Source organism: Aquarana catesbeiana, linkage group LG02, assembly GCF_042186555.1.
Source record: "Aquarana catesbeiana isolate 2022-GZ linkage group LG02, ASM4218655v1, whole genome shotgun sequence".
In the NCBI taxonomy this organism is placed as follows: domain Eukaryota; kingdom Metazoa; phylum Chordata; class Amphibia; order Anura; family Ranidae; genus Aquarana; species Aquarana catesbeiana.
Window position 1 is genome coordinate 628,075,984 of NC_133325.1, and position 144,179 is coordinate 628,220,162.

A 144,179-nucleotide genomic window follows, 5' to 3' on the forward strand; every position below is an offset into this window, starting at 1 on the left:
ACGCAGTAAATTTGATCGGGATATTGAGGATTATGAGAGGAACCAGGTGTACCGATGGCCACGTCCATACAACCGACGAGGTCGCAGCGACTATGGAAGCCATAGGAGAGAGATATCTGACAACTCTTCAGCCAATACAGATACCGATTCCTCATCCAATTTTTTACAAGCAGATCGCAGAGAACGGTCTACCACTCGGATGCAAACCAGGTCCCGCTACAACAGAGAAGAAAGCCACGACAGATATCGCAATACACGAGGCAACCGCGGCCGACCAAGGGAGACCTAGTTCATAATATCTCCAGGCGGGTCCTTTCACCGGATGAGGTAGGACTTTTTAACCGTGGTTTATCTTACTGTCCTAAAAGTCACCTAGATCCATTTCAGTTAGATCAAGATCTGTATCGCCTATTTCGCAATATTAGATGGAAGGTCCATTTTCTTCACAAACCATTTGTTCATAATGACATACCTGAAGGGAGACTAAGCAGTAAAAATCTAGGACTGGTAATGAAATCTAAATCCGTCCCCCCTACCACTTATGTCCCTGTTGAGATGTTTGTACAGGAGGTTACCCGAGATGTGAAACGTTTGTTGAAACAAGTGGACTTTAAAGATCATGTACCTAACAATCTGTCCCCTCATGAAAGAGTGACATTACGGGAATTAACCAAACGGAATGATATTATTTGCAAACCTGCTGATAAAGGGGGTTCGGTAGTCATTATGGACCCCCAGGCTTATGAGAATGAGATCAGGCGACAATTGGATGACGACACAGTATACAAACCTCTACAATCAGATCCCACATGGAGTATTAGAAAGATCTTGGAGAGTATTGTGAAACCGGCATTTAAAGAAGGATTAATTTCACACGATTTATGCGAATTTTTGTTACCAACACATACTCGCATTCCGGTCTTGTACATACTCCCCAAGATCCATAAGGACAAACATTCCCCACCGGGACGCCCGATTGTATCGGGGAGGGATTCGATTTTTGTACCCACGGCTAAGTTACTGGATAAAGTACTATCACCCTTGGTTAAGGCCACCCCATCTTACATCAAGGACTCTGGTGACTTTCTGACCAAAATCAGGGACTTACCACAAATCCAGAATGAATATATCCTTGTCACTTGGGATGTAACAAGTCTATATACGTCGATTCCTCATGTGGCTGGCATTGAGGCAGCGCTAAGCCTGATTAGGAAATGTCAGGAGTACTCAGAAGCTCAAATAATTTTTTTGAGAAATTGTTTAAATTGATTTTGTATAATAACTATTTTCTCTTTAAGGACCGGTACTATGTGCAATTGACGGGGGTAGCCATGGGTTCTAATGTTGCCCCGCCATATGCTTGTTCATTTATGCATGATTTTGAGCAAAAACATATTTTTGTGAATGATCTGTTTCGGGAATATTGCGCCACCTGGTGGCGTTATATAGATGACATTTTTGTCATATGGCGGGGCAACATTGAATCACTCAAAATGTTTGATGAGATGATCAATAGTATTTCACCAGAGATCCAGTTCAAGATTCATATTGGTGGAGATTCGGTCCCCTTTCTAGATATACGGGTATATATAAAACAGGGACGGATTGAAACTGACATATACACGAAACCTACAGATAGGAATCAGCTATTGAGATATGACAGCTATCATCCCCCTCATGTCTTTAGTTCTATTATCAGAAGCCAGCTTCTCAGAGTGACGCGAATAGTGAGTGATACTACAGTTAAAAATGAAAGATTAGATGAAATGTGCTGCAAATTTAAGGAGCGGGGCTACCCAGAAAACATAATCCGACACGAATTAAATAAGATTTTGAATCCTATTGAAATTCCCAATAGGAAAAGATACTCAGTTGACAAACCTCGAATTCCATTTGTCTTCCAGTTTAACAGTTATAGCGAGAGGATCTTTAATGTATTAAGAAAACATTGGACGATATTGAAACGATCCTATCCTCATATAGAGGAGTTTCAGTTAACTCCGATGAAGGCATACCGGCGCAATAAAACCTTGCGTGACTTTTTAGTGCGATCCGAATTTAAACCAGAGAGGCAGGATGAGAAAAAGATGACCTTTCTTGGCAGTAAAAGAAAAGGCTGTTACCCCTGTCTCAATTGCATTCAATGCAATTTAGTTATCAAAGGGAATAACTTTTCTCATCCTAGGACTAATAAGAAAATAATCATTAATGGTTTTTACACCTGTCAGTCATCATATGTAATTTACATTCTCACATGCCCCTGTAATCTCCTTTACGTGGGGGAAACCACCCAAAAAATTAAAGACCGTATCGCACAACACCGTAGTACAATTAGACATCCTCAATCAAGTTTACCTGTATCGCGTCACTTCTCAGAAATGGGCCATAAAGACACAGATCTACGCTTTATGGTTTTAGAAGAGATTCCCCATGACAAAAGAGGGGGTGATAGGATTTTGAAACTAAAAAGACGTGAAGTTTGGTGGATCAACAAATTACAGTCCCTGTACCCTGATGGTATGAACAGGGACTATGATTTGTTTCTGTTTGTTTAAAAATTTATAGTATAAGATTGATTAGAGGTATGACTATTTTTGAATATGTTATATTTTCTTTAGATTGATCACAAAAGGCTCCCGTTGGAAATACTAGATAGCAGAATATCAACTGGAATCCATGAAGAAACTTGAGACATGTATAGAAATAGCAATATATGTATATTCATGAGAAATATTTACAAAACACCGAGATAATTAAATGAGATAATATAATTGGTTCATAAGTGATATGATGAGGATATTTGAGATGTAATATGATGAACCTATCTTGTAGATTATCCCCTATTGGGGAATTTAGGATGGTTTTAGGGTAGTAAGTTTATTTAATAGGGTTAAATTTGGAATGGTTTTAGGTGTTTTGTATAGGATAATTAATTATGTGACACAGGTGTGTATCAGACTGGGTGTGGATAAAGGAACACAGTGTGGTTTAGCCTTTCACACACAGCCTGAAAAGCCTGACGAAGAGCGAGTTGTGCTCGGAACTGTACAGTGGCTTGCTTGTATTTTGAAACAATTAATGGATTAACTTTTCAGTAAAAGGACACTTTTTGGCATCAAGCATCGTTCCATGTGTTTTTTCTATATATATATATATATATATATATATATATATATATATATATATATATCTCTATATATATATATATATCTCTATATATATATATCTCTATATATATATATATATATCTCTATATATATATATCTCTATATATATATATATATCTCTATATATATATATATATCTCTATATATATATATATATATATATATATATATATATATATCTATATATATATATATATATATATATATATATATATATATCTATCTATATATATATATATATATATATATATATCTCTATATATATATATATATATATATATCTCTATATATATATATATATATATATATATATATCTCTATATATATATATATATATATATATATATATATATATATCTCTATATATATATATATATATATATATATATCTCTCTCTATATATATATATATATATATATATAGATATATATATATATATCTATATATATATATATCTATATATATATATATATATATCTCTCTATATATATATATATATATATATATATATATATATATATATATATATATATATATATATATCTCTATATATATATATATATATATATATATATATCTCTATATATATATATATATATCTCTATATATATCTCTATATATCTCTATATAATGTGATCTGCCACCCTGTAGCAGTTAAAGTGCTATAGGGAGGTCAGCAGGCGGTTAAATAAAACCTGAGCCTACTCAGCACACATATGCCACAATTTGTGAATAAGAAATGGGAAGCGCTAATAGAATATTTCACGATATAAATAAAAATAAGAAAAAAACATTATGAATAGTTGAAGCATATTATATCGCAGCAAAAAACTTTGCTCAAATAGTAAGTCCTTATAAGTGAGAAAAATGTTAACAAAATGCGTGCTTTGAAAAAGAGTTATTCAGACTCAATAATCATGGCAAAAGTTCATATCCAGAATATCTTGAATTGGTGATCATTAGTTGGAAAACTTTCTTTACGTGAGTTAGTGCCCAATCCTTCACCATACTAAAAACTCCCAACGTGAGCAGATGAATGGGCTGCTTACCAGATATATTTGACTTCTTTAATGAAAAAGAAAGTCAAATATCGCTTTGGCAGGATAATGCCTGCTCGCATGTGAAGAAGCTGAGAGATGCACAGGGACCTCCTCCTCAGGGTATAAGGCAGGATATGTAAAGACAATCAAAGAATATCCATGGCGTAATAACGTTTATTAAAAAGCATGTTACAAAAAATAGTCAAATGGCTCCTTACATAAAAAGTGCCAGACCCGGCACTGGGGCTGCAAGCTAGACGCGTGGAGATAGCTGAATTTGTGCCGCCTTCACCTCCGTAGCGGGCGTGCGTTCCACCCGCTGCTGCAGACAACCAGAGACCCGGATCTGACGTAGGATACAGCGTGACCAGGTACCGCCTCGACATACGTTTTGTGATTACGTCTTCAGGAGGCATACCTGGTCACTGCGGGTCACATATTTTATACTACTCAGTCTAATTGTTTGGAAGTGCTGATGCTTGCACAGCCGCAGTGCCGGTTTACATATGCACTCCTCTCAACACATTGTAAGTAGATGGTTCCAATTAGGCTTAACAGGACATTAACAGGACACATTAAAGCAGAAACCAATAGTGATTTAAACAATATAAAAAATAATATAAAAAGATACATAATATGTAAAAAAAATATAATGAAATAATAAATGAATAAAATATATGTAATGTAGACAATCCAGTACCTTTGTATTTAAAAGAGTGTTCCTTTCTGATATATAGTTTGACAACATTCCATTATTAATGTAAAGAAAGGGGGAGGAAAACCTCCAAATACAATAGAAATTAGACTTCTACCTCATAAGAGGTAGCATAAATATTCCCTCTATATTGCACCTTTGCATATTAAATATATAGATAGATAAGAAGGTGGGAGCAAGGTATGTACAAGGGGCAATATCCTATAAGACTGAAACAAAAAAGAACTATGCACTATAAGTGCATCGAGGTCGCCCTTGAAGGATTTTTGTACTGGCCAAAAAAATGTATATTCTCAAAAAATTATTTTGTATAAAAATGCACTACAGTGCCAACTTTATTAAACATGTAAAATATATATATATATAAAAGGTAACAATAGAAAATACAATTATACAGGGTGCAAATACAAACACAGTATATACATCCAATTGTATACAGAAGATATGACACCCCTGTGCCTACAGCCCGCAGCCTAAAAGTGGAGGTCAAGCGGATGAAGTATGCAGCACGTGACCCGACATGTTTCGGAAATAGGTATGTATTACTCCTTCATCAAGGATTTACAATTGGGTAATCAAATCTCTATCTGTAATGTAAATTTCAAAAATAGTACTGACAGGTGCCCTAGGAGTGTCTGCGTCTCATAAAGGACAGCTGATTAGGCGTTAGCCAATCAGTGTCCACTCCACGGAATCAGCTGCCTAGCTAGCAGCTGTTATGTGGAGATCGAGACGTCCCCCTGACGTCGAGGCGCACGGTGTAGCCACGCCCCCGGGGGCGTGATGACGTCACACGTCGCAATGCCACAGGCGGGCATACGGTCCCCTTGCGAGCAAGGAAGCCAGCATGGGGACACGTCAAAGAGCTCCTCCACAAGCAAAGGGCCCAGGGGACAGGCAGACTAGTACCGCCCCATAGCCGTGCATGTGTGGAGCTTACCCGCCGGGTGTCAGTGTGCACGCAAGCGATCCGCACTCAGCAACATGCACCATCTTGTGGACGAGATGGAAAATGAGCAAAGCCAGCCTGCTGTACATAATGAAATAGGACAAGGAAAGGGGAGAAACATAATGAAATGTTACACTATGATTACATGCACACAATTAAATAGCAATCAATTCGATCAAGTGATGGTAAAAGAGACAGAAAACTACCTTAGATACGTATGATTTACAGGTAAACAATAGAGTAGCAATTTGGTCAGGACTAACCTAGGTGTGTATGAACATGGTAGCCTCTATCCGTTCCTGTATCTATCCTAAGATGTCTAATATAAACATTGCATGTGGTAATAGATGACATGTAGAAAAAGAGAAAAAAGAGGTAAAATAAAGAAAAATAAATGAGCAGACAGCGAACCATATATGAGGGTCCCTACAAATCCAGCTCACAAATCCCTGATGAAAAGCCGGGAGGAAAGGTTTAAAGTTAAAGGCCCCATTGAGGCCAGGTGGATGGTTTGCCCGTAGGTTGTGTATCCATCTCAGTTCGCACTGGAGAAGGCGCTTGTTGAAATCGCCTCCTCTCGGACTGAAGTGGATGCGATCAAGGGCTAGAAAGTATATTTTGGGGATCGATGAAGGATGAACCGTTGCCATGTGGCGGCCGACGGGCAAGTCTGGATCGCGTTTGCGTATGGTGCCAAGATGTTGGTAAATGCATTTCCAAAACTCATTTATGGTTTTGCCAACATAGTAGCACCCGCATTCGCAAGTTAACAAATATTACTATTGCAGAGGTTTTGCAGTTTACATAATGCCTGGGAGAAAACAGCTGGCCATTGGGCAGGATGATGTTTTTCCGTCTGTCCATATACTGGCAATATTGGCATCCCCCACACATATATGTCCCCAATGTTTTGCATGGATCGCCTCTACAGGCTTATACTCACTGTTGACTACTTTGTCTCCTATGGATGGCGGTCTCCTATAGGTAACTGCTGGAACATTGGGAACAAAAGGGGCCAAAGTTTGATCCATTGTTAGTAAGTGCCAGTATTTATTCAAAATACGTTTGACCTGCTTGTGTTGTGATGAATATGTTATGATAATTCTTGTTGTTTCATCTTTACTAGGTTGTTTTTGTGCATTAAGCAGGTCACGGCGAGGTTGATTAAGGGCTCCTTTATACACTTTTTTTAGACAGGTGTTTGAATATCCTCTTTCGAGGAGTCTCTTTTTTAGAGTATTGGCTTCAGTTTTGAATCCAACATCGTCAGAGCAGTTGCGGCGGGCTCTTAAATACTGGCTATATGGTATAGAAGCCAGGAGGGGCCTAGGGAAGAAACTACTTGCATGAAGCAAGGAATTGCCTGCTGTGGGCTTACGGTACAGTTCACTAGAGAGGTTGCCATTTGGTAATTTTTTAATCAGCACGTCTAAAACGTAATTTCATTGGGGCTATGAGTCATCGTGAATTTTAAATTAAAGTCATTCTTGTTAATGCACTCAAGGAATTGGTGTAGTAGTTCAGTTGGCCCATCCCAAATGAGGAATATGTCATCTATGTATCGTCGCCATGTTATGACATGGCGCATATACATAGATAGAGACTCTTGAACAAGCAGTGAATGTTCCCACTCCCCCAGGTACAGATTGGCGTAAGATGGGGCACAACATGTCCCCATCGCCACGCCCTGTACCTGGAGGTAGTGGGAACCATCAAAGCAAAAAAAGTTGTGATGAAGTATAAAGTCAAGAGAAGTCATAATAAATTCAATATATTTGGTTCAGAGTCACTGTATTGTAGCAGAATGTGTCGTATTGCCGCTAGGCCTTTGGCATGGGGGATAGTGCAGTAAAGGGATTCCACATCAATGGCTACCAATTGGTGCCATCCTCTATGTGTATATCCTGAATAATTTGTAAAAAGTGGATAGTGTCACGTACATACGATGATAGGCAGGTGACTAGGGGCTTTAGATGGTTGTCAACTACACGACTGAGATTCTCTGTTAGGCATCCACAGCCTGAAACGATGGGTCTGCCTGGTGGTTTTCTCTTTTGTTTATGCAGCTTCGGTAGCGCATAAAAGGTTGCCTCTCTAGTGTGACTGATCCTAATAAACTCCCAAAGTTGTTTTGATATTGCATTATGATGAAATGCAGTATCAACAAGTGTGTAAAAATCTTGAGTAAATTTATCCAATAATGATTTGGAATAGGGCGATACCACTCGAGATTGTGTAATATATCCATACACATCTCAGTGTATGTGCACTGTCCATAACCACGACGTTGCCACCCTTGTCAGAGGGTTTAATGACAACGTCGTGGTTACAAGACAGTGCCTCAATGCCATCCGTTCATCACGGTTGAGATTGGGATGTGGATTTGAAAAACTTTTCATCTTATTGATGTCAGTCGATACCAATTTGAGAAAAGCTGCTGCGTTGGGGTTGGAGCTGGGCGAGGGGTATAGGGTGGATTTGTTTTTGAGTGGAGGTTCAGAAATATGTGCATGCGTATGTGAAATAGATACAACATCCATATTCACAATAGGGTCATGAGTGTTTCATAAGCCGAAAGATTTTCGGTTTCGTTCTCGTCTAACAGGGCAGTAAGGTTGTCTAGTGCTTGAATCTCTTGATTTGTGAGCCTATGTTCCGTGATGGGTTTTTTGCATATAGGCTTTTGAGTAAAACCTTGCGGATAAATAAGTGTATATCTTTAATGGCTCCAAATCTGTCTAAACGGGTGTCTGGGCAGAAAGTGAGGCTACGTCCTAAAACAGCCATCTCATGTTCATTGAGTGAATATGAGGATAAGTTGACCACGTTTAGCGTGGTTGATGTTGGTTGGTCTTGTGAGCTTTGGACGACTGCGTTTTTGTTTGCTTTTGATGGGTCTGCATGCGACCTCTCATTTGGTCTAAATGTAGTTGTGGCGTAGTGGGAATATTGGATAATGTATTTAAAGATGATCCGGAGCAACTAGCCGGTGTCTGCACATCTGATATGTCACTATTAAGATGATGGCTAGAATGAGTGCCGTTACCTGCCTGTGAAGGGGAACTCTCCATATGTAGGGACTCGTCGTATGATTCATTACCCTGACGACGCCGTTTGAATTGTCGACGACCCTTGCTTTGGGCAGGGGGCTGTAAGGAAGAAGAAATAGATGAGTGTGCAGAAGTTTCATATGCATTTGTATGTTTATTTTTTGTGTTTTTTTAGAAAAATTGTTGCTTGTATTGGTTTGCCACTTATAAGCTCTACCGTCTTCAAAGGCCTTCCTGTCTCGTAGTTTTTCATCCTTTTTAATTAAGATGTTTTTGTTAAATTGTTCCAAATGTCGTTTTAGTCTATCTTCTGACTCAGAGAAGGACACATGGGTTCTTAAAAGTGACATTTGGTTTTGTAGTTTTTCTAATTTCCCATCTATATCAACTATACGTTTACCATATTCGTCGATGAGCAACAACATCATCTTTTTTGAACATTCTTTTACATTTTCTTCCCATATAGCCTTAAAATTAGGGTCTATATGATCAAACGTGGGGAAAATTTGTACCCTCAGTCCAAAGGGGTTCAGGTTGGCCGCAATATAGTCCTTAAAGGACTTAATGTGCCAATGCAAAAGAGATTTTTTCTCCAGCAATTGGCTCAGGTTGGAAAAAGTTGAAGACAATTCAAAGTCAAGAGATTCTTTCTTTTCAAATTCATCATGTACTTTGGACATGAAGTCCGTCCAATGACTGCCCTGGTATGATGCCATAGTAGAGAGACAATATAAGAGCAGGAAGAAAAAGAGAACAAAAAGAGAGAACAAAAACCAAAATCAGATAGTGCAGTCGAACCTAGTATTTATATATACATACGTTGCTTCTCATGAGGGAGGGACTCACACAGGTATTTGCTACCTATTCATGAAAGATAAGAAGGTGGGAGCAAGGTATGTACAAAGGGGCCAATATCCTATAAGACTGAAACAAAAAAGAACTATGCACTATGAGTGCATCGAAGTCGCCCTTGAAGGATTTTTGTACTGCCAAAGAAATGTATATTCTCAAAAAATTATTTTGTATAAAAAATGCACAACAGTGCCAACTTTATTAAACATGTAAAAAAAAAAATATATATATATATATATATATATATATATATATATATATAATATATATATATATATAAAAAGGTAACAATAGAAAATACAATTATACAGGGTGCAAATACAAACACAGTATAATACATCCAATTGTATACAGAAGATATGACACCCCTGTGCCTACAGCTCCCGCACGCCCTAAAAGTAGAAGGTCAAGCGGATGAAGTATGCAGCACGTGACCCGACATGTTTCGGAAATAGGTATGTATTACTCCTTCATCAAGGGATTTACAATTGGGTAATCAAATCTCTATCTGTAATGTAAATTTCAAAAATAGTAAAATAATATCGTCATAAATTATATGCGACTACAATTTTGCGATATATGCGATTTTATAATTGTAAAGAATAGTACAAAAGAGTTTCCAAACAATCTGAAAAAACTAGTCATACTTACATCAATCTGATTCATGAGAATAGACAGGTGATAACAGAACGAAAATTAAACACCAGAAGTGAAGCAGGCTGGCTTAGAAAGTCCACAAAACATGAGATGGGCGGCCAGAGATGCAGGGCTTAAGCGCTGCAACACGTTCACAAGGGACGCCTGATGAGATCTGTGTATTTAAAATATAATATCATAAGTATACAGGGTGCATAATTAAACCCATATTTGGCTGAGAGAGACAGCAGTCGCTCAGCTATAGTAAAAAAGCATATTGGGTAGAATTTTCCCAGTTTTCAAATGTATATAAAAAAGTGTGGTAGAGTACTTCAATTACCTTGTGGCTATTAAGTAATCTACTGAGGACACAGACCTCCGGGCAGCAGTTCAAAACTGACAGGTGCCCTAGGAGTGTCTGCGTCTCATAAAGGACAGCTGATTAGGCGTTAGCCAATCAGTGTCCACTCCACGGAATCAGCTGCATAGCTAGCAGCTGTATGTGGAGATCGAGACGTCCCCCTGACGTCGAGGCGCGCGGTGTAGCCACGCCCCCGGGGGGGCGTGATGACGTCACGCGTCGCAACGCCACCGGCGGGCATATGAACCCCTTGTGAGCAAGGAAGCTAGCATGGGGACACGTCAAAGAGCTCCTCCACATGCAAAGGGCTCAGGGGACAGGCAGACTAGTACCGCCCCATAGCAGTGCATGTGTGGAGCTTACCCGGCTGGTGTCAGTGTGCGCGCAAGCGGATCCGCACTCAGCAACATGCGCCATCTTGTGGACGAGATGGAAAATGAGCAAAGCCAGCCTGCTGTACATAATGAAATAGGACAAGGAAAGGGGAGAAACATAATGAAATGTTACACTATGATTACATGCACACAATTAAATAGCAATCAATTCGATCAAGTGATGGTAAAAGAGACAGAAAACTATCTTAGATACGTATGATATACAGGTAAACAATAGAGTAGCAATCAATTTGGTCAGGACTAACCTAGGTGTGTATGAACATGGTAGCCTCTATCCGTTCCTGTATCTATCCTAAGATGTCTAATATAAACATTGCATGTGGTAATAGATGACATGTAGAAAAAGAGAAAAAAGGTAAAATAGATTAACTTAAATCTTAGGAGGTATTGGCCAAAATTTCTTAAAGATAGACTCAACCCCTCATCTATTCCCCCCAAAACCAAAATTTATCTATAGGAGGGCCCCAAGTTTACGACATCAATTAGCCAGGAATGTACCAGACCCCCCCCAAGAAACCTCTTACATTTTTGGATGGCTCTAGATTCTATTACTGTACCAGGTGCAAAGCCTGCAGAATGACCAGAAAATCTGGGGCCCCTAAGAAAATTTCTGGTTTCCTATCAGTGGTGACTGGAGATAATTTTAGAATTAAGCCCCTGATCACATGCAATTCAAATCATGTCATCTACGTCTTGGAGTGCCCCTGTTCACTCCAATACATAGGTCGAACTACACGACCACTTAGAGTCAGAATAAATGAACATTTGAAAAACATCAAAAAGGGATTCCTAACCATAGTGTGTCCAGACACTTAAAAAAATTTCATAACAGTGACCCCTCACTCTGTACCTTTTTTGGAATTGATAAGATTTCTAAACATTGGAGGGGAACACATATGAAAAGGACTATTTCCCAAAACGAGACAAGTGGCTGTATAAATTACGCACCATCCAGCCACATGGCATGAATATTGAGGTAGATTTGAACTGTTTTCTTTCCAATGATTAGATTAAAAGTGTGACCTTCCAAAGGTGTTTTTTACATTGAACTAAAGTTCTTTGTGTCTACAGATTAGATCCATAGTATTGCACTTTAAGGGTTTCTGTGAACTTTGAATATTTAACCCATTTTGTCATACACATTATCTATATATTTAATATGCATAGGTGCAATATAGAGGGAATATTTATGCTATCTCTTACGGGGTAGAAGTCTAATTTCTTTTGTATTTGGAGGTTTTCTCCCCCTTTCTTTTCTTTAATAATGGAATGTTGTCAAACTACATATGAGAAAGGCACACTCTTTTAAACACTAAGGTACTGGATTGTCTACATTACATATATTTTATTCATTTATTTATTTCATTATATTTTTTTACATATTATGTATTTTTTTATATTATTTTTTATATTGTTTAAATCAGTATTGGTTTCTGCTTTAATGTGTCCTGTTAAGCCTAATTGGAACCATCTACTTACAATATGTTGAGGAATGCATATGTAAACCGGCACTGCGGCTGTGCAAGCATCCGCACTTCCAAACAATTAGACTGAGTAGTATAAAATACGTGACCCACAGTGACCAGGTACGCCTCCTTAAGATGTAATCACGAAACGTACGTCGAGGCGGTACCTGGTCACGCTGTATCCGACGTCAGATCCGGGTCTCTGGTTGTCTGCAGCAGCGGGTGGAACGCACACCCGCCACGGAGGTGAATGCGTCTAGCTTGGCGCCCCAGTGCCGAGTCTGGCACTTTTTTAAGTAAGGAGCCATTTGGCTATTTTTTTAACATGCTTTTTAATAAACGTTATTACGCCATGGATATTCTTTGATTGTCTTTACATATCCTGCCTTATACCCTGAGGAGGAAGTCCCTGTGCATCTCTCAGCTTCTCCACATGCGAGCAGGCATTATCCTGCCAAAGCGATATTTGACTTTCTTTTTCATTAAAGAAGTCAAATATATCTGGTAAGCAGCCCGTTCATCTGCTCACGTTGGGTGTTTTTAGTATGGTGAAGGATTGGGCACTAACTCACGTAAAGAAAGTTTTCCAACTAATGATCACCAATTCAACATATTCTGGATATGAACTTTTGCCATAATTATTGAGTCTGAATAGCGCTTTTTCAAAGCACGCATTTTGCTAACATTTTTCTCACTTATAAGGACTTACTATTTGAGTAAAGTTTTTTTTGCTGCGATATAATATGCTTCAACTATTCATAATGTTTTTTTCTTATTTTTATTTATATGGTGAAATATTCTGTTAGTGCTTCCTATTTCTTATTCACAAATTGTAGAGTGTTATCTTCACTTTTCTAGGAAAGCAGCTTTTTTAATCTATATATTTTTTATATTTATATATAAAATTTAGTGGCGCACATGCCACAGTCCTTTAATCCCACAAAATATTCTTCAACTGCTTCCCGTCCATGTACGAATATATACAATCTCGGATTGAAGTGATGATACCAGGATCATGGTTGCATCTACGGCCATTGCCCTTCTGTCAGAATTTGCAGCTGACAATGGATTTTCCTCTAAAAATGATCTGAGCGCATCTACAGCCGCCCAATCACTATTACAGGGTTCAGAAGCCTCTCCCCCCCCCCCCCCCCATTCCTAGGTTCTCCAGTACCACTGCTAACCAAGATAGGAAGGTACACACCCAACATATTGCTGAAACATAGTTTTTATTAGAAAAATCGAAAGGATTGGAAGCCAGATCCCCAGTCAGGCGACCAAAAATGGGGGCATGTTGGACTATTACGGTACGATAAACAGAGGTATTAATATGAAATATAAAAAAGCAGTAATACAAATTAGAATTGTTTTTATTGATGCAGAAGACACAACAATGGTAATACAATAAAACATAATAAAAGTACAGGTATATCACCAGTAGGGTCATTGGTATACAGTACAACACAAAATCTCAGATATCATAACCTCGACTAGTTTCGCGGACATAAACCGCTTCGTCAGGAGGGAATCTAGAGATGATTTTGAGCACAACAGTCTCAACCTAGCAAATAAAGGATATACAATAAAATTACCAAAATACATAATCAAAATACTTATAATCTAGCATCAATGTTAACAAAGGGTAATGCAACGTTCTAGGGGGAGGGGAGCGAGTCCGCTCACCCATATCCCAACAGGTCCCAGGCGCGCGGCCCCACCGCCCTAGAGTGTTCTCCCACGGCGACCTGGGGGGAGCTAACAAAATGACGGGGGGTATAAGCAAAAGGTAAAATTAATCGGGTAGTAAGATAACCTAAATTACCACGCACAGAGGTAGAAATGAAGAAATGTGGAGAAATAAATAATGAATGATAAAAAATGTGGGGGTGATGCTAAAGGTGGTAATAAAGGGAGTGACTGGTGAGGGATATGAAATTAACATAATTGAACCTTAAGTGTATGAAAATAAGAGGATGGGTATGTGACCGAAAGGTGAGGATAGGTGAATGAAGGCCGAAAGGCATGGTGGTGCATAAATAGAGACAGTGGGGAGGTGAGAAGGAAAGATAGGGGCCAAGGGGCGAAGAACGGGAAGGGGAGGGGCTGGGGACGGAGAGGAGGAAGGGGAGGTGGGGAGGTAGGAAAGGCCGGGGGGGGGGGGGGAGGAGGGGGAAAGGGGAAGGGGCAAAAGGGGGGGAGGGGGAGGGGGGAAAGGGAGGGCCAGATGGAGGAGGGGGGGGGAAGGAGGGGAAGGAAGGGAGGGAAAAACAAGATAGATTCCCTCCTGACGAAGCGGTTTATGTCCGCGAAACTAGTCGAGGTTATGATATCTGAGATTTTGTGTTGTACTGTATACCAATGACCCTACTGGTGATATACCTGTACTTTTATTATGTTTTATTGTATTACCATTGTTGTGTCTTCTGCATCAATAAAAACAATTCTAATTTGTATTACTGCTTTTTTATATTTCGGGAATGGGAAAGCAGAGTCACAATACAAGATGGGTAAAAGGAACGATAAGGAGGTTTAAGCAAAGTAAAAAAGAATAATAAAATGGTAGAACAAGTTGAAAAGCTTAAATGGGTAAGCTAGGGATTGGTAAATACCCCTAGTTTGGACCGGTGCAATAACCCCTCCGAGGCATAGACCCATAAATACCTAATAGCATAAATTGCATATAAGTAAGGAGGGCCTAAGACAGAGCCACATGAGTGGTAAAAACATGTGGATAAGGGGGCGGGTAGCCAAGTAAAAGTGTCTGGTAATAAAGGGAGTGACTGGTGAGGGATATGAAATTAACATAAATTGAACCTTAAGTGTATGAAAATAAGAGGATGGGTATGTGACCGAAAGGTGAGGATAGGCGAAGAAGGCCGAAAGGCATGGTGGTGCATAAATAGAGACAGTGGGGAGGTGAGAAGGAAAGATAGGGGCCAAGGGGCGAAGAACGGGAAGGGGAGGGGCTGGGGACGGAGAGGAGGAAGGGGAGGTGGGGAGGTAGGAAAGGCCCGGGAGGGGGGGGGGGAGGGGGGAAAGGGGAAGGGGCAAAAGGGGGGAGGGGGAGGGGGGGGGGGGAAGGGAGGGCCAGATGGAGGAGGGGGGGGGGGAAGGAGGGGAAGGAAGGGAGGGAAAAACAAGATAGAGGATAGAAGGGGAGAGAAGGCAGGGAGGGGGAGAGGAAGGAGGGGGCAAGGGAGGATGTACCAGTGGAGGCTAAGTGAACGGGGGGTGGAAGTAACTGGTGTTAGTATAGACGTGGATAGATATCCATGGGGGGCGCCTGCCAAAGCAAGTGCCATGGTGGGATGGATAAAAAGGTAATTGAGGCTGTGAGCGATGGGTGAGCACAGATCACAGCACGTTCAACTCAGGCCTAGGGCAACTAAAGAGGAAAAAAGATAGTATGTTAATTGGTCGATGCTAGTGCCCAGAAGTACGGGACTTGGGTGAAAGGTAGAAAGGTACTGACCTCAGACTTGCGCCAGGCTGATATGGGTATGGAGACCTAGGAGTGATGAACCGGACCGTCAAGATAGCAGGACTAGCCTGCCATTTGTAGCTCCCAACCCTGCGACGCTGCGCCGCGCTCCTGTGGGACGCTGGCGCGTGACGTCACAGGGTCAGAGGTTCCACATGGCGCGCGCACGAAGAGATCGCGCGCGCACGCATGCGCACCGGCCATCTGGCCACGGGGACGACGTCCCCAACCAAGACCTGTGCAAGAGGAGGGGGCGGTCCCGTGTCCGAGACCAATCCCTCCACCAGGGACCTCACCAGGCCGCCGCGGGAGAACAGGGAGGAGGGGCCCGCGCCGGCACCCTGGGCGGAGCCCGGGAATGGGAAAGCAGAGTCACAATACAAGATGGGTAAAAGGAACGATAAGGAGGTTTAAGCAAAGTAAAAAAAGAATAATAAAATGGGTAGAACAAGTTGAAAAGCTTAAATGGGTAAGCTAGGGATTGGTAAATACCCTAGTTTGGACCGGTGCAATAACCCCTCCGAGGCATAGACCCATAAATACCTAATAGCATAAATTGCATATAAGTAAGGAGGGCCTAAGACAGAGCCACATGAGTGGGTAAAAACATGTGGATAAGGGGGCGGGTAGCCAAGTAAAAGTGTCTGGCCGACCTAATGGGCGTCTGTCTCGGAGGGTTGCAACGGGGCTAACAATTAGCCGTAGTAGTAATATCAAGGGATAAACTTGCATGTAAAAAGAGGCCCCCCCAAAGAAACACAAACTATATGTGTCAGTGGGGGTAAATTAAAAATGAAGGGTGGGACAGCTGGGGTCTGTAGGGTGGAGGGCAACAAATAGGCCCATCCCCTATAACAGCCCACCCCAGTATCCCACTCGACATGGTGCCGGGTGTGTTATCCACCCAATGTATACGATTGGTGCAGTGGCCTCTATAATAGGTGATTAGAGTAACAAAAATTGTAAAGGTGTACCATCATCCAGAATTGAATAATCGAAAGGATTGGAAGCCAGATCCCCAGTCAGGCGACCAAAAATGGGGGCATGTTGGACTATTACGGTACGATAAACAGAGGTATTACAAATTAGAATTGTTTTTATTGATGCAGAAGACACAACAATGGTAATACAATAAAACATAATAAAAGTACAGGTATATCACCAGTAGGGTCATTGGTATACAGTACAACACAAAATCTCAGATATCATAACCTCGACTAGTTTCGCGGACATAAACCGCTTCGTCAGGAGGGAATCTAGAGATGATTTTGAGCACAACAGTCTCAACCTAGCAAATAAAGGATATACAATAAAATTACCAAAATACATAATCAAAATACTTATAATCTAGCATCAATGTTAACAAAGGGTAATGCAACGTTCTAGGGGGAGGGGAGCGAGTCCGCTTACCCATATCCCAACAGGTCCCAGGCGCGCGGCCCCACCGCCCTAGAGTGTTCTCCCACGGCGACCTGGGGGAGCTAACAAAATGACGGGGGTAATAAGCAAAAGGTAAAATTAATCGGGTAGTAAGATAACCTAAATTACCACGCACAGAGGTAGAAATGAAGAAATGTGGAGAAATAAATAATGAATGATAAAAAATGTGGGGGTGATGCTAAAAGGTGGTAATAAAGGGAGTGACTGGTGAGGGATATGAAATTAACATAAATTGAACCTTAAGTGTATGAAAATAAGAGGATGGGTATGTGACCGAAAGGTGAGGATAGGTGATGAAGGCCGAAAGGCATGGTGGTGCATAAATAGAGACAGTGGGGAGGTGAGAAGGAAAGATAGGGGCCAAGGGGCGAAGAACGGGAAGGGGAGGGGCTGGGGACGGAGAGGAGGAAGGGGAGGTGGGGAGGTAGGAAAGGCCGGGGAGGGGGGGGGGGAGGGGGGAAAGGGGAAGGGGCAAAAGGGGGGGAGGGGGAGGGGGGGGAAGGGAGGGCCAGATGGAGGAGGGGGGGGGAAGGAGGGGAAGGAAGGGAGGGAAAAACAAGATAGAGGATAGAAGGGGAGGAAGGCAGGGAGGGGGAGAGGAAGGAGGGGGCAAGGGAGGATGTACCAGTGGAGGCTAAGTGAACGGGGGGTGGAAGTAACTGGTGTTAGTATAGACGTGGATAGATATCCATGGGGGGCGCCCTGCCAAAGCAAGTGCCATGGTGGGATGGATAAAAAGGTAATTGAGGCTGTGAGCGATGGGTGAGCACAGATCACAGCACGTTCAACTCAGCCTAGGGCAACTAAAGAGGAAAAAAGATAGTATGTTAATTGGTCGATGCTAGTGCCCAGAAGTACGGGACTTGGGTGAAAGGTAGAAAGGTACTGACCTCAGACTTGCGCCAGGCTGATATGGGTATGGAGACCTAGGAGTGATGAACCGACCGTCAAGATAGCAGGACTAGCCTGCCATTTGTAGCTCCCAACCCTGCGACGCTGCGCCGCGCTCCTGTGGGACGCTGGCGCGTGACGTCACAGGGTCAGAGGTTCCACATGGCGCGCGCACGAAGAGATCGCGCGCGCACGCATGCGCACCGGCCATCTGGCCACGGGGACGACGTCCCCAACCAAGACCTGTGCAAGAGGAGGGGGGCGGTCCCGTGTCCGAGACCAATCCCTCCACCAGGGACCTCACCAGGCCGCCGCGGGAGAACAGGGAGGAGGGGCCCGCGCCGGCACCCTGGGCGGAGCCCGGGAATGGGAAAGCAGAGTCACAATACAAGATGGGTAAAAGGAACGATAAGGAGGTTTAAGCAAAGTAAAAAAGAATAATAAAATGGTAGAACAAGTTGAAAAGCTTAAATGGGTAAGCTAGGGATTGGTAAATACCCTAGTTTGGACCGGTGCAATAACCCCTCCGAGGCATAGACCCATAAATACCTAATAGCATAAATTGCATATAAGTAAGGAGGGCCTAAGACAGAGCCACATGAGTGGGTAAAAACATGTGGATAAGGGGGCGGGTAGCCAAGTAAAAGTGTCTGGCCGACCTAATGGGCGTCTGTCTCGGAGGGTTGCAACGGGGCTAACAATTAGCCGTAGTAGTAATATCAAGGGATAAACTTGCATGTAAAAAGAGGCCCCCCCAAAGAAACACAAACTATATGTGTCAGTGGGGGTAAATTAAAAATGAAGGGTGGGACAGCTGGGGTCTGTAGGGTGGAGGGCAACAAATAGGCCCATCCCCTATAACAGCCCACCCCAGTATCCCACTCGACATGGTGCCGGGTGTGTTATCCACCCAATGTATACGATTGGTGCAGTGGCCTCTATAATAGGTGATTAGAGTAACAAAAATTGTAAAGGTGTACCATCATCCAGAATTGAATAATCGAAAGGATTGGAAGCCAGATCCCCAGTCAGGCGACCAAAAATGGGGGCATGTTGGACTATTACGGTACGATAAACAGAGGTATTAATATGAAATATAAAAAAGCAGTAATACAAATTAGAATTGTTTTTATTGATGCAGAAGACACAACAATGGTAATACAATAAAACATAATAAAAGTACAGGTATATCACCAGTAGGGTCATTGGTATACAGTACAACACAAAATCTCAGATATCATAACCTCGACTAGTTTCGCGGACATAAACCGCTTCGTCAGGAGGGAATCTAGAGATGATTTTGAGCACAACAGTCTCAACCTAGCAAATAAAGGATATACAATAAAATTACCAAAATACATAATCAAAATACTTATAATCTAGCATCAATGTTAACAAAGGGTAATGCAACGTTCTAGGGGGAGGGGAGCGAGTCCGCTTACCCATATCCCAACAGGTCCCAGGCGCGCGGCCCCCACCGCCCTAGAGTGTTCTCCCACGGCGACCTGGGGGAGCTAACAAAATGACGGGGGTAATAAGCAAAAGGTAAAATTAATCGGGTAGTAAGATAACCTAAATTACCACGCACAGAGGTAGAAATGAAGAAATGTGGAGAAATAAATAATGAATGATAAAAAATGTGGGGGTGATGCTAAAAGGTGGTAATAAAGGGAGTGACTGGTGAGGGATATGAAATTAACATAAATTGAACCTTAAGTGTATGAAAATAAGAGGATGGGTATGTGACCGAAAGGTGAGGATAGGTGATGAAGGCCGAAAGGCATGGTGGTGCATAAATAGAGACAGTGGGGAGGTGAGAAGGAAAGATAGGGGCCAAGGGGCGAAGAACGGGAAGGGGAGGGGCTGGGGGACGGAGAGGAGGAAGGGGGTGGGGAGGTAGGAAAGGCCGGGGAGGGGGGGGGGGGGGGGGAGGGGGGAAAAGGGAAGGGGCAAAAGGGGGGGAGGGGGAGGGGGGGGGGGAAAGGGAGGGCCAGATGGAGGAGGGGGGGGGGGAAGGAGGGGAAGGAAGGGAGGGAAAAACAAGATAGAGGATAGAAGGGGAGGAAGGCAGGGAGGGGGAGAGGAAGGAGGGGGCAAGGGGAGGATGTACCAGTGGAGGCTAAGTGAACGGGGGGTGGAAGTAACTGGTGTTAGTATAGACGTGGATAGATATCCATGGGGGGGCGCCCTGCCAAAGCAAGTGCCATGGTGGGATGGATAAAAAGGTAATTGAGGCTGTGAGCGATGGGTGAGCACAGATCACAGCACGTTCAACTCAGCCTTTTGCCCCTTCCCCTTTCCCCCCCCCCTTCCCCCCCCCCCCCCCCCCCCCCCCCCCCCCCCCCCCCCCCCCCCCCCCTCCCCAGCCTTTCCTACCTCCCCACCCTCCCCTTCCTCCTCTCCGTCCCCAGCCCCCTCCCCTTCCCGTTCTTCGCCCCTTGGCCCCTATCTTTCCTTCTCACCTCCCCACTGTCTCTATTTATGCACCACCATGCCTTTCGGCCTTCATCACCTATCCTCACCTTTCGGTCACATACCCATCCTCTTATTTTCATACACTTAAGGTTCAATTTATGTTAATTTCATATCCCTCACCAGTCACTCCCTTTATTACCACCTTTTAGCATCACCCCCACATTTTTTATCATTCATTATTTATTTCTCCACATTTCTTCATTTCTACCTCTGTGCGTGGTAATTTAGGTTATCTTACTACCCGATTAATTTTACCTTTTGCTTATTACCCCCGTCATTTTGTTAGCTCCCCCAGGTCGCCGTGGGAGAACACTCTAGGGCGGTGGGGCCGCGCGCCTGGGACCTGTTGGGATATGGGTAAGCGGACTCGCTCCCCTCCCCCTAGAACGTTGCATTACCCTTTGTTAACATTGATGCTAGATTATAAGTATTTTGATTATGTATTTTGGTAATTTTATTGTATATCCTTTATTTGCTAGGTTGAGACTGTTGTGCTCAAAATCATCTCTAGATTCCCTCCTGACGAAGCGGTTTATGTCCGCGAAACTAGTCGAGGTTATGATATCTGAGATTTTGTGTTGTACTGTATACCAATGACCCTACTGGTGATATACCTGTACTTTTATTATGTTTTATTGTATTACCATTGTTGTGTCTTCTGCATCAATAAAAACAATTCTAATTTGTATTACTGCTTTTTTATATTTCATATTAATACCTCTGTTTATCGTACCGTAATAGTCCAACATGCCCCCATTTTTGGTCGCCTGACTGGGGATCTGGCTTCCAATCCTTTCGATTATTCAATTCTGGATGATGGTACACCTTTACAATTTTTGTTACTCTAATCACCTATTATAGAGGCCACTGCACCAATAGTTTTTATTAGCTCAGCCAGTAAGATTACAGCAAGAAAAGCTTATATGTTTCGTCAAACACCCCTAGTCATAGCATAGTTTAAAAGTGCTGGCTAAGGGACACCATTCCCAGGGTGGGTGCCCTTCTACTAGAGAAGCGACACCCAGCTTTGACCATATAGAATGTAGGGATTTATCTGTATAGCTACCCCCATAGGAGCTGCTGGACAGAATGGGTCCCTTGTTCCTTTCCTAGACCTCATCAAGAACTTTAGCCCATCTAACACACTAGATTGAATGTACACTGCTCAAAAAAAAAAAAGGAACACTTTTTAATCAGAGTATAGCATTAAGTCAATAAAACTCCTGGGGTATTGATCTGGTCAGTTAAGTAGCAGAGGGGGTTTTACTCAGTTTCAGCTGCTTTGGTGTTAATAAAATTAACAACAGGTGCACTAGATGGGCAACAATGAGACCTCCAAAACAGGAATGTGAGACCTCCAAAACACTGTTTTTCATCAATATGTGCCATTGCCAGAAGGCTTGCTGTGTCTCCCAGCACAGTTTCAAGAGCATAGAGAAGATCCCAGGAGACAGGCAGTTACATTTAGGAGAGCTGAACAGGGTCATAGAAGGTCCCTAACCCATCAGCAGGACTGGCATCTGTTCTTTTGTGCAAGGAGGAACAGGATGAGCACTGCCAGAGCCCTAAAAAAGGACCTTCAGCAGGCCACTGGTGTGAATGTCTCTGACCAATCAGAAACAGACTTCAGGAGGGTGGCCTGAGAGTAAACATCCTCTATTGGGCCCTGTGCTCAGTGCTTGCACTGTGGAGCTCAATTGCCATTGAACACCAGAATTGGCAGGTCCATCACTGGCGCCTTGTGCTTTTCTCGGATGAGAGCAGGTTCACCCTGAGCACATTTGACAGACGTGAAAGGGTCTGGAGAAGCTGTGGAGAGCATTATGCTGCCTGTAACATCGTTCAGCGTGACCGGTTTGGTGGTGGGTCAGTGATGGTCTGGGGGGGGCATTTTCATGGAGGGACGCACAGACCTCTACAGGCTAAACAATGGCACCCTGACTGCCATTAGGAATCGGGATGAAATCCTTGGACCCATTGTCAGACCCTACGCTGGTGCAGTGGGTCCTGGTTTCCTCCTGGTGCACGACAATGCCCAGCCTCATGTGCCAAGAGTATGCAGCCAGTTCCTGGAGGATGAAGGAATTGATACCTTTGAATGGCCCCCATGCTCGCCTGTCCTAAATCCAATAGAACACCTCTGGACCATTATGTTTCAGCCCATCCGACGCTGCCAGGTTGCACCTCAGTCTGTTCAGGAGCTCAGTGAAGCCCTGGTCCAGATCTGGGAGGAAATACCCAAGTATACCATCTGTCGTCTCATTAGGAGTATGCCCCAACGTTGTCAGGCATGCGATCAAACACATGGGGGCCATACTGAGTACCATTTTGAGTTGCTGCAATGAAATTTCAGCTGCCGTCATTATACGGCGATTATAGGTCAACATGTTCCCGCAAATTCCCGTAGGTGTACGCCGGCTCCTTTAAGAAACTGTGATCATGGGAATGAGAGCCAGAACTTGGAGTTAGAGATAAAGCTGCTGTTTCTAGTGATTAGGAACAGCGATCTTTCTCCTCTTCCAGTTAGCCCCAGCCCCCATACAGTTAGAAACACTCCCAGGGAACACACTTAACCCCTTGATCACCCCTAGTGTTAAACCCTTCCCTGCCAGTGACAGTTATACAGTAATCAGTGGCTATTTTTATCTCTGATCGCTGTATAAATGTTAATGGCCCCAAAAAAGTGTCTGATCTGTCCACTGCAATATCGCAGTCCCGCTAAAAATCTCAGATCACCGCCATTACTAGTAAAAAAAAAAAATAATATAATAAAATAAAAATGCCATAAATGTATTCCCTATTTTGTACACACTATAACTTTTGCACAAACCAATCAATATACACTTATTGCATTTTTTTTTACCAAAAATATGTAGAAGAATACATATTGGCCTAAACTGATGAAGACTTTTTTGAGGGGATATTTATTATAGCAAAAAGTAAAAAATATTGTTTTTTTTTCAAAATTGTCACTCTTTTTTGTTTATAGCGCAAAAAATAAAAACCGCAGAGATGATCAAATACCACCAAAAGAAAGCTCTATTTGTGGGGGAAAAAAGGTTGTCAATTTTGTTTGGGTACAGCGTCGCACGACAGCGCAATTGTGAGTTAAAGCGACACAGTGCTGTATCGCAAAAAATGGCCTGGTCATTAAGGGGGAAAATTTTCCAGTCTGTAAGTGGTTAAACTGTTGCTCTGCCAGCTATCATTGAGACAAGGTGGTCACAGCAGCCAGGGAGACTGCACCCCTTAGTATGCCAGCAGTTCATGATAGGCATCTATTCCTCTGTAGACCTTCTGAGGGGCTATCAAAATAAAAACAATTATTATTTACAGAATTCTAGATAAAAGGGATGACATTTTGTTCAAATACTTTGATTGCTTAGACTATTTTTTAATGAAGATATACTCATGTAAAATATTTCTACAGTTTGTTAAAGTGGAAAATATTGAATATTTTTTTATTTTTTTTACATCTCTTCAGTTACTTCCTGGTTTCCTGCCTAGGCAAATGATGTAATACATCCCAGGAGTCTTCAGGAGGGGTGACTAGAAGGAGGGGTTTTCTCAGCTAAGCACACCCTCCTGCATGCATACTTGAGTTAAGGGCAGGAAGTAAATGCTACATGAATCATTTGCTCCTATTCAAGGTGGCTACGGACAGAAATACTAGGGGGTGTTTTTCAAACAGCTTTCTCACCAAAATAAAGCATAAAGACATGGATGGATGGGGGAGGTTTCTTTGAATATTAAAGATGAATTAAATGGTGTTTTTGGTTTGTGGTGCTCAGCTGCAGTGGAGATCGGCTTTCAATTCCCTATTGAAGAAGTATGGTGGCTGCCATTGCTGACTTCTCCATCCAAAAATGCTAGTTACTTGGCTATCATGCAGAATGAATGACTGAAGTGTTTTCTTAATCATTCACTCAGAATTATACAGATCAAGAGTTCTGATCTCACTCTGACTGCCCTAATCTTTCATACTTATTCTGTCTCAGTGACTTGGGATGTGTTGGAATACTGGGATGTGCTGGACTACATTGGATCAATATGTCCGTCGGACAACTAAGACCTCATTCAAACAGCTATAAAAAAATTACTACACGTGTTTTCTAAGAGTTAAACGCATAAAGAGGTGTATGCTTACACAATTGTTTTTTTTTTTAATAATGTATTTTTTCCCTGTGTTTAGACTTCATGTACGCACTTACAAATGCATATGCATGTGTTTATACATATAAGCGTGTAAAGCTCATGTTCTTAGATGCAAATTTTTGGATTCTTTGATACAGATCTGACAGCAGCTCATGTTTACGCACTTTTGTGCATGGCTACATTGAAACCAATGCAGCTGTATTTGAATCTGTAATTAAAAAAACACTTGTATTTGCCTTTTTTATAGCTGTTTTATGCAGCCTAAGGAGTTCAGAAATGGCAGCCTCTATTTCTTAACACAAGTGTCTTAGGCTGCTTTCAGTCATGTGGTGCAGTTAGACGGGACCGTGGGAACAACGCAGTGTACCCGTGGGTTTAATATAGGGTAGCAGTGCTTTCCCATAGAGTTCTATTAGTTCCTGCAGGTTTGACACACTTTCTGAAAGCGTGCCAAAGATGCAGCATGCAGGAGTTTTGGTGCGCTTTCAGAAAGTGCTCCAAAACCACAGGACCTAATAGAATTCTATGGAAATGTGCGGCTAACGCATAAAACCAGTGGGTACACTGCGCTGTAAACTACACCGCATCTATCTGAAACCAGCCTTTAAATATGACTCTCTTCATTGTCATGACTTGAAAATCAGATTATGTTTAATAGGCCTTCAGGCAGAAATTCAGATAATAAATATTCACAAATGTTTTCTCATCTGTCTTTATTCTTTTTAGCTTTCAGTTGTTTAGGTATTGATATGAGTAAGAATGGATCATAATTATTAATTTATAGCAGGTAGAAAGTATTTCAAGGACACCTATTATTGCAAATATCGACATAGGTTAGCTTTAAAATGGCTGGTGCCTGCATATTTCTTCCACAACAACATTGAATGGTATAATATAAAGTACAGCACGCTTTACTCATTTCTAAGAATTCCAGTACAAAGTACTGTACACTGTCTAGGTGTCCTTCTACATCTCTGTACCCTATTTTCTAGAAGAATAGTAAAAGGTATAATTAGGAAAGCTAGAGACATCACTACAATTTAATAAAAGTTTAATCTCTAGCAAAGTCATTTAGAGAAATGTATTTGTACAGACTACAACTTTATTGTAGGGAGTAGACACAAATGTGATCTGAATGGTGTTATGAATACATTTGGCCAGTTTGTCAAGTCTCTGCCAAAACCACTGCACACATACGCAGACCTTACACCAGTGGAAAGCATACTTGCCTACACACAACTGCAGAAAATCAACTCTTTACTTCACAAAGCCTTAATATCGCTGAAGCCTAAATCCTGGCCTAACTTTTTAACAATCTGGGAAAAGGATCGACATCATCCTTTAACGGATAACCAACACTCCATTGTTCTATCTCACACTTCTTCCTTTTCTCTAAAGTTGCGGAGACCAGTTATAAACGTCTGACCAGGTGGCACTATACACCGGCTTATCTTCATAAAGCCTTTCCAGATACCTCTGATCTATGTTGGAGAGGGTGCAGAGAGGTAGCTACACATGCTCACCTTTGGTGCAAGTGTCCACTTATTCGCCCCTATTGGTCATCTGTTTTATATTGGATTAAAGAGATACAAGGCTCATCTGTGGCCAATGATCCATGGGTATTGTTATTAAATTGTGTGGGCGAACCAGTAGGCCGATACAAAAAGTCTATTACCCCACATCTCCTAAATGCGGCGAAATCACTTATACCTAGATATTGGAACCAGAGCACCATCCCAGCATTACGAAAATGGCTACAAGTTGTGGATCATATCATATGGAAGACCTTACATATGAATTTAGAGATAAGATATTTAGAGATATTCCATATGTGTTTTATTGTATATTCACTTAGCCAATACCTAGAGCGCAACATCACACATTGATTTTTATCCTATTCACTATTTGGGTTTTGGTTGACCTATTTGTTTGCTGCAACTAGGATTTTAGCCCTGCTATTATCGGCAGTGCAGGTATACTCCTTCCTCATTCTGACTTTAAGGCCTCAAGCACAAGGAGCTTAAAAACTCTGCTTGTACAAGCATTAAAGTTTTTTTTTTGTTAATGCCTGTAAAAGCACCTCTATGTTAGCCTGTGTGGCCATGCACACATAGGCATTTATAGGAGTATTTGAAGAGAAGCATTTATAGACAAAAAAAAAAAAACACAGCAAAGGGAGCGTGCTTTTGAGCAGAAAAAAATGTGCCTATGTGCGTAAACGCGCAAGTATGCATGTAAATGTATTCTAGTGTCCAGAATTAATTATTATTATTGCCAACAAAATGTATTTTTGCTCATACGTATTGTAACTTTAGAGATTTTTTTCTGTCAAATTCTTGAACCTGGGTGTGCTTTGTGTATTTTTTTCCATATCTGTGTAGTAATCCAGTGTGAAACTCTTCTTTTGTGCACAAGCTTCCTGCAATCAAGACTAGTCACTGCTGCTCTTTCTCCTTATGAAGTTTACTATTCTTGTAGTGGGTTAACCTGTTGGGTCCCTCCTACAGCTCCGTTCCCTGCACAGGCAATGTGCAGCACAGTAATAATGTCACTGCTACTTTTACAAAATATTTGTCAGGAAAGCACTGGCCATAGTACAAGTGAAGGCTCAAGGCGCATAAAGGTGCGCAGGGGCAGATCTGTGGGTGCTCCCTTGCTTTTCATAGATGTGCGTATGCGTGCACACTCATACCCGCCACTAATACTTGGTGCCAAATAGACTATTTAAGTGCAGCAGCTGTATTAGCCAGTGCTGTCTGATCTAAAGCTATTCCTATGTTTCTGCATCTGTTCCTGTGTTTGAATTCTGTGATTGACCGAGCTTGTCCTGACCATGTTAAATGTTATGTGCCATGACCTTGGGTTGTCTCTGGTTTCTGCTCTGTCTCCTGCTCATCTGCCTGCTTGGTGTTGCTGACCTCTGCCTGTATCCTGACTATTTTCTGCCTGCTGTCCATGCCTGCATCTGACCCGGCTTGTTTGACCACACATCAAGTTATCTGTTCTGCTCTGCATGCTACCTGGTCCCCGCTGGTTTCTTACTTGTGTGCTGTCAGATTCTCACGTACCTGTTGCTGGCCAGGTGCCTGCCAAGAAACTGCCGCCTGCTGTCTGCCCAGTCTAGGGTCCACTGCTCCTGCTGCATTTGCTGATCTGGCCATCTGACCCATCTCTGGCAAAGCCTCTGCTACTCAGAGTTACGGTCAAGTGGACAACTTACAGGCACTCATACATTGCCTTGCTCTTGTGGCCACTGTCTCAACATTAGTTGTCCCTGAGCCAGGGCTGTAAGAGAGGCCTCCCTCTACACGTCAGGCTTTGCTATCAGGTTCGTGACAGTATTATCTAGGTTTGCAAAGGCTGGACAACATGGAGGAGATTAAATATCACCAGGGTGCATCACCCTTTTTTTTAAACAAAAGGAAATTAACTAACAATCCAAAAGACAGCATAAAGGAAACTTAGAAAAATCCAATAAAAATAATGTTACTGTAGAAATATAAACTGAGCATACCTTAAGATTCAGCTTCAGTTAGAAACTCAGCATTCACATTTTTTTTTCACGTCTGGGAAGTAATTGGTTACCCCCCCCCCCCCCAAGGCCGAAGATGGAGTCCACTATAAGGCAGAACATTTGGTACTGCATGCTGATTTGCTCGACTAGTTTCAGGGCCTGGCTATCTGCTCTTATTTCTGGCTAGTGTAAGTAGGGTGGTGTCCAGGGGTTAATAGATGGTAGGGCAGTCTCCAGGCAGAGATCAGTAGTATGTAGATCAGTGTTCAGAGGTCAGTAGAAGGTAGGTCAGTGTCCAGAGGTCAGTAGTAGGTAGGGCAGTGTGCAGAGGACAGTAGTAGGTAGGTCAGTATCCAGAGGTCAGTAGTAGGTAGGGCAGTTTACAGAGGTCCATAGTAGGTATGTAGGGCAGTTTCAGTAGTATGTAGATCAGCATACAGAGGTCAGTAGTCTGTAGGGCAGTGTCCAGAGGTCAGTAATAGGTAGGATAGTGTCCAGAGGTCAGTAGTATGTAGATCAGTTTACAGAGGTCAGTAGGATGTAGGGCAGTGTGCAGAGGTCAGCAGTAGGTAGGGCAGTGTACAGGGGTCAGCAGTATGTAGAGCAGTGTACAGAGATCAGTAGGATTTAGGGCACTATGCAAAGGTTAGTAGGATATAGGGTAGTGTGCTTAGGTCAGTAGGATGAAGAGAAGTATACGGAAGCCAGCAGTATTAAAAGCAGTGTATAGTGATCAACAGGGCAGAGGACAGGGGATTGAGAGGACATGGTACTAGGGGGGGGGGTCAGTAGTTCATGAGGCATGGAGGTCCGGAGAGCACAGTACTGGGGGTTTTGGAGGGCAGTGTACAGGGGGGTCAGGTATTGAGGGGGTCAGTAGGTCACGGAACTTGGGGAGGTCAGGAGGGTATGGTATTGAGGGGCCAAGAGGGCTTGCACTGGGGGGGTCAGGAGGGCATGGCACTGGAGGGGTCAGGTGGGCATGGCACTGGGGGGTAAGGAGGGCATAGCACTGGGAAGGGTTAGGAGGGCACAGCGCTGGTGGGGGTCAGGAGGGCACGGCACTGGGAGGGTTCAGGAGTGCATGGAACTAGGAGGGGTCAGGAGGGCATGGCACTGGGAGGGGTCAGGAGGGCACAGCACTGGGGGGGCAGGAGGGTACTGTACTGGTGGGGTCAGGAGAGCATGGAATTGGGAGGGGATCAGAAGAGTATGGTATTGGGGACCAGGGGGGAATAGTACTGCTGGGACAGGAGGGTGCAGAAGTTGTTACCAGATGCAGAGTAGCTCAGGGAAGCAGCGTGTTCTGGCACTGATCCCCACCAGCCCTCCACTCTCATCCACTTCACAAGCACCTTTGATGGATCGGAGAGGAGGTGGAGATGAGCTCGCTATATGCAGGGCTCAGAGTACAAGAGCTCGAAAACGCCAGAGCTATTCCTGTCCTTCCGGAGGCTTTCCCTGCCCCCCAGCCAATCGTATGCAGGGGGCAGGGGCTGCCCTGCAGACTAGGATTGGCCAAGCGTGTACCTGCATAGCTCTGTAGAAAGCGCTGGGTCGGCGAGCCAAAGAATGTCTACCGGTCACCTGCCAGCAGTCGACAGGTAGCTCACGATTAACAGGTTGCCAACCCCGCTCTAAAATGTTGGTCCTATGGAACTATGGTAAACCCAACGCAACTTTAAAGTTATTTATTTAGCAGTGCTTGCATAGATACACTTTTTCCAATTAAAGTCTATGTTTATATTTTCCCCAGACTTGTGGATACAACACTTTCACTGAGTCTTTATATTTTAAGTCAATGTGTCTACAGACTAATAGGTACAACCCATTCATTTATTATCACAGTGGGAACAATACATGTCCCAGAGTCCTTACTGTGGTGAATGCACATGAAATATCTTACGCAACAGATCATGTCAGACATATTTGGGAAACCACCGTGAAACCGTTGAAACCAACTGTGGTATTTGTAACATGATTTGGGGAATATTCCATCTGTTGTTGATGACTGAACAGTTTCATTTCTGCAATTCTTAAAATATTAACATTAACTTTTTTATTGTAAAAGTCTTAGCCTTTATCTTGTGTCTGTGTTTTTTTTGTTTTGTTTTTAAATCAGAATAAAGTTTTATTTGAGCAAATTCAAGCATACATGTTCCATAAACATAAACACTCACTTGAATGAATGGGAGGCAGTTTTCAGGCGCTTAGCAGAGGCTATTTTTAGCGCTGAAGTGCCTGAAAACCTCCTGTGACAGGAGTTCCTTTGGGCGGGTGGCTGGTGGAACCCAGAATCCCTTGGAAAGGTTGGGAAACATTTGCTTCAGCTCCCCATGCACCTCCTATTAGGGGCACAGGGTGACCAAGAAAATAATGGACATTAAGTGGCTTGGATTACTTAAAATGAAACAGTAATATTTATCCACAATATCTCCCAGGAAGTATACAAAGCCTATTCCTGGTTTGATTCTGAACTATACATATTAATTGAAAGAGCTGGTCACCTTGGCATCTGGAGCCAGACAGTCTGCTACTGGGGACTCCTGCTATAGTCTGTTGCCTACTAGGCTGAGAAGGGTGGAGATCACTGTTTGTATTGTTAATTGTACTTAGGTCTTCTGCTGTTGTTTGAAGGTTTGTTGTGTGGTGGTAAGTAGGCTTTGTTTTTTTCCCCAGGCTTTTGTTGTTACCTGTTTTAGCCCTCCAATGCCGCTTATTGCGATAGCCAGCTATAGATGAGGGTGGTGGCAAGTTTTTTGTTATCAGGTTGGTGTTTGTATTGATCCAGCAACGCACCAACACCTTTGCAGCCATTGTGCTATTTGCTGGGTGTTTGGTGTGCTCCTGTACCTTTAAGAAGGGGTGGGCTACCTTCAGTCCACCTGCCCTCATTTATCCATTAGAATGCATGTGCCTCCACTGTGGGGACACTCATATTTTAGTGTTAGGACCACAGATACCAGGGTGCCATGACATGGCTCTGTGGCTCATGCATGCGTTTGCAAATGCGTGCAGGCTAAACCCCTGTTTTTAACACATACTGTTAGACAGGTTTATTCGGATGTCTGAGAGCTGGTGGTAAGTAGGCTTGGGTTTTTTCCTGGGCATTCCCCAGGCTTTTTTTTGTTTATTTGTTGTGTTTATGTTTATGATAATGTGTATTGTCTGCAGTAAGCTTGAAGTCGGCAAGGCTGGTCTGCAATGTGACATCTGCGTCATCCAGGTGGATAGGATTAGCCATGGGTCAGCCCTACCTTGTTAGCTAAACCATTGTGTGATGTTTTGGGTAAATATTTGGGTTATTGTGTATGTGGGGATTGACATACTTTTCAAGTGTATAAAAGGCTATATACTTGTCCAATAAATCATTCCATGTTCCAGCTTTGTAACTGAGCTAGTCTCGCCTGTTTTTTTAGTTACAATATTCGGCTGTAATATCTGATATCTGATGTTCAGACTGGAAGAAGCAGTGTACTGATGGAAGCACTCATCAAGTGGAGTGCGACAGGGTTCAGTAACACCGCCCCAGTGTGAAAGGGGTCTAAAGGAGTCTGTGGGGAGTGTAAACGCCCAAAATAAAATGACCCTGGTCCCCAGCGACTCCTGTCATGTCCTCCTGCAGCGTCGGTATCTCCAGCAGCAGCCATCACTTCTCCCCAGCGTCAAGGTGGGGTGCCGGATGTCCCTTGCACAGACTTTACATCAGCTTCTCATCCTGCTTCTCACCTCACCCCCTCTCTCATTTGTTTGTGAGTGTAATATTTTATTGGGTTTCATCATTAAATCTCTCTCACATTTCTGCACTATGAGATGTGTGCTCTCTTTTTTTTTTGTCCTGTTCTACATTTATCTTCAATATAAAGATATACAGGTATGTCAGTAAATAGAAACACCACACCCCAGTGAATTATACTGTAACAACAAGGCCAAAAAAGGGACTTTGAAGGTGTTAAAAATATATATACATTTTTATTATGTCCCAAACAGTATAAAAGTTAAAACCACATATATAAAAACGAAGATTTCAGCATTCTCGTACAGTACTGTTAACACCCCCTAGTAGCCAGCCCATAATCATGGATAATTTAATAAAGTTTACATATCGTAATTCAAACCCAAAAAGACTAGGGCTCAGTGAGGGTTTACAATAATTAAAATACATTGATTATGGATATGGCCAAAACTTGATTCTACGCGTTTCACTTAATGCTTTTTCAGGAGTGGGTTGAGGGTAATATTACTATAAAGAAATACTGTTTATTAACATACCAGCACAGGGAGTCCTATAGATTCCCTATATGATGGGGGGCAATGGGGAGCAGGGTGATGCAGAAAAAAATCCACACAGCCACTCTGTATCTCCTTATATGATGTTAATCATGTTGGTGGCACACTTACAGTGACATTGGGGCTGGTACATTACTGTACACTACCACTGTATACTATATATAGGGCAAAGGCAATAATTGCTCTTGGTACGGATTGACAATCTATACATCTCCCCCTGGGGCTTATGTAAACAGAACTGTGTTAAACATTTATTCATATTTGCAGTGTAACCGAATGTAAACTTTTCCTTTTTGATTAGTTCTTATTACTTTGATCATTTCATTTTCATGAAAAGTTTTCCTTAACGATAATAATGCATTCTTCTGTCTCAGATGTTTGAAGCATTAGAGAAAAATATTCACTGTTCTGCAAAAAAAGAAAAAGAAACACAAAAACAATTAACTTGAGATTAACAAAGAAGCTATAGTTTTGGTTTTCAGTAAATGAACATTTGGAGTTATTATTGCAGCATTTACTTGAACGTAATCCTGTGATTGCCCTTTATTTACACGCTGGTTGTTCCATATTTTTATAATTACAGTATACAAGGAAACTATAGTTTTATTTTTTAAGTATAGCATATTCTGAGTTATTAATGCAGGAGTTACTTAAAAGTAATCCTGTGATTGCATTTTATTTATACGTGGCTGATTGTATATTTTTATATTCGTGTCAAAACAGATTTGCAAATTAGCTGTAGTCATGTAGTCAAGAGAAGATTCATTTTGCAAAGAGAAAGCAAAACACTGTTTTTTTTTTTCCTTGCATATGATTGGGTGGTGAATTTTTACTTTTTAGGAGAACATGTTCTACTCCATTAGTAAATAGTGTAGAACTACACAGCAGGAAGCATGTCTATCAAAATAGCCAATATGGTAACCTCTATGTACATACATTCTGCATGTATTTATATTATACTATCTAATAAAGCAGAACTTTACTCCTTTAAATCATGTGTTATTAAATGTGTACAGTTACTACTTGCATGTGTAGCCATATAATTTAATAATTAATTAATTTAAGCTCTAGATCATTTACTTGTTGCCAATCTGCGCCTGTGGATGTGACTGCAGTCTCTTGTCCTGTGCAATCAACCTACTTCTACGAGACTACAGTTGACTCAAAGGAGGAATGATCAGTAGAATGAACATGGGTTTAAATAAATAGGCAGCATCCGAGGTGTGCCTTATTAGACTGCAATGAGTCTTTTATGGGCAGAGGTCGGAAGTCCTAGCCTACAAAATTGCAAGCCGGGGAATAGACACTCCCAGGATATTAGGCTAGTGACAAAACACAGGACTTTGCAGAGCAGAGTGGTTACAAAGTATTACAAGAAGGAAAAGAAAGGTCTTGGGAAGTTGCGCTACTGATTTTTTATTTCAAGAACAGCTAGTTTTAGTCACTATTTAATGTACACAGATTTAATACACAATTCACCATACCAAAACTTGCAGTGTGTTAAAGGAAAGCTGTCAAGCAAACAAAAGTGTCCAACCAACTTGTGGAGCTAAGCACAGACACCACATATTTTTGGCTGTAATCAAATTTTTATCTGCACATCTAGGATCTCCTGAACCCCAGTAATAAGTGACACTCAGTAATAAGAACTTGTCTTAAGCTCCAGCATTTCACAGTGCAATACAAGTGCCCCTCTACTGACCACTTATACCTCTTTGAGTTGTGAGTTGTCACTAGTATACCAGAAAATAAATGTTCCTCAAAAAATAATTTTATAGAATTAGGAGACAAACTAAAATCTAGGTCTCCCAATGACACAGTTTCAGAAACACTGTGCAATGTTCTAACAAAAATTCATAATGAGACTGAGCAATTAAAGAGCAGCAAAGATGTGTTAAGTGTTTAATTTTGGGGTAATGTAGCTGTTTTCTTTACTATAGGCCAGGGGTCTCCAAACTGTCTAAACGAAGGGCCAGTTTACTGTCCTTCAGACTTTAGGGGGGCCGGATTGTGGACAGTGGGAGTAGAAAATATCCTGGATTCAGAGGGAACAAAGAATGCCACAGGCGTTCTGGTCAGTGAGAGTATAGAAATGACATAGTGCCCATGGTCAGTAGAAGGAACAGTGCCCCATCATTGATATCATGTTGGAGGAATAGTGCTAGTGGAGGAATAGTGTTGGTGTCAGTGGCTGGAATTTTGCTCCACTTTTGGTGTCAGTGGGAAGAACAGTGCCCCAAGGGCTGGATAAAGGCTAGCAATTGGCCGCATTTTGCCCGCAAGGCACAGTTTGAAGACCATTGCTATAGGCCCTATGATAAAAACAAGCCACATTTAATGGTGGAAGGTGCAGCCGTGATAATCAAAAAAATAGCTAGAAGATTGGAGAATGGATTAGGATAGAGCAGAGATTATTACTGAAATGCTAGCGGTGATAGTAGGAGCGTTGTTAGAACCATATGGTATGATAAAAAAATAATGTATCAGTAAAAATATGAAATGCATGTTAACAAAATCTTAAAACACAATCAAAAAACTGGAATGGGTACAAAATACAATAGATATAACAGAAATGTGGTCAATAATGACTGAAGCAGAGGCCGAAAAGGGGTTCTCCTGTGTGAAAATTTTTGTTGAGGACGCTGAATGAATTTATATATGAAGACAATGAAAGTGTGAGCCATTGGTTTGTTAATGGCCACTTCACATAAATAACTATGCTAGAATTCAAAAGCTGCTACAAGCTGAAAAGTCAGCAAACAAAAACAGGTAACATATTTTGGGTGATTTCAATTAACTGGAATATGCAATCTAGTGATTAGGGTAAACATACAGAATTGTATTCATAGATATTCAAGATAATAATTTCCTGTAAATGGTGGATATAAAAAAAGCGACTCCATATATGTTCATTTCTAGTAGGCCAAACCACATGTTACATTTTTGAGTACAGGAACAACAGTGGCTAAATAAGCATATGGATTTTTAGGACAGTTTAGATAAAATAATTCAGGTGCAACACTTAGGGTCAATTTCATAATACTGAGATCCAGTCTGATTAATAATAACAGTCGGGCAACGAGCAATTTCAGAAGCAGAAGGTCAGCAAAGGTACCCTATCTATGACTCTCAGGTTTCTTTATTTATACCTATAAAAATTTATATATAAAATGAACCAAAATATATTTACCCCAATGCAGTTAAAAAAAAAAAAAAGATAATGAGGTGAAGCTTCACTTTGGAAAGAATACCCAATCACATGCAAGGATAAAAAATGACAACATTTTTGCGTGCACATGATTGGATGATGTAAGTCAGCAGAGCTTGATGTCCGCCGGCCGCCCGCGATATATACAGAGGCAGGATGGGAATCTGCTTTTGTACACAAGGTGGATCCCCATTCTGACAGATGACATGACAGAGATCTGCTGTTCCCAGTGATCAGGAACAGTGATATCTGTCATGTCCCAGGCAACCCATCCCCCATACAGTTAGAACACGCTGAGGGAACACATTTAACCTCTTGATCGCTACCTAATGTTAACCCTTTCCTTGCCAGTGTCATTTTTACATTGATCAGTGCATTTTTTTTAGCACTGATCAATGTAATAATGTCACTGGTCCCCAAAAAGTGTCATTTGGGGTCAGATTTGTCCGCCGCAATGTCCCAGTCCCGATAAAAATCGCAGATCTCCGCCATTACCAGTAAAAACAATAAAAAATAAATATTAGTCCCTAAATCTATCCCTTAGTTTGTAGATGCGATAACGTTTGCGCAAACCAATCAATATACGCCTATTGCGTTTTTTTTTACCAAAAATATGTCGAAGAATATGTATCAGCCTAAACTAATGAATACATTTGTTTTTTATATATATATTTTGTGGATATGTATTATAGCAGAAAGTAAAAAAAATCGTTTTTAAATTGTCAATCTTTTTGTTTATAGCGCAAAAAATAAAAACCGGAGAGGTTATCAAATACCACCAAAAGAAAGCTCTATTTGTGGGGAAAAAAAAGGACATCAATTTTGTTTGGGTACAACGTCGCACGACCGCGCAATTGTCATTGTTGTATCGCAAAAAATGGCCTGGTCATTAATGGGGCAAATCCTTCCAGGGCTGAAGTGGATAATCTCTACTAGGGATGAGCCGAACACCCCCCTGTTCGGTTCGCACCAGAACTTGCGAACAGGCAAAAAATTTGTTCAAACACCGTTAAAGTCTATGGGACTCGAACATGAATAATCAAAAGTGCTAATTTTAAAGGTTTATATGCAAGTTATTGTCATAAAAAGTGTTTGGGGACCTGGGTCCTGCCCCAGGGGACATGGATCAATGCAAAAAAAAGTTTTAAAAACGTCCGTTTTTTCGGACCGGCAATTCATTAATAGCTGCGAGTAGTTTTGAATGACTTTTTTCCTTTGAAATGTCATTTTGCTGTCAGACTGTTCTAAACACGGGAAACGTGCGCCCCTTTACAGGCATACTATAGACACCCCCCAGGTACAAAATTTAAAGGAATATTACACTTTTATTGTTTCACTTTAAGCATTATTAAAATCACTGCTCCCGAAAAAAACGGCCGTTTTTAAAACTTTTTTTGCATTGATCCTGGGGCAGGACCCAGGTCCCCAAACACTTTTTATGACAATACCATGCATATAAGCCTTTAAAATTAGCACTTTTGATTTCTCCCATAGACTTTTAAAGGGTGTTCCGCGGCTTTCGAATTTGCCACGAACACCCCAAATTGTTCGCTGTTCAGCGAACGGGCGAACAGCCAATGTTCGAGTCGAACATGAGTTTGACTCGAACTCGAAGCTCATCCCTAATCTCTACTGGCCATAAACATCTTGGTAACCGAGAACATAATGGATTCAATTTAGGCAAATCTCACCATATATGTGTTATGTTAGGGTAAACAAATCAACAATTATTGCATAGGCAAATAGGAAAGGTTATTGAACAGGTAGAATTACAAATTCTTCTTAAATTTTTAAACAGTTAAATTGCCATAGAGACATTACCTCTATATTTATTTTATTGTCTTCTGTAGTTTCTAAATAATTCTTTGGCTGAGGAATCCGTGGAAAACATGTTTTCACAATCCTATATGAAGGAAAAGTAACGTGACTGGTGAATTAAAACATATATAATTGCTGCACAAGCCAATTCATAATTATATGTAATTAAAATTATACCAGCATTTCTGCAGCTAAATATATATATATATATATATATAATCTCACAGGCCACTGTATTTGGTACACCTTGCTAGTATCGGGTTGGACCCCCTTTTTCCTTTAGACCTGCCCTAATTCTTCATTGCATAGATTTAACAAGGTGTTGGAAACATTCCTCAGAGATTTTGGTCCATATTGACATGATAGCATCACACAGTTGCTGCAGATTTGTCGGCTGCCTATCCTTGATGCAAATCTCCTGTTACACCACATCCCAAAGGTGCTCTATTGAATTAAGATCTGGTGACTGTGGAGGCCATTGGAGTACAGTGACCTCATTGTCACATTCATCAAACCAGTTTGAGATGATTAGAGCTTTGTGACATGGTGCATTATCCTGCTGGAAGTAGCCATCGGAAGATGGGTACTCTGTAGTCACAAAGGGATGGACATGGTCAGCAACAATACTCAGGTAAGCCGTGGCATTTAAACAATGCTTAGTTGGTTCTAAGGGACCTAAAGGAGGCAGAGAAAATATTCCCTACACCATTACACCACCAGCCTGAACAGTTGATACAAGGCAGGATGGATCCATGCTTTCATGTTATTTATGCAAAATTCTGACCCTACCATCTGAATGTCGCAGCTGAAATTGAGACTCATCAGACCAGGCAATGTTTATCCAATCTTCTCCAAAAAAAAAATCTCCAACTTTGGTGAGCCTGTGAGAATTGTAGCCTCAGTTTCTGCTTCTTAGCTGACAGGAATGGCACCCGGTGTAGTCTTCTGCTGCTGTAGCCCATCTGCTTCAAGGTTCGGTATGTTGTGCATTCAGAGATGGTATTCTGCATACCTTGGTTGTAACGAATGGTTATTTGAGTTACTGTTACCTTTCTATCATCTCAAATTCTATCATGCCCCTTCTTCTCTGACCTCTGACAAAGCATTTTTGTCCACACAACTTCCGCTCACTGGATATTTTCTCTTTTTTGGACCATTCTCTGTAAACCCTAGAGATGGTTGTGTCTGAAAATCCCAGTAGATCAGGAGTTTTTGAAATACTCAGACCAGCCCGTCTGGCGCCAACAACCATGCTATGTTCAAAGTCACTTAAATCCCCTCTCTTCCCAATTCTGATGCTCAGTTTGAACCTCAGCAAGTCATCTTCACCATGTCCAGATGCCTAAGTGCATTGAGTTGCTGCCTTGTGATTGGCTGATTAGCAATTTGTGTAACCAAGCAATTGAACAGGTGTACCTAATAAAGTGGCTGTTGAGTGTATACTATATATACTGTATACTGTATATACTTTGTTTTCAGTATGGCTCAGAAATGTCATTCCCAGTCATGTAATTGGCTCAGTGCTTTTTAGATATTTCGATACAGGCAAAATAAAAACTAAAAATAGAAATCAGATTACCTTTTGTACTGCAGTGTAGTGATTATTAAGAGAACTAATGTAAGGCCAGATACCAAAATCACTGGAGTCAATTCAAGCTGCCATTCCGAATCGTCAACCACGGGCATGGGACCTAAAATGATAATTGGAAGGACTATTTCAGAATTTCAGACACAGCTTGTTGTTAGACAATGTAGGGTGTGCTCCGTATTATTACACAAAAACTGTACATTTACAAGAACCATTAGCTTACTGTTGTTGAGCAAAAAATATTGTATTGTACAAAGTACAAGGTATTGCACAAGTGGATTTTTAAGGTTTAAAAGGGCAAAAACATTTCTCTTATTTATTGGTCATGCAGTAATTAGCTCCTATGTCTCAATCAACTCAACAACCTACTATACACTGCCAGTTCAGATAACAGAAAAAATATAATGTATATATCAAGTACTATGTTGCGTGCCAACAATTGTATATTATGTTGGGCGCGTGATTTTATACAGCCTGTAATTTTTTTTTATAATTGACAATTTTTATTAGGATTTTAGCATTTTCAATACAAAAGGTATAAAAACACAGTTGAGGGAGGAAAGAGAGAGAGGTGTTGATAACAACCAACTCTGGAGAGGGTATAGACGGCCATGATACATCAGGATTATACAGCCTGTATTTTTAAAGAGCAGTATGGTGCTGAAGAACATACAAGCTGATATCACCAAGTTAGGGGAACTACTAACCAACACCACTGCAGCTATTGGGATATCACATCTAGCATCTTTAGCCACTTCACCCACCCCTTTCTTTCATTGGATTTCAGTTTAATGATCAAGGCTCAGCATTACATATGAACATTTTCTAAAGAAGGCTGCATGCAATTGCAGTCTCCCTAGGAATGCCCACTTCTACAGACTGACACCCTCCCATTACAGCACTGTGACTTTCGCCTAACTCTACCCAAGAGCCAGTCCACTGCTTGCATCATAGCTGAGGGCTTCTGAGAGGAGTACTGAGGCAAGGGGCTCTGATGTTTTTTTAAATAGGCAAAAATAAATTTGACCTTTTTTAACACAGTGCACCACAATGTATAGTATGTATGGCACGTGCATTGTGGAAACATGCATTGCTACAAGGGGTAAATGTGAATGGGCCCAAACTAGATGTTATTTAGTTCCTTGTTACCTTTCTTTCCTTGGCTTTTGTCACTTTTTTTCCCGTGAAAACTAACTAACATTTTATGAGGATGAAAACAAAATAACAACAGTAGCAGCAATATTTGCCAGTCTTGGTAGCTGTAAATTGGTATGATTCAAATTGTTAATTTTCTGGATCACTTGTACAAAGAGAAAGAGTTGGCACTATAATATAAAATAATACACCTTATACCACATTAGTACTTCATGCAAAAACACAAAAATGTGCCCAAGTGATGATTAAAAGCCACAAATATGTTTAAGTGCACGTACTGCACGTATATATGTGGCTTCCAATCATCACTTGGGCACATTATTGTGCTGTTGTATGACCTACTATTGAGGTATAAGGTATATTATTTAATGTTATAGTGCCATCCCTTTCTCTTTGTACAAGCACTAAAACGTGCTACGAAAGTGCAGTTTGAGGCGGCAGCTGGTTTATTTGTATAAAGTGTTTTTAACCATCTTTCATATTATTTTTAGTTAAAATTTTTTGTATATTTATTGCACATTCGATTCCAGATGTGCAAGTGCAAGAATACACTGTTTGTATGATCATTTTGTGGATCATTTTGCACATATCTGTCTTTTTATATTTACTTTTGACATACGTTCTCAGATTCTGCAAGTAATCTAAAATTGGTAATGATCTATCTTCTTTAGCAGTGCTATGTATACTGTAATCTTACCGCAAGATATCCATTCACTCCATTCTCCCCAGTGTGTATTCATTTCACACGCCTCTATTCCACTGGCACTGATTCTGACTGAGCATTCCTTTTCCACATTTGGAATCGTGTATGGACTGCTTTTCGTTTCATTGTAGTACTCCTGAAAAAATTTAAATATTAATTTATCTTCTAGTCAGAATAATGCCCATATAGTAAAGACCAAACAACCCAGAGACATGAGATAACTGTCCCTTGATCCAGCCATTAACGAAACCTATAAAGGCAACACTGGCTTAACTTGTAAGGGAAATATTGTGCAGAATGGATTTCTAACTTGTGGAGGATTGATTCATTGGAACAGATCTTGACTGATATTGGCGCTTCATAATAAGGCCAACAGCATCAATGAGTGCAAAATCCACAGAGCATGCTCAAACAAAACTGAACACAATCTTCATAAAAGATATTTCAGCAGTTGGTTCTTTCACAAGCTCAGACTTGGCCACTACACAACATGTGGTGGACCGACAGGACTTTCCAAGTGGCCCACCTTTCACTGTGTCCACTGATCTTCTTTTGTTTGTGGTCTTGTATGTTACCTATCCCTAGACATCAGAGGGTGGACAATGGACCAGTAATGCTTCTGCAACGCTGGGACTGTTATCTTTTCCTCTCATTTACAGCAGTTGCTAGGACAACATGCTGTCATCCTGTAAAGCATTTGATGCCTGAGAGTGGGGATTATAGTAAACCATTTCTGCAACCTCTTACATAAAAAAGAAGTGGACATACTTGCCAGTCTGTAAACAGCCGCCAATCCCCCGACGACATCCTATCGTGACAAAACATGTAGGGTGGCCCTGTGATACTGACGTCATCACGTTTTGTCTCTTCGAGGATTGATAGTACAGCAAGCAGCAGGCAGAGGAAGTCTGAGGAGATGCCGCTAGTTTATCCATTGATACACCACGTGTATATCAGCTCTATTTCATATGTGCAATCTATTTGACTAAAATACATTTTTTAAAATTACTGCAATTACTGGGCGCAATTTTTGTTTATGTTTTTGAGTGACAAGGATGCAGCAGATTGGGACATTCAAATAGGTTTTTGGGAGACCGAATTCCCTGTGCTTGGTGAGACCGCTGTTGTGGTCATTATTGAGGGTAAGGAGACTACATATTCACTCTGGGTGCATAGCCTGCTTGGAGGAAGGGCCCTTTTTTTCTTCACGGCTTTGTGCTTACATCGTGTCTTTATATCTGCATGGACATCTCCTGAATCACTGTCAAATATATTTGGGAGATGGGAGATGCAATATAGTTTTTCAGTCTCTCAATTTTAGACATTGGGACTCTGCCTTAGTTTTCCAATTTATTATTTCAGGATTTTCACCATTTCTGAATATTTGAAAAGAATTTAATTTTTTTCTGTTTTTTTTCTATTTTGATTTACGCACTGATTTTAGCGCTGCACCCACCCCATGTTTTCCACTGATTTCAGTTTGTATTTAGGACTTTTTGGTGCTGACAGCTTTATTTATTTGATTTATTTCAATTTTTTATCCACATACTGTCTTCGAGCGCAGCACAATGAATAACATTAATGGAAGCAATTGAAAAAAACAAAAAAGGATGTGCTGTTCATTTGCATAACCACAATGTTGGTAGGGCTAAAAACTTAGACATGCTTAAAATAAATCTACCATCATATATCATATATAAGCAACATAGAGTAAGAATGTATAAATAAACATTTAAGCTGTTAAACAGATAAAATGAATCCAGTGAAAAATGTGCTCTCAAACATATAAAAGTGTCCATGCAGTGAAATCAGTGTTTGAACATAGTCTAGATTTCAGATATAAATCGGTAAAGTGAATGTCCAAATCATACTTCTAATCACCAATCCCCTCCAGGTGCAATGCTCGCTCACCTTCAATTTTGACCATAAAGGTCAGTGACTGTAAACTAATTGGATATTTAAAAAAAAAATTTCTCAGCACCTACTGTATATCTGCTGTATTCATTTTTCACTTCCTCCTTCCTGGCCGTGGACCATCGCATCATTTCCTGTTTGCAATGCCTTCTGGGAAGGGGCAGCAACTTTCTCTGACACTGCCGTTCCTATGGAAACCTGACCTGAAACCTATTACACTGCTTGTGCTGCACTGAGCATGTGCGAGATCTGCAAGGATAAGATCCAGGAAGAAATACAGTCTGGCTTCAGATGCCCACACTTAAGATGGCCACGGCCTGCTGTAAGTTTATAAAATAACAAACTACTGCTATAAACTAACAAAACAGACCTTAGTTTACAGACTAACTTTACTAGAATACATTAAGCTTGTGTATTATATGGGGTATTTTTATTTAAAAAGTATAATTTCGGCCGGAACACCACTTTAAGGTCACGAGCATTACTCAAACATAAAGAGATCCATTCATAGAGCAATATGTTTAATAAACATCACTGTATCAAAACAATAAATCATTGCACTCACATATAAATGGTCTTGGGTAAAGCACATTGTAATCAGAGAGTTGGCAACGATCCTACTAAGCGACTTCCGTGTCTCGGAAACAATGGAAATGGCATCACTGGCTCCAATGACATTACTTCTGGTTGTCTCTGAGACACGGAAGTCGTTCCAAAGAAAAGTCCATTCACCCACTCAGATACCCAACTGTCAGTTGTTGCCGTAGGCTGCTGTTTGTCTGTATCAGCAGCTGAGAAGCAGATGACTGTGGTCTACTGTAAAAAGGCAATTATTTGTATTTGCCACCTAGGCCAAATTTCAACAAGCTTTCCCCAAGTATAGTTAGCCTTGTAGTAAGATTAAACATAACAACGATTTCCTGACAACATATAGTGAGTTTACATGTATGTGCAATATTGCCACCATAGACCTTGAAGTTTAGGGTTACAAATAAAAACACTTTTCCAAAAAGATTATGTAGTGTGGTCAGTTCACCTTTTGTGGATCTATGTAGAGCAGTGGTTCTCAACCTGGGGGTCGGGACACCCATGGGAGTCGAATGACGATTTGCTAGGGGTCACTGAATCCTGGGCTGTTCCTGAAGCCCGCACCGCTCTCCCAGCTTTTTTGCGACCGCCCAGCAAGACTATCCCTGGAGCCTGTGGCTGTCCAGCCACCCATTCATTTCACAGCATGGCTGGGGGGCAGTGACTAGAGGTCAGCTGACTGCTAAATGTCCATGGGTTAGAGGCGCAAATTACTTGTGTTGCCTTGGGTGCTGACAATCCACGCAACGAAAATGTTACTGTCAGGGGTCCCCACAACTTGGAAATTTTATCAAGGGGTCACGAAACTAGAAAGCTTGAGAACCACTGATCTAGAGTAACAATTTCAGAAATGAGAAATATTTCAGATATTTCATGTGTGCTATACCTTGTTTTTTTGAATGTTGTACGTGAAACAATTATCACCAACAGAATACTGTCTTTGCGGACTTTGCCAGTATATTGTAAGGCTGTCTTCAAATGATATCACTGAAATGTCTCTTGGTGGATTAAACATTTCTGTAATGTAAAACAAAAAGAAACTATGTTTGCTGTGAATACTAAAATATTATTTTAAAAAATGATGATTTCTGCAAGATTTCTATATGCCTTTGTGATTCATCTTCCCACTTCTTCTCTTACTGGAACCTCAGAGCAAGCTGACTCAGAAGGCAAAGTGTCACCCCAGACCTCCCAGTTCACAAGCTCAGAGGCAAGCTCTTCCCAAGCCATCTTGGGAAGGAGATCCATCTTAATTCGGTTATGCCGAGTAGCCTGTAATTGCTTTATATTGTAATAGCTAATCGCTTTCTTTGTCAATATACTGAGAAATGTGCGTTGGACAGGGCCTACACTTGATGCCTTTACACTATCTGACTGCTGGAACAACAGTGTCTGGAGATTGCCTGCTTGGGAAACCACTTTGTGCATCTTTTTATGCGATTTTATTGTGGAAAATATGTAAGTGCACTTCTATTATCAAAGATACAGATTTTTTAAACATATTGCGCTATGAGGTGTTGTTTTCCTGCTTTGCCTTACATTGCTGGGAGAGTTTGCAGCAAGGGGATGAGGAGTGACAGGAACACATCCAGGTTATTTCAAAAGCAAAGTTGACCATTTAATATGGTCCACACTATCTGGTAAGGAGCCTACCTTATCTTATATCACGGGCGATATCACTGTGGTCATCAGCATCGGATGTAACAACTATTTCTTGGATTGCTTACAGTGCCTTGAAAAAGTATCATACCCCTTGAAATTTTCCACATTTTGGCACGTTACAACCAAAAAGGTAAATGTATTTTATTGGGATTTTATGTGATAGACCAACACAAAGTGGTACATAATTGTGAAGTGGAAGGAAAATGATAAACAGTGTTTTAAAATTTTTTTTTTACAAATAAATATGTGAAAATCCCAAGGGTACTCAGTTCCTGATTACTGATAAGTTCGTTCCAAACTGGAGAGGAGAATCTCGTATCCGTGGGGTCTCAAGACTCGAGACGTATTGGATACATGAGTTGCGATCCTACTCTCCTTATGGGATGAATGTCGAGTGGGACATCAACTCTTTCATTAATCAAGCTTAACCATTGTATTAAACTTCATAATCATGTATGGGGTTCTATCCATTTTTTATTTTGTATACCGTATGTATTTTTATATATATATCATGTATTTATATTTATATACTATCATGAATTTTATGCCATGTATATTTGGTGTAGGCTTTGTCATCTATGTTTGACTTTCTGTTAGTTTTCTGTGTGATCCCATTATGAGGAACGTGCAGCACACCATATCATTACTGCTTCGTTTGCTGTTGACAAGACGCTGCACTTTCCCTCTGATGGATGCGCAACCGCAGAGATGGGCCGTTCATAGGCGACGTCTCTGCGCCTGCGCTAGGAGGTGTAATTGTGTTTACATCCTTCATGCCTCCTGATCTGAATCTGACACGTGGTTACATGTCTATGCGGCGGAGGTTTGCGGCGCGTTTTACAGGCCGGGTCATCCCGCCAGGCCATGTGACATGCACTTCGAGGTCACGTGATCGCGACGCGGTCATGTGTCCTTTGTTGTTGTTCTGTGCGTGGCGTGTCATCACGCTACCCATGTGTAACTCCTGGACACCCCTGATTGGTGGGAGCAGATTCCATTCCCCTATGGAGTGACACAGGAAATTTCTTTTTTATTTTCGTGGGCTTTTGTGGCGCGGTTTTGACCGCATGATAGCAGCTTGCCATCCAGCATGGGTGTAATGAAAAACAATGCTATTGGTTGGGTTTGTTACAAAAACTTTCTATTGAACATTCATATTGAGGTTTGGAGTGCAAAGCAACAGCCACTCCTCGTCCAATTACAAGCAGTGTTACTTTTAGGTTGCATTAATGGACTGTAATTGGTTATGTAATTTTTCAAGATATATATTTGTAAGCAATGTGGGAGAACAATTTGATGCCCCTGTAGAAGTCCAAATTGGACGAAACGCGTCGGGAAAAAGGCTCTTCATTCCCTACATTGCTTTTATACCTTTTTTATGTGATCACTTTTTAAACCACTGTATATTGGTTGGTTCCAATAAACGTACCCTTTTGATCTGCATCATCGGAGCATTCTATATTTTTTCCCATACCTTTTGGTTCCATGAGAGATTTGGACGTTCCTACTGGATGTGTCGTTTCCTTGGTCCGGTAGTTATGATTACAGCCATTCCAGTTTAGAGGAGATATCTTTGGAGATCTGGGACCCCTATCACTACCTGGGTGAACCATTCATCTGGATCCCTAAGATTGTTTGATTTGGTGTCATTGGCATTCAAATCCATCTGCTCTGATTTGGACGTTCCTACTGGATGTGTCGTTTCCTCGGTCCGGGGTTATCATTACAGCTGTTCCAGTCTAGAGGAGATATCTTTGGAGATCTGGGACCCCTATCACTACCTGGGAGAACCATTCATCTGGATCCCTAAGCCTGTTTGATTCAGTGTCATTGGCAATCGAATCCATCTGCTCTGGTAAGAGTGTTTACACCTTCTTCACTTTAAGAGTTATTATTAGATGAATTGCATGTCGGAGGACTTCCGTAGTTTCATTGGATTTGTCATCCATCTCATTGTTTGGACTCCATCACCTTTATATGTTTTTCACATATATATCGCATTGGATAACACCCTTTTATCACTGAACTTTGTTAGTTCACACATATGTGTTTTATATACTTATTTTGTTTTAGCACTGCATTTTTCACATTATCCTATTAGAATTTTAGTCACATTCTAGTGTAGCTGCTTGCCATTTAATTTTATTGGGTTAGCGCAGTTATACCACTTGCACATGTGAAAAGTGTATTTGTATTCAGAGTCAATACTTTGTAGAACCACCTTTCACTGCCATTACAGCTGCAAGTCTTTTTAGAGATGTCTCTACCAGCTTTGCATATCTAGAGAGTAACATTTTTGCCCATTCTTCTTTGCAAAATAGCTCAAGCTCTGTCAGATTGGATGGAGAGCGTCTATGAACAGCAATTTTCAAGTCTTGCCACAGATTCTCAATTGGTCTGGACTTTGACTGGGCCATTCTAACACATTATTATGCTTTGATTGAAACCATTCCATTGTAGTTCTGGCTGTATGTTTAGGGTCATTGGAAGGTGAACCTCCACCCCAGGCTCAAGTCTTTTGAAGACTCTAACAGGTTTTCTTCTGAGATTGCCTTGTATTTGGCTCCATCCAACTTCCCATTAACTCTGACCAGCTTCCCTGTCCCTGCTGAAGAGAAGCATCCCCACAACATGATGCTGCCATCATCATGTTTCACGGTGGGGATGGTGTGTTTAGGGTGATGTGCGGTGTTAGTTTTCCGCTACACATAGTATTTTGCTTTTAGGCCAAAAAGTTCAATTTTATCCTGTGGACTGATTCTCCCACCTGAGCTATGGATCTCTGCAGCTCCTGCAGAGTTACAATGGGCCTCTTGGCTGCTTTTCTGATTAATGCTCTCCTTGCCCGGCCTGTCAGTTTAGGTAGACAGCCATATCTTGGTAGGTTTGCAGTTGTGCCATACTCTTTCTATTTTCAGATGATTGATTGAACAGTGCTTCGTGAGATGTTCAAAGCTTGGGATATTTTTTTATAACCTAACCCTGCTTTAAACTTCTCCACAACTATATCCCTGACCTGTCTGGTGTGTTCCTTAGTCTTCCTGATGCTGTTTGCTAACTAAGGGGTTCTCTAACAAACCTCTGATGGCTTCACAGAACAGCTGTATTTATACTGAAATTAAATTACACACAGGTGGATTTTTTTTACCAATTAGTTGACGTCTGAAGGCAATTGGTTCCGCTAGATTTTAGTTAGGGGTATCAGAGTAAAGAGGGCTGAATACAAATGCACGCCACACTTTTTTGTAAAACACACAGATGTTTATTTGTAAGAAAAATTGAAAACCATTTATCATTTTCCTTCCTTTTCACAATACTGTGCCACTTTGTGTTGGTCTATCACATAAAATCCCAATAAAATACATTTACATTTTTGGTTGTAACATGACAAAATGTAGAAAATTTCAAGAGGTGTGAATACTTTTTCAAGGCTCTGTATAGTTATTGGATAAGAGAGACATTCACTTGCACTTGGATATGGGGCTATACACCTTACATTTTTTTGGATGTTGCACATGAATTACCCATTTTTTGTATCTTTAATTCATGAATTGAGACTTATTACTTGTTTATAGGATTTGAATATTGTTTTTACAACACACTAATATTATTATGTTGGTGTATTTTTTATGAGATGAAAATTTACATTTATTTCACATTTTTGCACTTTATGAATTGAGATTTTTATCATTAATTTATACTAGAGTTTTGTGCCCTTTAAGAACGGTATAATTTCTATCATAATGTATTAATTTAGCGCCACAATATTTTAGTTATTTATGCACAAATTTGGCATCACAGATTTTGGCGTAGGCTGCTTTTATGTGTTAAAATCTTCCCCAGCACAGAATTTTTTTGCTTTTCATTTTTTATTATACTGAGGCTCATAGGAGGAATAAACAAAACAAAACCCCAGAGATACCAGTCAATAGAAATTTTAAAAAAATTAAATAAAAATGCACATAAATGTAATTTTTTTTTTTTTAACTAAAACACTCATATACTTTACCTATCTGTGCAAGCCTAATATTTTCTTCAAACACCTCTATCCCAGGATCTGAGCCTTGTAAAACTACAGTGACATCATCGAAGAAGTCTAGTCTCAAATCATCAAATGTGCAGGCACCAGTCCTTGTTTGGAAATGTATTTCGTATTGTTGACATAGCACATTTGTAGTTCCTTGTCTAAAGGAAATGTAAAAGCCTCAATATAGATACAAAACATTTGAAAATAGACATCACGGTATAATATAACCCTACTGTGCTCTGATGGCAGGTTCTCATTGTTTAATAAATTATAAAATTCTATAGTACAAAACCTGATACAGTACATAAATTAAATTGGTGCTTCTACTAGAGTTGCCACCTTATCCCTTTAAACCCGAACACATTTGAATTACACGGGTTCTGAGGCTAATTAAATGCAGATAAGGCACTAAGCGAGTTTAATTACCACCTTAATCAGCCACAGAACCTGTGTAATTATTATGTGTTTGGGTTTAAAGGGATGAGGTGGCAACCCTAGCTTCTACCAACAACAAATAGGGCTGTTGTTTCAGCATAGCCTTTTGCATTTAATAAGACACATTGGTAGAAAGCTGTAGGGCTCTGGAAAGGTCATCTGCTAATCTACAGTTGGGATCCCACTTTTTTCTAGTTATAGAGCATGCAGGAGATTGTTGAATGTGATATCCCATCTCCTGCGAGGGGAAGTGTGAATGTAATAACTTAACAGGACTTCTAGTTCCTTATTGGGTTCTACCACCAAATAGTGACCACACATCAATCAAGGGGTCCTTTATCAGTTCATAATATAGTAGACAGTGATTCGGGGGAATATACAGTGGGGACGGAAAGTATTCAGACCCCCTTAAATTTTTCACTCTTTGTTATATTGCAGCCATTTGCTAAAATCATTTTTTTCCTCATTAATGTACACACAGCACCCCATATTGACAGAAAAACACAGAATTGTTGACATTTTTGTAAATTTATTAAAAAAGAAAAACTGAAATATCACATGGTCCTAAGTATTCAGACCCTTTGCTGTGACACTCATATATTTAACTCTGGTGCTGTCCATTTCTTCTGATCATCCTTGAGATGGTTCTACACCTTCATTTGAGTCCAGCTGTGTTTTATTATACTGATTGGACTTGATTAGGAAAGCCACACACCTGTCTATATAAGACCTTACAGCTCACAGTGCATGTCAGAGCAAATGAGAATCATGAGGTCAAAGGAACTGCCTGAACAGCTCAGAGACAGAATTGTGGCAAGGCACAGATCTTGCCATGGTTACAAACAAATTTCTGCTGCACTTAAGGTTCCTAAGAGCACAGTGGCCTCCATAATCCTTAAATCGAAGAAGTTTGGGACGACCAGAACCCTTCCTAGAGCTAGCCGTTCGGCCCAACTGAGCTATCGGGGGAGAAGAGCCTTGGTGAGAGAGGTAAAGAAGAACCCAAAGATCACTGTGGCTGAGCTCCAGAGATGCAGTCGGGAGATGGGAGAAAGTTGTAGAAAGTCAATCATCACTGCAGCCCTCCACCAGTCGGGACTTTATGGCAGAGTGGCCCAACGGAAGCCTCTCATCAGTGCAAGACACATGAAAGCCCGCATGGAGTTTGTTAAAAAAACACCTGAAGGACTCCACGATGGTGAGAAATAAGATTCTTTGGTCTGATGTGACCAAGATAGAACTTTTTGGCCTTAATTCTAAGCGGTATGTGTGGAGAAAACCAGGTACTGCTCATCACCTGTCCAATACAGTCCCAACAGTGAAGCATGGTGGTGGCAGTATCATGCTTTGGGGGTGTTTTTCAGCTGCAGGGACAGGACAACTGGTTGCAATCGAGGGAAAGATGAATGTGGCCAAGTACAGGGATATCCTGGACGAAAACCTTCTCCATAGTGCGCAGGATCTCAGACTGGGCCGAAGGTTTACCTTCCAACAAGACAATGACCCTAAGCACATGGCTAAAATAACGAAGGAGTGGCTTCACAACAACTCTGTGACTGTTCTTGAATGGCCCAGCCAGAGCCCTGACTTAAACCCAATTGGGCATCTCTGGAGAGACCTAAAAATGGCTGTCCACCAACGTTTACCATCCAACCTGACAGAACTGGAGAGGATCTGCAAGGAGGAATGGCAATCCCAAATCCAGGTGTGAAAAACTTGTTGCATCTTTCACAAAAAGACTCATGGCTGTATTAGATCAAAAGGGTGCTTCTACTAATTACTGAGCAAAGGGTCTGAATACTTAGGACCATGTGATATTTCAGTTTTTCTTTTTTAATAAATCTGCAAAAATGTCAGAAGTGTTTTTCTGTCAATATTGGGTGCTGTGTGTACATTAATGAGGGAAAAAATGAACTTAAATGATTTTAGCAAATGGCTGCAATATAACAAAGAGTGAAACATTTAAGGGGGTCTGAATACTTTCCGTCCCCACTGTAAGCATCAATCCACTCACCATTGCTGTTTATCCAGGTGCTAACTAACCAATCCACTCAAGACCATTTGCAACCAAAAATAAATAATAATGTAGTATGATATAGTGCCACATAATGCACATACGGTACTTACCTGAGAGAAAGTCTGTATGAAGTGCTGTCTGGAGCATTTTTTCCAAACATCCATGTACATGTCATTGAAGATGTGTTATAAACTCTGCAAGATACATTTTCAGCTGAGGTCCCATTTCTTTCTGAGGGTTATAACATATAGTGCATATCATGTCAGAATACAGAAACATATTATTACAGCTTACAAATGCTGATAAAAAGAGGAAATCAATAAAAACAAATTATTTCCAAAGAAGAACAAAAATGTAATTATTGGACTGACTTCAGCAAAATGTTGAACATTGTGTGAATTCCTTTTTTTAGGGTAATACTGGTTTCTACATTTATTGGCGAGGAACAATTTCCTTTTTTTTTTTAACTATAGAATTGCTAAAATACAGCAAAATATTGGTTGAGCATTATATAAGATGGGAAAAAATAAACAACTCAAAGCTCCTCCTCTAGAAAATCACATCCCCACCCAGTTAGAAACACCTAGCAGGGAACACATTTAACCCCTTGATCGCCCCCTAGTGTTAACCCATTCCCTAGCAGTGACATTTACACAGTAATCAGTGCATTTTTATAGCACTGATCGCTGTATAAATGTCAATGGTCCCAAAAATGTGTCAAAAGTGTCCGATCTGTCCGATGCAAAGTCGCAGTCCCCATAAAAAAAAAAAACGCTGATCGCCGCCATTACTAAAGTAAAGAAAAAGCCATAAATCTATTCCCTATTTTGTAGACGCTATAACTTTTGCGCAAACCAATCAATATACGCTTATTGCGTTTTTTTTACCAAAAATAAGTAGAAGAATACATATCGGCCTTAACTGATGAAGAAATTAGTTTTTTAATATTTTTTGGGGGATATTTATTATAGCAAAAAGTAAAAAATATTGCTTTTTTTTCAAAATTGTCACTCTTTTTTTGTTTATAGTGCAAAAAATAAAAACCACAGAGGTGATCAAATACCACCAAAAAAAAGCTCTATTTGTGGGGGGAAAAAAGGACATCAATTTTATTCGGTACAATGTTGAATGACCGCGCAATTGTCAGTTAAAGCGACACAGTGCCATATCGCAAAAAATGGCCTGGTCATTAAGGGGGCAAGAATCACTGGGGTTGACTTACTAAAACTGGAGTGTGGAAAATCTGGTGCAGATGTGCATGGTAGCCAATCAGCTTCTGATTTCAGCTTGTTCAATTAAGCTTTGACAAAAAAAAAACCTTGAAGCTGATTGGTTTCTATGCAGAGCTGCCCCAGATTTTGCAGTCTTCCGTTTTAGTACATCAACCATTGTATCTAGTGCCCCATTACCAAGCTCAGTGTTTCAACTACCTCAATGCCAGAATGTTTTATCATTTTCAAAAAAATTATTGAAAAACATAAGATCACCTTGGGGTGTTTATTTTCCAAAAGGGGTCTTTTTCGAGGTGTTTGTACTGTTCTGCCGTTTTTAACTCAAAACGTTTTTTTATTTAAACAATTGTCTTATTCAGGGGTCTTCGAACAGCGGCCCTCCAGGTATTCATGAACTACAATTCCCATCATGCCTAGTCATGTCTGTGAATGTCAGAGTTTTACAATGCCTCATGGGATGTGTAGTTCTGCAACAGCTGGAGGGCCGTAGTTTGAGGATCCCTGGTCTTATTAATCTATTTCTAATTTCCTTATAAAGTAAGAAGTAAAAAACAAAAAACAATGGTTATTAAAGAGGAACTGCAGTCTGCTCACATACTTTGTAATAAAAACATCTTTGCCATTCTGAAGCTTCCCTCCAACCACTTTGCAAAAATATTTTATGTATACTGTGATTCTGTACTTGGCAAATATGCTGCAGAAATCTCCCTCCATCAAGCCTGGCTGCAACCATTTTAACCGTGGGCAGCTGAAGCTGCTGCCTGTTCACTTCCTGGATTTACACACACACACACACACAGGCACACCTCCAGCTCTGCAGCTGTCATTGGCCCTCTTATGACTTACCCCCTCCCTTACTGGCAAACTCTCATGAGAGTGAGAGAGAGAGAGCTGTGCATGATGTCATAAGCCTAGGCTTTTTACCAGACAAGAAACAGGAAATGGGCTGTATAAGGGATTTACTGGCAGAAAAAAAACGTTTTACTATCCAAAGTTAAAACAACAAGGGCAGAAGATTTAATAGATGGAAAAAAGAAAAAACGACTGAAGTTATGCTTTAAAGAAGGGGGCGTGGCTTGGAGTCCATGAGAGCGGCTGCTTAATCTCACAGCTCCGGCCCTATACACCCATCCTGCAGCCATCCTGACTCCAATCTTCTACAAAAAGGCACCGAAATACTCCTGAGAACGGCGGGCACCCAATCTAGGCATGATGGTGAATAAATACGGGCCACTCGCGCCCCAATCCACGGCGGAACAACTGGCCAGGTTTAGGAGGCAAGATGGTGCCGATCCTTCAGCCATGCAGGAGACCACGCTGCAGTCTGCCTCATCTACAGCACAGACCTCGTCTCAGGGGGTGAGTGACTCTGTACCTGCTGTCTATCGCACCCAGGCAGCACATTCAGAACCCCTAGATTCACCAGTCTGCTCAGAAGGCTCTGCATCCCCAACCCCCTCCATTGCTGAACCCACACTGACAGAAATTATGCTTGCTATACAGGACTGTAAGTCTTCCCTCACTGTCCAGATGGAAACCATTCATATTGATTTCTTACACTTGAAACAAGGCGTTCAGATCTTACGGGAAAAGACGGGTGAGTTGGAGGGTCGCGTTAGCTCCCCAGAAGACACAGTTCATCCTTTATCTGCAACCGTTCGCTCAACTACGAACGAATTGGAAGCCCTTAAAGCCAAGTTGGACGACTTGGAGAATCGTTCCCGTCGGAACAGTCTTCGTTTTGTGGGGTTCCCGGAACGATCGGAGGGTTCCAGGCCCGATTGTTTTCTACATAAATGGCTGCGTGATGAGCTGGGGGTAGAGGAATTCTCCAGAACCTTTGAAATCTAACGGGCACATCGCCCCCCCCCCCGTGTCCCCCACAACCTGGGGCCCCCCAAGATCTCTAATTGCCAAATTCCTTAATTTTCGCGACAAAGTCGCTATCCTCCGTTTGGCCAGAGAAAAAGGCCCTCTCAAGTTCAACGGCAATAACACATATCCATTTATCCTGATTTTTCAGCGGAGGTACAGCATCAATGCATGTCCTTCGCAGCAGTAAAGGATCGTCTCCGCAAAGAAGGTCTCCCATATGCGATGTTGTTCCCTGCTAAGCTACAGATTATATATGAAGGTAAAGCTCATTTCTGCTCTTGTTCTAAGGAAGCTATGTCCTGGCTAGACTCCAGACAACGCCGAAACTGAACCCACAAATTACAGTCCCTGAGGTATCACACGCCCTTCCATTTTTCTTCCTTGTCCCTCATGGGCATGGTCCTCTGTGGCTATGCTGCTGCGACTACCTTTGCTTGTTCAGCTACTTGACCTGTTTGAGACTTGCCTTCATTTTAAAGCAATTCGCATTTATTTCATTTTTCAATCTTTGCACGTCTGACAAATCCTTTCGTTAAAGTTCCTAGTAGATCCTGCAAGATGTATACAAAAGATATGCTGCGCTAAGGTGAAAATATCAATCTGGAGATTATTAATGCATATGAGGTATACTGAAAATACCGCATAAGCGGCATATCCAGCCACAGCAAGGCACAAAGGATATATATATATATAAAACAAGTGACTTTAAAGTGCAATGTGTAAATAATATACTAGATGTATACCATTAGAATGAGAGTAGCGATTACTGAACTACTACCTGTATATTTAATGGATGAAAAAATCATTTATATAGTCTGAAATTTACCGTGAAAAAAAGTGATAAGTGCAAAATACAATAAAGTGCCAAGTGCCACACAATGAGTGTGAATATCAAATCCAAGATGTGGTACGTGATTATTAAAGTCCAATATATGAAAGAAATGCACATAAAGTCCATAAAAACAGACCATAAAAAATCCAACATGCGTGCATTTATCTTAGTGCTTAGTGCTCAGAATCCCATGCTCAAGTGCCATCCAGTGACCCCCCAGGGACAGCCGCTCACCTCAGAGCATGCGACTCAGCTGTGAGACTGAGTCTAAACATGCTTATGAGCCATCCCACGGCTCAGTGATGGAATCCAGATACACAGATACCCCAGTCGAAGTCCTAGCGGACGAAACGCGTCGGGTTTGTTATGCCTGTCTTGCCACAACCTAACTAAGCGCTTATTTTTATATTTATCTTGTACCTGGTTCCCATCTCTGTTGTTACAAGCCAGAGTGCATTTTATGGTACTATTTTTTAATAAAGCTTTGAAAAGCTGATTCACACTATGGGGAAGTTTTCTTTTTGATCCCTTTTGATTCCCACACGGAATTTGATCTTGGACGAGCTGTTTATACCCACACCATGGATGGCGGGAGCAGGTAGGATTTGAGAAGGTTGGTCAGTGAGTGCCACGGTGTTCCATCCTTTCCAGTCGCTGTGGATAAAGGTGCTACATCCTCCATTTCTCTATCTTAAGCCTGTCTGACTCCTAAGCCGCTGGCTGGTGAATCCACCTTTGCTGGTAAGGGTACTTTCACCTGTCCCTATCTGCATGCAAGTTTCATTACTCCACCTTGTGGTTGCCATCCCCAGATCCAAGGGTCCCATATCACCAATCCTGGTTGCTGCTGGTTCTTCTTTTTTGGCCAAGTTTCCAAGTGTTTGCCTATGCATCTGTTTTGGACTTTTTAGTTGCACTATTATTGTATTTCTGTTTGTACTGCAGTTTTCCGGTTGCAATAGCCACACTAGGATTATTTGTTATTTTGGGTTATTATTACCCATTTCATGTATGTTGCACTATTGGGTCCCCTCCTATAGGCTACACTAGTATGGATTCACTGATTTTTCCTACATATATAATCACTTTTTTGTATCATTTTAGAGTGTTAGCTTTTTTCTGGTATCTACACTCCATACTTCACATATAATCACTCGTTTGTATTATGTTAGAGTGTCAGCTATTTTTTACTACCTACACTCCATACTGTTTTGTTTTATCTTTCTTTCATTAATATATATTCTATTGACGGTAGTTAATAGGATATACTAGAACAGTCCTGTTTCACCAAACACTTTATTGTGCACCACTGCTCTCCAGACAGACATTCAGGCGGGCTTTGCTCAATAACGAACAAATATTATTTTCTTGCTCCTCCAGTGCCACACTTTATTCTTATTATTTCACCCAAATTTTGTCTGATTGTTGTGTTGGCTGCTTTGTTCTCACGTTTTTGGGTTGGCGCATTATTATTTTTAGATTTGCTTATGAGCCATCCCACGGCTCAGTGATGGAATCCAGATACACAGTTTTCAGCAGCAACTCCACAGTTAGGAATAAAGGAAAAGAAAAACTGGATAGTGTGATATCGTTTTAAAAAATGTATTAGAATAAAAGCTCCCTACTCACATTTGCAAGGTGCGTGAGTGCACCAATCTGATAACAGTCTCCAAAGTTTGCCTCAAAGTTTGCTTGTCAGGAGGGATAAGCTGTGCATCGCATCTCAGTGGAGTGAATGGCTCCATGCTCCATCCTGGCCCTTCCCCTACGCGTGTTCGACACAGGGTCACGTGTCTTCATCAGGGGCATTTGATTGGACGGACACTCTGCAGCCTAAATATAGTCATCACGGCCATTTTGCCGTGGATCGCAGACACTCTAGTGCCAGGCTCCATGTGTTATTGCTCAGTGTATTGTAAGCAACAAGCATCTGCAAAACTAGGATTTACAGCTGTGTATATGGGGAACGAGTTAATAAAGTCCAACTCATAGCCCAAAAGGAAATATCCACATATATAGAAATATATAAACAGCCAATGTGATGTTTATGCAGGACGGAGACCGATGTTCAGCACATATTACTACTATTACTGTCCAGATCACCATGTCCCCTGCTCTTTGTTGGAGACTTTAATGCTGTACTAGACCCTGCAATGGACCGCTTGAGAGGTGGGGGTAGACCGTATCCTACATTTGTTGACTGGACCCAGGTATTTGCCCTTACTGAACTGTGGCACTGGAAACACCCAGGGGACCGCCAGTTCTCCTGTCACTCTGATTCCTTTAATACTATGTCTTGTATAGACCTGGCATTTGCCCCAGTGGATGTACTCCCACTGGTTCATTCAGTTACCTACTTACCCAGAGGGATCTCGGATCATGCCCCTTTGTTGGTTGGTCTCCTCCTCCTGCCAAGAACAGGCCTTCGGGTCTGGAGATTGAACTCTCATTGGCTTGAGGATGAAATTGTGCAGACTGAGTGCCAGAGAGGCGTGACCGACTACTGGAGTCTGAACCAGGGTACCAGTGGACTCAACACGGCCTGGGATGCTTCCAAGGCTGTGTTGAGAGGTACCTTTATGTCCATTACCGGTATCCTGCGTAAAAATGCCCAGCAATGTACTGAAGAGTTAGAAAGTGCCCTATTACAGGCAGAGGCGGAATACTCCCAAAACCCCAATGCACTGTCCCGTTGGCTTCACTGCCGCAGGGAATATGAACTCTGCCTCTTAGATCTTACCAAAAAACGTATGCTTTATGTTACCCAGAAGGTATTCGAACATGGTAACAGGGCGGGTCGCCTACTCGCATATCTTACCAGATCTGATTATCCCCCTGTCTCTATCCCCAGAATATTAGTCTCAGAGAATGCAATTAGCGATGTCCCTCAGGATGTAGCAGAAGCCTTTCTCTCCTTTTATAAGGATCTTTACACCTCTAGAGCTGATTACTCTGAGACACAACTTTAAGACTATTTAAGCCAAATTACACTCCCCCGTTTGACAGACCAGGTTCGAGAAGAATTAGATGAGCCACTATCTGTAGAAGAACTCTCTCTTGCGATTTCACAGATGCCGGCTCATAAAACACCGGGTTTGGACGGTTTTTCAGTTGAATGGTATAAACAATTTCATCACCTCCTTAGCCCTATTTTACTCAAAACATTCAATGAGGCCCTGAAAGAAGGGGTGCTTCCCCCCTCAATGAGGGAGGCACTCATTGTCTTAATACTTAAACCTCAAAAGGATCTACTAAAATGTGACTCCTATCGACCAATATCTCTTATTAATGTGGATGTAAAAATTTTGGCTAAAGTCCTGGCTAACCGTCTAAACAAGGTGATTGCTAAGTTAGTGGGTAGTGACTAAGGTGGCTTTATACCTGGCCGATCGACCAGGATGAACATCCGTAGACTGTTTCACAATCTGACGTATCCACATGACTGTCCACCCACCCGAGTTGTTGTATCCCTAGACACCTGTAAGGCCTTTGACAGTGTAGAATGGACATATCTGTTTTGGGTCTTACAGCTTTATGGCCTTGGCCCCAGGATGAATGCTTGGATACAGCTTCTCTATACTATGCCACTCGCCCGTATTCGTATTAATTCGCAGATTACTGAATCCTTCCGGATCACCAGGGGTACCAGGCAGTGCTGCCCCTTATCACCCCTCCTATTTGCATTGGCTATGGAGCCCCTGGAGATCCGGATTCGTAACTCCTCGATGATCCGCGCTTTACCCATTAATGGCATAGAGGAAAGAATTTCTCTTTATGCGGATGATACATTAGTTTACCTAGCAGATGCCCAGGACTCACTCACTAATCTGTTAACTACTGTAACCACCTTTGGAGACTTTTCCGGATTCCGAGTGAATTGGGACAAGTCCATTATTTTTCCCTAGACCAAGCTTGCAATGCACAGACCCACTCGGATTCTAGACTACAAATAACTACCTCGCTTAGGTACCTAGGAGTTGTGATACAATTGCCACTGTCCCTCTATATAACTAATAACCTAAGCCCATTACTGCATCAATTACAGACTCAAACCAAACAATGGAGGGACTTGCCTCTAGACCTGATGGAACAGGCTAACGTCCTCAAGATGATATATTTGCCTAAGCTGCTATATGTCCTGGCTAACTCCCCTTGTAAAATCCCCAAAACAATTTTTAAGAGCATTGACTCTATATGTATTGCGTTCCTTTGGAACGGTAGGCCACCTCGGGTGGCACTGGAGATGCTTCGGCTCCCATCCCAACTAGCGGGGTTAGCTTTCCCTGACTTTTATCTTTATTATCTGGCAACTCAATTGGTCAATATTCATGACTGGCTGCTTCCTAACTCAAATAATGCATGTACCACCACTGAGTGGGCCATAGCTTCCTCATTTGAAACACTACATAATATCGTTTATCGAGGATGTACAAAGCCAGGACCTGGGATGGCTATCTTACGTACTTCCTTATCCCTGTTTAAAAATGTAATGCTTAAACATACTACTGACTCATGGTTAACTTCCCCTAATAGTCCACTTTCGTTTAATCCGTCGCTTCCGGAACTAAACTCCCTACCTGACCCTCAAAGATGGACTTCCAAGGGAATTAAATACCTATGCCACATCTACACCCCTCAGGGATTTACAGTAAATCCTTCTCACAGATGAGATTAGATTTTGACTTACCGCGTACTTATTTGTTCTTTTATTACCAACTTAGGCATGCTGTGCGAGCACAGTTCGGTTCCCTGGAAAATCCGCTTAAAACTCCCGACATGGAAAAAATTCTAAGATCCCCAGATCAGACGAAACTTATTTCTACTTACTATGCAGCTCTGGTGACGGACTCTAACCCTAGATTTAAAATAGCACAACGGAAGTGGGAATCTCTAGATATCTCCATCATGGAAGATGACTGGTCGGAATTCAGTGACACTTTTAAGGCTTCTGTTATATCCTGCAGAGATAGGGTGATCCAAATAAAGATTTTTCACCAATCGCACCTTACACTGGCCAAAATGCACAAAATAGGCATATTGTCCTCTGCTGAATGCTTTCGGGGTTGTGGACAAATGGCGGATTTCCTTCATTGTTTTTGGAATTGCTCTGTAATACAGGACTTCTAGCAGAGCATAGGCTCCTTTCTCTCTTCGGCGTTGGGACTTCCCAACATAGTTCACCCCAAGAACTGCCTTCTGGTTATCTTTGGTGATTTGCCTGTCCCTTCCCGGGTCAAACAACTGCTTCGTATCCTATATTTCTATGCCAAGAAATCCATTTTATTGACCTGGAAGGGAGTGGCAACCCCAACTAGGGGACTATGGTTGAAACTGGTTAATGAAGCTCTGTCGCTTTATAAACTCACTTTTGATATCCGTAAAAGACCAAAAGCATTCCATAAAATCTGGGGCAGGTGGCTGGCTAGCTCCCTGACCCTCTCCCCTGTACTGCCGTGATCAGAGTAAGCCTGAAACAGCTTGCCCTGTAATATAGGTACACTCTTTTACAATTACACTGACTGTGACTAGGATACCTGTCTATAGAGTTTAACACTGTATATGATCTAACTTGTTTTCTAACATAATGCCTAATGAATGTATTAACCAACTATTGTTTTGACCTAACACAAGAGCATTCTGTATTAGCTCTTTATGTTGGACCTTACTAGGTCCTTTTGTTATGTTTTTGTATGTCTGTAAGGAAAAAAAAAATGCAATAAACATCTTTAAAAAAAAAAAAAGAAGTTACGCTTTAAAACTGAAAATTCATTTTAGGAGAGTGTTGCTTGAGTGATTGATTGTCAGTCAAACAATCAGAGCATTGACAACAAAATAAATGCCTGGCAATTGATGGGTATTACAGGATGTGACTTGAGTGGTTATTGTGTATAGTCTGTGCGCAGGTTAACTTATGTCATCATCCACAAGAATGATGAATAACTGCACAAGCACATGTAATTATTGAGCACAAGGCTACAAAAAATTTAAGTTAGGTTCACACTATTGCAGCTGCGATTTTTATCCGATTTTCAGTGCGATTATGTAGTGCGTTTTTGACAGGTTTTAATTTGTTTTTGAAACCACTGTGTTTTTTTGGTTGGGTGAAAGAAACTGGATGCTGGTTGTTAATCCCTTCCTGTCATTTGTACACATACAGTGGGTAAAGAAAAGAGTCATCTTTTAAAATAATCACATTTTGTTGCTTTGCAGCCTAAAATGAAGACAAACGCAGTTTTTGTTTTATCCAGCTGTATTTCCTCAGTGCAACTTATAACATCCAAGTGAAAGATATAACCACCAACATGTCAGAAAAATAAACAATACACAGGCCAAATAATTAAATTTTAGTCTCACCTAACTATACCACCTTTTTCCATGTGGTGCGTTTAAGGTGGTCAGATAAGACTAAAATTGAATTTTTTGGCCTCAACTCCAAACGATATGTCTGGTGGATATCCAATACAGGTCACCATCCAAATAACACCATTCCTAAAGTAAAGCATGGAGACAGTAATAACCTGTTATGGGGGAGGGGGGGGGGGTTCTCTGCAGCAGGGACTGGAGCACTTGTCAGGATAGAAGGAAAAATGGATGGGGCAAAATACTATCAAATTCTTGAGGGAAATCTGCTGCCCTCACACAGCAAAACGAGCACACAGTGGTTGAAGAAGAAAAAAGTGAATGTTCTTGCATAGCCTAGTCAGAGCCCAGACTTAAACCCCATTGAAAATCTGTGGAATGACTTAAAGACTGCAGGCCACAAATGGTCACCATCAAATTTACCTGAACTTGAGCAGTTCTGCAAAGAAAAGTGGGCAAATATTGCAAAGTCTAGATGTGCAAAGTTGGTATAGACATATCCCAACAGACTAAAGGCTGTAATTAAAGCAAAAGATGGTGTTTCCATTTTCCATTTTTTTTTTTTTTTTATTCTGACATGTTGGAGTTATATCTTTCACTTGGATGTTATAAGTTGCACTAGTAAATACAGCTGGATAAAATAAAAACTGTGTCTGTCTTCATTTCAGGCTGCAAAACAACAAAATGCGATTATTTTAAAAGGGGTGATTCTTTTTTATACCCGCTGTATATGCGGCGTCACAGAAGTGGGTCTTCTTCCGTGGGGCCGCATTAGCATACATGTTTTTGTGCTGTGCGAAGTACAACACACAGGAACCGGACTCTCACAGAGATAATACAAAAAAAAAAAAAAAAAATCAGCAGATATTTATTACTATTTGCCATCAAATGAAAGCCAAATTTGTCCTATAAAAAAAAAAAAACATGGTATAATCCACCTGAATACCCTAAGTAGTTGTGATGATAAGTACAGCTTTACTAACACATGTTAAAGCTGCAAAACTGGGTTCAGGCATTAGGATTTGTTTTACCCTCCTCATGCAGGGGTTAAGAAAACAACCTGAAAAAATGCACCAAAACACGTACATGTATGTGGAATGTATGTTCCTTGATAAATGACATTCTTTTTTATCAATGCGTTATGAATAAAAATTGATCACCTCTGCGATTTTTATTTTTGCGCTCTAAACAAAAAAAGAGCGACAATTTTGAAAAAAATGTTACTTTTTGCTATAATAAATATTCCCCAAAAATATATAAAAAAACAAATTTTTTTCCTCAGTTTAGGCCGATATGTATTCTTCTACATATTTTTGGTAAAAAAAAAAAAAATCGCAATAAGTGTATATTAAATGGTTTGCGCAAAAGTTATAGTATCTACAAAATAGGGGATAGTTTATGGCATTTTTGTTATTATTTTTTTATTAGTAATGGCGGCGATCTGCGATTTTTATTGTGACTGTGACATTATGGTGGACACATCGGACACTTTCGACACATTTTTGGGACCATTGGCATTTATACAGCAATCAGTGCTATAAAGATGCACTGATTACTGTGTAAATGACACTGGCAGGGAAGGGGTTTACCACTAGGGGGCGATGAAGGGGTTAAGTGTGTCCTAGGGAGTGATCCTAATGCCCCATACACACGATCGGACAGTCCGACAACAAAATCCATGTTTTTTTTCCGATGGATGTTGGCTCAAACTTGTCTTGCATACACACGGTCGCACAAATCTTGTTGGAATTTCCGAACGTCAAGAACACGGTGACGTACAACACGTACAACGAGCCGAGAAAAATGAAGTTCAATAGCCAGTGCGGCTCGTCTGCTTGCTTCCGAGCATGCGTGGAATTTTGTGCATCGGAATTGTGTACACACGATCGGAATTTACGAGAACGGATTTTGTTGTCGGAGAATTTCAAATCCAGATCTCAAATTTTGTGTGACGGAAATTCCGATGGAAAATGTCCAAAGGAGCCTACACACGGTCGTAATTTCCGACAACAAGCTCCCACCGTACATTTTCCATCGGAAAATCCGACCGTGTGTATGGGGCATAACTATGGGGTGGAAGGGCTACAACTCACATAACAGCGATCACTGCTCTCAATGATAGGGAGCAGTAGATCCTTGTCATGTCACTAGGCAGAACGGGGAAATGCCTTGTTTACATCTCCCCGTTCTGCGGGTCTGTGACATGATCACCGGGTCTCCAGAAGACATCGAGTCCCTGCGACCCGTGAGCGCTAGCCCCGCCATTTAAAGGGGACAAATGGGTATGCCCATTTGCCCACCGCTGCCATTGTGCTGATGTATATCGGCATGCAGCCGTCGGCAAATGGTTAAAATGGTTAAAACAGGAGAGTAAGGACGGTACGTACTGTTAGTATGGGAGCTCAGGTAGAGCTGTTTTAGCTTTGTCCAGCCTCTATAGTAATCAATTGCTGGCTGATCGCAGCCATAAAAAGATAGCTATTAGAAATTATCTATTGCTGCACAGCATTTATTTTTCTTTTCTTTTTGTACACTTTTTGTTTTTTACATTTTTTTTTTTTTTACTTTACTTTTCTTTTCCTCATGGGGGCTCTAGATCCCACACAAAGAAAATCTATTACCTTTTGTACCACCACCCCCTCACTTTAGAATGTAAGCTCTACGAGCAGGGCCCTCCTGTCCTTCTGTATTGTGCTGTCCCCCATCTACATTGTAAAGCACTGTGTAAACTGTTGGCGCTATATAAATCGTGTATAATAATAATATAGTAATAAAAAAGTAAAATAAAAAAAAAAGTAAGAAAATATACAGTAAACACCACACATACGCACACACATATACATTTAAAGGCATGTTTAAAGAGATTTTTTTCCATTTTGATTGTACTAGACCATATTCTCATTGTGAGACAAAACTAACCGAACTAACCTTGAATTATAAATGATTGAAAAAGAGATTGGATTAATGATGAAAACATTTACACTTCCTGTAATATTACTAAAGCTGGACCAAAACTATTTTCTTTCTGTAAAGTATTTGACATCTCAGATGTTATTTTACATTGTCTTACCAAGATTTACACATTTTTCTGATGAAAGATGTTGAAATTCTTCCTTATTAATAGCAGGAGTCACATTGAGACAAACAGTTGAAAGTGTTTCCAAGGTTATAGTTGTGTTACATTTTCTTGTCTACAAAACAGTTAACAATGGTTGTTACTCTTCTTAAAGTCTATATATTATTGTAGCATGTAGATACACTCTTGTTTAATACATTTGTTACCATTGTAACCCCTTTTTCCCTGGTGATCTATACCGGGATATGCTGTGTTTTAATTTAACATGTATATGCCCCTGATGGTTGAAGGCAAATAAAATAAAGTCATTGACGTTCTAACTTTAAATTCGCAGTATTAGCTAAAAGTTATGCATTATACACAGGGCTTTTTTCCACAGGAACCAGGGGGAACTCAGTTCCACCACCTCTGGCTCAGATCTGCTCCCTGCTCACCACTATCACTTGGTAACACTGAAGTCCAGCTTCTGCGTTTACAAGTGATAGCGTATCTCCCAGTAGCTCCCACAGGTCAGATCTCCTGCGCAGGTCCCACTGAGTGCCGGACAGGGACAAGGGAGATACAGAACAGGTGCCCAGGGTTCAGTGCAGTCATGGGCAGGAGAGGGTGTGTGGTAGGCTGCAGCCGAATAGGCTGCTTCAGCTCAATATTGCAACAAAGGTAAGACAAATGACAGATGGTGGAGCTTTTAAGGAGGGGGGAGAAGATGAGGGCAGTGGAGGGAGGGGGTTGTATGCATAGGGAAGAACTACTATTTGATGCCATTTGTCAGGTATGTGTGTATGGCGGGCATGGTTGAGTTCCTGCACCTATTCTCTGAGAAAAAAAAGCCCTGATTATACATTTCATTGTATATTTTTAAATGTAAGGTTTGACAAATGACTAGTACAGTTTGATGACACTGAATATTTTATTCTTGTTCTTCTGTGTATCAGGGATGTACCTGTTATTCACATATATAGTCTGTCAGTTCTTCTTTCCTGTTACTGAGATCTGGACCATTTTTAATAGCTGAGCTATTTTCTAGATGCTATAAAAGCTATCTGGTAAAGAGGTCTGAACTCTGTATACAATAATCTTATGACTTCACCAACACAGTTGCTGCCAGGAGAAATGGGGGTGCTTACAAATAGTTATCTTTTATTTAAATGATTTAAATCTGAAAAAAAATAATACTATCCTCACTCCTCTTCTGCCCATACTGCCCACCATCATACCTTCTCCTACATATACTGCTTAATGTCATACCCTTCATATTTCTCTCCTATGCATGCTGCCCACAAAATTAGGCATTGTAAAAAAAATATATATATTTTTTACATCCTAAAAAAATATTTTTTTTAAATTGTGAAAAAAAAAAAAAAAGGAAAAAAAAAAAAGAAGGGCTCATTCTCAGGGGTTCTCTGGCCCATGCAGTGTGAATGAGTGATTTGTTGCCGTCTGTTACTCTATGGGGATGCAGGGGCTGGTGTGGGTGAGTAGCCCCCAATGCATACTGTCTGTGTTTAGAGCCTTACACCTGCATCCGAAAGCCTGTCAAATTAGGACCTGCGGCTGTGTTCATACAGCTGCTGCATCCCTATAGCGTAACATAGGCTGCCTGCACACAGCAATAGCCACATTACAGACCGTACAAGCCACAGCACCTATGTGAATGAGCCCCAAGACCTCATTTACACACAGAACGTTATTAATTCAATACAGTTTTATCTGTTAGATTTCACAGGAATTTTTTCGTAAATAACCCCCAATATGTCTGTCAGAAATCCAATACAGCTCCCCATCCAAATAACACCATTCCTACAGTAAAGCATGGAGATAGTAATACCCTTTTATGGGGGTGTTTCTTTTCAGCAAGGACTGGAGCACTTGTCAGGATAGAAGGAAAAATGTTTAGGTCAAAATACCGTCAAATTCTTGAGGGAAATGTGCTTCCCTTTGCCAGAAACTTGTCAAAGAGAAGAAGGTTTACATTCCAACATTACAATGACTCAATGCACACAGCAAAAATCACCACACAGTGGCTGAAGAAAAAAAGGTGAATGTCCTTGCATGGCCTAGTCAGAGCCTAGACTTAAACCCTATTGGAAATCTGTGGAATGACTTGAAGACTGCAGCCCACAAATGGTCACCAAATTAAACTGAACTTGAGCAGTTCTGCAAAGAAGAGTGGGCAAATATTGCAAAATCTAGATGTGAAAAGTTAGTAGAGGCATTACCCCAACAGACTAAAGGCTGTAATTAAAGCCAAAGGTGGTTCAACAAAATACTGACAAGGGGGTGATCCTTTTTCCAACTCAGTGGTTCTATATTTTCATTTTTTTTTCTGACATGTTATTGTTATATTTTTTACTTGGATGTTATAAGTTGCACTAAGTAAATGCAGCTGGATAAAGCAAAAACGGTGTCTCGTCTTCATTTCAGGCTGCAAAGCAACAAAATGTGATTATTTTAAGGGGGGTGATTCTTTTCTATACCCACTGTATATCCCTAACTGACAAAGAGACCTCAGTGAAAACAGATGTTCTAGGCTCTCAAAGGAGGGTCATTTAGAAATGTTTCCATATGAGCCATGTACTGATTAATACATGTCACGTGAAGGAGGGATTTTGTGAAGTTCAGAGATTTTATTTCTGACAGTAGGGTCGTAGAATAATAAGTGAAAAGGATGAGAAAGGAGTGAGCAACAAAATAAATCAGAGATTTAAAGCTGCTCCCAGCTAAACATAGACGTCCCAGAGGGTCTGATAAAACACATAACGGAATATAATATATTACCCCAATTGTATATTCATATTGTTCATCATCTTGTTTAGCATATTTCAAATAGATTTCATATTCCGTCTTGCTTTGGATCTCTGGAGGAAAATCACAGTCCCAAGACAGATATAAAACTGTTTCTCTGACATTCACAGATAAATGTATAGGCTTTACTTGTTCATTGGACACTGCAAAAAAATAATTGTGTCAATAATTGGTCAAAGCTGATGAAAGGAATCTACATTTATTTCAAACCCCAAGTGAATATAAAGTGAATGATAGGTGATAACTTATCACAGAACACAGGGCAATCCTTCTTAGAGTAACAAGACTCTACTGGTGCTACACACTAATTCAGTTGTAGGAATTTTTTATTCCTTTAGTCTCTTGTTATCATAAAATTTTTGGGTTAAACTTTCTATTTAAATACACATAATATTAATACATTTGTTTAAATGCAGAGTTGGCTACATCCATTTCATTTTGTCTTCTTTGTAGCAATGTTTTTTTTTCTAAATTGCTTTCACATACTATAATATAATATGTATGAAAGTAATATTAGAAACAAAATCATACCATGGCCCTCAAAAAGGATGAGAGGGAAATCTGAGGGATTCAGAGCTGAACTGTAAAGTCCAACTCCAGACTGCAGTCAAATCTAACCTTGCTATCAGCCCCCACCACCCCCTTTGCATGAACTAAATAGTCATTTTATATAGGGGGGATTGGAATAACTACTGTATAAACACCTACTTTATTACTGCACAGCCAATCCCCCAAAGTGGCGTCTCTTTGCCAGTTGCGGGTTTTCCAACATCATCACTTACAATGGGGGACCTGCCTACATCCTGGGAGTCCCAGAGAGGGGAGAAGAGTGTTGGCTACCTGGAGAGCAAGTTAAGTATTTGTACTTAACTTGTATTAGCCCCCTAGAGAAATGATTTCCAAACTGTTCTGGACTTCGGTTGCCCTTATCTGGCCCTCAGACACCTTTCATCCCACTGACACCAACAATGAGGTATAATTCCTCCCACAGACACCAGTGATGAGGCACTATTCCTTCCACTTTCACCAACGATGAGGCACTATTACTTCCACTGACGCCAACAATGGGGCATAAATCTTCCCTCTAATATAAATAATGGAACACAATTTCTCCCACTGACACCACAGATGGGGCACCATTGCTCCAACTGACACCAATGATGGGGCACTGTTCTTCCAACTGACACCAATGACGAGGCACTATTCCTCCTGCTGATGCCAATAATGAGGTACTATTCCTTCCACTGAAAGCATTGATGGGACACTATTCTTCCTCCTACTGACCACAGGAACTATGTCATTTTTATTTACTCCCACTGACCACCAAGCCTGAGGCCTTGTTTACTTCCACTGAAGTTGGGGTATTTTCTCCACCCATTGGCCACAGTCCCCCCCAAAAAAGTCTGAAGGACAGTAAACTGACCCTTTAAAAAAAAAAAAAAAAGGTTGGTGACCCCTGACCTGAAGCAAACAAGCATTTAACCCATGCAGTGTGAGGCGGCAGTGGGAACTGCATGGTGAAATTTTACCACAGCCCAACATTCAGATTTAATATTCAGCAATAATTTTGAAATGTTAGAAATAATTATTAAAGTGTATGTAAACTCTTATAATGAACTTATTTTATTTGCTTCCTTTTGGTCTGTTAAATACATCATTAAGTGATAACAATCAATTTACGTTTTTCAGGATGAAATTGTGTGTTTTGCTCTCCTCCCCACTGTAGCTTTAAGATTACTTCACAACTACTATCTCCTATTTGAAGTTCACAGTCTTATATTGCTCTCCATTTTCTTTACGTTTTGCATTTCTTGCATTCTAGGTCATAAACATTTCTTGGATTCTCTAAAAACTCCATTTATTCAAATATTTTCATTATCATTCTCAAAAAAAAAAGTCATCCTTCTAGACAACCTTCCCTTTTTTGGGGGGAAGAAAACACTTACATGTCTCACTGGCCTTCAATTCTCTACTTAGTCCTAGAGTTCAGGCACCCCCTTTTGACCTTTCTTACCAGATTTTTTGCAGATTAATAAGTATTGCACATGTTGCATTCTTATTCTGTATATATATATTTTTTTTTTCATTTTACCTAGACATACACTTTAACTTTTGATACACTACACTTTTGCTACACACCTGGAGAGCAGCTTTGAAGCTCAAGTTTAGTCTAGAAAAAAAAAAAATCAGTGCAAGGGACTGTGCTGACAATCAATATGTAGTGTCTCTTGTGCTGCTGGCTGTGGTTTTAGTGAAAATTCTCTCTCCTCTGATCCTCCCCATCCCCACAGGCAGTAATCTTATGGTATTGTGGGGGTAATACTTACTGAGGGACTTGCCATATGCTCTTGTCAAGAGTGCTGTCTTTGCCCGCCCTTTACATTCACCTCCTCCATTCATAGAACCTATACTATAGCTTCCAAGAGTGAAACGTGATCTATGAATAGAGGACAGGTGGATAAATGAAAGGTCCACCTCCTAAGTTCATTTTCCCATGCTTTATCTCTAAAGATGCCACAAGTAGAGAAAAGACTGTTCTGATCTGCCAGAAATACAGTGCATGCCTAACCCAGGGGTGTCAAACTCAAATTCATCGGGGGCTGCATCAGCAGTTTGGTTGCCCTCAAAGGGCTGGTTGTATCTGCACTCCACCATAGTGTTCAGTCTGAGCATTCTCCAATAAAGTTTTCTTGCGTTGCATAGAGAGCGCAGGGTTCAGCAGTGCACTGCGTAGGGAGCGCAGGGTTCAGTAGTGCACTGCATAGGGAGCGCAGGGTTGAGGAGTGCACTGCATAGGGAGCGCAGGGTTCAGAAGTGCGCTGAGTAGGGAGCGCAGGGTTCAGGAGTATGCTATACACATTGTGCAACTACTGATTTTAACCCCTCCTCCTGGGTTCTGACCTCACCGCACTCCCCCAGCCAAAGAAAAACAAACTCTGACATCTGTGCTCTGTTCTTTCTACCTGACCCAGCTCTCAGGCTGCAGCCCGCTGGATAAAAGAAAAACATAGCCGTTTGAGCTGCCAGGAACTTCGGACACTGACAGCAATGCCGGGAGGACCGCGCATGCGCTCAGCTCACAAACAGCCGACACTGCTAGAGGGACTGAGGGGGAGAGAGAGCGGGAGATGTTCCCTTGGAGACCGAGCGGCCGGCCACGCATACGCTCACACAAAGCCGACGCCGCTGGCATGATGGAGGAGGTTTACTCTTGTTGCTGGGGAGAACTGCCAGTGAGAAAAATAGACAGCGGCCTAACCTAACAACATAGTGCCTTGGCTGCTTTGAAATTCTAAGCAGTGTTGTCAGCCCTGCATGCTGGACTACAGAATTCCATCCTTTTCTCTTCCTCACCATACATACAGTACATAGATTTATCTCCAAAGCAAAAGAGTGCTGCAGCATTTACTCCATAATCCCTCACACTGTGTGTGTGTGGGGAAAGGGCCCGTGGGAGATGCAGTTCTGGGGGAGTGCCAACATCCATAGAAAATGAGCTCCGAACAGCTGTTCTTGCAAGAATTTGATAAGCTCGTGATAATAGCTGTTTTTTTTACTACAGATAAGTAAAAGGAAAAATAATACTGGGGCATGCTTTAGAGCAGGGATCCGACCTCTTGAGGAGCGAGGACCAGTTAAGTGGTACGGTAACCGATCGTGGGCCAGACTGAACTATGGGGTCTTACCACCTCCAAACTGCAAATGTAAATGGGCCCTTACTCTCCTGAGCCCCCTTTAAGGCTGCTTTTACACTGATGTGCTGCGGTTTACCCCAGCCGTGGGCAGGGGCGGACTGATAACTCATGGGGCCCCCGGGCAATAGGAGATTATGGGGCCCCCAGGCAATCAGAGATTATGGGGCCACACAGTATACACACACACAGTATACAATCACACAGTATACACATACATGTACACACAGTATACACAGACAGATGTAAAAAAAACACAGATTTATACATACTATCCCTGGTTTTACTGAGTCTGGCAACCTTGATGGGGCCCCCTAGTGGCCCAGGGCCCTCGGGCAGTGCCCAAGTGGCTCAATGGTCAGTCCGCCCCTGGCCGTGGGTACAGCGCAGTGCAGCTGCCAGTTTCCTGCTGGTTAGGTGCACTTTGCCGTAGACTTCTATAACATCTTGCGGGTGTGGTGCTGCATGCAGGCGTTTTGTTGCGATTTCAGAAAGGCACCAAACCCCTAGTCTATAATAAAAGTCTATGGCTCAGTGCAGCAAAGCCGCAGGTGCACTGTGCTGCTCGGATCAGTGTGAAAGCAGCCTAATAACCCTTTGTGTGTGTGATGTTTAATATAGTGACCTTTTCCTCTTCCAGCTTCTGCTGGCATCGCTCTACAGGCTGCTAGAAAGGTCCCAGGCGAAGTACACTTGGTTTCACTCCAGCTGGGACAGGAACCAGCGCTAGAGGAAGCATTGGCTTATGTGGTTCCTGTTCCCTTCACGGCCACCTGCTTCCTCCACTGCCGAAACTCCGGCCCCATGCACTCTGATGCTCTAGGATCGAGGGTCAACAACCAATGGATCGCGATCTGAGCTTACCAAACCACCATACCAGAGCAAAGCTATGTGCTTCCCTGGTTTGAAGTCATGGGCCACATCAGAGGGCTCCACGGACCACATGTGGCCCGCGGGCCATGGGTTGAGCACCCCTGCTCTAGAGGGTAAGGGGGGGGGGGCTTAGGGATAAACTTGGGCAATGCCTGGACACACCTTTTAACATTTCTAATAGCATGGTATATGTGTGCCGCTGAGCATTTTTCAAAGAATCTAGATCTTCCTTTTTTTTTTCAGATCCTAAACATGTTTGTGAATTGCTTTATTTTTTATGTTTGGGTATTAGAAGAAGTGTTCAACAGTATCATTTCTTCTTACACACTTACACACTTTTCTGCATTCTTCAGGGTCTTCACAAGCTTCATGCAAATAACAATAATTCCACATTAGACAAAAGAAAAGAATATAATGTGTTGCATCCATTTCATTTTATACAGCTCAAGCCTGAAAATAGAAAGAACATGCTAAAACATTAGTTCACAAACCTTCTTTTGTTATGAAAATCAAAACATACCAATCAGTCATGATGTCTAAGTGCCCATTCACACCAGAACATGGTGTGGTAAACCTCCTTTCCGTGTGCGTTTCCCGCACTGCATTCAAAAGACACTGCAGTTGCAATCTGCAGTGGATGTCAATGTTAAGTTAACGACACCCCCAATGCAGGTCGCAAATGCAGTGCCCCCTGTGCTCGAACGGTGGACTGTCTGTCAGCATTATCAGGTCCAGAGCAGGGCCCTAGACCCAGCATTCATCTTGATGATATCAGATCCATAGACTGTTGGAGTATAAAGTAGAGGACTCTGCAGGGAGGGGTCTTGTAGCACGGAGGAATTAAGTCGGGTAAGTAGATTTTTTTTTTATGTCCCCTAGGTCTAAACAAGCAATTATCCCTTGTAGTACGGGTGCATCCCCACTGCAAGGGAGAATTTTTAGTTTTCCCGGAGTTGAGCTTTAAAGAGGTTGTAAAGGCTCATGTTTTTTCACCTTAATGCATTCTATGCATTAAGGTGAAAAAACACCTTGCAGTCACCGGCCCCCTAGCCCCCCTGTTTTACTTACCTGAGCCTTTAATTTCTGTTGGTGCGTCCCCGCCGTCCCTCTCTCCACTGGTTTCTGGCTCTTGATTGGATAGATTGATAGCAGCACAGCCATTGGCTCCCGTTGCTGTCAATCAAATCCAGTGACGCAGGCGCCAGGGGCAGGACCGAGTTCTGCATTTGGCCTCTATGGACGCCGAATGCTGGACTCGGGAGTGCGCCCGCAAGGTAACCCCCTCGGGAGAGCGCTTCTCCAAGGGGGTTATCTAATGCGGGGAGGAGCTGCAAGAGTCGTCGCAGAAATGGATGTTCGGGGCCACTCTGTGCAAAACGAGCTGCAAAGTGGAGGTATGACATGTTTGTTATTTTAAAAAAAATAAAGAACGATCCTTTAGTATCACTTTAAGCCTCATCCACAAATAGACCACATCCCAATAAACATTACACAATGTCCAGAAAAAAAATTGCCATTTAAATGTAACAATTAGCCTGGGGATATTATTATTATACGCGATTTATATAGCGCCAACAGTTTACGCAACGCTTTACAATGTAGAGGGGGACAACACAATTACAGTACAGTTCAATACAAAAGGTACAGGAGGGCCCTGCTCGTAGAGCTTACATTCTAAAGGGAGGGGGTGGTGGTACAAAAGGTAATAGCTGCAGAGAATGATTTGATGGGGGTGGCTCGGGGACAGTTGTTAGGTGGGCGTGGGATAGGCTTCCCTGAATGAATGAGTTTTCAGGGATCTCCTAAAGGTGGACAGGGTAGGGGCTGATCGGACATATTAGGGGCTGAAGTGGCAGTTAAATATAACTGCACTTTTAAAAAAGGGGTTATTAAGCGTCTTTCACACTGATCCGCAGGTACAGTTCAGTGCACCTGCGGCTTTTCTGCGGGTTAGCTGCACGGAGCCATAGACTTCTATTACATCCTGTGGGTTTGGTGCACGTTCTGAAAGTGCACCAAAACTCCTGAGAGTTTTGGTAGGCTTTCAGAAAGTGCACCACACTGGCAAGATGTAGTAAAAGTCTATGGCAAAGTGCAGCTAACCCACGTGGAAAGCTGCAGGTGCACTGTGCTGCACCCACGGTTTGGGGTAAGCCGCAGTGCATCAGTGTAAAAGCAGCCTTATAGGGGGCTCAGGACAGTAAGGGCTCATTTACATTTGTGATTTGGGGGGAAGGAAAAACCCCCTAGTTCATTGTGGCCCACAACTGATTACCAAATTGCTTAAGTGGGCCTTGCTATTCAGAAGGTTGAGCACCCCTGAATTAAACAATATTTAAACTTAAAAACAAAACTGTTATTTACTGCAGCTTGCCAGTCCTTAGATGTAGTGATTGCATTAGTTTAATTTTTATGTTTACAGCCTGGTAACACTAAGTTACACCTCTAACCCGCCCCCCCCCCCCCCCCCCAGCCGACAGTCCTTTTTCGGTCATGCCCCCTCGACAGACGCCAGCCGAATGGACCGGCTGCCATACACATGGGCCTAAAGTGAATGAATTCACTTTTTATACTTGGGTGGCTATGTCACTCACATTGTATCTGTGCAGGGAGCCATGTTTGTCACCCAGGCTGCTCACCTGATTTGGACTAAAAACATGTCCTCATTATGCTATCTCTATTACATGAGGAACAGGGCACTTGCTGGTTTACAAAAGACTACTCTGAAGAAAGATACGATTGTTTGTGTTTTTAGTACAGCTCAAAGAAAGGACAACCACGTTTCTGGTAAATTCAACAAATATTTTCTGTACTTGTGGAAAATGTTCTAAAGAGCCATACACGTGGGCCGAATGTCGGGCGGCATTGGCCGGTTTCTACTTCCTTTAGAGTAGTCTTTTGTAAACCAGCAAGTGCCCTGTTCCTCATTTAATATAGATAACATAATGGGGACATGTTTTTAGTCCAAAGCAGGTGAGCAGCCTGGGTGACAAACATGGCTCCCTGCACAGATACAATGTGAGTGACATAGCCACCCAAGTATAGGAAGTGAATTCATTGGATTACCAAGTAAAAATCAATGAAAAAAAAAATACAAAATAACTAAACAAAAATTAAAACTAATGCAGTCATAGGAATTGTAAGCCGCAATAAAAAAAAAGCACTTTTGTTTTGGGTTTAGACACACTTTATAACTTAAAGCAGAGTTCCGCCCAAAAAAATAAAGTTAAAAGTCAGCAGCTATAAATACTGCAGCTGCTGACTTTTAAAATAAGGACACTTACCTGTCCAGGGTGTCCGCGATGTCCTCACCCGAAGCCGAACCATCCCTCAGCTCCCGGGTGCAGGCCCGGCACCTTCAGTAAGGGAATCAAGAAGTGAAGCCTTGTGGCTTCACAGCCTGGTTCCCTACTGCACATGCGCGAGTCGCGCTGCGTGTTCTGAGTGGTCTCTGCTGTCTTCTAGGACCTGTGTGTCACCCAGAAGACAGAGGGGGGGGGGGCAGAGGAGGGGCCAGACATGGCGTAGATCGCTGCGGATTCTGTGGCGATCTTTTGCCGGAAGTGGGAGCAAATACCTGGATTAAACAGGTATCTGCTCCCCCCTCCCCCAAAAGGTGCCAAATGTGATACCAGAGGGGAGAAGGAATCCGAAAAGCGGAGGTTCCATTTTTGGGTGAAACTCCACTTTAAGGCAAACTTCTTTTTAGTTTTGGATAGAGTAAAGAGGGATTAGAGCACCTGTCAGTTTTTATTGCTGTCTGTTCCCCCGTTAAGAAGATTCACCCTCTCTATTTGTCTTGTGTACCATTATCATTAATTGTGAAAATAAAAGAAAATCTCAAACTTTGGGTTGTCCCCAGATAAGTAATAGAGGAGAAATATTCCAAAGGGGACACTAGTTTTGGTGACCTGGATGTCCCCAAGGAATTCCCTTAATTTGCATCTCTGACTAACAGTTTCCTGTTTGGCTATGGGACAGGAAGTGAAGAGAAATCTCCGCAATGGGACACAGATGGCAAAAAAAAAAAAAACCTGACAGCGGTTATAACCCTCCCTTACTTCAAAATGAAAAAACAGTTTTGCCCATAGTTCTACTTTATATAGATCTTTTTTTATAGACTAAGCAAGACTTTTATTGGTCAATATTGTTTTGCAAAAATATTTTTTTTTCTCCGTTCCGTCTAATGACAAAAATATGTAACAAACATGCTTTATTTTATAATTTGTCTGGTAATGGTTTTAAAACAGCCAGTGCTACTTTAGCTAAACAGTGCAAATTTGTTTCTATAAAATTACTTTTTATTTACTTTTTTTCGTTTGAAGTTTTTTTATGCGTGAATTGGGCAGTAAACTGAAAGTTTTATTATTTTTTCCTGCTCTCAACAGAAAGCTAAAGGAGAAGTACAGCCAAAGCTTTGTGTTTCTCCTGTGGATCACAGGAATGAAGTTTGTTCTGCATTCCTGTGACCTGTTTTCAGCAGACAGCAGGCTGAAGCCCGCAGTTAGCTGACGTCACAGAGCCGGTCCAGGCTAGGGCAAGATCGCTACAATGAAGTCGGGATCCGCCCACATGGCTAAACCAGCACCCGGCTCAGCCTCTCAGTGAGCTGCTGAGAGGCTGAGCCGGCCACTCCCGCCCCCTCCACAGCCCAGCTCTCCAGTGAGTGCGGGGTGGGGGGGAGAGCAGAGCAGACAACAGTGACTGACAGTCAGCAGCTCTCTGCTCAGGGAGCTCTGAGAACCAAGCGATCGGTGGTGTTAGACCTTTTGGTTCTCAGTGTTATGCCGCGTACACACGAGCGGACTTTACGGCAGACTTTGTCTGGCGGACTTTTCCATGGACTTTCCGAATGAATGGACTTGCCTACACACGATCAACCAAAGTCTGACGGATTCGTACGTGATGACGTACGACCGGACTAAAACAAGGAAGTTCATAGCCAGTAGCCAATAGCTGCCCTAGCGTCGGTTTTTGTCCGTCGGACTAGCATACAGACGAACGGACTTTTCGACTGGACTCAAGTCCGTCGGACAGATTTGAAACATGTTTCAAATCTAAGTCTGTCAAACTTTTGAGAAAAAAAAGTCAGCTGGAGCCCACACACGATCGAATTGTCCGACAGACTCAGGTTCGCCGGTCCAAGTATGCCATAAAGTCCGATTGTGTGTACGTGGCAATAGAGGCAGCGGGGCACAGATTCTTAAAAAAAAAAAAAAACATACATCTCGTTTAACCACTTAAAGTGGTTGTACACCCTGTACAACCACTTTTACCTACAGGTAAGCCTATATTAAGGCTTACCTATAGGTTTATGAGATATTTACTAAAGACCCGGGCGCGGATGACTACGATGGTTTCGGTGCATGCGCACTTTAGAAAGGGCACATCGTGCCGTTTCTAACAGGGGTCATGCCGTGAGTGGCGGCTCCCGCTTTCTTTGCAGGGAAATAAAGAGGAAGTAAAACCCAGCAGTGTTTACTTCCTCTTTAACGAGCAGAAGGATTTACCCCCTTAATGACCAGGCCATTTTTTGCGATATGGCACTGTGTCGCTTTAACTGCCAATTGCGTGGTCGTGCGATGCTGTGCCCAAACAAAATATATGTCCTTTTTTTCCCACAAATACAGATTTTTTTTGGTGGTACTTGGTCACCTCTGCAGTTTCTATTTTTTGCGCTATAAACAAAGAAAGAGTGACAATTTTGAAAAAAAGCAATATTTTTTACTTTTTGCTATAATAAGTATCCCCCCCAAAAATCTAAAAAAAACACATTTCTTACTCAGTTTAGGCCGATATATATTCTTCTACATATTTTTGGTTAAAAAAATCACAAGAAGCGTATATTGATTGGTTTGCGCAAAAGTTATAGAGGCTACAAAATGGGGAATATTTTGGCATTTTTATTATTATTTTTTTTTTCCTAGTAATGAAGGCGATCTGTGATTTTTATTGGGACTGCGACATTGCAGCGGACAGATCGGACACCTAACTTTTTTGGGAACCAGTGACATTATTACAGTAATCAGTGCTAAAAATTTGCAGTGTTATTGTACTAATGACACTGGCAGGGAAGGGGTTAACATTAGAGGCAATCAAGGGGTTAAATGTGTTCCCTGCAGGTGTTTTCCAACTGTATGGGGGATGGACTGCCTGGAGAAACAAACAGATCCGTCTTCCTGCAATGCAGAAAGACAGAATCTGTGTGATCTCCCCTGTCATTACGGAGATTTGCCTTGTTTACACAGGCAGATCCCCGTTCTGTCACTGCGCGGAACGATCACGGGTGGCCGGCGGACATCAAGTCGCCCCACCCGCTAATTGGCTCACCCGCTGGCTAGTGGGCACGTGTGTGTGCCCACAAAATAGAGTTCCCGAGCCGACGCACAATGACGGCGATTCGCGGGAACGAGCCGACCTGTCGCAGTACAATGACGGCGGCTGGTCGACAAGTGGTTAATAAAGACACTCTCTGTCATTGCCAGCCTGAAGCTAGTTGAATTGTATAATTGAATTGAAGTGATAACCTGTGCAATGTTTGAATGATGTTTGTAAATTGACACGTTCTCTTATATTTACATATCAACCCCTATTTATACAACTGTCGTTATGGAGTTGTCAAAAGAGTGGCCTATTTTCTGCAAATTTTTTATCGATGAAATCTTTATAAATAGCCAAGGTGACTTATCCCAGTCTTCATCCAATTATCTTACATTACAATATTCTTAAATTAAGGCATTGAGAGCTGTGAGTTGAGAGGACTGATAACTGCTTGAAGCTTCTCAATCTGAAGAAACCTTAATTGGCAATATACATGCTTGTCTTCCTATTCAGGCTCTTGTAAAGCTATGATGGAGCAAAATAATTACCAGTGATTTTTTGGAACACAATAGTTTTTTAAACAGGGTTGCCATCAATATATGTATTTTCCTAGTTTCAAAGTGTAATGTGTTCTTATCAAACTCATCAGCCCCTTGTAAGGCTGGATTCACACCTATGCAGTTTTAGTGCTTTTTGCATTTTGCAGATTTGCACTACAGTCCATTTAACATGGTTTCCTATGGAACACGTTCTGTAGTGCAAACCTGCAAAATGCAAAAAGCACTAAAAATGCATAGGTGTGAATCCAGCCTTAAAGGAGACCTTCATCAAATTGGAGCTGAACCCGAAAGTAAAGATTTGCTATGTTATAGGGAACAGCAACAGGAAACCGGTCTGTGTCAATAGTGGAATATAATCAGCTGCAAAATGTCAAGAGTACAAGCTTTCGACCAAGTAAAAAAAAAAAAAAAAGACTTGCAAGACAAGTATTGTGGTCAAATCTGATGCTAATGTGACTCACTCAGTTTTCTTACCAACTTGAGCTCCGGAAGATTTTACTGACTTGATGACCAGGCTATATTTTGCTATTGGTACTACGCTACTTTAACTGGCAATTGCGAGGTAATGCAACACTGTACCCAAACATGTATATTATTTTTTTCACACAAATAGAACTTTCTTTTGGTGGTATTTGATCACCACTGTGTTTATTTTTTGCGATATAAACAAAAAAGGACACAAAATTTTGAAAAAAACCCCAGTATTTTTTGCTTTCTGCTCTAAACATATCCAATATAAAAAAAACAAAAAAAAATCTAATTTCTTGATAAAATTTGGTCAAAACAATGCTATATGATTTTGATTGAAAAAATCCCAATAAGTGTATATTGATTGGTATGTGTGAAACTTATTGCGCCTACAAACTATGAAAAATGTAATTGAATTTTTATTTATTTTATACTACTAATGGTGGCAATCAACGACTTTTAATGGGACTTCGATAGTGTGGTGAGAAATCTGACACTAACTGATGCTGGAGGGAACTGATTAACTGTCACTGACATCACCAGTGACATTAATACAGTGATTGGTGATAATACTATACACTGTATACACTCCTTGTACTAATGACACTGGCTAGGAAGGGGTTAATATCTAGGGCGCTCAAAGGGTTAAAAATGTGCCACACAAATGTGTAATGTGTGTAAAGTGTGCTGCCTTGCAGGAATGAGACACTGAGAGATCGCTTCCTCTGTACAGAGCTCTGTGCTGTTTATCAACACAAGAGCTCTGGGCTGTGATTGCACACAGCCGATTAGCAGGTCCCAGCTGTATATCACTGGCTGGGACTTGCTGACAGGCTTTCACAGTATGCAATCACAGCGGTTGCCAAGCGGAGGGCATGCATGCGCGCATCCAGAAGTGGGCAGCAATGTACAGGTACCTCGCTTTGCCTACAGCGGCCACCTGTCCGCAGTACATTGCAGGCGGGCGCTAAGTGCCTAAAATGGAAATGGTAGTAGGCAAATTCAGCAGACACCAGCAAGCAGAATCCTACTACCATGAATATTATTCTTTCCTTCCACCTAAGAAGATCCATGTTATCTTTTCCCACCCTTCTGCCTCTTCATACAACAGGGGTGTGTTTATAAAAAATGCACAGAGCTATTTGTCCTGTGAAACCGCATGTACATTTGCTCTGTGCAAATAGGGGCAAAAACAAATGTTATTACGTTATTTTCTCTACAAGTTGAATGTTATTCCTCTTACCGAATAAAGTGAACCAGGAAAATACCACAATATGGCCACTAGATTGAGCAATCATAGTAAATATTTATTTATTTCCTGTGATCTTCAGCTCCAGCTAGTGGCCATAATGCAGTATTTTTCTGATTCACTCTATCCTGTATGAACAATAGTATATGACGTGGAGAGAAAATAGCCTAGTAACATTTGTTTTTGCTCCCATTTGTACAGAGCAGTGGCAGAACTACCGAGGGTTGCAACAGTCGCACTTGCGACCGGGCCGTAGCATTCTGCTACTGTCGGGGGGGCCCCAGTCGCACAGCTCTGAGCTGAGAGCGTCTCTCTCATACAGCTCAGAGCCAGTGTTCTATCGAATACTGCCTCCTGTCCTCCCTCCCTCCTTCGTCCTCTCTCGCACGGGATGAGAGAGGAGACAGCCGGTTTGCTCATTCTCCCCCTGACTCTCTCCTCCTGTGTGTGCTCTATGGGAAGTCAAGTGTGAAGCTAACGAGTTCACACTTCCGTAGGGCTGCCGATAACCAGCAAGTGTGTTTACATGTGATCAGCTGATCACATGGTAAAGAGCCACTGTGATTGCGCTGGATGCACGTCCCAGGAGACACGTGGGAGGCAGGGTTCTGGGAGGATATCCATGGACGCCCTCTCAAAACTGGAAGCCTGGCGCTTGGATGGGGGGGGGGCATCATGGCTTCTTGCACCGGGGCTCTGAGGGTTCTAGTTACGCCTCTGGTACAGAGTGAATGTACATGCAGTTTTACAGGACAAATAGCTCTATTTTTTTGTATAAATACACCCCATAAAGTAGAAGCATGCTGACTGTTTATATGTGGGAGTCTCCATGAAAGACACTTCTGTTTATTGGCTGCTACCAAAAGCATGAAACTGTTTTGGGAGACAAAAGGGTTGCTATGAGTTGTACCAATGTCATAACCTGTATTAAATAGGTGTAAATAATATTGGCACATGTTGTTGATTATCTGCAAGACGTGAAATCGTACCAAATGCAGCCAACTCTGCTCTTGCGTATAAAAACGATATGTGATTGAGTTTATTGAATCTTTGGTTATTACATTGGATCTTATCTATGGTTATGGACAATATCAGAATGATTCTTACTTACCTCAAATAAGGCGGCACAGCCAGTACTATTGTTCTACCGTATTAATCTACAGTATATCACATGATTCCCACTTGGTTCTCACTTTCTTTTAAGTCAGTTAGTTTACTATCATCAGCACATTTCCATTTTTTAAAAGTCATGTGATTTCATTCTAAGCCATTTTTAGGAATCAGCATTACTTTACATCCCCAAAAGGAAAATCGAAAGACAGCAATGATACGAAACTTGTTTGTGTATAGTACGACGAAACTTAATAGGCTAATTTTTTTATCTTTACATGGAACTTCAGCTAAAACCTTTATTTTCAGTGTATTCATGTATAGTGGGGGAGGTTTAGAATTTTGTTGGGTGTAATTGCTGTTTGTATGGGTTTTCGGGAGTGTGTGTGTTGGGGGGGACTATTAGGAATCCAGAAGCCCTTTTTAGAATAAGGGTGACCCCAGATATCCAGCCTCTCCCAGGGGAATGAGTACAAGGGTACATTTATACCATTTATTACTCATTCCCCAATAAACTGGAAATGTAAAAAAACACCCTGACACTAGAAGTAACCAATGCCTTGCCACTGCTCAATACAATTTTTTGCACCAAAGGATATTTTCACAGTGTGGGAGTCTTTCTTTACTTTTAATTAATGGTGTGAATAAGCTAGGGTTAGTAAAGTACCCCTGTATTCATTTTCCAGGGGCAGTTGCAGATATCTGGAGACTCCTTATTATAATTCCCCCGATAAACCCCCAAGTCCTTTGAAGGACCAAATATGGGAAGAGGCCCTTGACAACACTGGGACAAGGTGCCTTGCCATGGAAGGAGGGCAAGTCACGTCCCCCACCTCTCATAGGAAGCCCATCAAATATTGAAAGGCATGTGGTCTGGTGAAGAATGGGGGGCAGCAGGCTGGCTGCCCTTTCCCTTTTGCTACCAAGTATTTTTATGGGACTACATCTTATTGTTTTAGTGAGGTCCAAGCATGTTATTTAAAGGATTTGTGTATTTTCAATGCTGCGTGAAAAGACCCTCTCCCTACTGAACAGTATATTTTTTGCATTGCTACATGGTCCCATGGCAGGGCCTTTTTTAGGCAATATCTTGCAAATTACATTTGAAAAAGACCAAAAAATAATTACAAGAGTCACCTCCCAAAGATTTTAGTGGGGTTCTGCACTAAGTTCGGTGTTTGCAGATTTCCTGCTGGGTTCTATGGAGCAAATCTGGCCTGGTTTCCCATCTACAATGCTAATGAACTTTTATGCCCACACGATCGGACATTCCCGACAACAAAATCCATGGATTTCTTCAGACGGATGTTGGCTCAAACTTGTCTTGCATACACACAGTCACACAAATCTTGTCGGAAATTCTGAACCTCAAGAACGCGGTGACGTACAACAGGTATGACGAGCCAAGAAAAATGAAGTTCAATAGCCAGTGTGGCTCTTCTGCTTGATTCCGAGCATGCGTGGAACTTTGTGCGTCAGAATTGTGTACACACGATCAGAATTTACGAGAACGGATTTTGTTGTCGGAAAATTTGAGATCCAGATCTCAAATTTTGTGTGACGGAAATTCCGATGGAAAATGTCCGATGGAGCCTACACACGGTCGGAATTTCCGACAACAAGCTCCCATCGAACATTTTCCATCGGAAAATCCGACCGTGTGTACGCGGCATTAGTGTGGATAATTCTTGAAATGAGAAGGTGACCAATATAGTGGAAACTGTAGTAAACACAACCAAGTATGTTTTATAGAACATAATGACACTTGAAGCACCCGTGTCAATTATATGTAAACAGAAGCTCAAAGAGACAAGTGGCATATCATAAAGCACACTACAATCTAAACTACAGGTAAGAGGTTTCTGTATGTACAGTATGTATATCTTTATATATACATAATCAGCTATTTGTTCTGGAGATGTCAAAACTAAATAAGTAAATATTTATTTAATACTATTGATTTTCTTCAATTCTGATTTTAGACTTTAGGCATAATTTTTAAGCACAGCCTAGTATGTACCAATTAGCAATAAAATAACTGATTGATAAGAACTCACCTAGATCATGTATTTAGGATCCTTCTCCATTGGTATATATTCAGTGTATTTCAATGCAGTTTTAAGACTCCACATCAGTCAGATTTCTAGGTAGTGAAACCATCAAGGAATATAAATCACTGTACACTGATACATGGACTTCCCTTTGTAGTATTTCTTCTAAACTGCAGGAAGGGTGGTGGAAAAAAGGAGAACACATTTTGAACTGCCTCTAGTTTCCTTCTCTGTTGAATGTCATATATATATATATATATATATATATATATATATATATATATATATATATATATATATATATACAGAATTTGCATTTCCATCTTTACGCTACTGACTCTTCCTTGACGTGTGTATCCTCAGTGGCAGATACAATAAATAACAAACATTTTGGTGTTTTCATACTAAACCACAGATTTCAAGCTTTATCATGCTTCAATTTAATTGTTGGACAATTTTAACAAAGTAATTTTGCAGTTATTGAATAATTTTGCACTTGCACCCATATCAGTTCAACTTCTCCATGATCATTTTGAGCTATACTATATTACCAAAAGTATTGGGACACCTGCCTTTACACGCACATGAACTTTAATGGCATCCCAATCTTATGCCCCGTACAAACGAGCGGAAATTCCATCAGCAAAAGTTCGATGTGAGCTTTTGGTCGGAAACTCCGAGCGTGTGTATGCTCCATCGGACTTTTGCTGGCGGAATTTCAGCCAGCAAAAGATTGAGAGCAGGTTCTCTATTTTTTCGACATAAAAAGTTCCCATCGGAAATTCCGATCGCCTGTGGCAATTCCGACGCGCAAAATTTTGACGCATGCTCAGAAAAAATTTGACGCATGCTCAGAAGCATTGAACTTCATTTCCTCAGCAGTGTTGTACGTCACCGCGTTCTTGACGGTCGAAAGTTCAGAGAACTTTTGTGTGACCGTGTGTATGCAAGCCAAGCTTGAGCGGAATTCCGTCTGAAAAACCATCCAAGATTTTTTGACGGAAATTCCGCTCGTGTGTACGGGGCATGAGTCCGTATCGTTCAATATTGAGTTGGCTCACCCTTCGCAGCTATAACAGCTTCAACTCTTCTGGCAAGGCTGTCCACAAGGTTTAGGAGTGTGTCTATGGCAATGTTTGACCATTCTTCCAGAAGTGCATTTGTGAGGTCAGGCACTGATGTTGGACGAGAGGGCCTGGCTCGCAGTTTCCGCTCAAATTCATCCTAAAGGTTTTCTATCGAGTTGAGGTCAGGACTCTGTGCGGGCAAGTCAAGTTCCTCCACCCCAAACTCGCTCATCCATGCCTTTATGGGCCTTGCTTTGTGCACTGGTGCGCAGTCATGTTGGAACAGGAAGAGGCCATCTCCAAACTGTTCCCACAAAGTTGGGAGTATGAAATTGTCCAAAATGTCTTGGTATGCTGACGCCTTAAGAGTTCCCTCCACTGGAACTAAGGGGCCAAGCCCAACCCCTGAAAAACAACCCCACACCATAATCTTCCCTCCACCAAATGCAGGCAGCGGGGAAGGAGAGGGGGCAGGATGGAGGCCCATTCTGTGTGTCTTAGAGACACACAGAGCACGGCTAAGGAGGTGCCCCTATAACAAACTACTTGTGCCCCTATAACAAACCACTTGTTATAGGGGGCACTTGGCAGAGAGGAGGAGCCCAGAGTGCTGTCAAGGGACCCAGGAAGAGGATCGAGGCAAGGGTTTTACACCAAGCAGGTAAGTATAACAAGTTTGTTTTTTTTATAAAAAAATATTAAGCCTTTAATATTACTTCAAAGCCCCACTTTGGGAAACTTGAAAATTCTCCCTTACGGTGGAGGTTTACCCACACTGCAAGAGTTTACTACTTGTTTAGGTATAGGGGCAGAAAATGTATTTACCCAATCCTCTTGCCTCCATGTAACTAGACCGGTCCATGCAGTGTTTTTTCCCCCATGCTGCAGCATGGGGGACATTAAGGTCATGACATTATCAAGATTGATGCAGGGTCCATAGCCCTACATTGGACCTGATGATGCTGAGAGACAGTCCACCGCTTGAGCATAGAGGAGTGGAGGATCAGGTAAGGTAAATCCCTTTTCTCTTCCCTAAAATAAAAATGGGCAGTAACCCTTGTAGTGCAGGTACAGCCCTACTGTAAGGGAGAAGTTTCAGATGTCCTGGAGTTGGGCTAGCTCCAAATATCAAGACACTCAGGTTGGCTCTGTATCTTTTATCCATGCTCTCTGCTATCTAATGACAGCAGGAGCAGCGGCATTGTGCATGCTTGGGCAAGGGTACCAATGTAAACAAGAAGGTTGTTTTTAAACAACCTGTCAGACTAACCACTCCCCTAGCTGCCATTTTTTTTGGTTACATGGATAAGTGTTACATTTAGTTATGATAACATGAAAACTTTGGAATGTCTCAGAATTCTACAGTCCAGTTACTAACTACATAGTCTTCTGTAACCTTTTCCATGCTTTTCACCCTGGAACAGTTTAAGGAAATTCCAGACTGAAATATTTTCAGACAGAACTGTAGACAGAAATATTTTTAGACAGAGTTATAGACAGAATTATTTTCAATAAGTGTCATGAAATTTAAAGATTATTGTTAATACTATTATTAATCAGGGCGGAAGGGGGGAGGGCAGGGGGGTGCCACATGCCCCGGGTGACGCATCTAGGGGGGTGCCGCCAAGGGGGCTGCCCCCACCCGCACTGGGAACTGCTGCTTTAAGGGTATCACTGCCACCCGATCAAGTGTAATGGACAGGCAGCGCCGCTGCATAGTTTGCCAAATACCGGAGAATCAAATAGGAGGAAAACTGCACAGATGCACTATCACTGAATCACTCTGCTCCTCCGGCCTGCTGGTGGTATAGAAAGGGATTCCAGAGTGACACTACAGCTACTGTTGCTATGTTGCTAAGCAACAGTAGCTGCAGCATTGCTCTGGAATGCTTTTTCTATATGACAGCTGGCGAGAGGGGGTGCAGAGGAGGCCCTGGACTAGCAGGGGAGTTCAGAGGAGGCCCTGGACTAGGAGGAAAGTACACAGGAGGCCCTGGACTTGGGGATGCAGGGGAGACCCCTGGACTGGGTGATGCAGAGACGGCCCTGGACTAGGAGTGGTGTATACCCTAGACTGGGGGGGTGCGGAGGAGGCCCTGGGCTGGGGGGTGCAGAGCAGGCCCTAGACTGGGGGGTCCAGTGGAGGCCTTGGGCTGATTTGGGGTGCGGAGGAGGCCCTGGGCTGGGGGGGTGCAGATGAGGCCCTGGGCTGGGGGGGGGTTGCAGATGAGGCCCTGGGCTGGGGGGGGGGTGCAGATGAGGCCCTGGGCTAGGGGGGTGGTGCAGAGAAGGTCCTGGACTGGGGGAATGCAGAGGAGGCCCTGGACTATAAAATGGTTTGTGTGGCAAAGACCCTGGATTAGGGAGAGTGCAGAGGAGGCTCTGGACTAAGAGAGGAGTGCAGAAGAGACCCTGGACTGGGGGCGCTTAGGAGGCCCTGGACTAGCAGGGTAGTGCAGAGGAGGCCGTGGACTAGGGGATGCAGAGGAGGCCCTTGACTAGGAGGGAAGTACACAGGAGGCCCTGGACTTGGGGGGTGCAGAGGAGGCCCCTGGACTGGGTGATGCAGACGAGGCCCTGGACTAGGAAGGGAGTACACCAGCGGCCCTGGATTGGGTAAAGCAGAAGAGGCCCTTGACTAGGAGGGGAGTACACCAGTGGCCCTGGACTGGGGGGTGTAGAGGAGGCCCTGGACTTGAAAAGTGGGGTTGGTGTGGCAAAGGATCTGGATTCAGAGGGCAGGGTGCAGAGGAGGATCTGAACTTGGGGGGGGGGGGGTTGTAGAGGAGGCCTTGAACCAGGAGGGGAGTGCAGAGGAGGCCCTGTACTAGAAGGGGGGGGGGGGTTCAGAGGAGGCCCTTGAATAGTCAATGAAAGGTTTTTTCCATGCCGGAGATGTAGTATCTGTGAGATTAATGGGTTCAAAGGGAGGAAGAGTGAGACCTTCCAATCTACTGTAACAAACAAAATTTATGATATTGAGTCATTCATAACTTGTACTACAAAATTTGTTGTTTATATAATCCAATGCCCATTGTAGCAGAGCGTCCCAGAGAGAGCCAGGAAAAGTCCTGTTCGCGGTTTATACATCTCCCAGGCTCCTCTTATACATGTTCAGGGATCTCTGATCCATGGTCCAGTTCAGGTCTTGGTCCTCTCCCCCAGGCTAATTTAAGCTCACCTGAGCAGACAGCCTTTGCTCTTGGCCTGGGATACTCAGACAAATTCTGTGTAGGAGAGCAAAAAGGTATGTGAAAGCTGACAAGCTGTAGGCTTGCTCAGCCTGGTAGTTAGGATCTGTAAATATTGTTTAGTTAGTGCCGAGACACGGCTAGGTTTTGTTTTGGCTATTTTTGTTCCTATTTGTTTTTTTTGGAACACTGTACAGCACCTGTATATAGACTTTTATATATCACAAATAAACACCGCACTGTTTGTCACTATTTCACTGGATTTGGTATCTGTGCCTGAAAGACTGCTCATCCCAGGGAGCCTTGTACCTGCTACCTGTCCCCCAGGTTACATATGGTGGAGACTGCGACCAGCTGTAGTAAGTTACTACTTAAAAGGCCAGTACCTAGAGTGACTAAACATGGAGGAAATCCTAAAACAATTGGTGATATCCACTGATGCAAAAGAGGATAGGAAAACCCTGGCTGTGGTTGGGGAGACGCTAGCACAGTGGTCACCTGCTAAAGTTAATGTTGTTGGAGACAAGCCCTCAGCCATCCATGTGGGTCGCTTTCTTTCTAAGATGACTGCAGATGATGATCCAGAGGCCTTTCTCTTAACGTTTGAATGGACCGCTGAGAGGGAAGGTTGGCCCAAAACCCAGTGGGCAGGACTGGTTGCCCCCTTGCTGTCTGGAGAATCGCAGAAGGCCTACTATGATTTGGAGTCAGCAGAAGCAGGAGACTATGAAAAGGTCAAGCGGGAAATCCTGGCGCGACTTGGTGTCACCTTGGCAGTTCGAGCACAGCGGGTCCACAGCTGGTTCTTCCAAGACGAGAGGCCCCCAAGATCGCAGATGTTCGACCTAATTCACTTGGTAAGAAAATGGCTACAGCCAGAGTCCCTGTCTGGGTCACAAATAGTGGAGCGTGTGGTCATGGACCGGTTCCTGAGGTCACTACCAGTTCCCCTGCAGAAATGGGTGAGTCAAGGAGACCCCAACTCGGCGGACAACCTCGTGGAACTTGTTGAAAGGTACTTTGCTGCAGAGAACCTGGTCACCACCCCTACCGCCCAAAGCCACGGTCTCCCCAGGCAACTGGTAAGACTGTTCCAGGGGAAGTGGGTGGTAGGCATGGCAAGGAAATAGGGGGGAGGATTTTTGGTGCCAGGACTGAAGTTTGGCGTCCCAAACAAGGGAAGCTACTGCCTGTCAGCAAACCAAACTGGGGAAACATCAGGTGTTTTCGTTGCCAAGAACTGGGACATGTTGCTGCAAACTGTCCATTGACAGATGAACCAATGCAGTGTGATCTATCTATCAGAAGGCAGTCTATGTTTGCTGCTGTTTCATGCGCTGCAGCACCAAGTATGGGAAAACACATGTGCCAAATGACTGTCAATAATAAGCCTATTACGGCCTTGCTGGACTCTGGAAGTCTAGTTACAGCTGAGATGGTTGAAACTGTGAATTTGCATGCTAAAAAAGTTGCTGTGATCTGTGTACATGGGGATACCCACGAGTATCCTATAGCCACTGTTCAGTTTAAAACTGGCTTAGGTACGGTGACCCATCTGGTTGGACTTGTGCCCCACTTGGTGCACGAGGCCATCATTGGTAGGGACATCCCTAAGTTTTGGGAACTGTGGGATCATCCCGACCCGGTCGCAGTAGCTGACTCAGTGACAGAGCCAGAACTCCTGGCCGCTACTGACAATGTGGGTTCAGGGGACTCTTCTCAGGGCTCCCCGGGTTTTCCTTTCTCAGTAATGGCAGGAGAGCTGGAGGAGCCTGAGGAGGTCCCCACAACCAGTGGAGCTGGACAGCCATCTGCTGAATCTGAGCCTACGTTGGCGTTTGCTGACCTTACTGTACACAAGGAAAATTTTGGTACCGAGCAGAGAAAAGACCCAACCCTTGCCAGGGCCTGGGAAAATGTAATGGTGATTAATGATGTACCTGTCGAATCAGGGGACAGGCTCTGTTTTCCTTATTTTAGCAGCAATGAGGATTTACTGTATCGTGTATGTAAAAAAAATGATGAAGTGGTTGAACAGTTGGTGGTCCCTAAGCCATACAGACGGGTGGTGTTGGAACTTGCCCATGGGCACTTGCTAGGAGGTCATTTAGGGTTTGAGAAAACTACTGAAAGGGTGTTGCGCAGGTTTAATTGGCCCGGGATACAGAAGGATATTGAGAATTATTGTCAATCCTGTCAGATGTCAGCCCCACTACCCCACTTCCGAAGTCCTTTAGTGCCCTTGCCCATTATTGAAGTGCCCTTTGAGAGGATTGCCATGGACCTTGTGGGTCCACTCCCCAAGTCTGCCCGAGGTCCTCAGCATATCCTTGTAATCATGGATTATGCTACCCGTTACCCCGAGGCCATTCCCTTACGCACCGCGTCTGCTAAAAACATTGCCAAAGAGCTGTTTATGGTGTTCAGTCGTGTTGGAATCCCTAAAGAAGTCCTTACAGACCAGGGCACCCCATTTATGTCACAAATAACTAGAGAGCTGTGCAAGTTATTTAAGGTGTTGCAATTGCGAACCTCGGTGTACCATCCTCCAACGGATCGCTTGGTGGAACGCTTCAATAAGACATTAAAGAGTATGTTAAAAAAGGTTGTTGACAAGGATGGGAAAACCTGGGACTTCCTGATACCATACTTGATGTTTGCCATCAGGGAGGTTCCCCAGTCCTCCGCGGGGTACTCTCCATTTGAGTTGCTTTATGGGAGACACCCTCGGGGACTCTTGGACATAGCCAAAGAAACTTGGGAGGGGGAGCAGACACCCCATAAAAGTGTCATTGAGCATATCGCTCAAATGCAGGACAGGGTTGCAGCAATCATGCCGATGGTAAAAGAACACTTACTGCAGGCCCAAACAGCTCAACAGAGGATATACAACAGGGGGGCCCAACTCTGTGTTTTCTCACCTGGTGATAGGGTCCTGGTATTAGTTCCCACTGTTGAGAGCAAGTTCCTGGCTAAGTGGCAGGGTCCCTTTGAAGTAATTGAAAGAGTTGGGGAGGTCAATTACAAAATATATCAACCAGGAAAAAGGAAGCCCGAACAGATTTACCACATAAACCTGTTAAAGCCCTGGAAGGATAGACTGGCGTTAACTGCGAAGTCCCTCCCGGTAACGCCTAAGGGTACTGAGTCCCCTCTGATCCCTGAGGTCAAGATTGCAGACACCCTGTCCTATTCCCAAAAGCAGGAAACTAGAGAATTCCTGATAAGAAATAGAGAGAAATTTTCAGAGTTACCTGGCACGACTTCAGCAGTTCAGCATGATATTGTTACTGAACCTGGGGTATATATATATTGATAAATTAAAAATATTTTTTTTATATATTTTTAAATATATTTCCTATTTTTATATATATTTTTATGTATGATTATCAAAATCTGGTACATCATGAGTTTAATAACCTTATTCTAGTAACTTATATCATTGTAGTCACGTTTACATTGAGCTGACGGTGTCACTATTAAAATCTCAACGCTTCCCCCTCCCTTTGTGTTCGATATCCACCTTTATTTCGGTTTTGTATTTCGCCATTACATGGCGACGTTATCCATTGTCTCTATTCCCCTATTCCTATTAGTAGCCAAGACTTAAGATGGAGTCATTACCTCTTTGTTTATGACATTGCCCCGGTTGCCAGTAGTCAAAATGGCGCTGTAGGTATATATTCACCTCCGTAGTGATGACACATCCATTCGGCCAATCCCCAGAAGACGTCCGTTTGTGATGAAACGCGTAGGGTGGAGCCTCGGACAATGATGTCATCACGCCAGCCTTCCGCGACGGTGGTGAGACGAACGCTTTGGGAATAGGGAGAAGCGAATAGAGACACCGCAGCTTTACATGAGACACAACTGCTTATGATGATACATCGTTTTTGTAAGTGCAAACCTTTGTTTTAATAAACAAGACTGAATTGATATACTACACTATGGAAGTCTCTATTTTCTATTTCTGAGCAATAATAGAAAGAACGGCTGATCTGGAGGATTATAAGTTCTGGGAAGACTTTCAAATTCCCTGTGCTGGGAGAGACTGCTAGCAGCAGTCATGTTTTTTTGGTAAGCAAGCTACCTCACTTTTGGGTGTTGACCTGAATACACGTTGGTTTTGGATTTGAAAGATTGGTGTCACAGCTTTTGTTTCCTGCAATTCGCTTCTTCTCCTGTGGAGGCATATTCATTTATGGATTTTCTCATTGATCACGATGGGACATTGGTTTAGTTTTCTTTTCTTTTTTTTATGGTAATTTTTTCTTTTTTATGTGGTTTAAATTTATGTATTTTTTAATTCCACTTATTATTGTATACATCATTGTTTTGAGCATTTCATAATTTTATTTATCTTAATTGATATCATATTTCACATTTTTTAGCGCTGCACTTACTGTGTTGTTTATTCTATTGGAAAGTTTTTTGGTATTGAACTTTTGGTGCTGGCTGCTTTACACTTCTAATATTTTTTTGCTAATTATTTAGCGCAGCGTTGACCCTAGGGTCTCCTTTTTTTTCCATCCTTGATTAGGAAATATTGGTTTGTGTGGAAAAGGCCCCTGGATGGGGGGAGAGAGGGTACAAGGGAGATACTGGACTAGGTGAGGGGGTGCCTGGAGGTCCCAGATTAGGAGAGGGGTGTCCGGAGGCCCTGAACTATGAGAAGGGGATCGTGGAGGCCCTCTGGGCTAGAAAAATGGGTGCCTAAAGGGCCTGCCAGCTTCAGGGAGAAAAAGCCTGGATCTAAAGCCTGGACGGAGTTGTGTATAAATGGACACACAGAGCCGCGGCTTGGGAGTGTGTCTGCTTGGGTGCCCCCATAGCAAGCTGCTTGCAGTGGGGGCACCCAGCGGGAGGGAAGGGCAGGGGCGCTGGCAAGGGACCCGAGAAGAAGAGGATCTGGGCTGCTCTGTGCAAAATCACTGCACAGAGCAGGTAAGTATAACAAAAACAGAACAAAACAAAAAAGACTTTAACCACTTCAGCCCTAGAAGGATTTACCCACTTGCTGACCAGGCCATTTTTTGCGATACGGCACTGCGTCGCTTTAACGGACAGGTCGTGCGACGTTGCACAAATACAGTAGAGCTTTCTTTTGGTGGTATTTGATCACCTCTGCGGTTTTTATTTTTTGTGCTATAAACAAAAAAGAGCAAGGATTTTGAAAAAAAAAAAAACAATATTTTTTACTTTTTGCTATAATAAATATCCAAAAAAAACAAGATTCTTCCTCAGTTTAGGCCTACATATTTTTGGTAAAAAAAATCCCAATTATATTGATTGTCTTGCGCAAAAGTTATCACATCTACAAAATAGGGGCTAGATTTATGGCATTTTTATTATTATTATTTTTTTTACTAGTAATGGCAGTGATCTGCGTTTTTTAGCGGGACTACGACATTGCGGCGGACAGATCGGACACCTAACTGACATTTTTTACACTTTTTTGGGAACCAGTGACATTATTACAATAATCAGTGCTAAAAATTGCGGCGGACAGACTGGACACTTTTTTTTGGGACCAGGGGCGGACTGACCAGTCGGTCTATTCGGACATGGTCCGAGGGCCCGGGCCCTAAAGGGAGCTCACCAGCGCCACCTGCTGGACCCTTTAGGGCTGGTGATCACCTGTTCGGGCCCGCATCGGCCCCAGCGCTGCCTCAGAGGGTAAGGTGTCACAGCGGGAGGTACTCGCTCTGTGTGATCCGGTGGCTAACCACCATGCACTGATCAGGCTGCATGGAGGGGGCACTCTGGTGAGGCTGCATGGAGGGGGCACTCTGGTGAGGCTGCATGGAGGGGGCACTCTGGTGAGGCTGCATGGAGGGGGCTCTCTGGTGAGGCTGCATGGAGGGGGCTCTCTGGTGAGGCTGCATGGAGGGGGCTCTCTGGTGAGGCTGCATGGAGGGGGCACTCTGGTGAGGCTGCATGGAGGGGGCACTCTGGTGAGGCTGCATGGAGGGGCACTCTGGTTAGGCTGCATTGAGGGGCACATTAGTAAAGTTGTATTGAGGGGCACTGGTGAGGCTGCATTGCGGGACACTGTTGTGGCTGAATTGAGGGGCACTGGTGAGGCTGCATTAAGGGGCACTGATGAGGCTGCATTAAGGGGCACTGGTGAGGCTGCATTAATAGGCACTGTTGAGGCTGCATTGAGGGGCACTTGTGAGGCTGCATTGAGGGGCACTTGTGAGGCTGCATTGAGGGGCACTTGTGAGGCTGCATTAAGGGGCACTGGTGAGGCTGCATTAAGGGGCACTGATGAGGCTGCATTAATGGGCACTGGTGAGGCTGCATTGATGGGCACTGATCAGGCTGCATTGATGGGCACTGATCAGGCTGCATTGATGGGCACTGATCAGGCTGCATTTGTGGGCATTGATCAGGCTGCATTCATGGGCACTGGTGAAGCTGCATTCATGGGCACTGGTGAGGCTGCACTTATTGGCACTGGTGAGTCTGCGCTTATTGGCACTGGGGAGGCTGCATTGAGAGGCACTGGAGAGGCTGCATTGATGGGTACTGATGAGGGCTTTTTCTAACATAGACTCTCAAATGGGCACAGAGAGGACCCACACACGCAGGCGACGTCATTATGTGTTGTGCTTCCCTCCAAGTACCTCCCTCACCTCGGCAAACAGTGCACAAAATGGTGGAAGAGGAGAGGACACACCAGCCAGCCACCCACAGCAGGGCCAGGGTGCCAGCCAACCACCCACGGTGACCCACCCACAGCAGGGCCAGGGTGCGTGCCAGCCAACCACCCACGGTGACCCACCCACAGCAAGGCCAGGGTGCCAGCCAGCTAGCCACCCACAGTGACCCACCCACACCAGGGAGCCAGCCAGCCACCCACAGGAGCCAGCCACAGAGGATGCAGGAGCCAGCCAACCACAGAGGACGTGGGAACCAGCTAGCCACAGAGGATGCGGGAACCAGCCACAGCTACAGTACCCATAGTTAAGGTAAGAGGAGCTCTACACAGTGCCAATTTTATTTCTACTTTGTGAGAGGTTGGGGCAGGGGTGAGAGTCATGGCACAAGGAGCAGGTCCTGTGAGGACCAGAGTGAATAAAGGTGTTTACTGTACACTCTGTTAGAAAGAGGCCCCCCCCTCCAGGTCCCATTATACTCCTTTGCAGGGGCGGACTGACCATCGGGCAGTTCGGACGCTGACCGAGGGCCCGTGGCCAGTAGGGGGCCCCATGGCAGCTTCCACTTCGGGACCCGATCTACCCGTCAGCTAGCTGTGATTGACGGGCTGATCGGGTCTCTGCTCACTGCTAAGAGACTGCAGTGTATACACACACCTCGTGATGCGCTCCTCCTCCTCCCCGCCGGCCCCTCCTTCCCTCCCGTCCATCCCAGGTGCTTGTATCTGTCATCACCTCGGACGGACAGAAAAGAGGAGGGGCCGGCGAGGAGGAGGAGGAGCGCATCACGAGAGGTCTGTATACAGCCGCTTCCCGCGCTACTCTGCATGTAGGAAGGAAAGTGCAGCAGCTTGTACCACGTGCTGCTATTAGAAAGTTGCTGCACAGCTTCCCACCCACAGTGTCCCCCTGTGCCCCCACCTCCCCACAGTGTCCCCCTGTGCCCCCCACCTCCCCACAGTGTCCCCCTGTGCCCCCCACCTCCCCACAGTGTCCTCCTGTGCCCCCCCACCTCCCCACAGTGTCCTCCTGTGCCCCCCCACCTCCCCACAGTGTCCTCCTGTGCCCCCCACCTCCCCACAGTGCCCCCCTGTGTGCCCTCCACCCCCACAGTGACCCCCTGTGCCCCCCACCTCCCCACAGTGACCCCCACCTCCCCACAGTGTCCCCTTGTGCCCCCCACCTCCCCACAGTGACCCCCACCTCCCCACAGTGTCCCCCTGTGCCCTCCACCTCCCCACAGTGTCCCCCTGTGCCCCCACCTCCCCACAGTGTCCCCCTGTGCCCCCCACCTCCCCACAGTGTGCCCCCCACCTCCCCACAGTGTCCCCCTGTGCCCCCCACCTCCCCACAGTGTCCTCCTGTGCCCCCCCACCTCCCCACAGTGTCCTCCTGTGCCCCCCACCTCCCCACAGTGCCCCCCTGTGTGCCCTCCACCCCCACAGTGACCCCCTGTGCCCCCCACCTCCCCACAGTGACCCCCACCTCCCCACAGTGTCCCCCTGTGCCCCCCACCTCCCCACAGTGACCCCCACCTCCCCACAGTGTCCCCCTGTGCCCCCCACCTCCCCACAGTGACCCCCACCTCCCCACAGTGTCCCCCTGTGCCCCCCACCTCCCCACAGTGACCCCCACCTCCCCACAGTGTCCCCCTGTGCCCCCCACCTCCCCACAGTGACCCCCACCTCCCCACAGTGTCCCCCTGTGCCCCCCACCTCCCCACAGTGTCCCCCTGTGCCCCCACCTCCCCACTGTGTCCCCCTGTGCCCCCCACCTCCCCACTGTGTCCCCCTGTGCCCCCCCACCTCCCCACAGTGTGCCCCCCACCTCCCCACAGTGTCCTCCTGTGCCCCCCCACCTCCCCACAGTGTCCTCCTGTGCCCCCCCACCTCCCCACAGTGTCCTCCTGTGCCCCCCACCTCCCCACAGTGCCCCCTGTGTGCCATCCACCCCACAGTGACCCCCACCTCCCCACAGTGTCCCCCTGTGCCCCCCACCTCCCCACAGTGACCCCCACCTCCCCACAGTGTCCCCCTGTGCCCCCACAGTGTCCCCCTGTGTCCCCCACCTCCCCACAGTGCCCCCCTGTGCCCTCCACCCCCCACAGTGACCCCCTGTGCCCCCCACCTCCCCACAGTGACCCCCACCTCCCCACAGTGTCCCCCTGTGCCCCACAGTGACCCCCACCTCCCCACAGTGTCCCCCTGTGCCCCACAGTGACCCCCACCTCCCCACAGTGACCCCCTGTGCCCCCACCTCCCCACAGTGCCCCCCTGTGCTCCCCACAGTGCCCTCCACCTCCCCACAGTGTCCCCCTGTGCCCCCCACCTCCCCACAATGTCCCCCTGTGCTCCCCACAGTGTCCCCCTGTGCCCTCCACCTCCCCACAGTGTCCCCCTGTGCCCTCCACCTCCCCACAGTGTCCCCCTGTGCCCTCCACCTCCCCACAGTGTCCCCCTGTGCCCTCCAGCTCCCCACAGTGTCCCCACAGTGACCCCCACCTCCCCACAGTGACCCCCACCTCCCCACAGTGACCCCCTGTGCCCCCCCACCTCCCCACAGTGTCCCCATGTACCCTCCACCTCCCCACAGTGCCCCCTTGTGCCCCCCCCCTCCCCACCTCCCCAGTGTCCCCCTGTGCCTCCCCACAGTGCCCCCCTGTGCCCTCACCTCCCCACAGTGCCCCCCTGTGCCCCCCCACCTCCCCACAGTGTCCCCATGTGCCCCCCACAGTGCCCCCTTGTGCCCCCACCTCCCCCCTCCCCACAGTGCCCCCCTGTGCCCTCCACCTCCCCACAGTGTCCCCCTGTGCCCCCCCCACCTCCCCACAGTGTCCCCCTGTGCACTCCACCTCCCCACAGTGTCCCCCTGTGCACTCCACCTCCCCACAGTGCCCCCCTGTGCCCTCCACCCCCCCACAGTGTCCCCCTGTGCCCTCCACCCCCCCACAGTGTCCCCCCTGTGCCCTCCACCTCCCCACAGTGTCCCCCTGTGCCCCCACCTCCCCACAGTGTCCCCCTGTGCCCCCCACAGTGCCCCCCTGTGCCCTCCACCCCCCCCCACAGTGTCCCCCTGTGCTCCCCACAGTGCCCCCCTGTGCCCTCCACCCCCCCAGTGTCCCCATGTGCCCTCCCCCTCCCCACAGTGTCCCCCTGTGCCCCCACCTCCCCACAGTGTCCCCCTGTGCCCTCCACCCCCCCCCCACAGTGCCCTCCACCCCCCCACAGTGTCCCCCTGTGCCCTCCACCTCCCCACAGTGTCCCCCTGTGCCCTCCACCTCCCCACAGTATCTCCCTGTGCCCTTCACCCCCCACAGTGTCCCCCTGTGTCTTCCATCCCCCCCCCATGGTGTCTCCCTGTGCCACTCACACACAGTGTCCCCCTGTGCCCTCCACCCACCTACAGTGTCCCCCTGTGCCCTCCAACCCCCCCCCCCATGGTGTCTCCCTGTGTCCTCCACCCCCACTGTGTCGCCTTCCCCCCTGATGGCTACCCTGAAAGACACTGTGTTAAGTCTGGAGGATCCCAGTGCTCTACTGTGTGCCCTGTGTTTTGGTTTGTGCCCTATTTGCCCTACTGCGTGCCCCATGGCCTGTGATGTGCCCTGCTAGTGTACCCCCTTATGTGCCCTACTCTGTGCCCCTTGCCCTGTGATGTGCCTTGTGATGTGCCCTGCTGTGTACCGCCTGTTGTGCTCTACTGTGTGCCCTGTAATGTGCTCTGTGTGCCCCATGCCCTGGGATGTGTGCCCTGATGTGTACCGCCTGTGTCCTGTTCCCAAGGGTGTGCCCTGCTGTGTGCCCTACTATTTGCCACATGCCCTGTGATGTGCGGCACGCTCCCTGCTGTGTATCTCCTGATGTGCTCTGTGATGTGCCCCGCTGTGTACCCACTGATGTGCCCTGTACCCTCTGTGATGCACCATGCTGTGCTCAATAATGTGCCCTGATGTGTACAGCATAATAAACCCTGCTGGGTGCCCCATTATATGTCCTGTGATGTGCCCTACTGTGTGCCCCATGCCCTGTGCCCCATGATGTGCCCCGTGCTCTGCTGTGTGCCATGTGATGTGCCTTACTGTGTGCCCCATGTAAGTGGGGCTTTGTGTAGGTGCGGCTTGCATGTGGGTGGAGACACAGGGGGCCCCATGATCTTCTATTGCCCGGGGGCCCCATGAGTTGTCAGTCCGCCCCTGCTCCTTTGTAGTCTTTAATAGGTCCTGGAGAGGGGTCTCTAACAGAGACTCTCTAATGGACACTGTTAGAGAGAGACCCCCTCCAGGTCCCATAAAAAAAAATTGTACTTTGTGCAAAATGTAGGCACGAGGTCAGGGGCGGGCCATGGGTGGGGTTAGGGGTGGGTCATGGGCGTGGCCTCACAGGGGGCCCTTGCTTTATTTGGTCCGGGGGCCCTGAGTGTTGTCTGTCCGCCACTGTTTGGGACCAGTGACATTTATACAGTGATCACTGTATAAATGACACTGGCAGGGAAGGGGTTAACACCAATGGGCGATCAAAGGGTTAAATGTTCCCTAGGGAGGTAGATTCTATATGTGGGGCAGTGGACTGACAGGGAGTAGAGAGAGATCGCTGTTCCTAATCACTAGGAACAGACAATCTCAATCTACTCCCCTGACAGAATGGGTATCTATTTGCTTACACTGGCAGATCCCCGATCTGCCTCTCTGTGGAGCGATCAGCTCCCCCGCTGTTTGGCTCCCACGCTAGCGAATGGGCACACCCTTACAATAGTGGTCAGCAGAGAAATTACATTGGTTATTAGTAGAGAACCCCCTTATATTGGTTATCAATGGTGAAGTACTCCCTTACTTGTGGTCAGTAGAGTTATCACACACCTGGTGATGACTGGAATGTTGTGGAGGTTTCCCTTGCACCTCCCGCCCAACACACTGGAGATGGAGACAGAGAGTGTGAAGGCAAGGAGTGGCACAAGTGCCGGCTGGTGATGTCCACTCTTCACGTATGTAGAGCTGTTAGTCACAGTCCTTAGAACATGATGCAGAAGAAGCTTGGCACCAGAGCAGAAATCAGAAGCAGGACCAGGAGACAGGCAGCGAGGGACCAAATCAGCAGGCAGCAAGTCCAGGAGGCAGGTCAAGAATAATCAGGTGGACAGAACTGAGACAGGAGCAGAAGCGAAGTCCAAGGCAAGCCATGTCATACACAGGTATGCAGGTACAGAGTATCAGGCCTTAGGAACACAGGAACAGGCTGAAAGTGTGCATACCAATTAGAGTACACACTCTAATTGGTATGTGCACATGCCAAACAGGAACACTGGAACAGTATACAGTATATCTAACATTGCTGCTTCACTTGGAAATACAAGCATTAGCATAGGTTTTCTAGTGCTGGGAATCTGGTTTACCTTACAGGAGTGCTCCCCTACTTTGATGATCAGTGTGTGTGAAATTGCCTCTTACATAGGTGGGCAGTGGGAAAAGGACCTTCCTACATTGATAATCAGTGGGAGAAATACCCCCTTGCATTGGTGGTTTGCTGGAAGAAGAATGCCTCATACATTGGTGGTGAGGTGGAAGGATACCATATTACATTTGTGTACATAAGAAAGGATGACCCATCACTATGGTGAACACTTGGAAGATTGCCTTCTTGCAGTAAGGTTTTAATTTTTGAGCTTGGCCTCAAAGTTTGCAATGTGGAGGCTTCAACTCGAGCAGCAGTAATTAAAAAACGGCGCCGATAGAGCACCCTATGCATGCATGGGGCTACAGTCATGCCATTCTGGATTTATCTCTGCACAGGAATGTCCTCAGGTCTCTAATATATAACATACTTTATTTGCCTAACACTTATATATAATAGACTTTATCCGCTTGACACTGTATGAGCACTTTGCTCGCTCTATCTATCTATCTATCTATGTAACTCAAAACACAGCCATTAATGTCTAAACTGCTGTCAACAAAAGTGAGTATACCCCTAACTGAAAATGTCCAAATTGGGCCCAAAGCGTCAATATTTTGTGTGGCCACCATTATTTTCCAGCACTGCCTTAACCCTCTTGGGCATGGAGTTCACCAGAGCTTCACAGGTTGTCACTGGAGTCCTCTTCCACTCTTAAGGACATGAGGAGCTGGTGGATGTTAGAGACCTTGTGCTCCCCCCCTTCCATTTGAGGATGCTCCACAGATTTTCAATAGGGTTTAGGTCTGGAGACATGCTTGGCCAGTCCATCACCTTTACCCTCAGCTTCTTTAGCAAGTCAGTGGTCGTCTTGGAGGTGTGTTTGTGGTCGTTATCATGTTGGAATACTGCCCTACGTCCCATCCAATACTGCCCTACGGACTGGATCATGCTCTGCTTCATTATGTCACAGTACATGTTGCCATTCATGGTTCCCTCAATGAACTGTAGCTCCCCAGTTCCGGCAGCACTCATTCAGCCTCAGACCATGCCACTCCCACCACCATGCTTGACTGTAGGCAAGACACACTTGCCTTTGTACTCCTCACCTGGTTGCCGCCACACGCTTGACACCATCTGAACCAAATAAATGTATCTTGGTCTCATCAGACCACAAGACTTGGTTCCAGTAATCCATGTCCTTAGTCTGCTTGCCTTCAGCAAACTGTTTGCGGGCTTCTTGTGCATCATCTTTCATCCTTCTGGGACGAAAGCCATGCAGACCAATTTGATGGAGTGTGCAGTGCATGGTCTGAGCACTGACAGCCTGACCACCTACCCCTTTAACCTCTGCAGCAATGCTGGCAACATTCATACGTCTATTTCCAAAAGAAAACCTCTGGATATGATGCTGAGCACGTGCACTTAACTTCTTTGGTCGACCATGGTGGGGCCTGTTCTGAGTGGAACCTGTCCTGGTAAACCACTGTATGGTCTTGACCTCCATGCTGCAGCTCAGTTTCAGGGTTTTGGCAATCTTCTTATAGCCTAGGCCATCTTTATGAAGAGCAACAGTTCTTTTTTTCAGGTCCTCAAAGAGTTCTTTGCCATGAGGTGCCATGTTGAACTTCCAGTTCAACATGGCGAAAAAGCCCCCCACCCGCCTTCTCGAGTCCCAGATCCCGGGGCCTTCTCCTGCACAAATGCAGGCTCCGGCAGCCGGCTTGGTGTGGTGTGACGGCATGCTTGGTGGGGGCGGGGAGGGGGGGGCAGCGACTCGCGCCCCCATAAGGGGCCAGTGACTGGCTGTAATTTGGACAGGCGGAGCCTAAAGCTCCGCTTTCTACCCTCCTCCGTTCGGCTTTACTGCATCGCACGTCTCCCTGGCCCGGGGTGGGATCTGTCTGATAAAAGAAGGAGGAGAAGGAGAGAGAAAGAGAGGCACGAGGGGAACCCCCTAGCCAGGACAGCAGGTAAAATTGAGTAAATTACTGTTACTCTTGTAATGTGCACATGCATGGGAGGATCACTTTATTGTGATATCATGATCTGTATATTCATTTCCATATTGAGCACAGATTGGCTGCTTGGGTGCATGTTCCAAGCAGCTAATCTGTGCTCAATATGGAAATGAATATACAGATCATGATATTGCAATAAAGTGATCCATGCTACAAACTCATTAAACAGCCCACCTTCAGTGAAAGTTCATGTACTGCAAACTTTGCAGTACATGAACTTTCACTAAGACCCTTTTTACATTGGGGCATCAACGGCAAAGCGCCGCTAATAGCGGCGCTTTACCGTTGCTTTTGCGGGGGGGTTAAAACTGCAGCGGCGCTTTGCCGGCGGTTCGGCCGCACTGCCCATTCATTTCAATGCATACACCGCTCCTTCACCACTCCAAAGATGCTGCTTGCAGGAGTTTTTTTTAATGCCCTGCCAGCGCATCGCCTCAGTGTAAAAGGACTAGGGCTTTCACACTGAGACTGCAGGCCTGAAAAACACCTCAGTGTGGAAGGGGTCTAAAGGTGTACTGTTTAATGAGTTTGTAGCATGTATCACTTTATTGCAATATCATGATCTGTATATTAATGACTTTCACTGAATGTGGACTGTTTAATAAGTTTGTATTGATTTCAGCATGTGCAAAGTGCTCTATGCATGCTGAAATCAAAACAAACTCATTAAAGAGGTTAAGGCTGTGCTGATTGCCACTGATTAGGCAGCACTCTTAAGCTGCACTGATAAGGCAGCACTGATATGCTACACTGGTGATGCTGCACTGATGAGCACTGGTGAGTCTGTGCTGATGGGCACTGGCGAGACTGCCCTGATGGGCACTGGTGAGGCTGCATTGATGGGCACTGGTGAGGCTGCACTGATGGGCACCGGTGAGGCTGCTCTGATGGGCACCGGTGAGGCTGCTCTGATGGGCACCGGTGAGGCTGCTCTGATGGGCACCGGTGAGGCTGCATTGATGGGCACCGGTGAGGCTGCATTGATGGGCACCGGTGAGGCTGCATTGATGGGCACCGGTGAGGCTGCATTGATGGGCACCGGTGAGGCTGCACTTATGGGCACCGGTGAAGCTGCATTGATGAGTACTGATGGGGCTGCATTGATGGGTACTGATGAGGCTGCATTGAAGGGCAGTGATGAGGCTACACTTGGTACCCAGTTTTAATGTAGAGAGAGGAAGAGGTGGAGCTCTAGGATGAAAAGGTGGAGCCTAAAAGGGAAGGGGTATGGTTTACAGATGACAGGGCGGGACTTAAACTGAAAGGGGTGTGACGTTGACAAGAAGGGGTGGGTCATAATTAAATTAGGAGTGCATGGGTTTAGTCAGGCCTAGGGCAGCAAAAAACCTAAATACACCACTGCACACAGCATGGGCATACTTACACCCCAAAACACATTCTGCTACTCCTCCGGAGTATGAAGTTATCACATGTGTGAGACTTTCTCACTGTCTGGACTGATTATGTACTGTACATTGTATCTTGTGTATCACACAAATCAACCAATTGTGTCAAAACCAATGTGCTATAATTTCACCTCAGTGGTCAGGGAAATTAGCTTACTGTAGCGCCACCTGTAGCTGTCCCAATTCCTGTAGGTCAAGCAAGCCTAGCCTACTGGTACATGATTGCCCCCAGGAATCCAGGGACATTGTCAGCAAACAGGCAAAGGATTGGTCCAGGCAGTGGTCAATAAACAGAAAGTCATAAAAACAGGCTCATGGAGTGTATGTAAACAATAGTTCAGGCAAACATGCAGCAATAACTGCTGAGATGGCAATTACAGTCTCGTCGGCCCGTCTTGGTCCACCCAGGAGGCCGCAATCTCCACCCTTCTCAGGAGCTCAGCCAGATCGGCACCCAGCAGGTCAGTATTAGGACCCGCTCCCTCCCGACCCTCCCAGGTCTGCACCGACCTACCTCCAGGTAGGGCCCACCATCCTTCGGACCCCCTCAGCCCGGTCCCCGTCCCCCCCCAGGGCTCCACCGCAGCCGCCGTCCAATCACCCCCACTGCTCTAAGTCACTAGACTCGGGGGACAGACTACGGCTGCGGCACAGCTCCGGCAAGCCAGCACCTCATACCCCTCCCACACCCATCCAGGGTGCTCCGTGCCCTATTTCTCCTGGAACACCCCCTGCAGGGACACAGGTTAACACCGGGGACCTGGATTCCACGGCTCTGGCCTGACTAGTGTCCTCCATAGATCCTCCAAGATGCAGGCACCACCAGGCTAATCAGTAAGCCGGCACCCCCCCTACCAATCGCCCCCCTCCCCCTCTCCTCCGGATCTTCCTGCTCAGGTAAGCCCCCCGGGTACCCTAGCAGTTGATTCAGGCTCCTGAGTCGATCGCCCTTCAGGGTGTCAGGAAGGAATTTTTTCCTCTGCTGTAGCGATTGGCCAGCTCATCTAGGGGTTTTTCCATCAACAGGAGGGAGGTAGGTAGCCCCCCATCACCCCCAGTACTCCACACCATCATTCAGCCGGCAACTATATCTCCAGCAGCAGAAGCAGCCATACAATCCCTCCATCCCCCAGCAACTCAGCATCCTCCTTCAGCAACAGTCTTTACCATCATGTGCAATTTCAAGTACACTGTGGACACCCTCCACAGGCTAAGAAACACCGCCTTAACTTTACCAACCGCCACTCAAAAAAGACTAAAAAAAGAAAAATTATTACGGACCAGACCACAATCAACCATCAAATACAGGGAGACACCAATCCAACCACAACAACTAGCATGCGCCCTGATCAACACTAGATCTGCAGTCAAGCACAGACTGGAAATCCACGACTTCATTACCGAAAACAACCTAGATTGCCTCTTCATTACAGAAAGTTGGCTAACATCCGACTGCAACACCATCCTAACGGAACTGGTGCCTGAGAACTACAGCATCCTAACTGAGCATAGAGTAGGAAAAAAAGCAGGAGGTCTAGCAGTGATCTTCAAATCGCACCTTGTGTTCACCAAACCAACTTCACAGAACTCAGTGCCTTTTATGGAAACACTCTCCCTGCGGCTTCAAACAACACCCCAAGACACCATTCACATACTACTATGCTACAGACCACCAGGACCAAAGACCAATCTCCTTACACCACTCACTGAATTCATTTCAATGCACACCCTGAAAAACAAAAATTTTCTGATACTTGGGGACTTTAACCTTTGGGCAAACTCTACCCAAGACCCTATCGTGACCGCCTGCATTAACCAACTGGAAGAACTTGGTCTTCAACAGCTGATAAATGCTCCCACGCATGGTTCAGGACACACTCTAGACCTCATCTTCGAACAGAATATGGACATCAACATATTCGACAACACACCGCTTCCATGGACGGACCACCACGCCATCAAGTTTAAAGTCACCACCAACACCACCCTCCAAAAACAGAAACATAACAACAACACACTGGAACAGACCTCAGAAGAAACTACACTCTGAACTCTTCAAAACCACATTATCAAACAAAATACCATTGTTAAACTTAAACCTCTCAACGGAACAAACACTCAACTTCCTAAACAAGGCACTATTACAAACAGCAGACTTGGTGGCGCCAAAACGCAGAACACTCATCTATGTAAAAAACTCCAGATGGTTTAATGGCACCCTCACACTACTCAAACAAGAACGTAGAAGAGCTGAAAGGGCATGGAGAAGAAATCCTACCAAGGAAAACCATACAAAATACAAAGTACTCACTGTGAAATACCACAAAGCAATCTTCAAAGCCAAAAAAGAACATTTTTCAAACACCATCTCAACTGCTTTAAACCGACCGCGGGAACTTTTCAAAATAGTCGCCCAATCAATGAACCCTACCTGCTTAGAGCCCCCAGCAAATGATACTCAAGAATTCTGCAATGAGCTATCAAATTTCTTCATCGACAAAATCGACAATATTCGGAAATCAATTCATCAGAAAAAAACTCACCCAAAGCAAGAAGAGGATATCAACACGAACATCACAAAACCACCAGATTTCTCTTTAACACCAATCTCCACTGACACGATTAGAAACATTATGAGAAGTGTTCGAGACAGCACATCTCCAAATGACATAATTCGCACAAAACTCCTGAAAGAGTGTTCCGACATTCTGGCCCCTACTATAACACACCTCATAAATCAGTCATTCAAAGAGGGGATTGTGCCAACCACCCTCAAGCAAGGTATCATCAAACCCCTACTAAAGAAACCCAATCTCGACCCTAAGGACCCTAACTACCGCAGACCAATAACAAGCCTCAACACCATCTCCAAGATTATGGAGAAAGCATTAGTACAACAGCTACAGCGCCACCTGGACACACACCAACTCCTGGATCCTCTGCAATCAGGCTTTCGCCCAGGGCATGGCACCCAACTGTACCTTTGCGTCACCGGACAAAAAGATCACCATCAACAATTAGAGAAATGCCTCACTCTGATAGATGACTGGATGACCATTAGCTCCCTCAAACTCAACGGTTCAAAAACAGAACTTCTTCTCCTACACGCTAACCAAAATGCCAAAAACAAGACTCCATGGACACCTCACACCATCTTAGGACAGACCGTCTCTCCGAGCACCAAAGTCAAGAGTCTCGGCGTTATCTTTGACTCAGAAATGACAATGGATGCACAAATAGGATCGGTAGTCAGCGGATCCCACCATCTCCTCCGCCTGTTACGTAGACTTATCCCCTTCATCCCAGAAGAGGACAAAGCAGCAGTAGTTGGAACAATCATCAATTCCCGACTCGATTACGCTAACTCGCTCTACATAGGATTACCCCAATATCAGCTTGCGCGCTTACAACTCATCCAAAATGCGGCAGCAAGACTGTTAACAGGAAAAAACCCTGGGAGTCAATCTCCCCATCCATGAGGAGCCTACAGTGGCTAACCATAAAGAATCGGATCACATTCAAGACCCTCTGCCTCACCCACAAATGCATACAAGGAAACGCGCCTCAATACCTTCGAGAGAAGATAAAACACTACACACCCAATCGCAATCTTCGATCATCTAACTAAAACCTCCTTCTTATTCCCAAATACCGCTACAAAGCAAAGGGAGAATAAAGATTCGCAGTCCAAGGACCTCAGCTATGGAACGCACCTCCGCCCCACATCCGCATGGAAGAAAACCACCTGGCTTTCAGGAAAAAACTCAAGACCTTCCTCTTCTAGAAGCTGACAACACCAAACGCAGCAGCTCCTTGAGGCGATTCAGTTCGCATTTGCAGCGCTTTATAAATTTTTTCATTCATTCATGAGGCCGGGGCATAAGTTGTGAAGCACTGTGGGGCTGCTATCCTCAGAGTTGAGCCAGCTCTGTGAGTGAGACAAAAAGAAGGAAGAAAGCGGTGTAAGCGCCACCTAAGTGCAGTATCACAAGGGGGTTTATTAGAACAATGTTTAAAAACACTTACAGAGTGTTAGACAAAACAAGCTTATTGTGTTCTGGCTCGTACACCAAAGGTCCTCAATCCTGCATGGTCCGCCGGGTTCAGGCTCCCTGAGAAGCAATGGAGGAGGAATGGATGTTCTTGCAATGCACAGGAAGTCCACACCAACCAGCAACCTCTTCCTCTCCTGGTGACGTCACATCCACCAGAGTGTTCCTTGCTGGTTGGCGTGGACTTCCTGTGCATCGCAAGAATGTCCATTCCTCCTGACTCTGTCTGAATGCTGCCTTTTGATTTAGTCTCTGTCTGCTCATTCTGCTTATCCGCCCATCTGTTTGCCATTACCGACCCTGGCCTGACTTTGACTACTCTTCTGCCTGCCGCTTGTACTTGATCTGCCTGACCTGTGCCTATGTCCAGTTCCGGTCTCCCTGCCAGTACAGCCTGCTCTTCAGCAATGCACTGCTCTTCAGCAATGCTCAGCCTGCTCTTCAGCAATGCACTACTCTTCAGCAATGCTCAGCCTGCTCTTCAGCAATGCACTGCTCTTTAGCAATGCACAGCCTGCTCTTAAGCAATGCACGCACTGCTTTTCAGCGTCCTCTAATGGGAGACCAGCAGTGGCGGCTGGTGGTAAACTTTTTGGGGGGGACAATCCATCCACCGCCGCCACCAGCCCTGCACTTACCCCACCTAGGTCACGGGCTTCCTCCAGGTGGCGGGAGGTGGCTTCACCTTGTGTCTCCTCCTTCCTCGACTTCATGGCGGCGTGGCCTCCCCTGCGTCTCTTTCCTCTTCCTCCTCAGCGGCCAATAGGATCACTTCTCCTCTGAGCCGGGATAGGCCAGGAGGAGAATCAGAAAGACAATAGCGAATATTAATTTACTATTGTCACACAACTGGTTAGGCTCGGGGGACAGTGCCTCCGGCTCTAATCATGTGCGTCTAAAAAACAAAACAAAACAAAAAAAACCCATTGGAATCCATGCGTCCGGCACCCTGCATTTAGATTAGGGGGTGGGCACATGAATTAGAGGGGCGGCACCCTTGCGCCCCGTATGGACGAGCCACCACCAGAGACCAGTCAGGCACTCATGTCAACTCTGTGCTCAGGCGCTCCTGTCACTTTTCAGGCTGCCTGAGCCAGAGGTGTAAGAGAAGTCTACCTCTACACGTCAGACTCCACCACCAGATACGTTACAGCTGCTGTGATTGGCTCTGGAACCATAAAATCGTTGTGACCAATCACAGAGATCACACAGTAGTAAGCAAGGCATCATAAATGACAGCCTTGTTTACTATAGTAACTGTGATCGTTGTGATTGGTCTCAGTGGTCACATGGTCCCAGGGCCGCCCACAAGGGCTCGGCACCGTGATTGGTAATCAGCTTTGTCCGGTGGACAAAGTCAGTTACAGAGTGCACTTCTATGGGCCACAGGAAGTTTGCACGAGGAACAGTGCTTGGAGAACCTAGGGGTACGTCCTCCCAGAACTAGAGACCACCTGCCTGGTCATTTATAAGTATTGGCTGGGCGCGAAGTGATTAATGCTGACCCCTGAACTCTGTGTGTTACTTACCTTCGACCCCTGCGCTCTATGCTTTACAATTTCTTGACCCATAGCAACATGGGTTCAGGTTTTATTCTAATATAACATTTTAATTCCTGCCCACTTTTACAACAATTTGGCTACACCCACAATTCGCCATGGGGCGCTACTAGTACCGCATCATTTCCTTTGTGACTAAATGTTTTAGGGCAAGGTAAAAAATGAGGGAGTGATTTTGTGAGCATGGCTACAAATCAAGGTGTGGTTTTGTAGATGTGATCATCAGGGTGTTGCCAGATTTCATTTTGAAAAGCTGATAACCTTACCTTACAGACATTCAAAAAAAAAAATTGTCAGTGGTTATGGAATGACAACAGTGTTGGAATTGACACTGCCGGGTAGGTGATCAATCTACCTAAACAGATCATGACAATTATCACAATCTTTTGTGGAACTCTAGGATGCTTTTGCGCAACTGGCCTGCCTGGGGGCAAGGTAAATTACAATTCCCTCCCTAGAAAACGGGTTCATCATGATGTAGAAAGAGTTAAATATAAGTAAATTAGACAACGTTTAAAAAACTTTATCGTGAATAATATCAAAATTTCCCAGTGTTTCCCAACCAAGATTCCTTGGGAAATGGTCTGAGAAAGGATGCTGGAATTAATGCAGATAGTCATACTGAGGCTGGAAGATCCTATGAGAATATTTTCCACAATTAAATACATATGTACACAAATAATTTATTGGTGTAAAACTCAATAGAAATTCTATTTAGTGCCCTTGTAATGTTTTGATTTAAACTAGTCAAAGACGTTTATGGGAACCTCCTGTAAAGGTCACTCTAGCAACAACAAAGAAAATCCAGCATATAACAATTGTAGTTATCTACATCTTCCAAACAATTTTGTCATTGGGACTTAATCAGAAATTTGACTAAGCCACAGTGACCTAGCAGGGTGATGAATACTAAAAAGTAAAAAATAAAAAAAAACAGTAAGGGTTGGTTCACACCACTAAAACGCACTCCATATCTGTCCTGGATGCGTTTCTGCATGCACATTTTTTAAACGTTTTTGGCACAATCCCGTACGCTTTTAATGCATTTTACTGCATTTCAGTACAGTCCAGTGCAGGAAAAATGCAGCACGTTCTACTTTTTTTCTGGAACTGAAAAGCCCTGGAACTGATTGCACTGGTGTGAACTATGCCATTGGAAACCATATAACCTACATTTCATGTGTTTTTGATGCATGTGGTGTGAACTGGCCCTAAATCATGTGAGTATGATAGTAATTATTTAATCTTTCAATGATGTCAGTAGCCTGCATAAACCATGGATTTTTTGCTTTCTCTCTGCACTATGGTAATTACCCTGGAAATTGACCTGCAATAATTTCACGATTTGGGTTTTTCCCCAGAAAGTAGGCTATCCTCTATTCATGTCTTAAATTTTCTTGGAATTATCTTTGTGCAGAATTTTAAATAATAAAATGGAATTCTTATATACCTGAAATCTTGAGTATTTATGCACAGTGACATTTGTTCACATCAAAATACAGGTATAAAAACCTACAAGTTTAATTAATAAACCAATGATAGCATTATCGTTTAATTCTGTTTCAGTCCTTTATTCTGAGGTGCTTTGTCAGTGGACATTTTGCTGGTTGTACCAAAGTCAATCCATCGATCGACTTCAGTACAACCTCCTGTCAGATTTTTTCATGCTATAGCCACCATCAGTGACCATTGTGTTCTGCAGGCAGGAAAGGCTCCCCACCAACAGAAGACACTAGAGCTGCAAGAGGGATTCTCCCATCAACACTGACTTTGTTGATGGGAGAATCAAGCAATTTTCTTTCTTTCCAACCATGGTGGAATGAAAGAAATTTGCATAATCAATGGGCTGATTTAAGGGGTCTATGTATAAAGCATTTGCTGTCTGGATGTCTTAATCATTTGCACAGACATCACAAATGTTTGCTGTATTCTTTGTAATATGATAATCTCCTATGATTGCCAGCTCCATCTAGTGGTCATAATGCAGTATTGTCCTGAAATACCTCTAACAAAATAAATACCACACTATATCCACAAGATGGAGTTGATCATAGGAGATAATCAAATTGCAAACAATATGACAAACATTTGTGGTGCCCTTGTGAATGGTTAAGACATCCACACATTAAATGTTTTATATATAGACCCCCTAGGCTTTGAGAAGACATGTTAAAGCTGCAAAGTGCCTAGTTACCTTTCTATAACACAACTCTAGCTCTGAGCATAAATTTCAGATGGATTGGTTAACTCCAGTGTGCTGACCTACCTAACAACAGAGGAAATGCATAATAAGTGGATGGCAAAATGATATGCTTGTCCTTAAAGTATATATTTAGGCTTATGTACAGTAGTTAAGAAAAATGCATTAACCCATAGTAATGAATCATATTTTGCCTTTTATCCTATTTCTATAAAAATAACTGCAATTGCTTGATATACAGTACTGTGTAAAAGTATTGGCAAGGTGTGAAAAAATACTGTAAATTAAGAATGCTTTCAGAAATGGAAGTGTTAATAGTTTATTTTTATCAATTAGCAATATGGAAAGTAAATGAACAGAATAGGAATCCATATCAAAATCAATATTTGGTGTGATCGCCCTTTGCCTTCAAAACAGCATAAATTCTCCAGTTCTTCTAGGTACACTTGCACACAGTTTGTAAAGTAACTCAGCGGGTAGGCTGTTCCAAACATCTTGGGAATTATTATTATACAGGATTTATATAGCACCAACAGTTTACGCAGTGCTTTGCAACATAAGGGCAAACAGTACAGTTACAATACAATTCAATACAGGAGTGATCAGAGAGCTTTGCACATTAGAGCTTACAATCTTACAAAAAGGGAGGGTCGAGAGATACAAAAGTTAATAACTGTGGGGGATGAGTTGATGGAGAAAAGTACAGTTAGGTGGTGGCAGGGTAAGGCCCCTTTCACACTTATACGACTTCAAAGTCGCGAGATTTGACCGCGATTTCGCGGGCGCTATTTTGCCGCGATTTGGGAGCAGTACTACTTTGTACGACTTTGCCACAACTTTGGCATTAACAAATAAAAACATACATGGTGTGAGGCTTGTGCTTACAGCTTGTGCTTACAAAGTCGTACTGAAATCGTGTCTATATTATTCAGGTACGATTTGCATGCTACTTGAGGGTTTAACATTGAGGTCTATGGAGTACAACTCGCATGGAAGTTGGACCAAAGTAGTGCAGGGACTACTTTGAAGTCGGCATGACTTAAAGTCGTGCCAATATGAATGGTAGTCATTGAAAATCATGGAGAATGACTTGTCATACGATTTTGCAGTACAAAATCGTGGGACAAGTTGTATAAGTGTAAAAGGGGCCTAAGCCTCTCTGAAGAAAAGGGTTCTCATGGATCATCTAAAAGTGGACAGATTGGGGTAGGGAGTTCCAGAATATGGGAGAGGCTTGGGAGAAGTCCTGGAGGAAAGCATGGGAGGAGGTGACAAGGGAGCTAGAGAACAGGAGGTCTTCAGAGGAATGAAGAGAATGATTAGGTTGGTATTTTGAGACTAGGTTAGTGATGTAGCTGGAGGCAGAGTAGTGAATGGCTTTGTAAGTTGTTGTTAGTACTTTAAAATTAATTACTTGAGTGAGCGTAAGACAGTGGAGGGATTGGCAGATAGGGTAGCAAATACTGAGTGGTTGGTAAGGTGAATGAGTCTGGCAGCAGCATTCATGATGGAGTGAAGGGGGGATATCCCATGTAAAGGTAAGCCAATGTGGAGGGAGATGCAGTAGTTGAGGCCAGAGGTGACCAGGGAGTGAACAATGAGCTTTGTGATGTCATTGGTTAGGAAGTGGCATATTTTGGAGATGTTGTGGAAGTTGAGGTGGCAAGCTTTGAACATTGACTGGATGTGGGGCCAAAAGAATAGTTCAGAGTCCAGAATTTCACCTAGCACCTCAGCATGTGGGGACGGGCTACTAGTTGAGCCATCGATCCTGACAGAGAAGTCAGGGGAAGGGGCACGTGAGGTAGGAAATATTATGAGCTCAGTTTTGGATACATTAAGTTTGGAGAAGTGGCGTGACATCCAGTCTGATATGTCCGTTAGTAAATTAATGATGCGTGTGGAGACTGGTGGAGTGAGCTGAGGGGTAGAGAGATAGTTTAGGTGTCATCAGAGTAGAAAAGGTATTGTAAGCCATGGGAGGCTATTAACTGACCCAGAGAGGAAGTGTAGATTGAGAATAGGAGAGGTCTAAGAACAGAACCTTGGGGGACCCTAGCAGAGAAAGGTAGCGGAGAAGTGGAAGTAGAATTGTAAGTAACACTGAAGGTGCGGTGGGATAGGTAGGATGAGAACCAATGAAGAGTACAGTCACAAAGACCAGAAGGAGAGTTTTTTGAGGAGGAGGGAGTGGTCCACCGTGTGAAAGGCAGCAGAGAGGTCCAGCAATAGAAGTACAGAAAAGTGTCCATTGGTTTTGGCCATTAGTAGATCATTTGTGAGTTTTAAGAGAGCAGTTTCTATGGAGTGTTGAGGGGTAAAATCCAGACTGAAGGGATCAAGAAAGTCGTTCTCAGTAAAATGGTCGCTCAGCTGGTTGTAAACCAGACATTCAAGGAGTTTGGAGGAAAAGAGGAACAAGGAGATGGAGTGTAGGTTGTTAAGATTGGTGGGGTCCAGTGACTAGTGCATGTTTTAGAGAGCTGGGGAAGATGTCAGAAGAGATAGAGTCTGAAGATGTGAGTTAGAGAGTGTAGGATAGTACCAGAGGGTGACCGTAGCATTTGCAAGGTAACAGGGGGCAGGTGGTTAGGTAGGTATTAGAAAAAAGTTTAGCAACCTCATCTATGGTAGCTGGGTTGAATGAAGGAAGTAATGATTGTACCTATGGACATGAAGTGTTAAGTTAAGTAACCCTCGTTTCTCTCCCTCTCCTCGGCATTACAACTGTGGGCTCCCAGCTGTAACAGCTTGCAGCTTCACAGCCAGGTGTGCACTGCACCTCCTGAATGGTCGGGCTATCTTCTGGGACCTGTGACGTGTCTCAGAAGATTGCAGGGAGGGGGGGGGACTTCCTGTCAGATTGCCTAGGCGGTCCGAGTGGGAGTGGATACCTGTCAAAACTAGGTACCCGCCCCCCTTTGAATATTTTCAGTAAAAGTGTATCACTTCTATTATGTGTTGACGCAGATGCAGTCTTCTTTTTTCCTCAAATTGGACTATCTATTTCTAACTTCTTCTTCTGTAACCACATGCAGTAAACAGGATTAGAGGGGATTTTAGAATGGCATGGTCAGCCAGGAACTTGGGTGTCATTAAAGAAGCCACAGATAAGTAACAAACAAAAAGAATAAATAAATAGGTTCTTTTTCACAATTCTTTGCAAAAAAGAAAAAATGGATGGCAAGAATAAATGCACACGCTTCCATAGCCATGTGAACATTACAGTATAGGTAAGCAACTCTAGAGAAGAACTCCAAAGTAATGGAAACGCAGGATATTATCTTAACGTGGGGAATAACAAAAATCAATAATACTGCCAATGATCCCTTTAACCTTAGTTCTTTACAAATAGACAAACTAATAATTAATAGACCTGACACCCTCTATAATGTGTTTGTGCTCTGCTTTTTCTAGTACAGAGACAGCAACAGCACACAGAGATACCAGTAATTTTAACTTTGACATATCTCAGACTATTAGAGCCATGGGGACATCATAAAGTAATGGTGTATTGGGGGTTAAGAAAGTCACTTTTGCAAACACAGGACTTAAGGCTCACTGCCAGGTATGCTTCAGACTTTAAAAGGAAATATGATTACATAGAAAAGAGAAGAGTAAAACAAATTATTTTAGCAGCAATTGAAAAACATGCTCATCTAAAAATAATTCCAGGACAAACAACATATGGTGTATCATGGCTTTGCCCCTTATTATATATTTATAGTTTTCCTCTGTCACTGCGCTGTCACTGTTCTGTGCTGTGAAAAAGGAGATTTTTTGTATATATTCCAAACTGGGTTGATATAGGAAGAATTAAAATGCATTTAAAAGGGCTAAATGCGTTTCTGAGTGAACCTTCATACCCTCCTCAAGAACTCAACACAGTGATCTATTCACAGCTATTATTATTATACAGGATATAGCGACAACAGTTTGCACAACGCTTTACAATAGAAAGGGAGACAGTACAGTTACAATACAATAAAATACAAGAGGGTTGAGAAGGCCCTGCTCATAACAGCTTACAATCTAATAGGGTGGGGCAAGTGGTACAAAAGGTTATAACGGGGGGGGGGGGGGGATGAGCTGATAGAAGTGATAAATGTTTAGATATAACAAGGGAGTGAATGAGTAGCTTGGTGGTTTCATTAGTTAAAAAGGGTCAGATTTTAGAGATGTTACAGAGAAGTCTACAAGATTTTTACAGCGATTGGATTTAGGGCAGAGTCCAGGATTACAACTAGTATCTTGGCCTGAGGGGAGGGACTGATAGTGGCAATTATTGATTTTGATTGAAAGGTCATGAAGGGGGGCACAGGTGGGGAGATATTATCAGCTTAGTTTTAGGGATATTTTGTTTAAGGAAGTGGTGCAACATCCATGTTGAAATGTCAGAGAAGGTGTAGATATAGAAGAGGTCCAAGAACAGAGCCTGGGGGGATCCCTACAGAAAAAGGAAGTGGAGAGAAGACCGTTATAGGTAACACTGAATGAACGCTGAAGAAGTAGGGGGAAAATCAGTATAGAGCAGAAGCTTGGAGGCTAAGGCAGTGGAGTTTAATGAGAAGGAGTAGGTGGTCAACAGTATCAAAGACTTCAGAGAGAGACCTTCAGGTTGGTGGATATACTGCAGCCCACACCTGCTTGAAACCCTATGATATGATATACATTGACTTAACTCTGCTTGTGTCCCACTGGTGAAATTTCCTTCACTTTCTGGCCTGTGGATACTATAAGAAGTGAGAATAAACTGTGCCAGGACAAGGTCATCCAGCGCCCAGGGCAAAGATGCCAAACTACGCCCTCCATTCATTATGTGGAAGCTTAGGGGATCCTACCCCCAGCAGCTCCAAATTTATCAATCATGTTTTGCGTAGACCTGGAAGTACGCAGTGATGTTGTGGGACCTTTCTGCTGTGTTCTCTGCCCCTGCTGGTCTCCTTGTGCCATTATCAAGATCACAGAAGAAAAATGTGGGTAGGGGGTGGGTAAATCAGCAAACCCAACACTGTGCCACACTGACAGTACAAACAAGCCAGCAGCTGTGTTCATAGGATACAGGAGTGCTCCACTGGCAGGAAGGAGGGGATGGAGGGGAAGAGAAAACTCCACCCACCTTCTCCTGGCTCTCTCCTCCTCTCCTGGCCACTTCTAACACTTGGCTGTGTGGGTTGTGTTCTCTCTTCACCTTCTTTTTCCTGCCAGTGCAGCACTCCCATCATTTTGTGAACACCACTGCCGGCTTGTTAATACAGGAACTCTGCACTGATAGGAAGGAGAAAGTGGAGAGAGAGCGCAGCCTGCACTCTGCTCTCTCTCCTCACTGCTTCAAGCGCTGGGCTGACAGAAGTAGTGATGCTGCTGTCACTACTTCTGTCAGCCTTGTAGCAGAATGGGCTCACTACACAGCGCCCCATTCCTTACAGTAAACAGCTGCGCCTAGCTTCCCCTCCTGCCCACCCCTTGTCCTGGTCCTAAGAGTAAATATATTCTCAAAATAGGAGAAATCCTAATACTGCAGCAGCTTTCCTCATTGTTTCATCGATTTTTGTTCTGGTGACAACTCTTTGGATTTTCCCTCACTTTCCGTCCCGCATGACCAAAAAACAGAGGAACCGAATCTTCCTAGCAGGGCCACAGAAAACAATAAAATGTTAACACGGCTGCTAACCACTCTCTACTCTTTCCAAAACAATTTTTTTTTTTGGGCTTTACATAGATTTTAACTAAGTTTTATGTTCTCTATTTAGTTAGTTGTGTTAAAAACAAGCAGGTGGATCTAATAAAGTGGCCAATGAGTGTATATGTTGTTAATGAAAACTGAACAAAAAATACTATTTTTTTAATGTGCCCTGTAATGTTTTTCCTGGTGACTTTGATCCTATCTCCAACCCCAAACCAAGACTTAAATGTTTCAGAACCTTTAACCCAGTTCTATATCATGGACAATTTATTTCAAAACATTAAAATGTGGAGTACTGTACATTGAAATTTGTTGAATAAAAACAAGATGGTTGGTCACTTATACCCTGTAGAGGGCAGAAGAGAGTCATCAAATGATTTACATTAACCTTCTCTACATGTGGGGCAGTCAGCTTCATGGGCCATAGAGAAGAGGTCATAATATAGAGTGCAGCTGTTCTCTGTTATCTTCTGTCATGAATTTCAATAATGAATAGCTGGGCAGTAATATTTCATTAATTGCTATTCAAATGGAAAAGGTGATTTTACTTATCTCTACATAACATTGAGAAAAACAGAGTATCTAAAAAATAAATCATTATTACAACTAAGGCCTTGTGCACAATGCAGCTGTCAAATGCCTGTCTTCGTCAATTGCCCGTCTATGTTAGCCTATGTGTCCATGCACACATATACATTTACAGGCTTTTACAGGTAGGGGCGTTTAGGGGCTAAAAACAGAATACCTCAAAATCCCATTCAGGAGAGAAGCGTTTGGGCAGAAAAAAAAAACTCAACAAACCTAAATGCATGTAAACAAACCTAAATACTAAGGGGTCACTTCACCAACGTTTACCGCATGCGATAACGTGGTCAAGTAACTCATTTGAATTAAAAAGTGTCAGTAAATATCGTTTAAAAGCTCTTAAGTCCAATTCACAAATGGACCAGAGAGTAAAAAAGACATGCAATATTTACCATCAGGGTTTTGCTGGTGGTATCACATGCGGTATTTGTCAAAAAACAGCATGGGGTCGGAGGACCTCCACGCTGTTTTTTTGACAAATAGCTGGTTGCTAAGGAGCGGGCCGGGAAGCCGGCCGCCGTGTTCTTAACGTTGAATGACTCATCAGCTGTCAGTGGGTTGCCCACTGACAGCTGAATATTAAAAAAATGCCAACAATTAAAAATGATGACAAAAAAACAGCATGGCATTCCCTCCAATGCATACCAGGCCCTTCGGGTCTGATATGGATTTTAAGGGGAACCCAATGCCAAAATGAAAAAAACACTGTGGGGTTCCCCTCAAAATCCATACCAGACCCTTATCTGAGCATGCAGCCTGGCAGATCAAGAAAGAGGGGGGATGAGTGAGAGCCCCACCCTTCTCAACCATACCAGGCCACATGCTCTCAACATGGGGGGGTGGGTGCTTTCAAGCGGGGGGGAGGGGGTTGTGGGGGTCTGCGGGCAGGCGGCTTATCTGAATCCGGAAGCCCCCTACCCATTCACCAAAAAAGTGTCAAAAAGTGAAAAAAAAAAAATAGAAACAGTTTTTGATAATTCTTTTATTAAAAAAAGAACAAAAACAGTGTTCCCCGATGTAAATCCATCCTCAATCATGCCACCAGCCACACCCAAAAAAGAAAAAAAACAAAAACGTTCCCACCGTCCATGGGGGCTGACCGCCTACTGCAGGCTGCACTGTTTGATAGTTTTTACATAGGTAAGGGGTGGGGCCACCTGGCGACATCACCTGCTAGTCAAGCCCCCTTGTGACATCACCGACCCTGCATGCACCGGTCAGTGATGTCACAAGGGGCAGGACCACTAGGTGACATTGCTAGGTGGCCCTGTCCCTTACCTATATAATAACTGTCAAACAGTGGAACCTGCAGTACCACGGTCAGTCTTTCATGGACAGCGGGAGCATTTTTTATTTTTTTTTACATCGGGGGACACTGTTTTTTTAATTTTTTAATAAAGGAATTGTCAAAAACCGTCTCTGTGTTTTTATTACTTTTTGACAGAGGCCCCCTGCCCCAAAGCACCCACCCCCCCATGTTGAGGGCATGTGGCCTGGTATGGTTCAGGAGGGCTGCATGCACAGATAATGGTCTGGTATGGATTTGGGGGGGGGGGCCACATCCTTTTTGTTTTTTTTAACTTTGGCGTGGGGTTCCCCTTAAAATCCATACCACTCCCGAAGGGTCTTGTATGCATTGGGGTGGAACCCACGCTGGTTTTTTTTTCATAGTTTTACAGCTGATGAGTCATCTGTTGTTAAGAACTCGGCGGCCGGCTTCCCGGCCTGCTCCTTAGCAATCAGCTCAATTCGGTTAATTATGGCATTAAATAATGCGGTAATTACCGCTAAAATGAACAAATTGCGCATTCGGTATTTAACGCAAAATTCTTAGTAAATTGAACTTTCACAACTGATCTACCGCATGCGTTATTTTACCACATTTTATTTGCCGTTGTTTAACTCTTAGTAAATTGACCCCTAAGCGCTTGAATATTCATCCATTTCAATGTCCAGTATATATTAATATCCTGGTCAATGAAATGAATGAAAGTCTAAACACTTGGCACGCCTAAAATGCTTTTAAACACACTGAAAAACACGGCCTTACATGCTTTTTTAATGCTGATTTTCTCCTGTCAGGAGAAAGACATTCACAAGACCCCAGTGTGTATGGGGCCTAAAACACATTAGGTCAGAAAGAAACACTCTAGGCCCGATACGGGGTCAGAGGTGGCCAGGAGACAGCAAAACTTGTTCCAGGAGACAGCCAGAGGTTGGTGTATGGTCCGTAGCCTGCTGTATTTCCAATTTGACGCTGAGTACAGAGAAGCAGCGCCACTGGGTTGGCGTCCGGATGTCCAGTTTACACACAGGCTTATCAAGCTTGCCTTCTGCTCCCATGTGCCCTGTTCTGCTCTCATGTGCCCTGCTCTTCTCTAATCTGCCCTGTTCTGCTCCCATGTGCCCTGTTCTGCTCTCATGTGCCCTGCTCTTCTCTCATGTGCCCTGTTCTTCTCCCATGTGGCATGTTCTGGTCTCATGTGCCCTGTTCGTCTCCCATGTGTCATGTTCTGCTCTCATGTGCTCTGTTCTCCTCCCATGTGTCATGTTCTGCTCTGATGTGCCCTGCTCTGTTCTCATGTGCTCATGTACCCCGCTGCCATGTAAATATGTGCGCTGGTGCCATGTACTGTGCCCTCCTGCCTCGTGTGCTATGCTCTGCTTGCCCCCTGTACCTTGCCCTGCTGCTGCTGACCTGTACACTGCTATCAAGTTGGACCCAGAATTGAGCATATGTGCAGAAAAAAACAAGTACAAGTTTCACATTACATAGGTTACGTTTTAATATTCTATTATTTAATGCTATTTTTGTTTTTTGTTGTTATATCTATACCTCGCTGATCACACTGGTGTTCCATGACCTGTCGATATATAAATTATTTCAGGGGTTCCCCGAGATTTCAGACTTTTTGCCAGGGGTTCCTCGACGGCAAAAAGGTTGAGAAACACTGCCCTATCCAATAAACAATTATCTTGTACATATCTTTTTTTCAAACTATAAAAAATAACTTTTTTTTTGTACTTTTCTGTACTTTGCTGTACTTCCTAATGGCAGAGTTCTACGGGTCTTGAACTGATTAACAATTTGGAGTAATTTACTGAAGTGGAGTTTACTACTGGTATATAAACTTAAACTGCAAACTAAGATTTTTAATTTTTTTATTTTAAGTGACATCACTGACTATTACTTCTGAAAAATGCTAGTTATGCTGATGCCTTGGCGTCATTGCTTCCTGAGTCACTGACCTCAAACAATTATAGAGATAAGGAATTTCAACACTCTCTACTGATGCTCACTTACAGCATGCTTGTTCTGTGTCTGTGATGCAAAAATGTATTGAGGGCAGGCACAGCCAAGAAACCATGATTTGTAACAGGAAGCTAGCAAAAGCAGTCCCCATACTTCTGTCATGACAGTGTCACTTTATGATACATTTATGTATGATGTACAACCCCCCCCCCTTGACATAGGTGGTGGTGGGATTATGGAATCATCTTGCAGCCCCTTTGGCAACTGCTGGGAGAGTTCTGAGTAGTAACATAAAAACAAATGTTTGGTCATATTTCTCTGGTATGCCCCCTTGTACAAGCATGGTGGCCACACGGTGCCAGAGTTGAATCCTGTGAGGCAAATATGAAAAGTTCTTGATTTTCATTTTGTATGTGTAGTGCCACCCCTGAAGGAGACACTGTAATTTAACTGGTTCTTTCCCAAGATTAGTGCAGAGGCAGCCAGGCTCACAGCAACAGTTCATTCACTCTGGCTCAACTTTAAAGGACGTCTTTTATGATTTTTTTATTGCTGAAGAACTTGTCGAGCGGATGTAGAGTGATATGGGATACTCCAGAATTACAGAATAATGGCAGAAGGACAACTGACTTTGCTAAGCCTCCCTGAACAGTCTCTATGCAGGAGCAAGCACTGATGGCAGGACCGAGTCTCTTCTCAAAAACTACCCCAGACAGGAATACTGCCGGCATCTTCACTCAGAGAATACAAGTCACAAGAACCCTGAGCTCAAGTCACTACTCACGTCGTCACAGGATCACTGGATGCCGCTTTCCAGTTTCCACTGGACACTATTCGGTGAGGAGAGGTTAATGCTCACAATGCCACAGGACAGTCAGACCCCTTCTAGCCCTTCAGTGAATTCTCCAGACCAGGTCCTTAGGTGAGGGTTCCTTTGAATAGTTTCAAAAAGGGATTTCCAGATGTAGGATCCCCAGCTATGCCACAAGTTGGCACCTTGATAAATAGCTGGAATCAAGATAGCTGCTGCAGATGGGAGTAGCCACCCCCACGTCTATAGGTGGCCTACACCTATAGCAAGGGCATTATTCATCTTTAGTCAGAGCTGCAGGGTTTGTTTTTATCTACAAACACTCCATACTTGCATAAGCAATTTTTTTGTAAAGGTGAACTAACCCTTTAAAGTGATTGTTTGTTTTTTCTGCAAGTATGCTGGACTGATCTCCTGTTACTTCTAAAAAGTTAACAGTGTAGCCAGTACTTTGGGGAAAGTGAGATTTAGCAAATGGTTAAGGCCAGAAGCGAGTGGTGCTTTACTGATGGAGTGTCCTTCAGTGGCAGCGGTCATGAAAGTAACCCCAGGCACATATTCACCATATGGGCACCTGTGTCTTGTGGGCCGTAGATGTTGGACAGGATCCTCCCCATGGACTAAACATGGAACCAATGAGTAGATGAGGCCTCGTGAAGCAAAGTGTATTTGTGACTCCTGATCAAGCCTGTAACCTGGGTGTGTAAAAAGTCAGCTTCCTGAAGACGTAATCACGAAACGTACGTCGAGGCGGTTCCTGGTCATGCTTTTTCACATCACTTACGGTCCCTCTGGTTGTCCTTCCAGTCGGTAGAACGCACGCCATCCATGGAGGTGGACGTCAGGCACATGCAGCCACTACTTTGAGACAAGCCAGCAGCCCCTGTGCTGGGTCAAGGCACTTTTATATTTAAGCAGCCATTTGGCTATTTCTTTTTTATAACGTTTTAAATAAACAGTATTACTCTATGGATGTTTATCAATGTTTCCGCATATCCTGCCTGTCACTCTGAGGAGGAAGGTTCCTATACAACTCCAGTCATACCATATGCGGGCAAGTCAAATTCTTCTGGTAAGCAGATCACTTATCCGGTACACTTTGGGTGTTTTAGTGCTTGGTGAAGGATCACTAACTACTTGTTTGGAAGAAATCTTCACACAGAAGGATTTTTTGAATATAATTAACTTTTTGCTTGGGACTTTTTATTAAGTTACTTAAGCACATGTGGCTTCAATGCTATTTGTTCAGCTTGCTTGGCTTATTTGTTACATTTATATCATTTATTTATTATTCACTGGTTTGTAGTTTTATTCACAATTAGATTCATTACCACTAGCGCCCCCCTACCACACAACACAGGGTGTAGTTGGTGCCTCGGCTCAAAGTCCCTGAAAAGTTGTAGTGTGAGTTCCTGTCTGGGAACTCACTTAACAACCTGGATGTTAAAGGACCCTCTAACATGCAGAGAGTAAGAAAGTAGGTAGTATGTGCAGGTGAAATGTGGAGACGGTATTACATGAGGCAGTATGTGAAGGAGAGAGTTTGGAGGGTATGGCCTTTGGAAATATATGCAGGAGAGAAATGCAGCATCTATGATAGCAGACAGTTAATATGTGCAGGAGAGAAGTGTGCTGGGTGATGGCAGCGATATGTGTAGCACAGGGAAGGGAGTATGACCTTATGCAGTATGTGAAGATGTAGATTGTGGAGGATATAATGGGTAAAATTTGTGCAGGAGAAAGTAGAGGAAAAGGACAGCAGGCAGTATGTGCAGGGCAGATGTTCAAAAGATATGACTTTAGGCAGTACAGTATATGTGGCAGATAACAGTTAGCTTAACCACGTCACCTCTCACACCTGTTCACCCCCTAAGGACAGAGCAAGTTCTCCACTTCTGCTATGGACCTGTTTATTCAGTGATATCTTTGTCAGTACCAAAGATAACAAGGTAATACATATATTGTTTTTGTAAACCCTTACTTACACCTCATTTGCGTATAGATGTAAAAACAATACAAATATCTTTTCCCCTTTTTTTTAAAAAGTGATCACATTCCCTCGGTTCTCAGCTGCATAAGAGCTGGGAGGAGGAGAAAAAGCAGCACACAAATTTTCCCAGTGAATGGCTGTGCAAGGGGGGGGGGGCTGACGTGGATGCCAGGACAAGTCAGATTATTGGAGGAGAGCAGTCTGAGTTCTCAGCACAGCCAGAAAACTGACCGTTGTGCTCTCATGTCTAGTATGGTCAGTTTAAATAGGAAGGCAGGGTACCTGGCAGGAACACAAGGGATTTCACACAAAGGAAGCAATACAAAGAGAACAAGATCATTTTTCTTACAAGTACATGGTACAGCAGGCACATATTACAAATATGAAATGTTGGGTTTACATATTCTTTAAGCACAAACTAGGCTTTCTTTGCATGATATTGTCTTGCAACAATGATTTTTTTCACAATTCTTAGATAATAAAATGCAACAAAATCAAACAAAACGCATTTTTTTTTTTAGCAGTATTAGCTTAAAAATAAATAGTAACACTGCAGATAAAATGTGTGCATTTTATTTTGTAATTTGTTCTGTTTAAAACGACACTAAAATGATGATTCTGATAAAAAGCATTGTAAAGTTATTTACAAATGAAATACAGTTTATTTATTTTTTTTTTTATTTTGTACTTTTTTATAATGGGAAATGTGTAAATATATTTTAAATGTTTACAAATATTAACAAGCAAAACAAAAATAAAAAAAGTTTAAATATTACACTTGACAATAACCCAAAACATACTGCCAAGGCAACAAAGGAGTGGCTCAAGAAGAAGCACATTAAGGTCATGGAGTGGCCCAGCCAGTCTCCAGACCTTTTTCCTATAGAAAATTTATGGAGGGAGGTGAATCTTCGAGGTGCCAAGCCCTAGCCATGAAACCTTAAGGATTTAGAGAAGATCTGTAAAGAAGACCAAAATCCCTCCTGAGATGTATGCAAACATGGTCACCAACTACAAGAAATGTCTTACGTCTATGCTTTCCAACAAGGGTTTCTCCACCAAGTCCTAAGTCATATTTTGCTTGGGGATCAAATACGTATTTTATTCACTGAACTACAATTCTATTTATAACATTTGTATCATGTGTTTTTTCAGGATTTTTGGTGGATATTCTGTCACTATCGTTTATATATTATAGACCCTTCATTTCTTTATAAGTGGGCAAACTTACAAAATCTGTAGGGGATCAAATAATTATTTTCCCCACTGTAAGGAGTTATTTAAATTAGAATAAACTAAGGGTTAATAAGGGGTTACACAGAGGAACATTTTTTTACTTTTCAGGTTGCTTTAAGTGGTTGTACACCCTTCCATATACCCAGCGAAGTAACTGGCCTCAGGTGATACACAGATCCTCCTACATAAGTTGTACCTATCTGCAGTCTTCTCTCCTTTGCATCCGTTAAAAGTGCTGAATTATAAAGCTTGTCCGAGAGTTCAGAAAAAAGGGGGCGTAGAGCTGAAGTCACACTCTGCAGAGCTCAGTGAGGAGAGCTGATTGGCAAGAAGAGACACAACCTCCTTCACACAGCACACAGGAACAGAGCTGAGGCTGTCAATCTGCTGGAGGTCCCTCCCCTGTCACCTTTTTTCTTTTGGTATCAGGAAAACTTGTCAATGTTTAAATGTTTTATTCATTTTTAGAAAAGAGATTTACAAATACAATACATCACAACACATCAGGAAAACTTGTCAGAAGTGATTCATGCTGATAGCAAAGAAACAAAGCAGCAGACAAATTGAGACAAGTGCACACTATAGAGCAGGGGTAGGCAACCTTGAGAACAGTATGCCGTAAAATGTTTTCAAAGAAACTGAGAGTACCGGTTATATAAAAAAGTGTCAACGTCACACTCACAATCACGTAAAGGAATTTTTATAAAGTAAATGCTGTAAACTACTACTACTAATTTATCATCCTGCACTTTCACACCTTAGATTAGTCCCAATTTCTGATACTTCGCATTTCAGATCAGTCCCAGTTCCTGCAACTTTACACTTCAGATCAGCACTATTCCTGCACCTTTAGTCCTCAGATCAGCCCCAATTCATGCACCGTTACACCTCAGATCACTGTACCCCCTGCTCATCTTTCCCACCACTGTAACCCCCTGTACATCTGCCCCATCAATGTACCCCCTGCTCATCTTTCCCACCACTGTAACCCCCTGTACATCTGCCCCATCAATGTACCCCCTGCTCATCTTTCCCACCACTGTAACCCCCTGCACATCTGCCCCATCAATGTACCCCCTGCTCATCTTTCCCACCACTGTAACCCCCTGCACATCTGCCCCATCAATGTACCCCCTGCTCATCTTTCCCACCACTGTAACCCCCTGAACATCTGCCCCATCAATGTACCCCCTGCTCATCTTTCCCACCACTGTAACCCCCTGCACATCTGCCCCATCAATGTACCCCCTGCTCATCTTTCCCACCACTGTAACCCCCTGCACATCTGCCCCATCAATGTACCCCCTGCTCATCTTTCCCACCACTGTAACCCCCTGAACATCTGCCCCATCAATGTACCCCCTGCTCATCTTTCCCACCACTGTAACCCCCTGCACATCTGCCCCATCAATGTACCCCCTGCTCATCTTTCCCACCACTGTAACCCCCTGCACATCTGCCCCATCAATGTACCCCCTGCTCATCTTTCCCACCACTGTAACCCCCTGCACATCTGCCCCATCAATGTACCCCCTGCTCATCTTTCCCACCACTGTAACCCCCTGAACATCTGCCCCATCAATGTACCCCCTGCTCATCTTTCCCACCACTGTAACCCCCCTGCACATCTGCCCCATCAATGTTCCCCCCTTTCCCAACTTCACACTTCAGATCAGCCCCAATTCCCACACATCCAGTCCTCAGATCATCTCAAATTCATGCACCTCAGGTCAATGTACCCCTCTTCTCATCTGTCCCAACAGTGAACCCCCCCTCTCACCTGTCCAACCACTGTAACCCCCTGCTCTTCTGTCCCATCGCTGATCCAATTCTCATCTGTTCCAATATTGAACCCCCCTGATCATCTGCCCCACCACTGTACCCCTTTGCTCTTTTGTCCCACCACTGAACCCCCTGCTCATCTCTCCCACCACCGTTCCTCCTGCACATCTGTGCACTGGTCCAAACCATTTGGTGGAGGGGGGACTATGGTGTGGGGATGTTTTTCAGGGGTTGGGCTTGGCCCCTTAGTTCCAGTAAAGGGAACTCTTAAGGCGCCAGCAGACCAAGACATTTTGGTCAATTACATGCTCCAAACTTTGTGGGAACAGTTTGGGGATGGCCCCTTCCTGTTCCAACATGACTGTGCACTAGTGCACAAAGCCAGGTCCATAAAGACATGGATGAGCGAGTTTGGGGTGGAGGAGCTTGACTAGCCTGCACAGAATCCTGACTTCAACCTGATAGAACACCTTTGAGATGAATTAGAATGAATTAGAGCAGAAACTGTGAGCCAGGCCTTCTAAACCAACATCAGTTCCGACCGAACAAATGCGCTTCTGGAAGAATGGTCAAACATTCCCATAGACACACTCCTAAACATTGTGGACAGCCTTCCCAGGAGAGTTGAAGCTGTTGTAGCTGCAAAGGGCGGGCCAACTAAATTTTGAACCCTGCGGACTAAGACTGGGATGCCATTAAAGTTTATGAGCGTGTAAAGGCAGGCATCCCAATACTTTTGACAATATAGTGTGTGTGTATATATATATACTCTGAGTACATCAATCCCTTTCAATGTATACTTTATACCTATGTGAGGAAAAATTTAAAAAGAAAAAGCAAGGGGGACAGGGATTGTAAAAAAAGGGAGATATGACAAACAAGTCATTTTAAAGTGTCAGCAAGGTAAATGTCTGATAGACGAGGATGTGGAAAAAGTTTACCACCTGTCCTCTCCACCCAAAATTAAAATAGCCAGTGTAGTAGGAGAGCAGCAGCAAATTAGAACAAACAGGTAGCCAACTATTTCAACAAAGTTCCCAGAAGCTCAACAGTAATTCCACAGTCACCTCTGATTGTGGTTTTCTCAGTCACAGTGAATTCTCTTCTTCTTTTCATCGCAAGAGGTGGTCGTGAGTGACGATCGAAGCTACAGCAATAATAGAGAACCAAACAATGTTTGTACTACCTGTTTGTACAATTTTGTACAATGTGTGGGGGCACAGTGCCCCCCCCCCCCCCAGTGTGGCTGTGGCACAGGGAATACTGAGATTTGAATGCATTAGTGTGGCAGAAGATGCGTCTCACTGACACTTTCCTGCATTGCTCTGCTCATGGGGAGGGAGTCACAACCCAGAAAAAAGAGGTTTTGCGTGCCACCTGTGGCACCCGTGCCGGGGGTTGCATACCCTTGCTATAGAGTGAAATGATTTGTTCATATTTCGTGTCTGAGGTTTACAACCACTTTAACTGACATCTGCTTTGATCTACAAATGAATGAACAAAATGATACAAAAGTAACATGTTACTTTGTATCTTTCTATAGTCTGGAGCAGTGTTGTATATAAACACAAAAAAGCAGTCTGGATCTGATAGCTGCAGCTGTAGACACCTACTCTGAGTACATAGCAATCCTAGCTTTAAAGGGGTTGTAAAGGTAATTTTTTTGTTTTTTTTTTAATAACAAACATGTTATACTTACCTTCACTGTGCAGCTCGTTCTGCACAGAGTGGCCCCGAACCTGGTCTTCTGGGGTCCCTCGGCGGCTGTTTCAGCTCCTCCCCGCAAGCATTTACCACCTTAATGCGAGCTCCCTCGCATGGTGGTGAGTGCTTGCGGGCGCGCTCCCGTGATACAGCCGGCGGCTATAGCCGCTCGCTGTATCACTCGGCCCCGCCCCCCGGCGCGCTGCTGTCAGCCAATGGCTGCGCTGCTTTCAATCCATCCACTGCAGCCAATCAGCGACCAGGCTGAGCTGCAATGAAGATGACGAGGACGAGCAGCGAAGATTCGAGGCGTCAGGTAAGTAAAACGGGGGGCCTGGGGGCGGCGGTACTGTCAAAAGTTTTTTCACCTTAATGCATAGAATGCATTAAGGTGAAAAAATTTTTACCTTTACAACCCCTTTAATCAAAGCTGACAATTGCTGTATACTGCAGCAAGACTGAGTCACAGGATGCATAAAGTCTGGAACTAGTTACCCACTTAAGGACCGAAAGGATTTACCCCCTGAGGCTCGGTTCACACTGGATGCCGATGCGGCTCCCTGCAGGGGTCCTGTGCATTTTGGTTCACCATTTCAGGTCCGATTTCAGCCTGAACTATGGGATGAATTCAGACCTGAAACAGACCAAAAAACGCACAGGGCTCCTGTGCAAATTTTCACCAGAGCTGCATCGGAGATACAGTATGTGAACCGGCTCCATAGAGAGCCGTTTACATTCTCCTGCTATTGCGAATCGGATGCAAGGATCCCGCATCCAATTTGCAATAGCGTGAACCCAGCCTTAATGACCAAGTCATGTTTTGTGATTCGGCACTGCGTTACTTTAACTGACAATTTTGGAAAAAAAAACAATATTTTTAACTTCTTGCTATAATAAATATCAAAAAAATAAAATAAAAACTTTCATCAGTTTAGGCCAATATGTATTTCACATATTTTTGATAAAAAAAAAAAAAAAAGAAAAAAAAAAAATCGCAATAAGCGTATATTGATTGGTTTGTGCAAAAGTTTTAGCGTCTACAAAATAGGGGATAGATTTATGTCATTTTTATTATTATTATTAAAAGGGGGGACTGGCAGGATCACCAGATTTCTCACACAAAGGAAGCAACACAAAGAACAGGATACTTTTTTCGCACAAGTACATAGTACAGGAGGCACATATCAGGAATATGCAATGTTGGGGTAACATTTTTTAACACAATAAAAATAGACATTTCCCAGTAAACAATTTATTTAAAATGTTACCCCAACACCTGCAGTTTACAACTTTTAATGATAAAAGTGCTTAAAAAAACAAGGGTTTAATGTCACTTTAACTTTGAAAGTTGAATTTCCAGACTATATCTGTACTCACTCTGACCTCAGTGTGCCTCCACATGCTGCGCGTTCCCCAAATTCATGTACTGGTATACAACAGGTACGTGAATCTGTCACTTGCACCAGCATTTGTGGTGTGGAGGCACGTCAGAATTCAGAAGAATTCCCCTATTTGTTCCTGTCAGCAGTGTTGATAACATCTACTGTATGTTATAGAATGGAAAAGTGTAATTCTGTTCTGCAGAGGTTCATATGCATAGACTCACTTTGTTATTAATTGAAAATTGCTAGGCAGCTGGCTGACATATGCCTCTGAAGGTCTAATAAGCATCTGTGAGGCTAGAAGAAAGGGTGTCTATGCAGTTTTAATGAAGCTTCTGCATTAGATTCTATGTGGAAAAAGCGGTACATGCCAGCTGTTTGGATGAGGGGAGTGCCACCCATACTCCACATAGGTCACAGCTCTTGGTCCAGGTTGCCAGATGATCTAAGGTCTGTATTGGGGGCTATTAACGGTATGAGGAGGGTGAAGGGGAAAGGTTGGATTAAAACAGTGGAACCACAATAATGTGACCCACATATAGAATAGATTTTATACACTTTTTCAGTGCAGTGCACAGTATGTCAGTGGCATATCATCCATAGGTGCAATGTGTGCGGTGCACACAGGCCCCAAGGGAGGGGGACCCACTGTGCCTTCACACATTACACAATATGGGGAGATGTTGGTTCCCTGTCTTTCTTGTCTGGGCAAGAAAGCAGATTGCATAACAGTTAACCCCCTGCCTGCCGGAGGTGGAGCCCAGGGGAGCCGAACCCCACAGCTACTATATAACCAACGGGTAATACCGAAGCACCGGCTGGTTACTTGACAGCTGGAGAGGAAGGAATGGTTTATCTGATCCTTTTCCCCTACCGTTTCCCCCCCTGGTGCCCAATCTCCTTCATATCACAAGCACTATGGCGCTACATGAATCTCTGCTGCAACTCTAGACTTGTGATATGAAGGAAGAAAACAAGGTATCCCCCACTTGGAGATGGGACTTTTGAGGCAACAAGATCACCAAAATTCATTCATTAAAGTATTTTATTAGATACATATTAAAAAAGAAGAGAACACATACAGTATCTCACAAAAGTGGGTACACCCCTCACATTTTTGTAAATATTTTATTATACCTTTTCATGTGACAACACTGAAGAAATGACACTTTGCTACAATGTAAAGTAGTGAGTGTATAACAGTGCAAATGTGCTGTCCCCTCAAAATAACTCAACACACAGTCATTAATGTCTAAACCGCTGGCAAAACAAGTGAAAATGTCCAAATTGGGCCCAAAGTGTCAATATTTTGTGTCGCCACCATTATTTTCCAGCACTGCCTCAACCCTCTTGGGCATGGAGTTCACCAGAGCTTCACAGGTTGCCACTAGAGTCCTCTTCCACTCCTCCATGACGACATCACGGAGCAGGTGGATGTTAGAGACCTTGCGCTCATCCACCTTCCGTATAACAGTGTAAATTTGCTGTCCCCTCAAAATAATTCAACATACAGCCATTAATGTCTAAACTGCTGTCAACAAAAGTGAGTACACCCCTAACTGAAAATGTCCAAATTGGGCCCAAAGCGTCAACATTTTGACTCTTGAGCACATGAGGAGCTGGTGGATGTTAGAGACCTTGTGCTCCTCCACCTTCCATTTGAGTATGCCCCACAGATGCCCAATAAGGTTTAGGTCTGGAGACATGCTTGGCCAGTCCATCAACTTTACCCTCAGCTTCTTTAGCAAGGCAGTGATCGTCAAGACGGAGGTGTGTTTGGGGTCGTTATCATGTTGGAATACTGCCCTGTGGCCCAGTCTCCAAAGGGAGGGGATCATGCTCTGCGTCTGTATGTCACAGTTAGGGATGAGCCGAACACCCCCCCTGTTCGGTTTGCACCAGAACTTGCGAACAGGCAAAAAATTTGTTCGAACACGCGAACACCGTTAAAGTCTATGGGACACAAACATGAATAATCAAAAGTGCTAATTTTAAAGGCTCATATGCAAGTTATTGTCATAAAAAGTGTTTGGGGACCTGGGTCCTGACCCAGGGGACATGGATCAATGCAAAAAAAGTGAGCAGTGATTTTAAAAATGCTTAAAGTGAAACAATAAAAGTGTAATATTCCTTTAAATTTCGTACCTGGGGGGTGTCTATAGTATGCCTGTAAAGGGGCGCATGTTTCTGACAGCAAAATTACATTTCAAAGGAAAAAAGTAATTTAAAACTACTCGTGGCTATTAATGAATTGCCGGTCCGACAATACACATAAAAGTTCATTGATAAAATTCCCCACAGGGGAACCCCGAACCAAAATTAAAAAAAAAAAAATGACGTGGGGAGTCCCCCTAAATTCCATACCAGGCCCTTCAGGTCTGGTATGGATATTAAGGGGAACCCCGGCCAAAATTAAAAAAAAAATGGCGTGGGGTCCCCCTCAAAATCTATACCAGACCCTTCAGGTCTGGTATGGATTTTAAGGGAAACCCCGCGCCAAAATTAAAAAAAAAAAAAAAAAATGGTGTGGGGTCCCCCCAAAAATCCATACCAGACCCTTATCTGAGCACGCAACCTGGCAGGCCGCAGGAAAAGAGGGGGGGACGAGAGAGCGCCCCCCCTCCTGAACCGTACCAGGCCACATGCCCTCAACATTGGGAGGTTGCTTTGGCGTAGCCCCCAAAACACCTTGTCCCCATGTTGATGGGGACAAGGGCCTCATCCCCACAACCCTTGCCCGGTGGTTGTGGGGGTCTGCGGGCAGGGGGGCTTATCGGAATCTGGAAGCCCCCTTTAACAAGGGGACCTCCAGATCCCGGCCCTCCCCCCTGTGTGAAATGGTAAGGGGGTAAAAGTACCCCTACCATTTCACAAAAAAACTGTCAAAAATGTTAAAAATGACAAGAGACAGTTTGACAATTCCTTTATTTAAATGCTTCTTCTTTCTTCTATCTTCCTTCAGTTTCTTCCTCCATCTTCTTCTTCTTCTTCTGGTTCTTCCTCCGGTGTTCTCGTCCGGCATCTTCCTCAGCGGCGTCTTCTTCCCTTCTTCTCCTCGGGCCGCTCCGCATACATGATGGCATGGAGGGAGGCTCCCGCTGTGTGGCGCTTCTCCTCTTCTGATGGTTCTTAAATAACGGGGAGCAGGGCCACTGTGACTCCGCCCCCCTATGACGCACGGGGACTTCCCTGTGGCATTCCCTGTGACATCAGAAGGGGCGGGGTTATGTAACGGGTGACCCCGCCCCCTCTGACCTCACTGGGAATGCCACAGGGAGGTCCCCTCAAGTCCCCGTGCGTCAGAGGAGGGCGGGGTCACCGGGTGGCCCCGCCCCCCGTTATTTAAGAACCGTCAGAAGAGGAGAGGCGTCAGACAGCGGGAGCCTGCCTCAATGCCATCATGGATGCGGAGCGGCCCGAGGAGAAGAAGGGAAGAAGACGCCGTGGAGGAAGATAGAGATAGTAGTTTTAAATGACTTTTTTTCCTTTGAAATGTCATTTTGCTGTCAGACTGTTCTAAACACGGGAAACATGAGCCCCTTTACAGGCATACTATAGACACCCCCAGGTACGAAATTTAAAGGAATATTACACTTTTATTGTTTCACTTTAATCATTATTAAAATCACTGCTCCCGAAAAAACGCAGTTTTTAAAACTTTTTTTTGCATTGATCCTTGTCCCCTGGGGCAGGACCCAGGTCCCCAAACACTTTTTATGACAATACCATGCATATAAGCCTTTAAAATTAGCACTTTTGATTTCTCCCATAGACTTTTAAAGGGTGTTCCGCGGCTTTCGAATTTGCCGCGAACACCCCAAATTGTTCGCTGTTCGGTGAACAGCCGATGTTCGACTCAAACATGAGTTCGACGCAAACTCAAAGCTCATCCCTAGTCACAGTACATGTTGGCATTTATGGTTCCCTCAATGAACTGTAGCTCCCCAGTGCCGGCAGCACTCATGCAGCCCCAGACCATGACACTCCCACCACCATGCTTGAAAGTAATGTCTGTACATGGACAATAAAAGTACATCATTCACTGTACAACCATATTGTTGATGAATATACAATATATTCGTGCTGTCTCCAGTCTACCCGATGCATTTCTGGTTTAAAAACCTTTCTTCAGGGGTATTGACAAGGAGATATATTTTCATTCAGTAATTCACTCAATGCAATGTACAGCCATGTGCATAGTAAAAGCATGGATGAGATCTGTTTGCTTTTGCCTGGGTGGAATGGACAAGAGGAGGTGCGGCCGCCACCAGGATCCAAAAGCCCCCACGGAGGTTCTCAAAATGGAAGCTGCTAGTGTGGGACACCAAGCACATGGAAATTCTGTGTGCTCCGGAGACTGGATAGATTAACTCAATTTTGCAATTACACAGCTGAATTGTCAACAGCTTTTTTTTTTTCATGAATTTATTGTTCCCGCCAGAAAATTACTTTTTTTATTCAATTTAGGATTCCAACTCATGAAAATATTACACTTCATCCACCTCTCTCTTTGTCACTGAAATTAGTATCTGTCATCTTGCCTATTGCAGTGGTTATAATTATATAAAAGAAAACATGTTATATTGTGCTTTGGTTTGCAATCGCACACCATTCTAAATTGAAATTGTGCATTCATATACAAGTGCATTATTGTGCATTGTCAGAGCTTTTTTTTCCTCAGAGTATAGGTGCAGGAACTCCCTCCTTCTGAGTCACCTAATGTCTCCACCCCACACCCACCTCCGAGCACCGTTCCTTGGTTCCACCCCCTACCCACCTCCCAGTACCACCCCCTTTACAGAATACAGAGCCAAGTATCATTTTGTGGTACTAAGTAACTTGTATGGAATGTATTACTGATAACAAGATAAGCAGTAAAATAGATCCCCCCGCAGATAGCAGCAATAGACCCCCCCAGCAACAGTAGATTCCGCCAGCGACAATAGACCGCCAGCAACAATGGAACCCCACAACAAAATATCATTTCAGCAACAAAAGACTCCTGGCAGCAACAACAGATCTTCCAGCAGCCAGCCTCAATAGACTTTCCAGCAGCCAACAACAGTAGACCCCTCCTTCAACCATAGATCCATTCCAGCAACAATTGACTTCCCAACAACATAAGCTCCCCCCCACCTCAGAAACAATAGATCCCCTACAAGCAACAATAGACCTCCCCAGCAACAATACGACCACCACAAAAAAATAGAATCCTCCAGTACCAATAGTTCCCTTAGCAGCCAGCATCAATAGAACCTCAAGCACCCCCTGCCAATAGATACATTCCGTGCTGGAGGTGCCAAAACTCTGTTCCCTCACATTCAGCTGAAAAAAAAGCCCTGTGTATTATACAATGGCAGTAATGCACTCATTGCTGGGTTGTTTATAAACACATACAATACAATGTATATATCTCATAATCAAATAGGAGGTGCTACTTTATTCAGGTTGACTATCATTGATTTTTTGAGGCGTGGTTTGCACAGCATATACTGTATATTTGATGAATTTTCTATGCTTTATAATATACAAACAAAAAGGGAAGAAAATAACAGCGCTCCCTACTTCCTCCCAACTCAGCGCTATGGATTTCAATCTTAAAACAATCAAGGCAATGATAATGTGTTTGCACAGAACACAAAGGTGTTGATCAGCAGCCACTTAAAAACAAAATAAATAAACACGTGATAAAAAGTTTTTTCACTGCTTGAAAAATCAATCAGTTTAAAAAATTCTGATAGAATCTTTTAAACTGATTGATTTTTCAAGCAGTGAAAAAAACTTTTTATCACATGTCTTGATTTATAATATACCTCTTTAAAAAGTTTCTGCATTTATTTATGTTTTATAGAGTTAAAAAAAGTGTGGAAACTTTTTGAAGAACACTCAAATATACTGTATATTTGTGTATATATTATATCATAGGTCTTTTTATATATGGGGTACAGAGGATAAGCAAGGTCCATAGGGATATAGATTTCATATACTGTATTTTGGTGGCGTTTTATATAAAATAATAAAGTAAACACATATTTTGGTGTTATAGAGCCCAAACACAAAAAAAACAAACTCAGCGCTGACCCCACACACAACTCTCAAATGTTCACAGTCTATATAGAAAAGGTTCTCTTGCTCTAGGTGCTGCAGCTCTCTCAAAAATCCACTGGGTGGCGAACTTAATCTGAAATATACAAGGAAAAGAGAGCATACGGCTGCCCTAGTGTAATACCGTTTTAATGATACAAATGCAAAATCAAATAATAGAGGATTGCACTCACAAACATGGGACTTGAATCGCTGTACAGCAGGATGTAGGTCTCTCTTCCTGGCCTGTATGACTGGGTTGGCTCCCAAAAACGAGTGATAATGATGTGGGATGTCACTGCAGACTCTGCTTCCTCATCTCGTCAAGCTGTGTCTGCTGTGGGGCACGCGCACGGTCCAGCCAGCGCTGTGTTACGTCACTCGCGGCCAGAGAGGTAGGACAAGGTGAATGAAGTGTCTCCTCTTTCACTAACAAAGCGGTTGCCAAGACTACATGTTTCGGAGGCGCGGCCTCCTTCTTCAGGTCCTGAAATAATAAAAACTTTTGCGCAAACCAATCAATAAAATATATTGATTGGTTTGCGCAAAAGTTATAGCATCTACAGACTATGGGAAAGATTTATGGCATTTTTATTATATTTTTAAAATTTTTTTTACTAGTAATGGCAGTGATCTGTAATTTTTAGCGGTACTGCGACATGCGACGGACAGATCAGACACTTTTTTGGGACCATTGACAATTATACAGCGATCAGTGCTATAAAAATGCACGGATTACTGTGTAAAATGTCAGTGGCAGGGAAGGGGTTAACACTAGAGGGAGATCAAGGGGTTAACTGTGTGTTCCCTCAGTGTGTTCTAACTGTGTGGGGATGAGAGGGACTAGGAGAGGAAACATATTGTTTTTCCTACTTAGTAGAAAAAAACAATAGATTTCCTCCTCCCTGACAGCACAGGGATTTGTGTGTTTACACACACAAATCCCCGTGCTGGCACTCATGCAGGCGATCACGCATGGCCATCGGCGATCGTGCCCGCCAGCCACGCGCATTGGGCTTCCCACCGTGCAGCACGTGCCCTTCTGTCGCCAAAAAAGAAAAGGACTTACCTGTACGGGATTTCGCTCAGGGGAGCCATTCTTCCATAGTATATCTGCGTGAGCCGGTCGGAAATCAGTTAAAGTGGTAGTAAACCGCCGCTGAAATAAAACTTAAGTGGGCCACCTGCAGGATTAAGTCATAATGTACTTGAATGCACTAGCACATTATGACAGCCTTACCTGAAAAGTGGATCCCTCCCACGCAGCGCTGTCACAATACAGGGGGTCCCCGGGTTACAAACAAGTTAGGGACTGTAGGTTTGTTCTTAAGTCGAATCTGTTTGTAAGTCGGAACAGGTACATTTTTTAAGTGTAGCTCCAGCCAAAAAAACTATTTTTAAGCTTTTTGGATAGCATAGGGAAGGGTTATCACCCCTGTAACATTTGTTTTGCTGTGTGTGCCCCTGTTCAGAAGATTTCACCTCACTTTCTGTCCCAATGACAATTGGATTTTGAAAATTTTGGGTTGTTGTGGAAACAAGCCTTGGTGATAAAGCATCAGTGGAGGTACCTTTTCCCCAAAATAGCTCTTACAGGAGAGAATTTCCCTTCCTAGGGGTAGATTTCCTCTCACTTCCTGTTGTCTGCCTCCGTTTGTAAGTAGGAGTCGTTTGTAAGTCGGATGTTTGCAACTAGGGGACCCCCTGTACCTGGCACTGTCATGTTCACTCGGTCTTCCTTCCAGGTTTGCGGGCTTTGGCTGTATGAATGGCACGAGCCATGGTGATGTCACTCCCGTCCAAAATGTTTCCTTGCTGTGCTCTTCCTCAACTGAAAGGGTTAAATGTTCATTTGCTCTAGGGATGCAGGGATAGAGTGTATTAACCCATTTCTAGCTTCGGTAGGCTCCTTCCTCCAACATGACAGGTCTAGACTGCCAATCTCTAAGGCTCTCTCAGCCTCGGTCACATTGCTTGCCTCCGTGTATAATGCCAAGTTAATGGCCCTGCACTGTAGGTGATGATGCTGGGAGACCATCCACACAGCCTGGAGCTTATGGAACAGTGCTGGAACCTGCCAGGGATAGGAATACACTTTATTCCTGCATCCCTACACTAATTGTGGTGGATGGGAGAAATTACGGCAAGAGCAGATTTTGTCTAATTCCCAGAGTTCAGCTTAAATAACATAACCTACAAATAAAAATGGGCAATATACTGCAGCATAAAATACTGCAATGAAATACTGCAGAGAAAAATAAAATACTTATAAAATATATTTGCCCCCTAAAGCTGACACAGGGGATAAATTAAATGAAAAAACACCTAGATAATGTCCCCAAATTATTCAACCAATTGTCTTATCTGTATAAATATTTTTGAACAACAGGAAATCCCATATTTTGCCTACAAGGAGTCACAGGCACAATATGGCATTTCCTGTTGTTCAGAAATATTTTTAGGGATAAGACAATTGGTTAAATAATTTGGAGACCTTATCAAGGTGTTTGTTCGTCCAATTTAACCCCTGTGTTAGCTTTAGAGGGCAGTATTTTATTTTTCTCTGCAATAATGTATTGCAGTATTCTATGCTGCAGTGTATTGCCCGTTTTTACATGTGGGATGACCTTTTCATGATTTGCTATCCATGTGTATTTGGCCACCTGAGGCTCAGTCCGAGGTGTAGCAAAGCTGTATTGTATTTAATGCGGTCACTCAGTGAGCTGCCCATGCCCCAAATAACATCATCTTATGACAAAATGCATAGGGCGGAGCGACGTGCTAACGTCACCGCGTATCTCGAATCCCGGAAGAATGGGTAGCTGCGATTAGACGGCTGGCTTTTTTTGTTCCAAATGCAAATACATGTTCTTCTTGCTGTAACTGCAATATTTTATGACTTGGTACTGTTCTATATCTCACAGTAGAGTTTGCGGCTTTTTGATGTTTGTGTTTATTTCAGAACAATTGCTCTGTTTGATAATCTACAAAGACTCTTCATAATCCTGGAATTTATAAAAGTCACTGGCAGCATATCCAACACTGCAAAAATGTTGTTAAAATTATCTGTGCACTTTTCATGGTGGTGTCACAGTACAGGGTCAAGACAAAGAGGGCTAGGTAGGGTTGCCACCTTTTCTTCAAGTCAAACCCGAACACTTTAGCGGCACGCAGCAATTTTTTTTTTTTTTTTTTATAGTATAAACTATACATATATTTTGCAATTAAATAACATTTCTAATCATATGAATGTAGCAAAGTCGCGGGGCCCCTTGAGGCCTAATGGTAACCTCCAGAGTTAGGGAGAGCTGACATCCTTCTGTGTAGAGTGGGTTACAAGGCATGGTGAGTGTAATGCAAGTTGAAAGAGTGGGCGCCAGACACTTTTTAAATGCAAAGAGATTCATTGTCTCTTAAACAGAACTGTGGGAGAGAGGGTTAGGGCCAGGACTCCCTTTAGTAGCTGCAAAGATAATCAGCAGACATTGGCAATGGCAGCATGAGTGTGTAAATCAAAGCTCTCCAATTTGATGTATCATCCACAATATTCAGTATCTATCTCCTTCTCCCCTCAAAAAAGCTCAGTGAAATTGGCTCCGCCAGGTATAGTGTAAAATATTTTTTATAATAAAAACAATATTACACTCATGCTTTATGGTGATCTGGTCGTGGCCGTATCCATCCATATACCATATGAGGTGGAAGGGTAATTGACTTATGAAATGATTGAAGCGGCATTTCTATTACCCATGATTGATGGTCACTTGTTGGCCGGATACATCTGGTGAGAACAATTCATATCCAAGTCTGGGTGGGGCACTGTTGTTTTTGGAGCATTGGAGCACTTTCTTAGGATCACGGTGTTGGAAAATTCTTTTCGGAGTGACCACACACAGAAATTATGAACTTTAATTGATGATAATTTATTACACATTGTATTGGTTGGAAATTTGATTATTGTGCACACTCTAATCGCATGAATTTGATCATATATTGGATGCTTTCATTTATTCATTCATGTAATTACTTATCAATTTAAGTTATTCGTTCACTTAATCACTTTGGTTCACATATCATTAGATTGTCCAGCTAGCGCCCTTTGATACTTTTTCATTAGATATAGACTGCAGGGGGCGCTTAGGGTGCAGACTCCAGGCAGACACTAGAGGGTGCTCAGACTGTAGAAGCTAAAAGGTGCTTAAGACGTAGGCACTAGGTATCGACGCCAGAGGGCAATCAGACTGTAGAAGCTAAGGGGCACCTAGGACATAGACACCAGAGGGCACTCAGGACATAGACACTGGAGAGAGTTGAGAACATAGGCACTAGGGGGCCCTCAGGACACAAACACTAGAAGGCGCTTAGGACAGACACTAAAACCCAAGTAATAAAAGCTTTCTCAGATGTGGTGGCTCCATTAGTTTCGTTTCATTTTCATCTGGTGATCCTGCTAGTAACACACTTCCCAGGGGGACAATGCTCACTCATTGTCCTGCATCTATGGAAGAGTAGTGTTGTTGCCCTAGGACAGGAAACCAGACCACATCCTTCTCTCCTCTACTCCATAACAGAGGGAGGTGATCTGTAGCTCACACGTAAGAAAAATACTGGCCCTTAGAGTCTTCCGGTGGGACAGAGTTGAGCCAATCAACACTGCCACAAGAGAGCAAAAAAGGAAATGGAAAGGTGGGACTTTATATGAAACATGCACTCCAGGAGATAACACCATAATAACCATGAATATGGCAAGTACCCAAAATACAACAGAACCAAAAACACGTTGCATGGAAGCATCGCATATCTCAATTGGCATTATATAATTTATTGATATATAAATTGTAACAAAAGTAAGAATAATAATGACATGGTTCATGATAGTATTAAAAAACCCTAATTCATAACGAGACAGGTCTTCAATTATACATAAAATATAGCAAAAATACAGTTATTGACATGATTGGTTCATATTGTATATAGTGAGGGCTTATATTGCAGCCATCACCGACAATCTTGCAAGGTCTTGTTTTCGGGGAAACAGGGTAGTAAGGCCCGTTTCACACATGCTGTCCGTTTTGCATCCGATATCATCCATTTTTTGAAACTGATCAAAGCTTTATTTTTCTTCTGTTAAAAAAAACAGATCAGACGAAAAACGGATGTAAACTGACAAATGGTCAGTTTTTCTCCATTTTTGCATTGGTAGTGGATGTAAAAAAACGGATGAATACTTCATCCGTTTTGACATGACTAAACTGATGAAATGAACGGGCATGTGTGAAAGGGGCCTTTAAGAAAAAAAAAAAAGCCATAAATCTATCCCCTATTTTGTAGACGTGATAACTTTTGCGCAGACCAATCAATAGACGCTTATTGGGATTTTTTTTTACAAAAAAATATGTAGCAGAATACATATTGGCCTAAATTGATGAAGAAATTTGACGTTTTACATTTTTTTTTATTGGGAATGTTTTATAGCAGAAAGTAAAAAAATATTGTTTTTTATTCAAAATTGTCTGTCTTTTTTTGCTTATAGCGCAAAAAATAAAAACCGCAGAGGTGATCAAAATACCACCAAAAGAAAGCTCTATTTGTGGGAAAAGAAAGGATACACATTTTATTTGGGTACAGTGTCACATGACCATGCAATTGTCAGTTAAAATAATGCAGTGCCGTATCGCAAAAAATGTCCTGGTCAGAAAGGGGAACAGAAGAGGTAAAACCTCCCGGGGGACAGAAGTGGTTAAATTTAACAAAAAGAATTAAAATAGAATAAAATATCATTAATAATAACATTATTATTATTACTACAAAAAGTATTAATACCACCCTCTATAACACAAGCACTTTCTTTGTGACTTGAGAGGAATTTTTCAGTAACAGAAGAAAAGGATTAAGTTTTAGTGATTGGTGGTGAATGTGTCAGGACAAGTGGATGTACACAGCAGCCGGAAACTTTTCAATAACCGAGTATGACAGGGGACAGAGGAATACCCGGACACCCCCACCACCACCACCACATTCCAGGTTGTAAAAACTACGACATACCAAGATACCATAACTAAGTCTGTTATGTCTGATTATCTGATGCACAAAAACCAATGTACACCTTTTTAAATGAAAATATCAATATCAACAATTCCACAGTTTTCACACTAGTCTAAGCAATCTGTTCACTCGTTATCTTATGACAAAAAGGGACAGCTCCCTATGAATCCAAATCCTTCTGCCCTTAAATATGATCCTTGTTTGGACAGCACTGATAATCAGTGCCTACAGAGAGCACCATTCTGGACTGCTCATTAATGGAGGGAAAGGACATTGAGACCAGATTGAAGATCTCTTGAAAAGGTAAGTACTGTAATTTTCTTAAATTAATGTTTTTTTTTTTGTTTTTTTTTGCAACTCTCAAAACCAACAGACCAATTACAGGCTTCCCTGCCCCCGCAGGACTCTACTGGATTTGCAATTTAAACCCTACCTCTGGGCAACAATAAAACCTCCTGGTCCCACCCACACACACTATTTTACTTACCTGTACCCACCATCATGTGACCCTCCGTGACACCTCTTCTGGTAGTGGAGACAGATGTTTTAGGCCTACCAACTAGTCTTTAATTCTCGCATCCGGACATCATGACGTCGTTGTTTGAAATTGATGGCCCCTCTAACCTTCAGGACCCTGTTAGAACCCAGCCAATAGGAAGCGCTTGCGTCATCAAAGACCAACATGCACAAGCGAAGAAGGCCCCTTCTGCATTGCATTCAGGAAGAAAGAAGACCCTGGACCCAGCCTGTCACATGACTGCAGATCCAAGGAAAAATTTAAGGCTCTTCAATTTTTTTTAACCACTTGCCGACCGTGCTACAGAGCAGCCGACCAGTTCTCGGAGGGGTAGTTATAGGACACAGCTGATCATAGATCAGGGTAAAGGGCCAATCACAGCGGTCCTTTACCATGTGATCAACTTTGTTCAATCACAGCTGATCACATTGTAAACATAAGCCGGTCATCAGCACTCCTTTTCTCATGCTGACAGCTGACATCCTGATTACTAGTGCATTCCCAACAGTGCCGCCAATCAGTGCCCCAGTACCTCCTCATCAGTTTTTTCTTGCACTTCACAATAGTTTACATTGCACAGAGGGTAGCACTCTAGGCTAAATTGCACTGATAGATCTTTTCCTCCATACTAACACCAATCTCAATTAATTACACACACCTGCTACCTTTTTGCACCTAACGAGTGACTACTGATGACGCCTCAATACTCCCCATACTCATGAGTTCTCTATCCCCATGACTAAGCTCCGGGGGGCGGAGTGAAACACATTGGGGGTGAAACACCTCTCCATTCATTCAGTAGGACACCATAGATGTGCGACTTCCAGGGGTCACCCTTCCTTTCTTGAGCTTCCTCATCAGTGTTGCCTACCAGTGCCGCCCCATCAGCAGACATCAGTGAAGGAGAACAATTATCTGTTTGCAAAATTTTATAATAAGCTAAGTTTTGGGGCTTTTTTCCTTCAAAAGTCTTTTTTTTGTTTATAGCAAAAAAATAAAAAAAACCAGTGGTGATTAAATACCAACAAAAGAAAGCTCTATTTGTGTGAAAAAAAATGATAAA

The 144,179-nt window shown here is 43.4% G+C and overlaps 1 protein-coding gene across 2 annotated transcripts; it reads right to left on the reverse strand.

Moving 5' to 3' along the window:
• Positions 1–32,539: 32,539 nt before the first annotated feature.
• LOC141128850 (interleukin-5 receptor subunit alpha-like) lies at positions 32,540–84,688 on the reverse strand. Of its 2 annotated transcripts, XM_073616418.1 has the most exons (11): positions 84,503–84,688; positions 73,070–73,187; positions 68,146–68,315; positions 65,362–65,482; positions 52,103–52,223; positions 49,523–49,698; positions 44,738–44,868; positions 41,344–41,485; positions 39,483–39,594; positions 37,907–37,988; positions 32,540–33,285 (listed from the first exon to the last, which is right to left on the reverse strand). In XM_073616418.1, the coding sequence occupies exons 2-11, from the start codon at positions 73,164–73,166 to the stop codon at positions 33,205–33,207; spliced, it is 1,233 nt and encodes a 410-aa protein (XP_073472519.1). In that variant the 5' UTR covers positions 73,167–73,187; positions 84,503–84,688; the 3' UTR covers positions 32,540–33,204. The 2 variants fall into 2 exon arrangements, with proteins under 2 accessions (XP_073472519.1, XP_073472520.1); XM_073616419.1 differs by lacking the exon at positions 68,146–68,315 and having other exon boundaries at positions 84,503–84,687.
• Between the last annotated feature and the right edge of the window lie 59,491 nt (positions 84,689–144,179).

Excerpts from the sequence above, each read along its gene's own strand:
- LOC141128850 (XM_073616418.1), bottom strand. The coding sequence starts at position 73,166 with ATGGATGCAACACATTATATTCTTTTCTTTTGTCTAATGTGGAATTAT. Across the intron at positions 68,316-73,069 it reads TGAAGAATGCAGAAAAGTGT|TGTCCAATGAACAAGTAAAG; the intron begins GTAAGTGTGTAA and ends ATTTTTTTGCAG. Across the intron at positions 33,286-37,906 it reads ACAATAAAATAAATATAGAG|AACAGTGAATATTTTTCTCT; the intron begins GTAATGTCTCTA and ends CTTTTTTTGCAG.